The sequence below is a fragment of the Borostomias antarcticus genome (genome assembly GCF_949987555.1).
Source record: "Borostomias antarcticus genome assembly, chromosome: 8".
Lineage (NCBI taxonomy): Eukaryota > Metazoa > Chordata > Actinopteri > Stomiiformes > Stomiidae > Borostomias > Borostomias antarcticus.
In genome coordinates, this window is record NC_140241.1 from 26,748,043 (window position 1) to 26,872,208 (window position 124,166).

The 124,166-nt window shown below is 44.6% G+C and overlaps 12 protein-coding genes across 14 annotated transcripts; 7 read left to right on the forward strand and 5 right to left on the reverse strand.

The window, feature by feature from the left end:
- Positions 1–21,875: 21,875 nt before the first annotated feature.
- Positions 21,876–25,579, forward strand: LOC311312353 (N-acetyltaurine hydrolase). 2 transcript variants are annotated; one of them, XM_084442281.1, is made up of 5 exons: positions 21,876–21,951; positions 22,481–22,951; positions 23,274–23,539; positions 23,919–24,059; positions 24,217–25,579. In XM_084442281.1, exons 2-5 carry the CDS (start codon positions 22,520–22,522, stop codon positions 24,425–24,427), a joined length of 1,050 nt encoding a protein of 349 aa, XP_084298407.1. In that variant the 5' UTR covers positions 21,876–21,951; positions 22,481–22,519; the 3' UTR covers positions 24,428–25,579. The 2 variants fall into 2 exon arrangements, with proteins under 2 accessions (XP_084298407.1, XP_084298408.1); XM_084442282.1 differs by having other exon boundaries at positions 21,885–21,951; positions 22,486–22,951.
- A 2,349-nt stretch (positions 25,580–27,928) lies between these two features.
- On the forward strand, positions 27,929–31,457 carry cUnh9orf78 (chromosome Un C9orf78 homolog). The gene is made up of 9 exons (XM_084442285.1): positions 27,929–28,061; positions 28,206–28,265; positions 28,423–28,474; positions 29,162–29,232; positions 29,382–29,459; positions 29,578–29,775; positions 30,013–30,149; positions 30,701–30,805; positions 31,003–31,457. Exons 1-9 carry the CDS (start codon positions 27,985–27,987, stop codon positions 31,098–31,100), a joined length of 876 nt encoding a protein of 291 aa, XP_084298411.1. The 5' UTR covers positions 27,929–27,984; the 3' UTR covers positions 31,101–31,457.
- Positions 31,458–35,188: 3,731 nt separating this feature from the next.
- Positions 35,189–37,155, reverse strand: med22 (mediator complex subunit 22). Its single transcript, XM_084442289.1, has 4 exons — positions 37,067–37,155; positions 36,702–36,849; positions 36,486–36,566; positions 35,189–36,327 (listed from the first exon to the last, which is right to left on the reverse strand). The coding sequence occupies exons 2-4, from the start codon at positions 36,822–36,824 to the stop codon at positions 36,109–36,111; spliced, it is 423 nt and encodes a 140-aa protein (XP_084298415.1). The 5' UTR covers positions 36,825–36,849; positions 37,067–37,155; the 3' UTR covers positions 35,189–36,108.
- A 214-nt stretch (positions 37,156–37,369) lies between these two features.
- rpl7a (ribosomal protein L7a) lies at positions 37,370–40,753 on the forward strand. The gene is made up of 8 exons (XM_084442288.1): positions 37,370–37,401; positions 38,289–38,409; positions 38,675–38,824; positions 39,086–39,226; positions 39,466–39,545; positions 39,982–40,112; positions 40,380–40,449; positions 40,598–40,753. Exons 1-8 carry the CDS (start codon positions 37,399–37,401, stop codon positions 40,700–40,702), a joined length of 801 nt encoding a protein of 266 aa, XP_084298414.1. The 5' UTR covers positions 37,370–37,398; the 3' UTR covers positions 40,703–40,753.
- A 1,312-nt stretch (positions 40,754–42,065) lies between these two features.
- Positions 42,066–44,673, reverse strand: surf1 (SURF1 cytochrome c oxidase assembly factor; the record flags this gene model as incomplete). The annotated part of the gene is made up of 9 exons (XM_084442283.1): positions 42,066–42,400; positions 42,689–42,770; positions 42,989–43,151; positions 43,298–43,370; positions 43,608–43,799; positions 43,977–44,059; positions 44,140–44,267; positions 44,427–44,472; positions 44,551–44,673. 9 exons carry the CDS (start codon positions 44,671–44,673, stop codon positions 42,334–42,336), a joined length of 957 nt encoding a protein of 318 aa, XP_084298409.1. The 3' UTR covers positions 42,066–42,333.
- A 334-nt stretch (positions 44,674–45,007) lies between these two features.
- Positions 45,008–47,057, forward strand: surf6 (surfeit 6). The gene is made up of 5 exons (XM_084442280.1): positions 45,008–45,133; positions 45,289–45,522; positions 45,624–45,706; positions 45,824–46,045; positions 46,300–47,057. Exons 1-5 carry the CDS (start codon positions 45,043–45,045, stop codon positions 46,774–46,776), a joined length of 1,107 nt encoding a protein of 368 aa, XP_084298406.1. The 5' UTR covers positions 45,008–45,042; the 3' UTR covers positions 46,777–47,057.
- Positions 47,058–47,275: 218 nt separating this feature from the next.
- Positions 47,276–58,813, forward strand: kyat1 (kynurenine aminotransferase 1). Its single transcript, XM_084442565.1, has 26 exons — positions 47,276–47,340; positions 47,593–47,691; positions 47,789–47,859; positions 47,964–48,111; positions 48,262–48,411; positions 49,080–49,166; positions 49,343–49,468; positions 49,676–49,796; positions 49,958–50,034; positions 50,134–50,223; positions 50,586–50,772; positions 51,176–51,252; positions 51,723–51,809; positions 51,990–52,045; positions 52,676–52,787; positions 52,879–52,918; positions 53,291–53,410; positions 53,547–53,706; positions 53,811–53,900; positions 53,988–54,037; positions 54,157–54,287; positions 54,630–54,702; positions 56,874–56,972; positions 57,109–57,211; positions 58,314–58,461; positions 58,661–58,813. The coding sequence occupies exons 1-26, from the start codon at positions 47,338–47,340 to the stop codon at positions 58,736–58,738; spliced, it is 2,583 nt and encodes an 860-aa protein (XP_084298691.1). The 5' UTR covers positions 47,276–47,337; the 3' UTR covers positions 58,739–58,813.
- Positions 58,814–60,823: 2,010 nt separating this feature from the next.
- st6galnac6 (ST6 (alpha-N-acetyl-neuraminyl-2,3-beta-galactosyl-1,3)-N-acetylgalactosaminide alpha-2,6-sialyltransferase 6) lies at positions 60,824–64,643 on the reverse strand (the record flags this gene model as incomplete). Its single annotated transcript, XM_084442287.1, has 5 exons — positions 60,824–61,010; positions 61,216–61,323; positions 61,621–62,030; positions 62,646–62,843; positions 64,620–64,643. 5 exons carry the CDS (start codon positions 64,641–64,643, stop codon positions 60,824–60,826), a joined length of 927 nt encoding a protein of 308 aa, XP_084298413.1.
- A 2,128-nt stretch (positions 64,644–66,771) lies between these two features.
- Positions 66,772–69,321, reverse strand: st6galnac4 (ST6 (alpha-N-acetyl-neuraminyl-2,3-beta-galactosyl-1,3)-N-acetylgalactosaminide alpha-2,6-sialyltransferase 4). Its single transcript, XM_084442284.1, has 6 exons — positions 69,257–69,321; positions 68,826–68,988; positions 68,594–68,737; positions 67,951–68,360; positions 67,733–67,840; positions 66,772–67,611 (listed from the first exon to the last, which is right to left on the reverse strand). Exons 2-6 carry the CDS (start codon positions 68,835–68,837, stop codon positions 67,395–67,397), a joined length of 891 nt encoding a protein of 296 aa, XP_084298410.1. The 5' UTR covers positions 68,838–68,988; positions 69,257–69,321; the 3' UTR covers positions 66,772–67,394.
- Positions 69,322–70,114: 793 nt separating this feature from the next.
- smarcad1b (SNF2 related chromatin remodeling ATPase with DExD box 1b) lies at positions 70,115–81,913 on the reverse strand. Its single transcript, XM_084442566.1, has 23 exons — positions 81,682–81,913; positions 81,295–81,436; positions 79,402–79,501; positions 79,198–79,264; positions 78,920–79,017; positions 77,914–78,012; positions 77,127–77,205; positions 76,507–76,928; positions 76,205–76,401; positions 75,941–76,031; positions 75,752–75,851; positions 75,590–75,649; positions 75,418–75,493; positions 74,848–74,983; positions 74,425–74,556; positions 74,216–74,311; positions 73,425–73,542; positions 72,979–73,094; positions 72,569–72,757; positions 72,090–72,208; positions 71,562–71,744; positions 71,321–71,430; positions 70,115–70,734 (listed from the first exon to the last, which is right to left on the reverse strand). The coding sequence occupies exons 1-23, from the start codon at positions 81,725–81,727 to the stop codon at positions 70,673–70,675; spliced, it is 2,838 nt and encodes a 945-aa protein (XP_084298692.1). The 5' UTR covers positions 81,728–81,913; the 3' UTR covers positions 70,115–70,672.
- Positions 81,914–84,513: 2,600 nt separating this feature from the next.
- Positions 84,514–107,216, forward strand: kcnn2 (potassium calcium-activated channel subfamily N member 2; the record flags this gene model as incomplete). Of its 2 annotated transcripts, none has more annotated exons than XM_084442279.1 (8): positions 84,514–85,296; positions 85,781–85,876; positions 95,048–95,466; positions 95,916–96,057; positions 96,490–96,600; positions 96,772–96,899; positions 102,645–102,714; positions 106,941–107,216. In XM_084442279.1, 8 exons carry the CDS (start codon positions 84,529–84,531, stop codon positions 107,214–107,216), a joined length of 2,010 nt encoding a protein of 669 aa, XP_084298405.1. The 2 variants fall into 2 exon arrangements, with proteins under 2 accessions (XP_084298405.1, XP_084298404.1); XM_084442278.1 differs by having other exon boundaries at positions 84,907–85,296; positions 85,784–85,876.
- A 3,914-nt stretch (positions 107,217–111,130) lies between these two features.
- drg1 (developmentally regulated GTP binding protein 1) lies at positions 111,131–115,015 on the forward strand. The gene is made up of 9 exons (XM_084442159.1): positions 111,131–111,294; positions 111,976–112,099; positions 112,200–112,375; positions 112,480–112,549; positions 112,792–112,961; positions 113,484–113,614; positions 113,793–113,960; positions 114,214–114,336; positions 114,675–115,015. Exons 1-9 carry the CDS (start codon positions 111,256–111,258, stop codon positions 114,772–114,774), a joined length of 1,101 nt encoding a protein of 366 aa, XP_084298285.1. The 5' UTR covers positions 111,131–111,255; the 3' UTR covers positions 114,775–115,015.
- The last annotated feature ends 9,151 nt before the right edge of the window (positions 115,016–124,166 follow it).

Genomic DNA, 124,166 nt, shown 5'->3' on the forward strand with positions numbered 1-124,166 from the left:
CCAAAAGGCGTGACCACAGCTGTCTTAGGAATGTCCGAGGGGTGCACTGGGACTTGATGATAACCACGCACCAGGTCCACCTTGGAGAACAGGAGCCTGCCCGCCAGGTGGGCAGAGAAGTCCTGAATGTGGGGAACAGGGTAGCGGTCGGGCGTAGTGGCATCATTCAGGCGGCGGTAGTCGCCACACGGTCGCCACCCGCCGTCCGGTTTCGGGACGATGTGGAGAGGCGAGGCCCACGGACTGTCCGAGCGGCGGATAATGCCCAGGCGCTCCATGTTGGCGAACTCGGACTTAGCGACCGCCAGCTTCTCAGGGTTGAGCCGCCGCGCCCTAGCATGGATCGGGGGGCCCTTGGTCTCGATGTGGTGCTCGACCCCATGTTTAGTTGAGGCGGAGGAGAAGGTGGGCCGTGTCAGGCTGGGGAACTCACTGAGGAGGAGCTGATATTTGTCACCCTCCGAGAGCGAGCTGGAGAGACCGCCGTATGTCGCCTCGTTGCGGACACACGCGAACGAGGAGAAAGTCAGTGCGTCCACCAGGCGGCCGTTCTTAACGTCCACAAGCAGCCCGTGGGCGCACAAAAAATCAGCGCCGAGGAGAGGAAAGGAGATGTCGGCAGTGACAAACTCCCACGTAAATCGCTGACCCCCGAAACACAAGTCCACAGTCTTTGTGCCATATGTGCGGATAGGGGAGTCGTTAGCGGATGTCAAGGGCGGTCCTTGAGCCCCGCCGGCGGTGTCGGCCGCTGTAGCGGGCAGGACGCTCCGCTGGGCGCCGGTGTCGCAGAGGAACTTGCACCCGGAGAGGGTGTCCTTGATGAAAAGCAGCCGGTTCGTAGTGCCCACGCTCACAGCCGCTACTGAGCGCAGGCTTTGGCGTTTCCCCCCGCGTTGTAGTTGCAAGGGGAGCGGCACCTCTTCGCTTTTGCGCCAAAGCGGGCGTGGAAGTAGCACAAGCCTGTGCTAGCGAGGCCGTCGGTGGCGATGGGGCCCCTGATAGAGGACGCACCAGCGCCTGGGGGCGCGTAACTGCGTGTCGGGGCCAGCATCTCAGGGGCGAAACGCTGGGTGGCCAGGAAGAACCGGTCAGCCTCCTCAGCCAGCGCGCGGGGCTCAGTAATAGTAGTGTTAGCGAGCGCTGTCTGTACGTGCGGCGGCATGTGACGAAGAAAAAGCTCTATGAAAAGGAAATTGGGTTCTTCTGCACCCAGCAGGTTCAGCATAATTTCCATGTGGTCAGAAGGCTTGCTGTCTCCCAGGCCATTCATCGCGAAAAGACGTCGGGCTCGTTCTGGCCGTGACAGTTCGAAAATCTTTAGGAGATGAGCTTTGAGCCCTGCATATTTATCCCGGGCTGGGGGAGATGTAATGAAACTTACTGCTCTTGCCGCAGTGGAGCTCCCGAGTGCCGAGACAACGTGGTAATAACGTATGGAATCGTCTGTGATCCCACGGAGGGCGAATTGAGCCTCCGTCTGCGCGAACCACGCTGCCGCGGACGTCTCCCAAAACTCCGGCAATTTAAGAACGGCGGTATTTGCCATGTTCGGTTCAGTCTCGGAATCTTCGGGACTGACGTCGGGGTCACCAGTGTAGTGCCGAAGAATTGGAGTCGGAGGCGGAGTGTCGAACAATGGAGCTAACTTCACTTTATTGTGAGACATCAACAGAACGTTTCATTACTCAGTCAAACAACTCGCAGAGAGAGATAAACCTCCGGAAGTCCGCCTAAGATTAGAGATCGTGCGGAACCAATTAACCTCACTCAAGTACCGTAGGTGAATTATGTAAACCACCACAATGTTAATATAAAGAAATGTAACATTAGGTAATGTTAGCTAAGTTATTCAACATTGACCCACTTACCCTCTAGATCTTTTCCAACGATGTCCTAAAGTAACCACATGTCATGATCATTTGCATCATAGACATACGTTCATATCTATGATTAGCATGATCATAAGCTTCATTGCTAAAGCATAACAAATGTTAACCGACGTCATTACATGACTTCCTATCCAATCAGAGGCAGAGTAGGGCGGGTCTTCCTATGGTGACGTGCTTTCCCGAGCTCGCAGGACTCACGAAAGCGCGACCAGCGCGTCCCCGAGGCTCGTGCACAGCACATGTTTAAATGGCTCAATACAGGTATTGGTGGCTTCAAAAACCCCAAAACCCCTAAAACTAAAAGTTTATATTGATAAGATTGGTCTCTGATGCTGAATGATACCCAGAAAAATTTTGTTTTCCTTTTCTAGCCCTATCTATCATCATCCACTAACATGGGAAATAAGGGTTCTTGGGCCGCATGCCGTGACATGACTTGCAATACCGGGCTTGGCCTGAAAGCCCATGGTGGCTTCAATGCGCCAAGCTGATCCTGGGGGCTTGCAGTGTAGCCACAGTTTAAGCGAGACACATCGATCCAGACCAAGCCCCCAGGAATCGAAATCTAAAGTGAAGGCCTATTGAACCGCGCCATCTTGGCTAGATTTGTAGTCACTTGGCTATTTCCGGTTACTTTTGACTTGCGCAGTTGAGCTTCTCTGGCCGACGCGCGTCCACGAAAAAGTTCACATTTCTCTGAAATGTAGACGCGCGTTCCCGGCTCTCCCCGCTTTGATTTAGCAATGAAAACCGGCTTGCATATTAACCTGTTTTTGTCAAATATATCAATTGGAGAAATTATTTTTTGATCCTGGCATCTTAGTTTTAACAAGTTAAATATAATTGAACATGTTTTGTTTGCTAGTAGATGGTATTCATTCCGTTCGCGATAACGTTATTGCAGCCAGGCTAAATTCCTCCAGGGAGCCAGTGACCGGCGAGTTGAAGAGCTTCACTCCCCGCCAGCAGGAGCTCTGGCCGCGGCTACCGCATCTCGGAAAACCCGCTGAGTTCGTGGCTGCTATTTCACACTCGCCCTTGATCAATCCCAATACCGATCCATGGTAATAATGAATCAATCGTTCAGATCAGATCGGCAGTGCTGCATGCATGTTACAACATCATTGTTAGCTTTATTAACATAACCATAGCCTACATTTATCTCTCTAACGTTAGGCTATCCATCTTACACCAGTCGGCCATTCGATAGCTGGAAGCGGTCAACGCCAACGTTGACTGAAAACACCCAAACTCAGTGTATCGTTTCATCTTCATGCTACACATCAACTCCTTTACATTGTATGTGAATAAATTCCTGTTATTCTAAAAATATCCCATTTCTGTCCATTCCTGGAAAAGGCTAATAATTGCTGTCAAATGATCACTCCAGTTTATCACCGTATCCCACTACCATTTCAACTATGCACAGGAGGTTGTCTTGTGGTCATTTTCATTAAAAAATGTGAACTTTTTCGTGGACGCGCGTCGGCCAGAGAAGCTCAACTGCGCAAGTCAAAAGTAACCGGAAGGCCAGAAAAGCACAACTGCGCAAGTCAAAAGTAACCGGAAATAGTCAAATGACTACAAATTTTGCCAAGATGGCGCGGTTCAATAGGGCTTCATTGTTGATAGCGGCCAGTGAATGGAGTGGCTGTATCCAGTTTATATAATACATCCATGATCCAGACCATGGATGTATTATATAATCCAGACATGGTAAACAGAAGAAGAAGAAACTTTCACTTTTGAAAGCGCCGGATTTAAATGGCGGACCTTTTTGAGGACAGGCTGTGCGAGTTGGTGAGGATCGAGCTGGTGAGGGTATGGAGGTATAATATAACTGGAGACGGCATTGAAAATGGCTGCCTATTCATTTCAATGAAAGTTGCTCACCGGCGCATGAAGCCATTTGACGTAGTGGCCAAAGCCCGGTATTGCAAGTCACGTGACGGCATGCGGCCCAAGACCCTTATTTCCCATGGTTTGTGGATTATGATAGATAGGGCTAGAAAAGGAAAACAAAATTTTTCTCGGTATCATTCAGCATCAGAGACCAATCTAATCAATATAAACTTTTAATTCAATGGGGTTTTGTTTGTTTTTGAAGCCACCAATACCTGTATCGAGCCATTTGAAACATGTGCTGTGCACGAGCCTCGGGGACGCTGGTCGCGCGTTCAAGAGTCCTGCAAACTCGGGAAAGCACGTCACCATAGGAAGACCCGCCCTACTCTGCCTCTGATTGGATAGGAAGTCATGCAATGACGTCGGCTAACATTTGCTATGCTTTTAGCAATGAAGCTGCTATGATCATGCTAATCATAGATATGAACGTATGTCTATGATGCAAATGATCATGACATGTGGTTACTTTAGGACATCGTTGGAACAGATCTAGAGGGTAAGTGGGTCAATGTTGAATAACTTAGCTAACATTATCTAATGTTACATTTCTTTATATTAACATCAACTATATTGATAGGCTAGGGAGCTATGCTAACGGTAGCTAATGCTAACGGCTTAGGGTTAACGTTAGTTAATGCTAACGTTACGTTCGGAGGTCTCAGATGTATTTCAATTTTAACATAATGTTGAGCATGATCAATGTGACATTGTTCATACATTGATTACAGTCTGTAATCTTGTCTGGCATTATTTAGCTAGTGGGCTGATGCTTGCTGATGCTACTATAGCATTTGCCACATTATACATCAAATTAATCAAGCATAGTTAGTGTTATTACCTGAAGGCATTATTACCATTGCAAGTAAGCATGCCATGTATATGCCATGCCTGGAAATCAAATTAATAGTGTAATTCCTCCCCATCATAGCTCATTGTACACTGATATAATCATTCTCCTTGCCTTTGCTAATAATCTCTTTTATCAAACTTTGTGCTAGGAAAGAAATCTGGCTGTGATTCGTCACTAGTGCTCATCCAGGCTGTTGTCATCTCCCGCCTGGACTCCTGCAACTCCCTACTTGCTGCCATCCTGCAGCGTTGGCCATCAGACTCCTGGAGAAAGCTGCTGCTGACCTGGTGTTCAACGGCCCCATGCTCTTCCACAAAACTTCCCTACTCCGTTCTCTGCACTGGCTCCCTGCGCTGTCCCATCCAGTTTAGGACTGTGGTGCAAGCCTACAGGGCAAATGAACAGCTCCCTCCGACCTCCAGGCTGTGGTCAAGCTCTGCTGCCTTGAGGTGATTGGTTCCCCACTTGCTCCAAGCCCCCCTACGGCAGATTGGCGTGGCCATTGCTTTTTTCTGTCCTGGCCTCACAGTGGTGGGAACTGTCCACTGATGTCAGTACAGCAGAGTCGCTGCCCATCTTTCGCCGCATGCTGAAAATTCACCTGTTCAAGATGTGCCCTGGACCCTTCCTTTTAACACCTATTTTATTTGTTCTTGTACTTTGTCTTTAGCAACAGGTTAAGCTCTGAGACGCTTGTTTAGAAAGGAGATGCACTTATGAGTTCTAGCGAGCAGTGGTACTGTAGTGAAGCTGCAGTGTCACTAATGAAAGACTAATGGGGTGCACCTGAACTGGGCCGCTGACAGAGGCTCTGATCACCCTCGGCTGGACTTGATTGCTGAGGGGTGGACTAAGAAAGCAGAGCCAGTCGGGCAGTCTGGGGAGCGGAGCTTCATTTCCGTCTGGGCAACTAGTCTGACGAAGCAATTGTTAACTTGCACTCACGGGAGAGGATAACATGCCTGTCTAGCCCAGCTTAAACTATGCGCCCATGTACCAGTGTGCCGACTCAGGGTGATATCTAGTGTGTTTGCAATTGAGTGTGCCTGCCTATACAGGGTGATCCAGTGTGGAATTTACTGTTTGTGTGCGCATGTGTGTGTGTTTGTGTAAACGTTGAGTGCCATACCGAGTGCCCACCTACGTGGGGGGAATTGCTGTGATGCTGGGTGTGGCTATTCTGATACTGGATGGACAGACCTGTCTGAGGGAGAGGTGTCACCGATTGGCCAGACTCCCATCAGGCCCACAAAGAACCTGCTGTTTCATGAGTTGGTGAAATAAATGACATGTTTTCTTAGGTAGTTGTCTAGTGTGCTGTTGTTGTTCTCAGCTCTCTTAACACCGGACCATACCAGGGACTAAAGGTGGTGGCAGCCCCTTTACCTACAGTTAATACCCACACCTAGACCAAGGTTCATTACAGTACTCTTGCATACCTACAGTATGTTAAATGCACTTAATGAAAGTTGCTTTTTATAATTGTCTGATAAATGACTAATGTAATGCTGTTTTCTGGAGATCTCCTGTCCACCGTGGAATTCATTAGTCTGTTCTAAGGATGTACTCTTGGAAAACTACGAGCTCACATTAACTTTAGTTTATTTTCAATTAACTTGGACTGTTTCCTCTCCTTCAGTCATAAAACATGTCAAGTGTTTAAGATTTGATACCTGTTTTAAGTGATGGAGTATTTATGTACAAAACATTCATATCGGCTGGGCTCTTGCTTTGAGAGAGGGGGGGGTGTAATGTCTCCCATTAACCAAATGTGAGTAGGCTATTTCAGCCTCAGATTTTTATTCATGAGGTTAATTGTTAAATGGCATGGTCTGATTAGAAGCCGCTGTGAACCCGTTCCATTCTATGGACTCTTAAAAGTAATATTTAGCCTCCAATGTCAAATAATAAAAGCATATAAATAAAACAAAATGTTAAATAAGAGTTATGAGTGTCCATATTCTTGCATGAAGATGGCTACTGGACAAGTCATTCTACTGCTATTCACAACCAGCGAAGCAAGCAGAGCTTTGCGAGTGAGCCTGGCTTAATTTTCTGCATCGGGTTGCGTAGTCTAGGCTACTGGCTAATAAAAAGATGACAGATTCTTTAGAACCCACTGTCAAAAGCATATATTTGGGGTCGGTAAATCATTCCTAATACAATTTCCATCTCAACTGTTTTGGTGTTGCTTCAATATTGGAAGATTATATATATATATATATATATATATATATATATATATATATATATTTAAAATACTGCTGAGGGCCAGACAGATGGGAAACTTTGGGGGGCCGGATTTGGCCCACTGGCCACCAGTTGATGATCGAAGTTCTAAGCTAAATTGCTACCTAAAAACGTGTAGTTCTCATATATTATGAATATACCTATATAATGTTATATGTATAATATACATGTATTGTTAATAGTTTATTGTTTTTCAACAACTGTCATTAACGGTATTCTCAGCTATCTTTATTTATTGGCTTAAGTTACTGCGAAAGGTTTAGTATGTTTCCATGGTTACCATGGGCTCCGTCAGTCAGAAATGCATCATTTAGATTAAATTTAATATTTGATGTGTTAACCTAAACAAAATAAAAAATAAATAGAAGCTTGTCAAGATGCCTGCTAACTAGGGACCCAGCACTTTTTTATAGATTCTGTTATGCAAATGCTTCATAATTCATGGGTGTGTCATATGTGCATTAAAATGAGATTGCCTTATGGTACAGTAGCCTACGCTGTCCGTGGACTGGAGGCACACAGACTGGTCTTTGTGATCTCAACCCCCCCCCCCCCCCCCCTCCTTTAGCTGTGGGTTCTTAGAACGAGGGTCTTATAAACACCACTAGGGGCGATCAAGTCAATCAATGTACTGGTCTATGTTTGACAGCTGAATTGACAACTGATGGTTGCATCATCACGGTTGCTCTTGACATATGACGTTATATTTTTCTACTCCATTTCATTTATATTTATCCTTTTTTCTTTATTTTATTGCAAGATAGTAGGACTGGCGCCTGAATATTATTCAACCCATCAGTTAAACATTTGTTTATTCACTCCCGCTTTATTGAGAGTGAGCTGGCCTCTGGCAACATTCAGTTCAACATGAACACTGAACAAAATTGTACAATTGACTTAATGAATGTCACTTAATAAAAATGTCAATATCAGTCTGTTAGGCCATATTATGTTTATTAATTTAATAAAAAGGGGTACACTGACTCCTGACTGATTTTGAATTCATCAAGTTTCACAAGAGTTGCTCAAAGCCTAGAGCTGTATATACGGTACAGAAAGCTCAGCTCTCCCACTGATCAAACTTTACAGGTGAGGTAGCCAATGTCAACCTAAGCCACATCCACTCATTGCTACTTTTTGCTAAATGATGAATGGAGACTAGTAGCCAGTGCAGCCGTGCTGCTTCGCTAATCGGGCTAGCTACAAGCTGGAGGACCAGGACCGGTAATGACACTTCTGATGACCAGATTTCATTTATCATTGGTGGAGTCCAGCAGGGAAGCTTGACCTTCTCTCTCCTCAATGACTGAGGAAACGACAGGGATACAGCAAGTCAGGGTCTTCAAGACCTTTGAGAGAAAAGCAGCGACTCCTTTCTTCTTCTTTTTCTTTTTGCCCTCTAGCTTGGAAGAAGTTGCTGTTACGAGATCAACACAAGGTAGAGTTAGACCTGTAGTAACCTTACAATAGCCTATAGTAACTTTTAACTTTGATATTTTGAGGTACAAGGTATGCCACTAAAATGAAGTATTATAATGGTTCTCACTAACTTTAACAACTTGAAAGCAATACTTTGGCCTCTCCTACTATGTTACTTATAGCAGAACAGGCTAGAACACTCACCCTTGTCTTCCTCCTTCTTGTGGTTGCTGACAGAGCTGCTCCCCAAATGTCTGGAGGGGTCACTGCTGCCTCTAGCTGAAAACTCATGGGAGCGTTGGTGGTCCTGCAGCTTGTCCATCTGCAGTTCCATCTTGCCTGAGGTCAGGCTGAAGGCAGTCTTCAGGATGTTCTGACGAGCTGGAGCCACACCCTGCGCGACCGCCAGCTCCCGAGAGAGACTGGTCCGATCCCCGGTTCCTGACCGTAGTGGCGTGGCTGGAGGCGGAGGGGTCTGGGTGCTCTGGAGGCCGGCGCCCTCGGAGGTCGGACGCTGCCTCTCTGTGGGGTTCCTAGGTGCAGCGGGAGCACCGGGCTCCAGGTGGCAGCAGAGCGCAGCTCCGGCGGGGACTACGCCGGCGTAGCCGCCTCCCTCCGTGACCCAGTGTGGCGGGGTCGGGGTGCGGGGTACGGGGCGCTGGATCGTAACGCGTCGCGCTCGAGGCCTCTGTCGCTGGCTCCTCCCACTCCCGCTCTTTCTCGCCTTCGGGACGACCGAGCCCACAGCCGTGAAGGTCACCATGAGATGCTGACCCGAGTAGCAGCAGCACAGGCTCACGCGCCCGCCGTCCGGGATCGGCTGGCCCGATGCCAGAGCCCTGACAACAGCTATGGCGCTGCTGATAGGGCCGTCCCCAGCCCCGGTGGCGGCGTCCCTCAATGCCCTGTTGGAGCACCTGAAGTCCTTCATGAGCTTCTTGAGGAAGCCCAGAGCGGCCCGGTAGTGGGCAGAGAAATAGAGAGGGACCAGCAGCTGGGTCACCTCCCATCCCTCCAGGACTCTGACACCCCCAACGATGGCCTGTAGCCCAGCTCGGAACAGCAGCTGTCCCACTGCGCTCAGAGGCAGCCTGGAGACACGCAGCAGGGAGACGTGGGTAAGGTTCAGATATTCATATTAGACATGATTAGAGCTTGACTGTAGGTATTTAAATAACAAACGTACGCATCAGGGAGATGTTGCTGGATCAGGCTATCCCCACAGCTTCTCCAGGGGAGGACGGACCGTACCACCAGGGTCTGTCTGACGGGGGTGTCCAGCAGATGAAGGGACGTAACTCCCAGTGTGTTGGACCTCAGAGAACTCACAAAGAGTACACTCACAAGTGAGTTCACATCAAGAGCCTGTGGGGGGGCATTCAGAAAATGTGTCACACTTCAGAATCCATCAATGATCAGTCATTTCATCATCATCAGAATCCATCAATGATCAGTCACAGCTGAATTGACAACTGATGGTTGCACTGACAACCGCGTTTGCTCTTGGCATATGACGTTATATTTTTCTGCTCCATTTCATTTATATTTATCCTTTTTTCTTTATTTTATTGCAAGATAGTAGGACTGGCGCCTGAATATTATTCAACCCATCAGTTAAACCTTTGTTTATTCACTCCCGCTTTATTGAGAGTGAGCTGGCCTCTGGCAACATTCAGTTCAACATGAACACTGAACAAAATTGTACAAATGTCTCTTAATGAATGTCACTTAATGAAAATGTCAATATCAGTCTGTTAGGCTATATTATGTTTATTAATTTAATAAAAAGGGGTAAACTGACTCCTGACTGATTTTGAATTCATCAAGTTTCACAAGAGTTGCTCAAAGCCTAGAGCTGTATATACGGTACAGAAAGCTCAGCTCTCCCACTGATCAAACTTTACAGGTGAGGTAGCCAATGTCAACCTAAGCCACATCCACTCATTGCTACTTTTTGCTAAATGATGAATGGAGACTAGTAGCCAGTGCAGCCGTGCTGCTTCGCTAATCGGGCTAGCTACAAGCTGGAGGACCAGGACCGGTAATGACACTTCTGATGACCAGATTTCATTTTACCTTGGTGGAGTCCAGCAGGGAAGCTTGACCTTCTCTCTCCTCAATGACTGAGGAAACGACAGGGATACAGCAAGTCAGGGTCTTCCAGACCTTTGAGAGAAAAGCAGCGACTCCTTTCTTCTTCTTTTTCTTTTTGCCCTCTAGCTTGGAAGAAGTTGCTGTTACGAGATCAACACAAGGTAGAGTTAGACCTGTAGTAACCTTACAATAGCCTATAGTAACTTTTAACTTTGATATTTTGAGGTACAAGGTATGCCACTAAAATGAAGTATTATAATGGTTCTAACTAACTTTAACAACTTGAAAGCAATACTTTGGCCTCTCCTACTATGTTAGTTATAGCAGAACAGGCTAGAACACTCACCCTTGTCTTCCTCCTTCTTGTGGTTGCTGACAGAGCTGCTCCCCAAATGTCTGGAGGGGTCACTGCTGCCTCTAGCTGAAAACTCATGGGAGCGTTGGTGGTCCTGCAGCTTGTCCATCTGCAGTTCCATCTTGCCTGAGGTCAGGCTGAAGGCGGTCTTCAGGATGTTCTGACGAGCTGGAGCCACACCCTGCGCGACCGCCAGCTCCCGAGAGAGACTGGTCCGATCCCCGGTTCCTGACCGTAGTGGCGTGGCTGGAGGCGGAGGGGTCTGGGTGCTCTGGAGGCCGGCGCCCTCGGACATCGGACGCTGCCGCTCTGTGGGGTTCATAGGTGCAGCGGGAGCACCAGGCTCCAGGTGGCAGCAGAGCGCAGCTCCGGCGGGGACTACGCCGGCGTAGCCGCCTCCCTCCGTGACCCAGTGTGGCGGGGTCGGGGTGCGGGGTACGGGGCGCTGGATCGTAACGCGTCGCGCTCGAGGCCTCTGTCGCTGGCTCCTCCCACTCCCGCTCTTTCTCGCCTTCGGGACGACCGAGCCCACAGCCGTGAAGGTCACCATGAGATGCTGACCCGAGTAGCAGCAGCACAGGCTCACGCGCCCGCCGTCCGGGATCGGCTGGCCCGATGCCAGAGCCCTGACAACAGCTATGGCGCTGCTGATAGGGCCGTCCCCAGCCCCGGTGGCGGCGTCCCTCAATGCCCTGTTGGAGCACCTGAAGTCCTTCATGAGCTTCTTGAGGAAGCCCAGAGCGGCCCGGTAGTGGGCAGAGAAATAGAGAGGGACCAGCAGCTGGGTCACCTCCCATCCCTCCAGGACTCTGACACCCCCAACGATGGCCCGTAGCCCAGCTCGGAACAGCAGCTGTCCCACTGCGCTCAGAGGCAGCCTGGAGACACGCAGCAGGGAGACGTGGGTAAGGCTCAGATATTCATATTAGACATGATTAGAGCTTGACTGTAGGTATTTAAATAACAAACGTACGCATCAGGGAGATGTTGCTGGATCAGGCTATCCCCACAGCTTCTCCAGGGGAGGACGGACCGTACCACCAGGGTCTGTCTGACGGGGGTGTCCAGCAGATGAAGGGACGTAACTCCCAGTGTGTTGGACCTCAGAGAACTCACAAAGAGTACACTCACAAGTGAGTTCACATCAAGAGCCTGTGGGGGGGCATTCAGAAAATGTGTCACACTTCAGAATCCATCAATGATCAGTCATTTCATCATCATCAGAATCCATCAATGATCAGTCACAGCTGAATTGACAACTGATGGTTGCACTGACAACCGCGTTTGCTCTTGGCATATGACGTTATATTTTTCTGCTCCATTTCATTTATATTTATCCTTTTTTCTTTATTTTATTGCAAGATAGTAGGACTGGCGCCTGAATATTATTCAACCCATCAGTTAAACCTTTGTTTATTCACTCCCGCTTTATTGAGAGTGAGCTGGCCTCTGGCAACATTCAGTTCAACATGAACACTGAACAAAATTGTACAAATGTCTCTTAATGAATGTCACTTAATGAAAATGTCAATATCAGTCTGTTAGGCTATATTATGTTTATTAATTTAATAAAAAGGGGTAAACTGACTCCTGACTGATTTTGAATTCATCAAGTTTCACAAGAGTTGCTCAAAGCCTAGAGCTGTATATACGGTACAGAAAGCTCAGCTCTCCCACTGATCAAACTTTACAGGTGAGGTAGCCAATGTCAACCTAAGCCACATCCACTCATTGCTACTTTTTGCTAAATGATGAATGGAGACTAGTAGCCAGTGCAGCCGTGCTGCTTCGCTAATCGGGCTAGCTACAAGCTGGAGGACCAGGACCGGTAATGACACTTCTGATGACCAGATTTCATTTTACCTTGGTGGAGTCCAGCAGGGAAGCTTGACCTTCTCTCTCCTCAATGACTGAGGAAACGACAGGGATACAGCAAGTCAGGGTCTTCAAGACCTTTGAGAGAAAAGCAGCGACTCCTTTCTTCTTCTTTTTCTTTTTGCCCTCTAGCTTGGAAGAAGTTGCTGTTACGAGATCAACACAAGGTAGAGTTAGACCTGTAGTAACCTTACAATAGCCTATAGTAACTTTTAACTTTGATATTTTGAGGTACAAGGTATGCCACTAAAATGAAGTATTATAATGGTTCTCACTAACTTTAACAACTTGAAAGCAATACTTTGGCCTCTCCTACTATGTTAGTTATAGCAGAACAGGCTAGAACACTCACCCTTGTCTTCCTCCTTCTTGTGGTTGCTGACAGAGCTGCTCCCCAAATGTCTGGAGGGGTCACTGCTGCCTCTAGCTGAAAACTCATGGGAGCGTTGGTGGTCCTGCAGCTTGTCCATCTGCAGTTCCATCTTGCCTGAGGTCAGGCTGAAGGCGGTCTTCAGGATGTTCTGACGAGCTGGAGCCACACCCTGCGCGACCGCCAGCTCCCGAGAGAGACTGGTCCGATCCCCGGTTCCTGACCGTAGTGGCGTGGCTGGAGGCGGAGGGGTCTGGGTGCTCTGGAGGCCGGCGCCCTCGGAGGTCGGACGCTGCCTCTCTGTGGGGTTCCTAGGTGCAGCGGGAGCACCGGGCTCCAGGTGGCAGCAGAGCGCAGCTCCGGCGGGGACTACGCCGGCGTAGCCGCCTCCCTCCGTGACCCAGTGTGGCGGGGTCGGGGTGCGGGGTACGGGGCGCTGGATCGTAACGCGTCGCGCTCGAGGCCTCTGTCGCTGGCTCCTCCCACTCCCGCTCTTTCTCGCCTTCGGGACGACCGAGCCCACAGCCGTGAAGGTCACCATGAGATGCTGACCCGAGTAGCAGCAGCACAGGCTCACGCGCCCGCCGTCCGGGATCGGCTGGCCCGATGCCAGAGCCCTGACAACAGCTATGGCGCTGCTGATAGGGCCGTCCCCAGCCCCGGTGGCGGCGTCCCTCAATGCCCTGTTGGAGCACCTGAAGTCCTTCATGAGCTTCTTGAGGAAGCCCAGAGCGGCCCGGTAGTGGGCAGAGAAATAGAGAGGGACCAGCAGCTGGGTCACCTCCCATCCCTCCAGGACTCTGACACCCCCAACGATGGCCCGTAGCCCAGCTCGGAACAGCAGCTGTCCCACTGCGCTCAGAGGCAGCCTGGAGACACGCAGCAGGGAGACGTGGGTAAGGCTCAGATATTCATATTAGACATGATTAGAGCTTGACTGTAGGTATTTAAATAACAAACGTACGCATCAGGGAGATGTTGCTGGATCAGGCTATCCCCACAGCTTCTCCAGGGGAGGACGGACCGTACCACCAGGGTCTGTCTGACGGGGGTGTCCAGCAGATGAAGGGACGTAACTCCCAGTGTGTTGGACCTCAGAGAACTCACAAAGAGTACACTCACAAGTGAGTTCACATCAAGAGCCTGTGGGGGGGCATTCAGAAAATGTGTCACACTTCAGAATCCATCAATGATCAGTCATTTCATCATCATCAGAATCCATCAATGATCAGTCACAGCTGAATTGACAACTGATGGTTGCACTGACAACCGCGTTTGCTCTTGGCATATGACGTTATATTTTTCTGCTCCATTTCATTTATATTTATCCTTTTTTCTTTATTTTATTGCAAGATAGTAGGACTGGCGCCTGAATATTATTCAACCCATCAGTTAAACCTTTGTTTATTCACTCCCGCTTTATTGAGAGTGAGCTGGCCTCTGGCAACATTCAGTTCAACATGAACACTGAACAAAATTGTACAAATGTCTCTTAATGAATGTCACTTAATGAAAATGTCAATATCAGTCTGTTAGGCTATATTATGTTTATTAATTTAATAAAAAGGGGTAAACTGACTCCTGACTGATTTTGAATTCATCAAGTTTCACAAGAGTTGCTCAAAGCCTAGAGCTGTATATACGGTACAGAAAGCTCAGCTCTCCCACTGATCAAACTTTACAGGTGAGGTAGCCAATGTCAACCTAAGCCACATCCACTCATTGCTACTTTTTGCTAAATGATGAATGGAGACTAGTAGCCAGTGCAGCCGTGCTGCTTCGCTAATCGGGCTAGCTACAAGCTGGAGGACCAGGACCGGTAATGACACTTCTGATGACCAGATTTCATTTTACCTTGGTGGAGTCCAGCAGGGAAGCTTGACCTTCTCTCTCCTCAATGACTGAGGAAACGACAGGGATACAGCAAGTCAGGGTCTTACAGACCTTTGAGAGAAAAGCAGCGACTCCTTTCTTCTTCTTTTTCTTTTTGCCCTCTAGCTTGGAAGAAGTTGCTGTTACGAGATCAACACAAGGTAGAGTTAGACCTGTAGTAACCTTACAATAGCCTATAGTAACTTTTAACTTTGATATTTTGAGGTACAAGGTATGCCACTAAAATGAAGTATTATAATGGTTCTAACTAACTTTAACAACTTGAAAGCAATACTTTGGCCTCTCCTACTATGTTAGTTATAGCAGAACAGGCTAGAACACTCACCCTTGTCTTCCTCCTTCTTGTGGTTGCTGACAGAGCTGCTCCCCAAATGTCTGGAGGGGTCACTGCTGCCTCTAGCTGAAAACTCATGGGAGCGTTGGTGGTCCTGCAGCTTGTCCATCTGCAGTTCCATCTTGCCTGAGGTCAGGCTGAAGGCGGTCTTCAGGATGTTCTGACGAGCTGGAGCCACACCCTGCGCGACCGCCAGCTCCCGAGAGAGACTGGTCCGATCCCCGGTTCTTGACCGTAGTGGCGTGGCTGGAGGCGGAGGGGTCTGGGTGCTCTGGAGGCCGGCGCCCTCGGACATCGGACGCTGCCGCTCTGTGGGGTTCATAGGTGCAGCGGGAGCACCAGGCTCCAGGTGGCAGCAGAGCGCAGCTCCGGCGGGGACTACGCCGGCGTAGCCGCCTCCCTCCGTGACCCAGTGTGGCGGGGTCGGGGTGCGGGGTACGGGGCGCTGGATCGTAACGCGTCGCGCTCGAGGCCTCTGTCGCTGGCTCCTCCCACTCCCGCTCTTTCTCGCCTTCGGGACGACCGAGCCCACAGCCGTGAAGGTCACCATGAGATGCTGACCCGAGTAGCAGCAGCACAGGCTCACGCGCCCGCCGTCCGGGATCGGCTGGCCCGATGCCAGAGCCCTGACAACAGCTATGGCGCTGCTGATAGGGCCGTCCCCAGCCCCGGTGGCGGCGTCCCTCAATGCCCTGTTGGAGCACCTGAAGTCCTTCATGAGCTTCTTGAGGAAGCCCAGAGCGGCCCGGTAGTGGGCAGAGAAATAGAGAGGGACCAGCAGCTGGGTCACCTCCCATCCCTCCAGGACTCTGACACCCCCAACGATGGCCTGTAGCCCAGCTCGGAACAGCAGCTGTCCCACTGCGCTCAGAGGCAGCCTGGAGACACGCAGCAGGGAGACGTGGGTAAGGCTCAGATATTCATATTAGACATGATTAGAGCTTGACTGTAGGTATTTAAATAACAAACGTACGCATCAGGGAGATGTTGCTGGATCAGGCTATCCCCACAGCTTCTCCAGGGGAGGACGGACCGTACCACCAGGGTCTGTCTGACGGGGGTGTCCAGCAGATGAAGGGACGTAACTCCCAGTGTGTTGGACCTCAGAGAACTCACAAAGAGTACACTCACAAGTGAGTTCACATCAAGAGCCTGTGGGGGGGCATTCAGAAAATGTGTCACACTTCAGAATCCATCAATGATCAGTCATTTTCAGTACTCATATGCATGTACTGTAGATATTCTCTACCATTGATAGATAGAGTTGCTAACAGTCTTGTCTAAAGCCGCTGTCCTATACGTCTCTCTTACCATCTTGGCTGCACATCGATCCCTGAACTCAGATGTATTCCTCTGAAATCTCCACACACAGAACAACACTAATCACTCTCTGCGTCTCTATCAATCTCTGGCTAGATCAGCTGAAGTGAAATGTCAGTCCTCTTACCTGCCAGAGGGCGTCACCAGATGGGAGACAGGCCACGCCTCCACGGCATGTCTTCTCTTCCTGGTCACTTGGTCCAGGAAGTCGTCCTGTACCACAGGACCGAGGACAAACACCAGGGGCCTTCGCTAGAAAGGATCAAACTCAACATGAACTCCATGTCCAGTGATTAGAGGAATCAATCTATATAATCAAATTGACCATTACGATTTACCATTCACCATCGATGTGACAGGTTTTGCTGGAACATTCTGGCAGTCTTACCTGGTGTTTCCAGCAGAGAACTAGACTTTTAATGAGTTCATCAGTAGTGGGTCCATTAGAGCAGATCATCTGAAATGATAGATGCATGAAAAACAATACATGTGTTATCAATAAGACATCATTTGAAGTTTGGAGTATAATTGAATACAGGCCTACACATAGATTGCTTTCAAATAGAATTTTACCATAATGTTATCAGTCTGGAGATTAATTTCTCATAGATTAATACAATACAAATCAGAGAGTGTAGACGGGTGTGAAATATGCACAGAATGAAACTGATCTTTATTCGGAACTTTTACTGTAGTAGTGTGTTTATTACCTCACTTCATTGTGACATATGCACAAATATTTAGAATTGGAATGGAAAGTTATTGTTCTTCAATGTCCTTTGTCTACACTAGTAGAAATGCTGTAATATGAAAATGATTTTCTTACCGTATACTGGTCCATGCTCTTAATTTGATCCACAATGGCCATGTTGACTTCAACACAGGGTACTCCAATATTGAGGAGCACATTAGATAAAAAGAAAGTTTACACTGGTAAGAGAGGGCCCTCGTTCTCTTACCAGTATACAGTATGTGGCTAACATGCCAGAGTTCTCAAGAGCATCTTCCAAATCTTAGAAACACAATTATTTACTAAACTGCATCCAACTGCATTGGTCTCCTTTTAATCATAATCTGAATTTTAGAAGGCCTTCATTTTGAAAAAACACATTGGAACGTCCTGAAAGTCTCTGGGTGACACTCTGAGCTGGTGTGCTACCACGGTGAAGTGGAATTGATGTGCCATTATCAGCGTCTTCCTTTTAATCATAATCTGAATTTTCAGGAAATATAGCTAATTTGGGACATTTTAGAAGTCCTTTATCAGAATCAGAATTAATTTATTGCCATTGTACTTTACAGTACATACATATGATTTTTTCCTGACACCGTGATGCTTACAACAATACAACAATAGACAAGTGCAAGGACAGGACAGGACAGTGCATGACAAGACTCCTAAAGTGCACTGACACAAACAGAGTGCAATAATAGCAGTGTAATTGGACTACACAAGAGTCAGTGCAGTAGTCAGTTTGGCGCAAAAATTGCAGGGGGTGGGGTAAAGAGTCAGAGGGGAGCCATGTTGATTAGGCTGGTGGCCGTGCGGAAAAAGCTGTTCCTGTGTCTAACAGTTTTAGTCTTTAACGAGCGCAGCCTCCTGCCAGAGGGGAGCGGTGTGAAGAGGCCATGATCTTTCGGGCCCACTTCAGTGCCCTGGAGTCGTGCAGGTCCTGGAGGGAGGGCAGGGGGCAGCCGATCACCCTCTCCGCCGAGCGTATCACCCACCGCAAATTAGTCTGGTCCTTGACTGAAGCGACGGGGAACCAGGTGGTGATGGAGAAGGTGAGGATGGACTCAGTGCTGGAGGTGTAGGATTGTACCATCATGGTCCGTGGCAGGTTGAATTTCTTCAGCTGCCGCAGACAGTACATCCCCTGCTGAGTCTTCTTGATCAGGGTGCTGACGTTTAATTCCCATTTGAGGTCCCGGGACATGACAGTACTCATGAAGAGGAAGGAGGGTCACAGTGGTGACCAGGGAGTCATGCAGGGTGATGGGGGCGGGGGGGGGCTGAGTTCTTCCTAAAGTCAACCACCATTTCCATTGTCTTTAGAGCATTAAGCTCCATGTTGTTCGGGCCGCACCAGGTCAGCAGCTGTTCAATCTCCCACCTGTAGGCGAACTCTTCCCCCTTGGAGATGAGTCCTATGAGGGTGGTGTCTTCCCCAAGAGCTTTATTTTGAAATGCCACATCAGAAAGTCCTGCACATCTCTGGGTGATACTCTGAGCTGGTCTGCTGCCACTCTGAAGTGGAATTGGTGTGGCATTATGGGCGTTCTCCTTTTAATCCTAATCTGAAATTGGAGGAAAATAGTAGGTCACTTAGGACATTTGAGAGGGCCTTTATTTTGAAATGCCACATCAAAATGTCCTGAAAGTCTCTTAATGACACTCTGGCGTTGTGTGCTTTCACTTTAAAGTGGAACTGGTGTGACATTATGGGCGGTCTCCTTTTAATTATAATCTGAAAATTGAAGAAATATAGTTTATATAATTTAAAGGGCCTTTATTTTGGAATGTCACATCCGAATGTCCTTTCACTTCCTGAATCCTTTTCATCCTTATGAGAAATTGGAGGATAATAGTAGCTCGTTTAGGACATTTTAAGGGCCTTTATTTTGAAATGCCACATCAGAATGTTCTGCACGTCTGCACCTCTGGCATTGTATGCTTTCACTTTGAAATGGAATTGGTGTGGCATTATGGGCAGTCTCCTTTTAATCCTTATATGAAATTGGAAGAAAATAGCTTGTTTAGGGCCTTATTTTAAGGGCCTTTATTTTGAAATGCCACATCAGAATGTCCTGCATGTCTCTGGGTGACACTCTGAGGTGGTGTGCTCTCACTCTGAAGTGGAATTGGTCTGGCAATATGGGCTTTTAATTATAATCTGAAAATTGAAGAAATATAGTTTATATGACATTTTAAAGGGCCTTTATTTTGGAATGTCACATCCGAATGTCCTTTCACTTTCTGAATCAAACCATAGTTAGGGTCACAAGGAGATCAGCCCTGACCCAGTACAGCCATTTTTGGTGTGGACCCTGAGCAGGTAGTGGTGTCTAATGCCCAATCAGATGTGATAGCTTATTCCTCTTTATTGGCTCGACGCCTTATCTTATTTGAATGGAAGTCAGCCACCCCTCCTACACACAGACATTGGGTTGGGGATGTGTTGGCACATTTGAAGCTTGAGAAATTGAAATACTCAACCAGAGGATCTGTCCAAAGATTCTATAAGGTCTGGCAGCCATTTTTAGACTAGGCCTAGATACTTCACCACAAAATTCCCTACTAGAGATACTGAATTGTAAATATGACATTCCTTTGAATCTGTAAGTAATACTATTTCTTTTTGTCATTGGAGATTTTGGATGTATGTTTTTCAGTTGTGCGTTTTATTTTTTATTTTTTTATTTTTTTTGTGTTTGTACGTATGGATATTGGTGGATGTATTTGTCTTTGCATTTGAAAATTCAATAAAAATATTAGAATAATAACAAACCATAGTTCCAAGGGAAGAAACGCTTCACTGTAATAACGCTAGTGTTTGCGCAAAAGGCCCACTTGACTTGCATTTCTGAATTGGCAGCTGGCTTGACAAGAACCTTAATTTACATGTGCATTACATGCCTCTCTTTATTCCAAAGATGGTCACAACCACTGGTCAGTCCTGAGAGCATGTGCAAAATTACAACATATTTCTACTTTCACTATGTGTGTCTGTATCTTTAATAAAGCATATAGAAAAAGTTTGATCCATGGTGTTGTTTACGAACAAAATGCTCTGAAGTAGCTCCATATGTAACTCCAGATATACAGTAGTTATTTTTCTTCATGCAATTTTGTCAGTTTATCAGTGGGCCTATAAACTGTGCATGCAGTTATGGTTTTCCACCAATAGAGGGCACCAGAGTCTGATAGCTCTGTTCCTCCTTTTCTAATAGTAATTCCATCTGCAAGGAATGAAGCTTGGTAACCGGGAAGCCAGACTTCTTGGCAAAAAAAGTTTTTTATTTATTTATTTTACTTTTTTTGCGAAGAGGTCTGGCTTCCAGACTAGAAGCTTGGGTTCAACTTCATTGTGGACAGGTTTAAATGGGGACAGACATGAGCATGAGGCAAATTCACCTCATATCTCTCATGTCTTTTACAGCTCTATGTATTTCCTCCTGCTGTCTGTCTTTACAGCTCTATCTCCTTCGACCATTACTATCTCTGATCTTCTGACAGACTCAAAGAGAGTTCAAGTTCATGTAAAAATATGACCTTTGTTTTGTTTGTTTTTTTACAAAACGCACAATAGCCTACTGTGTGACTGAGAATGCATAATGACAGAAGTATAAGAATTTTTCAAAGTTGGGTGTCAATTTGTTTCGCCTCCCCTTCACTCTCCCATCCTCTGAGACTGTATTTAATGAATGAGTTGTCTCTACGGAGGTCCCCGTGGACGCAAGGTCTTGTATTTGTCGTCCCTCTACATCTCTGTGGTTGTGACTGTCTAGAGCAGAGCAGCACAGCCACGGTGACTGATGAGGCTGACAGGCCAGTCTGTCCCTAATGAGGAACCCCAGGAGCGGGAAGCCATTTCAGTCCCGTGTACCACAGCAACACTGTAAACAGGGGCAGGAACCTCTAGTGCCAGTGTTATGTATGTATGTATGTTACAGTATGTATGTAAGTATGACTACTGTCCTCTCCTCATGGAACCTCTTTCTTTCTTTTTTTCTTTCTTTCTTTCTTTTTTTCTTTTTTTCTTTCTTTCTTTCTTTCTTTCTTTCTTTCTTTCTTTCTTTCTTTCTTTCTTTCTTTCCAGCGGCCATCAGACTCTATAACAGTGCCTGTACACAGTCAGCAGCACTCCTGAGTGTTGTGGTATGTATGTATGTATGTATGTATGTATGTATGTATGTATGTATGTATGTATGTATGTATGTATGTATGTATGTATGTATGTATGTATGTATGTATGTATGAATGTATACTATGAGTATTACTAGACATATCTATACAGTCTGTATGTATATGTATGTATGTATGTATGTATGTATGTATGTATGTATGTATGTACACTATGAGTATTATTAGACATATCTATACAGTCTGGATGTATGTATGTACATATTCTATACTTAACACATGCTGTATGTATGGATGTATATAGCCTAGTCTTTGTTCTTTTTATGCTTATTGCTGCTATGTATATTCTGTATCTGCATTTCAAACCTTTTGCTATAATGTACATATACACTCTCATTGTAGATAGTAGGTAGAATTGCCTGCGATTTTGGTAATCTCGCGATAACAATCGTCACTTCACGCGACTTGTTTCACCGATGTAAGAAATCTTCGAACTGCTGAGCGTGGACTTTACTAAACATCGAAAAAAGGTTTGCGCTGGTCTGATCTTTTTAGATAGCCTATATAATTAGATTAGCGGCTTTTGCACCAAATAAATGCAGTATCTTTGGACGTCTCAGTAGCTCTACGGCAGCTCACTTGCCGTTAAACTCCCTGCAGACAATGATTGTCAGATTAGGCCACCTTCGTTCACAAACGTCAGTCCGTTTTATGCACTAAAGCTGCATTGAAGAAATTGTGGTTTGACACTTTGTAGTAAAGCGCTTAATTATAATTTAATTACACTGCTATTGTCGATGTATTCAACGTTATTTAGAAAGCTAGAAAACTGGAGTAAAATAATCACACCATTCGTCAATTGACGCGTCAGGTTGGTCATGTGACTTGATGATGTCCAGTACAAAGTTCTCTCTCTTAGTTAAACCTTCAAAGTCGTCACCACCCCTCCAATAAATGTGAAAGATAAACTCACTCTGCGAAAACGTGCTGTTTTTGTTCTTTATCAGTTAGCTTCAGCGCTGAACCACCCCTGTTAAAAATTCTACTGCCTGTCTTTAGGCTAGGCCCAGGACCTCAACCCAATTAAGGAACCTGAACATGTCAGCACTGAGTGGGAAGGTCCAGACGGTTCTGGGTCCAGTGGATCCAGACCAACTGGGCCGCACCATGACCCACGAGCATCTGACCATGACCTTCGAGTGCTGCTATTTTCCGCCGGCGCCGGGCGATGAGGCGGTGGCTCAGGCTCCCCTGGAGATGAAGAACCTGTTCTGGCTGAAGCAGAACCCGTACAGCAGTCACGAGAACCTGCTGCTGCAGCAGGAAACCAGCGCCGTGCAGGAAGAGCTGCTCAGCTACCGGCTGGCGGGAGGGGGCACCATCGTGGAGAACACCACCACGGGCATCGACCGAGACCTGCCCACCCTCCGGCAGCTGGCCAAGGACACGGGCGTCAACATTATCGGAGGGGCGGGATACTACGTCGACTGCACCCACTCTGAGGCCACCAGGAAGATGTCGGTGGAGAAGGTGGAGGGTCCTCTAACCCCTTACCCTTAACTAATCAAATCAAATCAAACTTTATTTATATAGCGCATTTCATACACAGAGGCATCACAATGCGCTTTACAGAGAGCAATGGGGTGTGGTCATAGGTCCCACCCCTACATAATCCAGTGGGAAGCAAACCCTAACCCTTAACTATAGGACTACTATTCCCATACAAATGTTTCCGGTGACAAAATCAAGGATGAATATTGAGTGTGCGATCTGCTGGATATACAGTTGTCTCCATGTGAGGCTCCATTGAGCACTCTTCCCCCCTGACTCAACCTTGCTGCCCCCCCCCCAGCTCACTGAGATCATCATCGGCGAGGTGCTGAACGGCGCCGACGGGACGGACATCCGCTGCGGCGTGATCGGTGAGATCGGCACCAGCTGGCCTATCACGGAGAGCGAGCGGAAGGTGCTGCAGGCCACGGCTCACGCCCAGACCCAGCTGGGCTGCCCCGTCATCATCCACCCGGGGCGCGACCCCGCCGCCCCCGCCGCGGCGCTCCGTATCCTCCGGGAGGCCGGGGGTGACATCAGCAAAACGGTCATGTCCCACCTGGACAGGTGAGAGCTCCCTGTGTCTGAGTCTGGGAGTGCAGGGGTGGCAGCGGCTCTGGGGCCCGAATTATAATGATGCTAATTTAACCGTCTTTATCTTTCAGAGCTATGTTTTATTAATATACAGTGAAGAGGGTTTTTTTCTTCTTCAGAATTCATGGATATTGATGGGTAGCCCCTGAGGCTCAGGTCGAGGCCAAAAGTTCAGAAAATAATTTCAAGATTTGAGATATTTATCTCCTGTGCCTACTTTTTTGAAATTGCTGAATTTACTGTATCGATAGACAGTTTAGACATTTACAGTTTATGATTTGTACTTCCATGCCCATACAGTAGTGTATGTTCTTTCATGGCTCTGTTTTTTTTTTGCCTTTTGCTTGCGCAGGACCATATTTGATGAAGGAGAGCTTCTGGAGTTTGCCAAGATGGGCAGTTACTTGGAGTATGACCTGTTTGGAACAGAGATACTCAATTACCCCTACAACCTAGAGGTGGACATGCCGAGTGACAGCCAGAGAGTCAAAACGTACGTGTGTTCCATCACAGCTCAGGGGGTTGGCTAATCTTACTGTAGATTATACTCCACAATACATTATGAGCTCCATAAAACTTGTTGTTGTTCCTGTTCTGTGTGGATGTATATGTGGCTGCTTGTGTGTGCGTGTGCGCTTGTGTGTTTGTAGCTTGGCATTCTTGGTGGCGGAGGGCTACGAGGACAGGATCGTGGTTGCACATGACATCCACACCAAGAACCGTTTGACCAAGTATGGCGGCCATGGCTACTCCCACATCCTGAAAAACATTGTGCCCAAGATGCTGACCAGAGGGATCAGCCAGAACCAGGTGGACAAGATCCTGATTGAGAACCCCAAACACTGGCTGACCTTCAAATGAAGGATGGCTCCATGGATAGCTCTTCAGTAGAAGGTTCTACCAACAAAATGTAACGCAAATACACTGTGACTTTGTAAACTTTTAATTAATCACAATTAAAATGTTTATGCAGGGCCATGGGCTGTAAATTTCTATCTTCTGCTTATTGTCAGAAATTGCGCCCTTGAGAAATCCATCAGATACAGTATTGTTGAATCAACTCTGTCAACTGAATGGAGACTAATTTGAAGAAGTTAATCACTGATGTTTATTCCTGATAATTGGAGCCACAAAATTATAGAAAGTTTTAATTTGTGTGATTCATTCTGTTACAATATCAACAAAACAGTCCTGGGAGCATGACTGTGTTTGTCAATCGCAGCCTTGGTTTTGATGTCTGATGAATGGGAATGTTTCCACCTCAAAAGCTCAGTTTCAAAAGAGAACAGATGGATGATGAATGTAAATGCGAATTTGGCTCATTCAGAAATGTATTCTAGGGAAACAACATTTTTGTCTGCGATAATGGCAGTAATAACAGTCAACTCTGTGGGAAAAGTGCATACCTAGCACACCTTCATCAGCGTGCTTTGCACTGTCACCCGATCTAGCTATGGTAGATGGTTTGTCCTGATTCCACTCAGCAGGTGTTAGTTAAAGAGGCTGGCTGGCTGGCGGGTTGTACTGAAGGACATGGTCTCCTCGCCTGGGAACAGGTGGCATCACAGAGTGGCTTCACCACATGATCAATAGCATCATCACAGCAGAATATGCATATCCATTATGTAACTTTGAGAGTTTGTGAAAGGATTAAAAGTTCTGAGGTAGCAAGATCTTTCAGTTTCTGATGAGTTTAGTCTGTTTTTGAGGAAAGAATGTGATGTAAAAATGGGATATTCATTGTGTGTTTTCTGATAAGAGACCTAATAGTTGGTGATATATTGGTGATAGAAATGAATACTGCTCCGAAATGATGTGATTTCTAGAGCTCGGTGAAAATACTGTTTAAAATATAAGTTGGCCTGGAATGTTAGGTGGGTGGGGCTTGCATTTTTTTGGAACAACCATTGGTTCCATTGTGTCAGACAAGAACCATAGATAATAGACCATATTTCAAAAATAATTTGACCCATGTTTGGTGATTATTGTGTGTATTTTCACATTTCAATTAAATAAAAGCACAAAACAAATTTAGATGAGAGCTTGTTTAATTTGAACTATAATGTCACCTACTACAGGATTATTCTTACTAGTTCTGATAGCCGTTGGAGCACACAATCACTAATTGGCCGTTTAGTCAGCCCTGATTACCTAATTAAACAATCTGTCCCTGTCGCCATCTGCTCGACCCCTGCCGGTACCCGTGTCAAATATGAATGCTGTCAGACCGACAGTGTCCAAGGAAAATGGAAACAGACAGATATACTGTACTTTGCTCATTTATGTGTTCGATAGATGTACCTATTCTGAATAGTTAGACAAGCACGTCATTAACCCTTTACCCACATGGTAACATTACAACGTCATCACACTGTTGATTGAAACATCAAACAGATAATTGTCTTAAAACGTTTCAGTAATGTGTCATCTAGCTTATGTGTGTCATATAGCATAAAATGTCCATCACAAATATGTTACAAAGCCAAATTGTCTAATGAGAAATGCAACGATGAATATAGACATGAACATTATAAACCCATCCTGTCCCTTTTTAAAATAGGCATGCTCACAATTCCTAAACTGTTCCACTGTTTCATCCAGTCGCTCTATCTTGTCTTCAATGGATCTCAACTGTACCAAAATCATCAGAGAGAACGGGAAACGAAAGGAAACGTACAGGTATGTACACGTTCAGAGACTTGGTGTTGTCGCCGGTGCCGGGCGTTTAATCTGCGTACACTATGAAGCCAGAGAAGGTGCTGTATTTGTTGTTGTTACCGCCGTGCGCTTTACCGCCGTCCAACTTGATGTAGATCTCGTCGCCGGGCTGGAGGTGCAGCACCGCGCTGTTGCTGGCATAGTCGTAGTTCTGGTCGGCATCCTGGGCGATGGATCTGGCACGGACCTGCATGGCAAAGTTAAATACCTTAAACATAATAATAACTAATTAAAACATAATTAAACATAATATCTCGTTGCTGTCCAGTCGACATATTTCAAAACCAAAATGTGTATTTTAGATTCACATTTTGACGGGTTTTGTGGAACGAAGTAGGGTTTTAGCACCACGGACAGCTCCGCGCCCTGAGGACTCATTCTACAACCCTTCTCCAAACACATCCATTCGTTCATATGATGTTATTTACTATGTATGTGTTTTTACTCCTTTTGATGTTTCTGACCTACTTCGTTTTTTGTTATTAAGCCAACGTAAAGGATGCTTGGAAGTATGTGGGCTGTGACTGTTATTCACACTCTCAGGTTTACTAGAGGGGGTGATGGAACAGTCAATTTGCTCTTCTTGATGGGTAACAAAACACATTGCATCTTATGTTTTTGTGTTTTTATCATTGTGATGCATATACAGTGTATGGTGTAAAAGAAATCTGAGTAACTTCTCCATCAATTACCTTAAAAGTGCAGAGGTACCAAAGATACCTTACCATGTTGTCAGTATCTGACGGGTCCATTGGCTCTTCCACCTGGTCACTGGCAGGTGGCAACATAATAAATAGTCTATAGTCTATTATATTATGTTACTTAAGATTTATGTGACAGTACATACCCCTTATGTTTGAAAGAAAAGACTGAGCATTGTTGCCTGGGCTGGCTAACTGTAGATAGCTAGCACTGATAGGTCTAGTCAACTTCAATTTCTACACTTTGGTGAACATGTTAAACAATTACCTATCAGAATCTTTGGGGAACCGGTGAAAGGCAAGCTCTGGACATGTACTCTGATAGTTCTGACGATATATTGCAGAACACTGTTTTCGTTTTTTCCACAGCTGATTTGTAGTCTTCATATTGACCTGAATGAATTTGGTAGCAGATGACAGTCCATAATGGCGGCAACGCTACGCGAGCGCCCTCCTCAGGTGGGTGCCAAAACCTCACCTAAGTGTCCCCTCTTGGCATTCCATACTGTAGCTAGCTACCAAAATCCCATCCCACTCATGGATGTAGAATCCCACTCCCCTATTAATACATCCATGATCCCACTGCATCCACTGTTGGCGTCGACGTAAAACATGTCCATTCGTTTTATATGCAAGTTACCGTGGTAACGTCTCGACTCCCTTGGGTGTGGATATTATTAATGCGATGGTGTATATGGCGCTGGATTGCATTGCATATAGATTAGTCCGTCGCAAAGATGGATTTAAGAAATATATTGATATATTCCGAAGAGAAAAAGGCCTACGGTTTAAACAAGAAGGGGGTTCTTGAGTGCTTCAACCTAGGGCACATGCGCACCGCGGGGCGGACCGGGCACATTCACCGAAGATCAAAAACAATCCAATAGGTGCGTTGGTGAAATCCGTCCCCATCCTCCACTACTTCCGTGGTTCCGACAACGCGTCAGGAGTAAGCTGGTGAAGAGCATAAACAAAAAAGAGTTTCTCTTGAACCCCAAAATGCCGTCGGGTAAGAATTTCAGGAGGAGAAGAGAGAGTTCTGATGAAGAGGAAGATGAGACAACTGCTGAAGTTAGGTAACGTTAGCTAATAGCTAGGCTCTTGAAAACATTTTGAAAGTCTAGCTAGCTAACGTGTTTGGTAGCATGGCTAGCTGTTCTAATTAGCTTGTGTGGTGTCGTTTACGATGCAGACAAATAATCATTTCCCCCCCTACTCAGATCCAAATTGGATGAAGCTAAAGAGCTCCAAAGCTTACGGAAACGACAGACTGGAGTCAGGTATGTGAAGTTTCAGTTCACCTTTTCGCCCCACGCCTCTACACAGCTCTCCAAGTGGCTAGTTAACGTCAACTTAGCCACTAGATGCGAAGCTAGCATATAATGTAAGTTCGTCATCATAGTGCTGTAATGTGACTGGCTGTGTTGTGTGTTATAGTGTGGCCGCGTTGTTGGTGGGGGAGAAGCTTCCCCTGGATGCTGCGATTGACGTAAGGGTCCCATTATTTTACCCTCCAGTTCTATGTCGTGGACTATAAAAGTGAATTCTATATTATTAATCTTATTCTTCTCCTTGCTTAATTTAATATTCACAAATGTAAGTTCACCGGAAGAACTCCACTTTTTCTTGTGTTTATAAAAGAAGTGTCCTTGTACTTTGATTCGATTGAATTCTCCATGAACAATAAGGCTTCCAAGTCCTTGTATCTGCGTAATGCTTTTAAGGTCTTTATGTAATGTGCTTTTCCCCTGGTGTATCGTGTTTTGTTCATGTGTATGTATGTATATGTATGTGTATATATATATATTGTTATATTTTGTATACATTGTTCGCTTTGTATATTTCTGCATCTTTGAATAAAAAATAATAATAAAAAAAAAAGTTCTATGTCGTGGAGACCCGTTCTACATGGCTCGCTCCTATTGTCTTGTCCAATCGTAGCTTGCTGCGCCCTCTGAAAAGAAGAAACATACACGAACCTACGGCCAATCAAATTCTTTTCAGTGGGCGTAACTAGCTAAGATTGGACAAGCCAATAGGAGCGAACCCTGTGGGGCTCGGTTCCACTCATAGAACTGGGGTTACATGGCGTTACCATCGTTCACCTGTGTGTTGTATCGGCACAGTTCGAAATCTAACTTGCTGTTGTAACATTCACCTGTAATTCGTCCGACAGGATGACCCTTTCAAATTGAAGACGGGAGGTGTTGTTGACATGAAGAAAGTTAAAGACAGGAACAGAGACATGTAAGACAAGTTTTGATTTGAAGCTGCAATCCATGGTTGTCCATTATTTACTGTCCATTACTTTTGTGTCGGTGATATAGAAAATGGGCTTGTGTTTGACTGTATGTTGGTCAGTTTCATGTTTCACAGGATGTATTTTTCACTTTCAGGACAGAGGATGAGACAGATCTGAACCTGGGCACCTCTTTCTCTGCAGAAACAAACAGACGAGATGAGGATGCAGACATGTATGTTATTCATCCCTGGACAATACAGCTTAGGAAATTAAATAAATTGTCTGAGCGCAGCTTCGGCACAGCGATAAAATGCCCCGCCCCCCCTTTCTGTCATTCTTATTCTAACTAGGATGAAGTACATTGAGACAGAGCTGAAGAAGAAGAAGGGGTTGGTGGAGGCGGAGGAGCAGAAGGTGAAGGTGAAGAATGCTGAGGACCTCCTGTACGAGCTGCCAGAGAACATCCGCGTCAACTCTGCTAAGAAGACAGAGGAGATGCTGTCCAATCAGATGCTGAGTGGGATCCCTGAGGTGGACCTGGGCATCGAGTGAGTGGTCAGGGGTTGGTGGTCAGGGGTTGGTGCTGCTGAACATCCAATGAGATGGACTTGGAGGGTCTCCAAGTGTGGCTGCAATAGAATGGTGTTCCTCCTTGTTTTTATATCCCCTTCCTGCCAAGTAACTGGACTGTTCTTGATCTTCAACCACTTTTAATGTTTGTTTTTTTTAATCATGTGAATCATCCCCAAATGTAGCTTGTGAGTTTCCGTGTTATTCCTTTTCAGTGCGAAGATTAAGAACATCATATTCACGGAGGAGGCTAAGGCCAAGCTCCTGGCAGAACAGAGGAACAAGAAGAAGGACAACGGCACCTCCTTTGTACCCACCAACATTGCTGTCAACTACGTCCAGCATAACCGCTGTGAGTTCTGTAACTCTGTTACACCAACACCAATCAGACCTGCGGGGAGCTTTCAGGGTGATAGTGCGGTTGGCATATTGAGGTTTTGGATAACTGTACAATTCTAGGGTGATTTAAAGTCGCACTGAAATGAAAAAAGCATTCTGTCCCATTTTGGTTCACATAATTGGTCATAGTGTTCACCTATTCAACGATGTATGCCAAAAAAATTAGAAATTTCTACTTTTGTTGTAATCTTATATCAAAGTATATAATTTCTCACTTCCTGGAAAATGGTAGGTCATGTGCGATGACGACAACAGGTACCTTAGATTTTAGGCCAATAATCTCACGACATCCACCCGTCAATCAACGCTATCCTTCTATCGAATCTGTCTAAAGTTCTTAAAACCCGTCCACTTGTCAATGTTCCAATCAAATTCCTCTAAACGCATGTCCCACCCTCATGGCTTGTTTGCGTCGGAAATACGTCAAACTACGGAAGTTAGATGATCTCAAACGTCTGTTTCTGTGCGACTTTAACTGGTTGAACTCTCTCCGTCTTCCTCCAGTCTACCATGAGGATGTGAACGCCCCTCAGAGACACCACAGACACAGGGAGGAACCCAAGGCCAGGCCGCTGCGCGTGGGCGACACAGAGAAACCTGGCCCAGAGGGTAAGAGCATAGCACTGAACACAAGACCTGAGGAAACAAACTTACACATTACAGGAGAGGAGTAGCGTCAGTTCTGTAGCTAACGCGTCCAAGATTTGTACATATTTATGTCAAATATATAATTCCATAGCACTGACTCCATCTCTACAAAATGACTGATGCCTGACAACAGAATCTAAACTGTAAATCTTTCACAGTTGCCACACCACCCAACTATCGTAAACGACCAAACAACGAGAAAGCCACTGATGACTACCACTATGAGAAGTTCAAGAAGATGAACCGCCGATACTGAGGAGACATTGCAGGATGTCATGAGCCCTTTAAATTTTTTTTTTTTTTTTTTTTATAAATACCCCATTCTCCTTTACCCGCCCGCCCGCCCGCCCCGAGATTTTTTTTTTTTTAATCCTTTGAGATGATTAGTGTATTTATAAATTTTCAAGGATTACAGATAGAAGTGTTGTCGTTTATTATGTGACAATGTCATGTGATGTTTCATTCCTTCCTTGGTGTCAACAATAAATAGCCCCAGATTATTTTAGATATTCTGTACAACTTTTTGCAGTGTAACATATTTTGTGATTGTATCAGCAATATATTGGATTTTGAACAGAACTGTGGCATTTGAGTTTATGGCATTTGTTTATTGGGTTGGCCAAACGTATCAACAAAATCAACAAACTATAAACTGCCATTACAAAAATAATTACACAAAATAAATCCAGGAGCATTTATGTATTCCTTTGGTCAGGTTTACAATTTTTATTTAACATAAAATAAATGTTACCTACTAATGTGTTGCTGCAATGGATGTAACATATTTCACCATGTTGAATATCAACATTGTACATTTAACGGTAAAACATTTATTTCTGATTCCTCTAGTTTAGTTGTACTTTTCATAAATGACCAACTACAGATTATATTTTGAGAAGATATTATGTAGCTTCAGTAAAAATAACACGAGGTATGTCATTTCATGGTTTAGAAAGGAAAGTTACCCTCTGTGTACTGTATGTGTGATATATTGTGCTGATCTGAGTGTTAGCTTGTTCACTGAATTCAAATAGCTTAACAGTGGTTACTTCTCCTGTGGTCCTGTAGCCTTATGTGAGAAGTTTCTGCAAAGGAAAATCAGAGTCATGTCACATCCTGTCCAATGCTGTTTCACCACAGCTCCAGAGCACACACTAATACTAAAGGTGGAAGTCTCGTCTTACATGGCCAGACTACATACACTAACACTACCCTACATACACTACCACTACCCTACATACACTACCACTACCCTACATACCACTACCACTACCCTACATACCACTACCCTACATACACTACCACTACCCTACATACCACTACCCTACATACCACTACCCTACATACCCCTACCACTACCCTACATACACTACCCTACACTACCACTACCCTACATACACTACCACTACCCTACATACACTACCCTACATACCACTACCACTAACCTACATACCACTACCCTACATACCACTACCCTACATACCCCTACCACTACCCTACATACACTACCACTACCCTACACTACCACTACCCTACATACACTACCACTACCCTACATACACTACCCTACATACACTACCACTACCCTACATACACTACCACTACCCTACATACACTACCCTACATACACTACCCTACATACCACTACCCTACATACACTACCCTACATACACTACCACTACCCTACATACCACTACCCTACATACACTACCACTACCCTACATACCACTACCACTACCCTACATACACTACCACTACCCTACATACACTACCACTACCCTACATACACTACCACTACCACTACCCTACATACCACTACCACTACCCTACATACACTACCCTACATACCACTACCACTACCCTACATACACTACCACTACCCTACATACCACTACCCTACACTACCACTACCCTACATACACTACCACTACCCTACATACCACTACCCTACATACCACTACCACTACCCTACATACACTACCACTACCCTACATACACTACCACTACCCTACATACACTACCCTACATACCACACTACCACTACCACTACCCTACCCTACATTCACTACCACTACCCTACATACACTACCCTACATACCACTACCACTACCCTACATACCACTACCCTACATACCACTACCACTACCCTACATACACTACCACTACCCTACATACACTACCACTACCCTACATACATTACCACTACCCTACATACCACTACCCTACATACCCCTACCACTACCCTACATACACTACCACTACCCTACATACACTACCACTACCCTACATACACTACCACTACCCTACATACACTACCACTACCCTACATACACTACCACTACCCTACATACACTACCCTACACTACCACTACCCTACATACACTACCACTACCCTACATACACTACCACTACCCTACATACACTACCCTACATACACTACCACTACCCTACATACACTACCACTACCCTACATACACTACCACTACCCTACATACCACTACCCTACATACACTACCACTACCCTACATACCACTACCACTACCCTACATACCACTACCCTACATACCACTACCCTACATACACTACCACTACCCTACATACACTACCACTACCCTACATACCACACTACCACTACCCTACACTACCACTACCCTACATACCACTACCACTACCCTACATACACTACCCTACATACACTACCACTACCCTACATACCACTACCACTACCCTACATACACTACCACTACCCTACATACACTACCCTACATACCACACTACCACTACCCTACATACACTACCACTACCCTACATACCACACTACCACTACCCTACATACCACTACCACTACCCTACATACACTACCACTACCCTACATACACTACCACTACCCTACATACCACTACCCTACATACCACTACCCTACATACACTACCACTACCCTACATACCACTACCCTACATACACTACCACTACCCTACATACCACTACCACTACCCTACATACACTACCACTACCCTACATACCACTACCACTACCCTACATACCACTACCACTACCCTACATACCACTACCCTACATACACTACCACTACCCTACATACCACTACCACTACCCTACATACACTACCACTACCCTACATACCACTACCACTACCCTACATACCACTACCACTACCCTACATACACTACCCTACATACCACTACCACTACCCTACATACCCCTACCACTACCCTACATACCACTACCACTACCCTACATACACTACCACTACCCTACATACACTACCACTACCCTACATACACTACCACTACCCTACATACACTACCACTACCCTACATACACTACCCTACATACACTACCACTACCCTACATACACTACCACTACCCTACATACACTACCCTACATACACTACCACTACCCTACATACCACTATGAGACAGAGCTATAAGATGTCAGGACTCTCGAGGTCCTGACCTGTGCTCCTGGTTGTTGTACTGCCTCAACGCCAGTGCATTAGCAGGGCTTCTCTGTAGCGCTGCTGGTCCCGTGTCCATTCAGGTGATGCTTGGGCGTGGTCTCCAGTGAGTCGGGTCCCTCTGTGTCCTCCGCGCCCCCCTGGGCGGAGCCGGTGCCTGGAGAGGCCCAGCTGTCCCGGCGGCGGTAGGCCTCACACAGGGGCAGGTCGGTACTGTCCCATTGACTGTAGCTTTCCAGAACACAAACCATAGGGGAGCATAGAATCAGCACAGCAGAGAGGCAAGCAAGTGTGTCTATACGTGTGTGTCCAGTCACAGTTCTCTCATACACACACATAAGCTACACATACGCAAAGGTAAAACAGACAGAAGAGATGGACGACCAAGGAGTGACAAGGTAAGAAAGCGTGAAAGGGCAAGCAAGCAGATGCTGTCAAAGGATCACAGGACTGGCTTTACCGAGGCCAACGTCTTGGTGCAGTGATATTCTACTCTACCAAGGCGATATGTGTACAGTTTATCAGTCGATGCTATCAACTTCAATATTACTGTACAGGATACATCTGTTTTCTGAACTTAAGTGAACAGCAGTTCTCCGTCACTCTGAAAGCTGAGGTATAATGCATTATTAGGTCATGAGAAAACACCTAGCGTGACCGACGCAGCATTCCAGCCACCTTCAGCTTTCTCACAGCAAAACAAATTAGACAAACTACTTCATCGTTTTGTCTCTACTTTATTTTTTTCAGTAAATAAAGAGTGTGGCTATGCAGATAGCTAGCAGACTGGATACATATGGCCATATGGTAAATGTGTGCGCAACAGTGCGTGCTTGATGGATACAGTTTGCACGGTTGTGACTTGGTTCACTTGTTGGCTAGGGACGGATCTGTAAGTAATATAACACACTGGATTCCTTTTACAGAAGGCAAGGTCTGGGAACCATCGTTCCTCGTCTGACAGCAATAAATGTTGCTATGGAAAATAAATAACAGAAATTTAAAAATGTCAGGTAGGCACAGCTGATAACTTATACTTAAACAGTAATCTTCCTGGGTCAGGTTATATTATTCCAATATAGTTTTTTTGGTCTTCATAAGTAAGTCATTGTTGTACTTTAAAGGGAAGTAATCTGTAGAACAACCCTTTCCCTTCCAAAGCCTTGAGCTGCAAGTGCTACAAATCTGTAAACACCGTCTGGCTCTTTAACATCCATATACACTCTGGATAAAAGTCTGATAATCACACAGTAGCTGTAAGTGAGTTGAGTTATACAGTACATGAAACCTGGTTTAAGATACAGTTCATTAAAAGCAACCACATACTCAAGATACCCCACATAATGATCCGAGTCCAACATGACCAAATAGGGACTTCCTGTCTGCCTTACTGAATGAAACAACACCAGAGGCGTGAAGAACAAGGCACTTAATTCCAAATCACAAGTAGGACCATGGATAAATATACAGGCCTACTAACTGAAACGTGTCACCATGCCCTGAGCCACAGATGTTATTGCACACCAGCCATTGTACAACAGCAGCACGCAACAGCCACTCTATAGGGTATGCTTGTCTGACACATTGGATTTACTGATGAATGGGATGTTTGGCTATTGTGAATGAAGGCGATCCAACTTAAGGTACTAAACCTGAGAGTGGGATGAGGTGATGGGGTAACGTCAACCCTTCGTAAGGCACACTGGTAAGAGGGGTGAGGGGTGGTGATGGGCACGGTGATGGTCTAGGCATGGGCACTGGGGCTAGTTAGGGGGCTGTATGGAGCCTCTACTTGTACCTGGAGGAGTAATATTCTTCCTCTAGCTCGTACAGGTCGATAGCGATCTCGTCGCGGAGGGAGGTGAGCTTCTTGTCACACTCCTCCTGTAGCGAGCGAAGCTGCTGGTTCTGCAGGCTGATGGCCTCGTTCACCGAGGGGAAGTCGTTCAGGATCAGGAACTGCTTCAGGTCCGACACCAGCTTCATCAGCGACTCGCCCGCGCGCACCTGTCACCAACGGCAAAGCAAAACACACAATCACACGGGAGGCAAAAGCAACGGGTAAGATATACTTGTGTACTGGACTCACAATGAGGTTGACATGAACTCAAACTGAGGCTGATGTGTGAATAAGAGAGAGGAGAGTTTGTCTGTTACGATCTTACAATGTTGGCTGCCCTGACGTGCATCTCATAGTGGTCTTGCTCCCCCTGGGTAGCTCGAGAGACCTGAGTCTCATCCTCTACCTGTAAAACAATACACCAAGTTACAATACAGTCAAACTTCACCTTGAAGTTTATTGGAGAAACAGCTCATAGTAAATCAAAACCATGGATCTACTGCAGTGCAAAACATGCGCGCGCACACACACATTAACATACCTTCGCTGTTTTAATGATTTCTGTGAAATTGTCTAGAATGGAGCGGATATCATCTTTCAGTCTTTTGTTGTAGTTCTGAAGAAGCGTTTCTTTACTTTGAGGGAGCACTCTCTGATTGGCCATGGTGATCAGGGACTACACAGAAAAACTAAAACAAACAACACACATCCCGTACATGCAAGTCATGAGGAATATACCACACAGCAGAAATAGATTATTAGCTAAAGTATGTTTAATCAAGCTAACGTTAGATCAAAGAAATGAATGAAATCAACCAAACAATGGTCAACCAACCGTGGTCTCCATACACGCCTGTGTAACATTTGATGATCCTATAAAAAAGTGGTTAAAAACTCCTTACTTACCAGCTAAAGCATTGTTTAAAAAACACTTCTGTGGTATATATAAAAAACATTTACATCAAACTCCCCTTTCTTTACAATATCATTCTGCGAAAAACACGAAGGCTGTCGATTAATGATGACGTACTAATGATGACGATAAATGATTGTAGTATTTCAGTGTCTAGATACCGATCTTGGATCGGTTTATTGTTTTCTCTCACAACAATCTTTAGCATGCTGTGCGGACTACACGCTGACCCTAGATCCGTCCTCGTGAGCCACAACGAAGCTGAAACTCTCGCGGTACTTAGATTACCCACAATCCGTTGGTCTTCCTTTCTGTCTGATCCAACATGGTGAGTGTACCTGTATTTCATCTGGGAAGAAAAAGATCGCATTTTCATCCTTCAACATCCCCCTGTAACATCGTGGAATCACGACATAAACTGCACAATCTAGTTGTACATAGTGTTAACACCCGTATGGAGTCAATATGACTTTGTAATAATCTCTATTTTTTCTGACATCCATGAAATGGCTGTGATGACTATAATGTTACCGGTGGAAGGGACACACTGGACTCCTTTGACAACGTGTCTAGTTAGCTAGCGGTTCTCTGGCGTCCTTTACAGTCTTTCGCCTCTGGCGTGTGGTGTTTGAGCGTAGTTGTAGCAATTTATGTTGTTGTAAGAGTTCGGGGAACTACTCTAGCGAGTACAGGGCAGTATCACTGGGGGCTAATTAGCCAGGTTGGCTACCGCTAGGCCCGTCTCCGGTCATGCTGCTCTCGCCGTCCCTCTGGTGGCTTTTTAAACCGAGTACTCTGTGGTAAGTCTGCCAGTTCCTAATGCCAAGATCGCTGTGGTGGACTATTAAACTACAGTGTCTGAAGGACTTGATTGTGGGGGGAAATTCATGCACCCAGATCCTTTCTACCAAAGCTAGCATAGCTAAGTTGTTACCGTTAGCTAGGTGTCTGTTGGTGTTACCGTGGAGCCAGCTAGCTGTTTATATTATACAATGAACCTTTATATTATACAATTAACCTTATGTCCGCGACATCTGGCTTTTGCAATGATGCTTTGAATTTCTTCACCTGAATCATCTATGTGGATTCGAAATACGAGCTTTTTAACACTGAGCTAAAGCCATGGCGGACGTGTACTGTAATGTATGTAATATTAGGTGATACTGCTTCTTATTACAAATGTCTCTTTAAATTGGCTTTGTTTCTGTCTGACAGCCTAAGGGAAAGAAGGCTAAGGGGAAGAAGGTGGCACCTGCCCCTTCCGTGGCCAAGAGGCATGAGGCCAAGAAAGTGGTCAACCCCCTGTTCGAGAAGAGGCCCAAGAACTTCGGCATTGGTGAGTAGCCTGTGACCTGCCTGAAGGGGATTTGTACTGACACACTTGCCTTAGTCCTGACACTTGCCTTATTCCTCTTAAGTGCAGATGATGTAAAGAATATTTGCTATCTTAACAGCAATGCAGACAACCCACCAAGATCGCTGATGCACTTTTGTCTGATAATGAGAAACTGCTTCAAACTGCCGCATTCAACTTGCAGTGAATTGATGAGATGCTAAACCCTTCACCTCTACTCCATCCTGGCCTCCTGTGTGTTCTCCAGGTCAGGACATCCAGCCAAAGCGTGATCTGACCCGCTTCGTGAAGTGGCCACGATACATCCGCCTGCAGAGGCAGCGCTCCATCCTCTACAAGCGTCTGAAGGTTCCCCCTGCGATCAACCAGTTCACCCAGGCTCTGGACCGTCAGACCGGTAAGGTACCAGACGTGTTTCTGTTCAGTGGTACTCCTAAAGGGGTTTATCATGTTGAAAGCATAATGACCGGTTCCTGCAGATGATGTGAAGAATATTTGCTATCTGAACAGCAATGCTGACATTTCCACCAAGATCACTGATGCACCCTGCCTGAAAGACCCTCAAATTTAATCTGATAACCTCCCGAATGATCTCAGTAGATAATATGGTAGCTGCTGTAATCGATGTATTATAATCAACCTTGCCCTTCTCTCCCAGCCACACAGCTGTTCAAGCTGGCCCACAAATACAGGCCGGAGACCAAGCAGGAGAAGAGGCAGAGGCTGCTGGCTCGCGCTGAGCAGAAGGCTGCTGGAAAGGGAGACACCCCGACCAAGAGGCCCCCTGTCCTCCGCGCAGGTACGAGGCATGCTGGGGGCCTGCAGCCATTTGGCCTTGCGACGGTGGCATAAATATAGCTTGGATGAAGTGAGACTTGGCCTTGATGCAATGATGCTTTGAATTTCTTCACCTGAAACATTCATGTAGTTTTATAGAGCTTTTTAACCCTGAGCATCAGCCAGACCTTGAAAGTGCATTATTCCGCTTTTCTCTAGCAAATGTATTTTGCATTCTCATGTGAGTGTGTTGTCCCTCAGGTGTGAACACAGTCACCACTCTGGTCGAGAGCAAGAAGGCCCAGCTGGTCATCATTGCTCACGATGTGGACCCTATTGAGGTAAGGTTCTCACTGAAAACCACACTTTAACATTCTGCCAAAAGCATTTTTGGCTAATGACATGTGGTCATTTGCAGTGATGTCAATTTCTTCACTTGAATACTCTGTGGATTAAAACATACACGCTTTTGTCTACTGTTAGTTGGAAGTGATAATCATGTTACATGACATGGGTCATGTCGATTCTTTGGCTATGATGTTTGAATTTCTTCAACTGAACAAACCGTGTGGTTCCATGAGCTTTTTAACCCTGAGCCAAAGATGGGAATACCTGAATACTGTTATGGTAGAATACCAGAGAAGTAATGACCGACTTATTTCTCCATCTTTAGTGAGGACAAAGGTGCCCTAATCAAAGACTGCTTTAAAATAGAAAACTGGGTTAAATCTGTATATAATCGCTTCTAAAAAATATCATTTTATTTCCCATCTGTAGCTGGTGGTGTTCCTGCCAGCGCTGTGCCGTAAGATGGGTGTACCCTACTGCATCGTGAAGGGCAAGGCCAGGCTGGGCAGACTGGTGCACAGAAAGACCTGCACTTCAGTCGCCTTCACACAGACGAACCCGTAAGTACAACTGCAGCACCCTCAGAGATGAAGATGTGAGTGAAATGACAGTATCAGGGATTTGTCTACTGTGAGTTGGTAGTGATGCAGTCATGTTACATGACATGGGTGATGTCGACACTTTGGCTATGATGTTTGAATTTCTTCAACTGAACAAACCGTGTGGTTCCATGAGCTTTTTAACCCTGAGCCAAAGATGGGAATACTTGAATACTGTTATGGTAGAATACCAGAGAAGTGATGACCGACTTATTTCTCCATCTTTAGTGAGGACAAAGGTTCACTTGCCAAGTTGGTGGAAGCCATCAAGACCAACTACAATGACAGATATGAGGAGGTGAGTGTTTGTCCAAATTTATCACACGTTCTCTCATCGACTCTGCTAGTACTACACTGGGACAAAACGCTGAAGTGTAAATTCATGTACGGACTGATAATGTGCCAACTTGTGATGATGCATCAACTCATATTTATTTCTCTTCCAGATCCGTCGTCACTGGGGAGGTGGCATCATGGGCCCCAAGTCCACAGCTCGCATCAGCAAGCTTGAGAAGGCGAAGGCCAAGGAGCTTGCCACCAAGCTCGGATAAACTGTTTGATATTAAAATAAATGTCCCACCAAGAAAACATGAATGCTTCTTGTTTTTTTGTGCAGTTCTTGGGTCAGTGTACGAAAGGTAGAGGTCATGTTTTTCATAAATCTTAGTTGGAGTACTTTACTGATGAGTTTGACTTTGTATCCTGCTTTTGACTGTGGGGTATCCTTAAGTTCAATGGTCAACTTTTCACATTGTTATTCAATAAGCTGAAGGAATGATTGTTTACTGCCATCTGTCACTACTTTATCCTGAACATGGACAGACGTATCGATATTGAGGTTCCTGTAGGGGTGTCAAACTCAAATACACAGTGGGACAAAATTTAAAACTTGAACATAGTCGCGGGCCAACATTGAACAAATGAAAATTTTAATATGGACCCAAACAAGTTTTGCTTTAACATTGAATATGCACTTTCGCTTTTGGTGCGCATCAATGGTGTGCAGTAACATATGTGAATACGCCCTCAGACACAAGTGTTGGTGCTCCATCTGCTCAGTAGAGAAGCTTGTAAAACTTGTTCACGGGTGTCAAACTCTGGCCCGCAGTGTAATTATATTTGGCCCGCGAGGCAATACCAAATGACTACCAGAGCTGCCCCGCCAGTATTATACAGCGCATTCACCGCTAATACTACAAATCCCATAATGCTCTGCTGTTGTATTGGCGCGTCAATCAAGACGGGACCCAGAAACGCTCTCTCTTCTGTGACAGTCATAGCAATCTCATACTACAACTGTAACCGTGTTACCCCTTCTTAAAAATGGCGAAAAGAAAGGCAGAAAACGGAAGCTTTACGTTATGTAACGTCTCACTGTGATAAGAGACACCTGTGTTGACCTAGCCGGCCGCAGTGTTTGCTCTGTTCCTGTTCATTCAATCCTGTCTGCCTTCTTGCCGGCCTGTCTGTAGGAGTCAGGGTTTTACAAGCTTCTCTACTGAGCAGATGGAGCACCAACACTTGTGTCTGAGGGCGTATTCACATATGTTAGTGCACACCCATTGATGCGCACCAAAAGCGAAAGTGATAAGTGCATATTCAATGTTAAAGCAAAACTTGTTTGGGTCCATATTAAAATTTTCATTTGTTCAATGTTGGCCCGCGACTTTGTTCAAGTTTTAAATTTTGGCCCACTGTGTATTTGAGTTTGACACCCCTGTTCTGTACAATGCAAATGGAATCAAAGTCCAAAAGCTACAACAGGCTCACAAAACATGCATGATAAAGACTTTATAACCTGAGATATAAATAAATCGCATGTTTCAATCATGATGTTTATTACATGGGTGAATAATATATATTGCTCAATTAAAAATTAAGGGAACACAATCGCATCCAGCCCTCAATGGGTAAATGATTTGTTTCCATTGACTGTTCTTGCGTCATTGTTCGAGATCTGAGATTATGATTTAGATGTTCCCTTAATGTTTTTGAGTATACTTTGAAATCCACTATTTACATTTTTTAAGGGGGGTGAGTGTTGCAGCGAAACGGAAACACACTCCCATCTTGTGGTCACATCTACCAGGTGTAATGAAAGGTCCATAATCAATCCAAATTCACAATAGCCTTTTGCTAAGGACTTTGAGTATATCCATAAATACTACACATTTTGGGGAATTTATAACTTAATCCTTTTGATGAACTTGGCGTACCACATGTAAGAGGTAGCTGTGCAGAGGCCATACCTGCAGGGAAGAGAGAAGTCACTGCAGTAGCGTTCACATCAAGCACAACATGACATTCTGTGAGGGCCTATCAGAACTGGGTAGAGGCAGAGCTGGGGGTGCAGGGCGGCATGTTACCCACCACAAATTCCATGTTGCCAATTAAATTATGAGTAATGTATAATATATTAATATAATATCAGCTTCAAAACAGCCCATCGACTGCCCAACCTAGAGTAAAATCTTAGAACAAGCTCCAGGTAGAAGTAGTGACGTTGTAAGCAATGATCATCGATGGATCCTACGTACCATGTCATAATGTACTGCATATGTTCGTTCCTCAGGGTGACTCGCGTCTGTCCTCCTATTGGTCCACCAGGGATGGTGCTCGCTGGGAGAGAACGCGCCACAGAAATTACATCAAGTACATTCAGTACAGAAAAAGTGCCTCGGCCACATAAGCTTTGAACTTGATCCACATTGCTCCTCACTGGGAATTTCAATCACATTTAGTTCTGACTGCCACATCAATTCTTGAGTGCATTCACTCAAATTTAAGAGTAATGTAATATAATGTCATGGCTGATTGGGTAACACTGAGTGCCCTACCCAGGTCAGCATCGATGAAGATGGGTTCTGCCCCCGTAACTCTGGACATGACCTCCAGATCCCGGTAATGCCAGTGGTTCCTCTCCACATCGTTTTGAGGTACAAAGGGCTTACGGACTTCCGTCAGCCTGACCACCCCAACCACCTCTACGTCATCATTCACCTGGAGGGCAAACAATGGCAGTCATGGCTAGTCATCCATAAGTAACATTTGACTGAATATTCTAATTTTTAATGAATTGGTGGGGGGAATGTATCTAATAGATGTTGTGAGTGTATGAAAGTCACATTGAGAGGGTCAGTTTCTACCTGTCCCTTCATCCTGGTCTCTGGTTGGATCTTCTTCCTGGGAACATACCCTCTGTTGACAAGGATCGTGATCCTGTGGGATAGAATTGTGGAGAACATGAAGCCCTGCATAAGACCTCTTTTTTTCTATGAAGACCATTGGATGACGACAGAGTAACACTAGTTAAGGCCATACTACGGGCCATACTACAGTTCAGTCCGCCCCAATAGCATCCGTCGGCATAAGTAACTAATGTACTACATAAGTAATGATTAGAAAAGGAGCAAATAATTTGTGATAATGGGAGGACCATACAGTGGTGCTACCTACCCCAGGTCAGTGCAGTAGAACGGGGTGACGACATTGGCGCCGGTCTCTCCGCTGGATGACATAGTGCCCGCCTCCCTGGCCTCCTTCTCTGGGTCGACAGGAGAGCGAGGCAAGATGTACATTTCCTGGGAGTGGTCGAAGTGACCGTGCACCTTCACCCTCCGGTACTCCAGGTCGTTCATCTCTAGAGGACTGGGGGAGTAGAGAAGCACATGACAAGAGGGACATAAGACACTGCAAGTGAGGCATACTGCAGGAAAACACAGAGAAGTGCAGGGACATGCATGCTTTCATTATTGTGTGTCAGTAAGTGAGTGTTTGTGTGTGTGTGTGTGTGTGTATGTGTGTGTGTTTCAGACTAAAACTGACTCAGCAGGAAGGGGGATGGGCTCAGCAGAGGTAAGGCTCCTCAGTTCTGCAATCAGTTGCATCTTCCACTGTCGCCGTCTCACCTAGATGAGAATCAACATCTTTGAGAGGCATCATCCCTTTTGTTAAATCTAGAGGTAAGTCGACTAGGAATAGATCAGACCTGCCATGTGCCCAGCCCAAACGTGGTGGCAGGGATGAGGAGCAGAAACCATTTGAGGAAGGAATCCTCTCCTTTCTCCCTACTGGCAGCTGTAGCGCTCGACTGTCTGCTTGCATGGATATATTTCCCTGAAAACATGCAGGTAATGAGAATGAGCCATGTCTACCTTCAAAACGATGCAACTTGCTAGAGTAGTGGCAACAAATTTAGTCTACAGTACAATATCATTCAATATTTACTATCAAATAGATTTTATAGTATTCTGAAGTTGTGTACATCTATTTTACCATCTGTACGTTTGAAGAGAGTCCTTTTGAAGTAAATGGCAGGTACCTGTAGAAAGAAAAATGCATTGTTTTGAATTGGCGATTTGATTTATCTGCTAGAGCAGTAAATTGACGCACGGCTTACATTGTTTTTGATTATCTTTAGGGTCTTCGTAGAACACGCGAGAATGAATTTTAGACTGCTCATTGTTACAGGAATGACATAAAATACACACGTTTGTCCGACTACATAACTGACATATTGCATGCACACAAGGGGGACTATGTTGGAGGTAACTCCATCCTGTCAAGCTGACCTCTAAACCACGCCCATTCTGTATTCACACGTGCATTCTGCAAGCAAGGAACTTATCATGCTTTCTAACGTTAAATGTGTTGCTAGTTTATCATTGAAAGATTACATAATTTTGGTGTAAAAATTTGTATTAAGTTACCGCTACGGATGCTGTTTATTTGCTTTGCTTCATGTAGCTTGAGAGTTTGTATTTAGGTTGGCGTTAGCTTTGTAGCTAGCATATACTAGCTAGTAGTGCTATCTAGCTAGGTGCTTCAGCTAGCTAGCTAACTTTAGCTACCTGACTGCTGGCAGTTAGCTAGCTCAAGTAGTCTTTTCGAAATGGCAAGTCTTCTGTCCAAGGACTCGTATATCCAGAAATTAGCTAGCAAAGTGTGTCAACAGGTCAAAGAACGAAGAGAAAGGCCATTTGGTGAGTACTGGCGGGCGTTTGTTTTTGGAGCATGTCCGTCCTATAAGCTGTAACTGAAGTGAGGCTTTGATGATGATCTTTGGAAATCAGAGAAATACTTTGACTTCTTCCTGTTTACTTCTTGCACTAAGCTGACAGTTATTGCTCTATTATAGTTCCTTTTCGAAGTGGGGGTGATGCTGGTCCCAAGAAGAAGAAGAACAGGGGTAAACCACAGACCCAGATTCAGGGGAAGAACTTCAGCGTGAACAACAAGACAATCCAGAAGCCAACACCTAAGCCTCCTCAGAAGCCTTCAGCCGGGCCAGTACCGAAAGTACCTGGGACTACACAACAGAATGACTCCAAACCTACAGTTGTAAACAGGACAGCTACTGAGAAGCCGAAAGGTAATGTTTTTCATTTACTCCATTGACGGTGTGTTCTTCACACAAGTTACTGCGACACGACTTCATTTTTTCTACACTCAATTCAACTTTACACCCTCCAGGTGGAAAGACCGTGGCTAAATTCTCCACAGTAGATGTACTACGCCAGAGGCTCCATGAGAAGATTGAGGAGTCACGAGGACAGGTACGTATTCTCAGGGGGCCGAGGTTGTTCACATTCTGAGATGAGATCAGCAGCTCTGTATCACAACTCTGTCATTCTGTATATAACTAATCAAATTCCATGTGCTCCCACCTCTAGGGAACCCCCAAGGACCCGTCCTCCGAGGCGGTCCAGGCCAAGCGGGCCAAGCGGAAGGTGGAGAGAGAACGCAAGAAGAGGAAGAGGAAGGAATTCCGTCGGAAGAAACTGGCGGAGGAAGCTGGTGTGGAACTGGCCCTGGAGATAAAACAGGAAGAAGCACCTGCCGCTGCTGTTCCAGTCGCAGGCAAGAGGAATGAGACGGCCATCATCTTCAACAAGGTGCGACTTGGTTATTGTTTTTTATTTCATGAATTAAAAAATTAACATAAGCACAATAATAATCAAATTTATTGAAGCACATGTGGAATATGTTTATTGGATCAATTCATATATGTAAATTAAACTAACTTAAAGTACATTTAATTAAAGAACATTGTATTGCCTCTGTGTGAAATGTGCTATGCAAATAAAGTTTGATTTGATTTATTTAGAAATTAGGTGACAACACTAAAATGTTTTAAAACTCTTATAAGGTGGAGACGGTGGAGGAGGGCTTTGTTGACAAGATGCAGAAGAAGAAGGAGAAGAAGAAGAACGTGAAGGGGAACCTGACGCCGCTGGTCGGGAAGAACTACAAGCAGCTGCTGGGCCGCGTGGAGGCGAGGAAGGCCAAGCTGGAGGACCTGAGGGAGACCAACGAGGAGAAGGCCAAGGTGCTGGAGGAGAAGATGAAGTGGACCAACGTGCTCTACAAGGCCGAGGGCCTCAAGATCAAAGACAACGAGGACCTGCTGAGGGCCTCTCTGAAGAGGAAGGAGAAGATGCGCTCTCAGAGGAAGAAGAAGTGGACGGAGCGCAGCCAGAACGTCGTGGAGAAGATGCAGAACCGGCAGGACAAGAGACGGAGGAACCTCTTGAAACAGAAGAAGGGCAGGGTGGAGAAGAAGAAGAGCAGGGCACGGAAGAAGGGCCGAGTGCTGCCGGAGGATCTGAAGAAGGCTGCGGTGTAGAGGGGGGAGGAATTGTGAGAGAAGGAAGGCAGGAATGACAGGGGAGGCACGGTCAAGCTGAGGGTTTTGGAAAGCAGACTGTACATTGTGGACATTATTCTGAACTTCATTAATTATTTCACATGGCTGGCATAAGTTTCAGTCCGTTCAGAATTTAGACTTGATGACGTACAGTCTGACTGAACCCAATAAAATGGGATTTCCCAAATATTTTCTATGAATTATAAACATGATGTTTTTTATTATTGTGGTTTTAGGATTGTAGATTATTTTGGAATGATGTCAGTGTCCATTTCATTCAATTTAATTCCAGCTGATGTGTCATCACAAATCTACTCTTGGATAGCCAACTAATAAAGAAACTTGATAAATAGTCCTACATCTCGCTAGGATCTTTACACGGCCGGGTGGTCCCGCCTCTACAGGAAGTGATAAAAACAAGGGTGATCAAGGGGGAGTGATCGTGTGACGTCTTGCCCAGCTGAGAGTTGGACACGAATGAGAGGAACTTCACAAAGGTTGCACACGAATGAGAGGAACTACACAAATCTTGCTGTTTTTATGGTAAAATGTACTAAAGAGAAATCAAAGCAGCACATCTAAAATGTATATAGCCTAATATTAATTTTGAAAGCCGTTTGTTTTAGTAGAATGTATAGCTACCTCTTTGGCAGATTGCACGCAGCCTCTCCGTTCTTGTCAAACTGATTAGGCTGCTTTGCATAAGTTAACGTGACTATGCCTAATACATGTATTGAGTGCAAATATTACGGCGTTTAGCCTTCTCTATGCTCAAATATTGTCGATCGTTTCAAGGTGATCCTTGGAAGATCCTTGATCACTGGCATGCTAAGAAGAGTAGCAGCAAAAGTCGTAAATTATCAGAGAGAAATCATTACAAATCAAAATCACAAGGTAAGGTTTGTTATAATGGCATTGCAATATTACCCCAGTTAAAAACATCAACTTTGCATTATATTTACCCACTGCCTCAAAAGTCTTATTTCTCTAGCTTTCACTTCAGTTTATAATGTCACGCCGTCTTCATGCGCGCAGAATCGAGGGTATCGACAAAAATATTTGGTAGGTAGCCTATATTTCTGAATTTCAAACTGCGTTTAACCTAAAGGTGATACTTTGCTTCCACGGCAATTTCAGTGGTGCTTTGAATCGTTGATCATTTACAGGGTTGAGTTTACACAACTCGCCGCCGAATACAAGGCAGTAAACCTCGGACAGGGCTTCCCAGACTTCTCCCCTCCCAGCTACATCCAGGAGGCGTTCTGCAAGGCAGTGAGCGGAGGATGCCCCATGCATCAGTACACCCGAGCCTTTGTAAGTGGAGACATTCTCACCAAAACGTGTTGAGTGTGAGAGAGAGGGAAAGATACAAGAAGAGAAAGAGAGAATGTGTGTGTGTGTGTGTGTGGGAGGGGGGGGGGTGTAGAATAGGGAAATTAGTTTGTTTGCCTCTTCGCCCCTCAGGGTCATCCTCCTTTGGTGAAGATTCTAGCCAAGTTCTTTGGCAGGATCATGGGGCTGGAGGTGGACGCCATGGAGGACATCCTGGTGACAGTGGGCGCCTACCAGGCTCTCTTCTGCACCTTCCAGGCACTGGTTGACGAGGAAGATGAGGTAAAAGAACAGCACTTCAGGAGTAGTCTCACCAGTCAGACTGGTCAAGGGGCTATAACCATTGTTCACTAGTTAACACGTAAGTAACTACCTAACAATTGGGTAGCAGTCTAAGGGTTAGAACTATGGAAATATGACTATGACTAGGTATAATTTATGATTATACCCCGGTTATCACAAATATGAAGGAATATGGATTTAATACATTAAATCAATTCGTATGCGGCACCACCCTGTTCTGTACAGGGAAACAGATAACCTTTATCAATAGTCTAATTTATCAATCTCAGTCTGAAGGAGGTCTTGACTCAATCAAGTGACCTAAAGATCATGTGATGACGCTAGTACATAATCAAAGGTTAATAATATTTATTGAATTTATACTTATCAATTATCAAAATAATATGAAAACACAATTCAATAATAGATGGAAAAACGAATGTGGCAATATGAAAAAACAGCAGAAATTAAAAGAATGATGTCAATTATCAGGCGTCACCACATTCCAGTCATTGAGATGGTCTCACAATATGGTCTGTCATGTCCATAATCTGATACAATTGACTAGTTGGAGGTATGGTGACGCAAGCGTAATGTAATAATCCCAAATGATTTGTGATCATTAGTCCATCATCTAAAAAATATATATCTCCTCCCCTGTCCTTCAGGTGATCATCATTGAGCCCTTCTTTGACTGCTACCAGCCCATGGTGAAGATGACAGGGGGAAAGGCTGTGTATGTTCCACTGAGACCTGTGAGTTGGCGTCACGCGTTTCTTTTTCATATAGATGATACCTATAGAGGCTTCGTTTATATATGGCTGTCATAACATTTTCCCTCGTGGTCAGATTTTGAGAGTGTGTATACAATTAAATTAACTTGTCTTGCAGAACTCATAGAATGCTGACCTCTGTGTTTGTGTGAAACTAGAAAGGAGAGGTGGGCAAGGTCCCGTCCAGTGAAGACTGGGTGCTGGTCCCTGAGGAGCTGGCCAGTAAATTCACTCCACGCACCAAAGCCATCGTCATCAACACTCCCAACAACCCTCTCGGCAAGGTACGACATGAATAGTTGTGGTTTCTGTATGGCTAGATTGGCCTGTGTGTAACTAATGCACATCTTTCATCATTTACTATTCATTTCAAGGGAGATATAAAGCTGACCTCTCTCACCTCAATCATCCCATTGACCACTCTCACCTCACATATCTCACAGTATAAATAATATTCATTGTTGTTGTTGCTAATGACAGTCTACCCACAGGTGTATACGAGAGAGGAGCTGCAGGTGATAGCAGACCTGTGTATTAAGCACGATGTGGTATGCATCAGTGACGAGGTGTACGAGTGGCTGACGTACGATGGAGCCAAGCACGTCAAGATAGGTGAGATAACGGAAACAGGAACAACGCTTAGATATCATAAACAGTGTTGTGATTATTTACTTCATGATCAAGATCAATGGGTGAATATGTTGTTGTGGGGGACAGCTTACACTGACTTCAATCTGATTCATTTGACCCGTTTGATTGTGTTTCCATTTTAGCCAGTCTGCCTGGGATGTGGGAGCGGACAGTCACCATAGGGAGTGCTGGAAAGACCTTTAGTGCGACAGGGTGGAAGGTAATCCGCTGAGACCTGAAGATAACCTCTATTAGGATGTCGTTCATTTGGAACATTCCTGATTCCTGCTGTATGTAGTGAGTGTGAACTGTGTTTCAGGTGGGCTGGGCCATTGGTTCTGCCCATATCCTGAAGCATCTGAGGACGGTCCATCAGAACTCTGTGTACCACTGCCCCACAGCTGCACAGGTTAAATGACTGATTTAGTATATATATGTCCAAGAGCACTGAGAGATGTATTTATGTAATAATTAATGAGCACTGTAGTAGTACATGTATATGTTATGTAATACTGTATATGTTATGACACTGTTATAACATTTGTTGTAATGCTGATATAACATGTAATGACAATCAAAGGGCAGGTTGGAACTATTACTGGACCATATAACTCCGAGGAGGTTCTCGGGGTTGATTTGGGACAAGGCAATTGTTACCTGAAAAAGCAACACATATCCAATAAGAAACATATACTATCATTCGACAGGGATGAACCCTGTGAGGTGAATTTTAGACTGGCCTGCTGACTCTGATACTCTCTGTCTCTCCAGGAGGCTGTGGCCCAGGGTTTCCAGAAGGAGTACGAGCAGTTTGGGACTCCTGAGAGCTACTTCCAGCAGCTGCCTGCGAGGCTGCACCACAAGCGCAGGAAACTGGCCTCGTGTCTGGAGAGTGTGGGGCTGCAGCCCATCCTGCCAGAGGGAGGGTACTTCATGATCGCAGACATCTCCTCTGTCAGTGAGTGGCTCAGTGTTTCAACCCTGTTTGTACTGGGATTGTAGATGTGTTTAACGTGTTTCTGTCTGTGCAAGAGATGCTCGGCATATCTATCACTATCCACCATCCATATTTTATTTATTTAGAAGTGTATTTCAGGGACAACATACAAATACATTAGTCTCCTTAGAGAGAAGATGCATTGTACTAGATTATAGCTTTTGCTATTTTCCATCTCCAGTCCCATATACATACAACAATACAATACAAATGATGCAATAGAACATGCATTCATGCAATACGATGAAAACATGCATTTACATATTAAAACACTACATGAACAAGTAATTAATTTATGAGTATCACAAATTGTCCTATGATTTGGCTTTTTAAGAGGTTTTTTTCTGTATCTATGTTTTTACAGAGGTTGACTTGAACGACCCCAGTATTCAAGATGAGCCTTACGACTACAGATTTGTGAAATGGCTGATTAAAGAGAAGGTAAGGAGAGGAGAGTGGTGTAGGGTCTAGTCAAGACAAAAAGAACTAGAAATGGTGCTCAGAGAGCACAGACCTCCACCCCTGAATGCATTTTGTGGCTCTGTGTGCGCCAAAATTGAATGGGTTCTGAATTGGCCTATTCTATACACTTCCACCGAGTTTCATGAAAAATCAGGTAGTTTTAGTGTAAATCTGGTCTAAAGAATGAATGGAGGTGAAGGGCCAGCCATGTTTGGGCAGCTCATGGACCCGCCCTGTAATTTGGATCCGCTCCAAAATTTAATGGGTTCTAAGGTGGACCATTCTTCACCCCCCCACCGAGTTTGGTAGCGGTGTGGTAGTTTTTGCGTAATCCTGCTGACAGACGAACGGACGGACGTACACACGCCACCGAAAACATTACCTCTCGCCCTGTGCTGTCGCTGGGGCGGAGGTAAACATCTAATGGTATGCTTTGTCTGTTGATACAGGGTTTGGCTACAATCCCAGTCTCAGCTTTCTACAGCCCTGAACATCGTAAACTATTTGAAAACTACATCAGGTTCTGCTTTGTCAAGGTAAACATGTTTGAAATGTAAATGCTAATCAACACAACACACAGTGCTTTTTAACGAAAGATGCTTAGTTGTTTTTTTTATTTATATTGTGATATTGATGAGTATACAGGTTTGCTGTGCGCGTAGTCTCTTTCCCTCACTCTCGCTCTCATTCACCTGCCGGCCCTGTTCCTCCAACAGGAGGACTCAACCCTGAATGCTGCTGAGGACATTTTGAGGAAGTGGAGTGATGGGAAGTGAAATGCCAATGAACAGCTTCCACTCAGACTCCCTGCTTTGACTGGCTCTACCCAGCCTTGCACTGTTGCCTAGCTAGATAACAGACCATAAGGAAGCTTAGGTCTGTTCTGATCAGAACTGAACCGAGCCACATTCAACCCTCTGTGTGTGGGTTAGTCTCCACTAAGTTGTTCAGTCGCCTTAGATTATACAGGACAGTGGCTGTACAGTTTGTCCTTGCTGTGATTTAAAGGGAGGATAATGTCCTCCTCTCACACTCCTGGCATTGAATTAAATTATTTAATTTAACAAATCCGTCCTCATGCATAATTTTAGCCCATTTTTTTAATGTTATATCATTTATAGATCAGCTCTGTGCTATCCTCGAATTGATCAGCTCTGTGCTATCCTCAAATCTTCAAGTGTGATCAATTATCTCACCATTTCCAACCTCTGTTGATTTTTGCGATATAAACTGATGGTCTGTAGTTTCCACGATGAATGGTCCCAGTGAAATAAGATCGTTGCACAATGAGACTGTACTGTAATCCATGTGAAATAAAGATTGCAAGCAGCCTTTAATTTGTTGGTGTTTGAATGTAATCCGCAGTAGAGTATCATTAGGGTAGGGGACTTTTATATTGAAGTGGAACATTCGACCCGGAAGTAATATATGCGCTTGTTTTCACATGTTACGCGGAGAGTGGAGAGATGTCTGAAAGCAATGCTTCTCAAAATCCCAAACTTGTCCCCTCTGAGGTGTGTTTACTGTGAATTCAGCCACTGTATTTCAACATAATATTTGTTGACTTCGCAAGTAAGAGTGTATTTACGTATTTGTTTGTTACAGGGCGGGGAGAAAGTAGAATGGAAAAAATGGAAAGCAGAACGTGAGTATGCCACAGCTAGCTAGTCAGCATTGATGTCGTATATCCCTTGTGTTTTGACAGATTGATCAGTGGTATGATCAAAATACTTTTATCTGATGCTACTCTCAAATAATAACTAATTATATAATATGCTCCTATTGTCATCGCTCTTGGCGATAGAGGACTTCATCACTTGGCACCTGGTCTGACCCTGTCCCTCTGTCAGTTCATCTGGCAGTAGGTGTAGAACAGTATTCACTACATCTCAGCTTCTAAGAAGGTGCTATGTAGTTAGTATGCAAGTCAACACGATGACAGTACTCAAGCCAGTTAGCATGCGCTTGTCACTCTGGTTGTAAATCAATAAGCGCACCGCTCTGTCCTGAATGACAGGTAAGGAGATTAAGAAGAAGATCAAGGAGTCAAAGTTGATCCAACAGCTGGAGAAGCACAAGCAGGACGAGGAGGAGGCCAAGGAGGCAGCGCTGAGACAGAACCAGACAGAGACCACAGGTATAGTTTCTCTACAAAAACATTCACATTATAAAAAGAACACAGGTCTGGCTAACTTACTAAGTTATACAAACAAAACGAATAGTATATCATCTATAATCTTTGACTGTAAAATTCTATTGTGTCTAATTTCCAGGACGGCCGTACACAGTGACTGTAGCTCTGCCTGGTTCTGTCATGGACAATGCACAGTCACCAGAACTCCGCACCTACCTGGCTGGACAGATCGCCAGAGCCTGTGGCGTGTTCTGTGTTGATGAGATCGTTGTGTTTGACGAATATGGGGAGGATGTCAAGTAAGCTCCCCGTTCCTACCCGATCTCTGTTGGGAGTGATATAACTGTTAGAGGTGACATTGACAGCCTGACTGTAAAGCAATGCTGGTGTTACTGTCTCCCAGGAGTGTGGAAGGAGAATTCAGAGGTGTTGGGAAGAAGGGCCAGGCCTGCATTCAGCTCGCTAGAATCCTCCAGTTCTTGGAATGTCCACAGTAAGTAGAATCCCACCAGCCAAATAAACACAGAGCCCACTGTCTCTGAGAATGGTTTTTAACGACCCTCTCTCGTCTGTCCACAAGGTATCTACGTAAATCCTTTTTCCCTAAGCACCAGGATCTACAGTATGCCGGTGAGTTGAGCTACAGCTTCTCCTGTATATTTACCAGCATTAATACATGTCTCGGTATTGTGTCTGGTATCCTCCCCTGAGACCTGTCTCTGACCCGCATGTTGGCGGTGTGTCTTCAGGCTTGCTTAACCCTCTGGACTGTCCTCACCACATGAGGATAGACGAACAGTCGGAGTACCGGGAAGGGGTGGTCGTGGACAGGCCCAGCAAACCAGGGAAAGGCTCCTTTGTCAACTGTGGAATGAGGAAGGTGGGCATGTACCCATGGACAATACCTTTACTATGCTTAGTGTGTCATCAGTACATTGTCATACAGGCTACCATACACCAGACCTGGGTCAAAATACTGCTCTAAAAATCTACCGGTATGCTTGAATGATCTTACCCGAAACAATGGAATCTATGAGCAAACCTCACCCACCTGACACTCCAGGCAGACTCAAGCATAGCGCAAAAGTATTTGTTTAATACTATTTGAGCTCTGTCTGCTACGACTGTTAAGAAGAACTACTGTGCCATACTATACTATATCAAGAGTTATCAAAGGAGAAGTGTCTTGATAAATGAACCTGATGTCTGTGTGTCTCTGTAGGAGGTGCAGATTGATAAGCAGCTACAGGCTGGTCTGCGAGTCACGGTCCACCTGAACAAGACCCAGAATAAAGGTAAACAACTTCTTCTACAAGTTAATATCAGTAATACTCTACGTGCAGCTGTGGAACACAGAAGCTTAATGCAGACCTGCCAACATGTACGCATTTTGTGTAGCAGGTACTCATTTTGACTGCAATTTGTCACTCAAAAAAAGATCATAGCGCAAAGGCCAATCAGCGCTGGTTTGGTTCCCACTTCCTTCACCCACCTCGTTAGATCAATCATGTTCGATCAATCATATTCACAAGCGGGGATGATTGATGTCATTTCAAGAGGCAGTTTCCGCTCTGCAGATCGACAGTAACAAGAGTAATTTATGACAGCAGCTCCTGGAATTGACCTTGATTTTAACCGTGTCGTTCACCCTCCTCACTCTGGCCGTTTTGAACTCATTTGTAAAGGTAGAGTGGGGGGAAACATCTCGGGGGGGATGTGGAAAGTTGAGATTGTGAATTGTGTTAGCCAAGTTAACATGACGTATGTATTTGTAAGCTACACAGTAACTTGCTTGTTCACCAGTCATGGAAAATATGGTAAAAACTTGACTTTTCATAGTTGGCCAGGGCTGCAACAACGGATCGAGAAAAATCTAAAACTGAACCGGTTTCGAAGCTGCGTTTTCTCGCTCTCTTCTCTCCGACAGCCAGTTGACACACACACTCACGCTGCAGTGTCCACATAGCCCACTTCCTCTCTCTCTCTCTCTCTCTCTCTCACTCCGTCTTCTCGTCACTTCTCTTTCGCAGATGATGGAGTAGTGTAGCATTTCATAACGTAACAAGTTAGACAGTGACTTGTCTACGGTATTTATCCAATGAGGCTTTATCTTAGTAAATTATTTTGCATTACACACATTGTATTAATTGCCAGTTTTATCAACGAGCCAGGCACAAGTAGTGCTAGCTTAATTGGTGATTTTTGAGACAGGGCAACACACTGGTTAAAAACTGTGCATAGGCAATGCCATCCACACCTCCCTCTGTGATAAACCTAGGTTGCGTCACTCTAGTTCAGGGGTGTCAAACTCAAATACACAGTGGGCCAAAAATTAAAACTTGAACAAAGTCGCGGGCCAACATTGAACAAATTAAAATTTTAATATGGACCCAAACAAGTTTTGCTTTAACATTGAATATGCACTTATCACTTTCGCTTTTGGTGCGCATCAATGGTGTGCACTAACATATGTGAATACGCCCTCAGACACAAGTGTTGGTGCTCCATCTGCTCGGTAGAGAAGCTTGTAAAACCCTGACTGTCCTACAGCCAGGCAGACAGACAGACAGCCGGCATGCAGACAGACAGCCAGGCAGACAGACAGACAGACAGCCGGCATGCAGACAGACAGACAGGCAGACAGCCAGGCAGACAGACAGACAGACAGACAGGCAGACAGACAGACAGGCCGGCAAGAAGACAGACAGGATTGAATGAACAGGAACAGAGCAAACACAGCGGCCAGCTAGGTCAACACAGGTGTCTCTATCACAGTGAGACGTTACATAACGTAAACCTTCTGTTTTCTGCCTTTCTTTTCGCCATTTTTAAGAAGGGGTAACACGGTTACAGTTGTAGTATGAGATTGCTATGACTACTGTCACAGAAGAGAGGGCGTTTCTGGGTCCTGTCTTGATTGACGCGCCAAAACAACAGCAGAGCATTATGGGATTTGTAGTATTAGCGGTGAATGCGCTGTATAATACTGGCGGGCCAGCTCTAGTAGTCATTTGGTATTGCCTCGCGGGCCAAATATAATTACACTGCGGGCCAAAGTTGGCCCGCGGGCCAGAGTTTGACACCCCTGCTCTAGTTCATTCCTTACTACGCTGAAAAGGCAATATGATGCCCCAATGCTATAGAGCACTCACACAATATGCATTTTAGTTTACTCAGTAGTTTACTCAGTCACACTTTATCATCTTGTTTTATCGTATCATGACTGTATATCATGAACCCTGTATTGTGAAGTGCATCGTATTGTGCGCTGAGTGTATCATCCCATCCCTAGTTTGATGCTCAAAATTTTGTAAGGAAGGAATGCTTCCGTGGGAGGACCCCCAGACCCCGATTAATGGGTGGTACTCTAAGACTTTCTTCAAGGTTGGTAGGTCTGTTAATATCTGTGTGTGTGCGTGTGTGCGTATATGTATGTGTGTGCATACGCTTGTGTGTGTTTCCACAGAGAGTCGATTATACAAAGGGGTGGTGGTGGCTCCTCACGTACCACGCACAGCGGGAGGTCTGTACTGGGGCTACAGTGTCCGCCTGGCGTCTGGTCTCAGTACGTATACTACACACGCACACTACTGACTCAGTATGTATACTACACACACTACTCACTCTCACTCTCATCATCAAAACTGTTCATTGCTACCAGATCGGTCTCGATAACCACAGTGTGTTGTATGTGTTTACAGGTAACGTCTTCACCGAGTGTCCATACAAACAGGGCTATGACCTGACCATAGGCACGTCAGAGAAAGGAAGCAGTATTGACCAAGCTTCTATCAAACCCTTCAAGTGAGTTCACTAAAACACACACAGGCCCTGTCCAGTGACCACACTGTATAGACCCTTTCAGTGGAACCCATGGAACCTTCGGTCACTAGGACAACAACTTCTTGGTCCAAGTGAACTACACTCTAACTGTGGTGTTATTGCAGTTGGGGCTCAGGAGGTAGAGCGGGTCGTCCATTGACCGTAGAGTCGGCGGTTCGAATCCCGGCTCCTCCTGTCCACATGTTCAGTGTCCTTGGGCAAGACACTGAACCCCACATTGCTCCCAATGAGCAGGCCAGAACTTTGCATGACAGCTGCTGCCGTTGGTGTATGAATGTGTGTGTGAATGGGTGAATGAGAGGCCAGTGTAAAGCGCTTTGGATAAAAGCGCTATGTAAGGGCAGTCCATTTACCATTTATTGTTTTGAATATGAACATGAAATGGTCAATACTATACATATTACTTGTGAGGAAAATAGCTGTATTTTCAGAGAAATGTCGTGGTTTAACCTGATTTAACCTGATCCTGTTAGCTGTTTCTAATTATGATGATTGACACCTGAGTGTGGCTGTAGCTGGAGTTTCTGTAAGAAACTGTGGCTCCCTTCCCTAGACTTATGAGATAAGGGTGGCATTCCAGGGTTGGTACATTCTGTGGACAACCGCAATTGTTGTGGTTAGAGTTAGAGCTGGGCGCCGAGGCAGCTTAGGTTATCTTGACCCCACAAGACCAGAAGCCACATGAGGGTCCAGTCCGGGGGGGTGAAACGCCCCCGAACCATAAGAACCGTGCTCGAGCTCAGATGCTCTGATTTGGGCCAGACAGCCATACAGACAGGTCAGCTGAACACTAGACTATATGCCATCGTCTTTTGTATGCTATAACCTTCTGTAATAAAACAGCTTTTGATTGTCAGTCAAATCCCGTGTTGGAGAGATTCATTTGGAATACACCTGGAAAAGGGACACTGGACTGTGGTATTGTGAGAGATTGGGGGCCGTCTTTTATTGAAATCAAAACAACGCAGAGCTGAATAAGGACAATAATAAAGGACAACGAAAGTCAACACTTGGTAGTAATGCTGTTGCCTAACTCTTCTCTGTCTGTCCGTCTGTCTGTCAGGCACTTGTTGGTGGTGTTTGGAGGCCTGCAGGGCTTGGAGGCCAGTGTGGATACTGACGAGAACCTGGATGTGACTGATCCCAGCGTGTTGTTTGACCTCTACCTCAACACCTGCCCCTCCCAGGGCAGCAGGACCATTCGCACAGAGGTGGGGCTGGGCAGTCTGAGTAGTCTCAGACATCGGAGATAAACCAATTATTATTGTGCCAATCAGGTCAAGTAAGACTACTTTTAAAGACTCTCAGACAGGGATCTGTAGCAGAGTAATCAGTTTGTCTTAACGTGAGCTAAGTCCGGTGTGTCTGTTCCGTCCTGCTGTACAAATCCACTTGTGTGTCTGTCCACAGGAGGCCATCTTGATCTCCATGGCAGGACTGAGGCAGAGGATCTCTGCTGCGTTTACAGAGGACTCCAGTGCTTCATAAAAGCAAGACGTATGAGGAGACATGAACTAGCCACCAAGAGGAACAGAGGGACACAGTCACGCTCCACTATGGTGAACCAACCATGTTCTTCAGGAAATGGACATTTACCAGAAGACATTTGATGTAGGTTTTTTTTTTTTTGTGGTGCAGCTTCTATAGGTGACGTGTGTCCGTTCGTAGCCCGGGTGTGTGTTTTTTTTCATTAATGGACAGGAAAATATTTTTCTACAGTTGTTCCTACTTTTGTAAATGATCACTGTGATGACTAACCGCTGTTGTTCCTGAAGTCCACCCCCCCTTTGTTTTGGATAATATATCTAAGTAACAAAACGTATTCCCTTGTATTAATTTTCAAATGAATGTAATTTACTCATTACAGACATTACACAACATTCATAAGGAATAATGAATATAGAAACAAGGATATAGCAATAAGTAACTAACAGTAACACATTCTGTTGTACCATTCAACCTTAGAAGCTGCATGCTCTGGGAAGCTGCACAGCAGGTCAAATATGAGGCATTGTTTGATTCCATCCATTTTGTGATGTGACGACAAACATCTCTAGAAATAACCATTTAAACTCAGCGCATACATCACAGTGGTGTGAATGAGGCCTCATTCAGACTTTAAGTCTTAAAACATGTCCAGGTCCAGAGACCTTAGACTGATGAACCACAATCTCCAAACTATTCATCTTTGGCTCTTTCTGGGTCCATGTTCCATGTGCTAAAGATCCTGATCTGAATGTGACCAGTGAAGGAATGGGTCATTAGGCAGAGAGGGCATTGTTTTACAACAGGTGATGTCATCCTAGCGCAACAGGTCGTGCTGAACGACAGTCGCAGAGCTATCTATCGTGAGACATGCGGAAAAAAGAGATTACGCAGCTTGACATTACCTAAATGACTTGATTCCCTAATGGACATTTAATAGGCACTGGACCTCATTCCTGAACATAACTGGTCGTAAGACCAACCCTAAGAAAGATCCCTGCCGGATTCATGAACGCGTGGAAATGTGTTCTTAAACCGTCAGTGTTCTCGTACATCAGAATTTGCATACATAAACGCCCCGCCAGCTCCTACTACAGGGGTGTGCACACAGAATCTCCAGACAGCGCAGAAAAAGTTAATTGATGTTCAAGTTCACGTGCAAATTCGACGTTTTATTCATCAAGCTACATACCAGTAAAATGAGCAGTGAGATGTTTCTCCGCTGGCTCTTGCAACGTGCACACTAAGCTTAAGCAAGGTGAAAAAAACAATACAAAATAACAATAGAAAACAAGACGGTAGGCTATATGGACTTTTGAAAAATGCAAAAAAATATAGCCTACATGAAAGGGATGGGATGTGCTGAGAGCCGATTCAATTGTACAGTTTAGTTAAATGCATGAGTAGGCTACTTGTGGATCTTGAAAGGCCCTATATCTATATTATGTAGGACCATAACTTCTTCTTAAGTGCGTTCAGGAATGAGGACCACTGTGTCTCCACAAGATTGGCATGTCATTGGTACCCTAGAGATACACCATGGACTTTGATATTTACTCTATTTCTAATTTAACATTTTGTACATATATTATTGAATGCTTTATGGGACATTTCTTAACAAAAAAACATTATAAACATGTAAAAATACATCTTTGAATAATTAATTTTGTTTCTACAAAAACACTTGTCAGTTTCCCGCCTATCTCCCCTGTTGAATACAGTGAGGTCTCCTGCTAATGTAGGACTCAGTACTCTTTGTATTGATAGCTTCATGACAGAAAACATTTAAAATATCTGTTTATACACAGTCAGAGAGCTTCAACAGCACAGGTCTCAACAGGAAGTATTCCCCAATGGCTTCTCACACATGAGGTAATTCCCAACAAAGATAGCCACCATTCAGAGAGGGAGGACTTACAGAGAGCTCACGTTGAAACCCCCTGTGTGTAACACTTGTTGGCTGTTGTTGTGATCTCATACGGTATCTCCTTTCCAAAGGCTGTGACTTTGTCTGAACCAGTGAATAAATCAGCATATCTCTGTTACATAATACAGATTACAACAGTATGTCTTGTGGCCCTGCTCCTCTCACCAGGTGGGGTGGGTGAAGGTGAGGTTGTACAGTTTGGCCCAGTGGGCGAACACCTGTTTCTCTGTGATGAAGCGGTGATGGGGCCCCCTCCGGCTCCTCTCGTTCATCAGATAAGTCACACACTCGTCTGTTCCCCTGGGTTTGTAGTAGTGGTAGGGCGTCTTCTTAGGCTGAGGTTTCTGTCTGGAGGGGGAAGGGTTTGAAATGAACACATTGCCATAGTGAATGTGTGTGAATGGATGAATGAGAGGCCACTGCAAAGCACTTTGTCCGGTAAGGTTGAAAGGCGCTATGTAAGTGCAGTCCATTTACCACTTACACACCTAATGGCAGGGTGACTGATCCCATCATGCAGCGCCACTCATTAGTGTCCCTGTGCTATACTCACCCGCAGTGGCTGGGAGGGACCATCCCATAGACCTTGACGTTGTCACACATCTCTATGGCGATCACCATGGTGAACCAGCCAGTGCTCAGCCACGACTGGGACTTCTGTCTGTGTGAGTGCAGATAACCACAACATGATTGGAATTCATGAGAGTAAAAGGACAGAGCATTCTATTCTACATCTGAAAACAAACAAAAAAAAGCTTCTCAACAAAGCTTTTTGTTATTTTTGCATGAATCATCATAATCTTCTTGTCTGGTCAACCAAGACTGACTGCTTCACTCACGTTTCGGCGTAATGAGAGCTCACAATAAGAGACTGGACCTGCCAGGCTCCTCCTCCTCCTCGTTGTCATCATTATCATGTTGTCCCCATTCCCTCCCCTTCTCTATCCCTGGTGCCCACCTGTCTCGTCCCGTCTCCTTCTGAAACAGGCTGTCAAACTTGCGCATCTTGCTGGCCGCGATGGTGAAGCTGGACAGGTTCCTGTAGGTCGTACTGACTCTCTGGATCAGGCGATACAGGGTGCCTTTAGCCTCCTTCCCTATCTTGCTAGGGGGGCCCCAGAATATGACCAGCATGTTCTCGCTCTGGTTCAGGAACTCCGCGGGCTGTCGGACCACCCGGAACACGCTGGAGTGGGCCACCACCCTCAGAGAGGTCCGGTTCCCCACGTCCGCCTCGTAGCCGGTGGTGGGGGCGTCGTTCATGCGGATCACACACTCGGTGCGGTCGATCTCCGGTCCGGACCCGGTGCCCAGGACATGGCTGGAGCTGGTCACCAGGGCACACTGATGGCAGTGTAGGGTCATGTTCTACAGAGAGATATGCAGAAATCACACCATAGAAATTGTGTCTACGTAAACTATCATTGTGTCTACTACGTACATTATCATAGGATCACACATACACTCTACATTTAGTTTTAGTTATGTTTATCAGGTCTTGCAATACTAGAAAGTGGGTCAACAACTGATTCCCATAATGCACTTGGGGAGTGGGCCCATGTGTCTGACTCCCACTCTGTGGGAAATGGGTCAAGAGAAGTTGAGGATATGGAATATGTGAAGAGGAGGAAACCGCCTCTCGAGTCCACCAATAGCAACTGGACACTCAGAAACACACATTTTATGGGAAGCTATTTATCTTGAGATTCCTCTATTTCAAGTTAATGAAAATAGTGTATATTGAACCCAACTAATTCCATTCCAAACCATGTCTAATACACCCTAGTCACATGATATGACCCCACAAGTGTGAGCAAGATGAGTTACAGCTTGACTTTTGGGTGCCCTAAAAATAGCATTCTCTCTATGCAGTCTGTTACCTTCAAGATAATGTGTGTGTGTGTGTGTGTGTGTGTGTGTGCGTGCGTGCGTGCGTGCGTGCGTGTGCATGTGCATTATGTGTGAGTGTGATGGCTGTGCTACCTTTTTCCCATACACGGCCACATAGCCATCTTTCCCTGCCCACTTCTTCAGATCCGTGGTCTTGATGGGGTGGTGGTTGGTGACTTTGAAGGGCCCAGAGATGATCTCGCTCCCGCTGTTGGAGCTGTAGAGGATGAGCAGGGTCATCAGGAGGAAGATGGCCCCGAAGATCACCATCCGCTGGGTCTGCTGCCCCTGCTGAACAAGATAGAGCGCGCAACGATGTCAGGGTCGGGTTGCCTGTCAGAGAGGAAATTGAAGTCCAGAGGCACAGATCCCAGTATCTACTGTACTGAATGTCTTCTGACTTCATCAGGTTTACTAGTGTAAAGCAGCAATGTCTATTCATTCACTAGATCAATCTACCATTCCATTGTAAGTCCCCAGGAGTGAGTCTTCTCTTCTAATACTATTAATAATAATAAAGCATAATGCATTTTATTTATAGAGTGCTTTTCAAGATACTCAAAGACACTTTACCTCAAGAAAAACAATATACAGTAGATCATCATAGCAATACATAATCAACACTTTACATAGAGAAAAACAGGGATTAAAATATTTTACAACAACATAAGGGATGAAAACTGTAATAACAAACAAAGTAATAATAAATAAATGATCAAGCTAAAATGAATTAAGTAACGGGAGTGGATAAAGAAGTGGGCTAAAGTTTTGAAGAGGTGGGTTTTGAGGGATGATTTTAAACTGGGGAGTGAGGTGGCGTCCCGGATGTCTTTGGGGAGGGAGTTCCAGAGGGTGGGGGCAGCGATGGAAAAGGCCTTGTCACCCCAGGCCAGTTGGTTGTAGATTGTGTTTATTTTTTTAGATTGAAAAAAAAAGCCAGAAAGGAGTAATAATTCAATTAAAAAAACGTTATATCCCAGAGTAGCAATTCCTGAGGCAGGCATATATTTGTGAACTGTGAAGGATTGGGAGAGTTTGTTTGCTGGTTTGAGGAGTTTGTTTATGGTGGAAAATAGACTATAAAAGACTTGGGGTTTGCGGAGCCAGACTGTATGTAGTAAGTGAAGTGGGCAGTGAGGAGGGTGTTTTTTGGGGGGTCGTTAGATTTTTTTCCCCTTGTTTCATTAGATGAAGTGCAGGGGTGTATCAGGGAGCAAAACGTGAAGAAAAAAAAAGTGAGTAAAAAAGACTTTTTGTTTCAATGGGGGTAAGTTGACTGTGGCAGGAGGAGAGTGCATTACTGTAGAAGTTGACCAGGCCAGTGGGGGTGGGGTTCTCGGGGGAAGGGGGTGGAGGTGGACATTATTTCCGTTAGGGAGGCAGACAGGGAGGATGGACAGATGGACTTGTGGTTTCGTTTGAGTTTAGGTTCGGGGGTGGGAACGTCAATGTCCATGATTGCCAAGTGGTCTGAGATGGTGATGTCAATGCCAGAGAGATGATGGATGTTGATGGAGCAGACCAGGTCCAGGATGTGTGGTGGATGTTAATGGAGACCAGGTCCAGGATGTGTGGTGGATGTTAATGGAGACCAGGTCCAGGATGTGAGGTGGATGTTAATGGAGACCAGGTCCAGGATGTGAGGTGGATGTTAATGAAGCAGACCAGGTCCAGGATGTGAGGTGGATGTTAATGAAGCAGACCAGGTCCAGGATGTGAGGTGGATGTTAATGGAGACCAGGTCCAGGATGTGAGGTGGATGTTAATGAAGCAGACCAGGTCCAGGATGTGAGGTGGATGTTAATGGAGACCAGGTCCAGGATGTGAGGTGGATGTTAATGGAGACCAGGTCCAGGATGTGAGGTGGATGTTAATGGAGACGAGGTCCAGGATGTGAGGTGGATGTTAATGAAGCAGACCAGGTCCAGGATGTGAGGTGGATGTTAATGGAGCAGACCAGGTCCAGGATGTGAGGTGGATGTTAATGGAGACCAGGTCTAGGATGTGTCTGCGGTTGTGGGTGGGGAAGGTGACATGTTGGGTGAAGGTGAAGCAGTTAAACGTTACCTTGTCAACCAGCCTGAGCCCCATGCTTACTGATCAAGCTGAGCCGATCACATTCTCTGTGTTTGCCATCACACCTACAGTATGAGGAGATAGATTACCTAGTGTTACAACTACAGTATGAGATAAGGTCGCATTTTCTTTCTACAATGTACCAATAAGCATTCAGGTTCAGCATGCATTGAGATGGATTTGGCCCCGTGAAAACCATGGAGCAGCATCAAAATGCAGCAAACGTTCGTGGTAAATTACTGCTAGATGTATGTTCGTGTGGATTGCAATTGCAAAATACAGGTAGCAGTAATTTACCATGAACGTTTGCTGCATTTTGATAGGCCTATCATAATTCAGGTCTTATCATAGCTCAAAACAAAGCGTATGTCTATTCAGAGTAGCGTGGCTAACACAATCCCAGGATTAATAAAATAAAACATTCTTAATTCTTGTGTAATATGTGTAGCCTAAATCATTCCCAAGCCCTGTCAAAAATGTTACATTTTATTGTAACGGTAGCTGTTCGTCTCGCCGTTCACGTAGACCAATGCATGCAGTAGTTAGAGCTTTATTTTCACGGGTTGAAATCGGAAAATAGCTTTTAAAATCTAACGACGTAATTGCAGGTATTGCTTACCAGTTCAGAGCTGCATTTGTGCGTGATCGGCGCATCCTTGACGTTCGATCTGCCGAGTTGTCTCCCATCCATCTTCCTGCACTGTTGTAGGAGGGGACTCGCTTACGTCATCAAAATTGCATCTGCAGTGCAAAACCTCATTTGGCAATGTCGCTCTCCTCTTACTACACTTATATTTGAGGGAAATGTGTGACCATGAAATCTACAGTAGAAATAATATGGTAGGCTACTGGAAAAAGGTAATGTGCTGACCTCACTTCTCCCAAATAGAGACTTTCATATATAAAATACTTTTATTTCAAGAATTTTTGAGTAAACATTTGATGTAAACATGACAACAAAGGTCTTTGGAATCAACCACAAATGTTTAAACGGCAGTAAGAGCATTTCATATTTTCCACAAGATCAGTCTTTGCATTACGTTTTTGAAATATCCAGTGATTGCACAAGCATTCACGTCCACATCTTAAAATCTTGAACACTTCATAGATATAAACAGAACATAAAGAAACAGCATAAACCCTATAGAATCTTTATAACAGGGTTCAACAATACCTGGGTTTGTGCCTTTTTGTTGGCCTTGCTGCTGTAACAACAATTTCCCCCTGGGGATCTACCTATCAGTGGTCATGGTTTACAGTCTTCAAGGGCAACACATCAACTAAAACGAACAGATACAAACAACCCCTGGCTTGAATTCACAATCACAAATGAACCATCCGACATTCAATACAGGACTTCTTGTATTTACCACTGAGCCAACCAAGTGAATGAGTTACTGTACTTGTGCCACCAGAGTTGCAGTCTCACAGTTATGTGGCAGAGTGATGACACACAGGAGCATGATACATCATTTCACACATGATTAAAACGTTTTTTTTTACTGGGATGCTAAATTAAATGTGCCAAAGGGAGCTACAGTGTGCACTTTTTTTTTTTCTTTCATGCTATTTTTTGTTCCAGCACCTGCCTAGACCTTGAAGGTTTGTTTTTTTGGATGTGTGCAAATGCTTCACTATTTGAAACTTTTTTTTGCAACATACAGCATTCATTATTTAACTATATCGATATGAATCAAATAGCTGGTGCAAGCAACACAGACTTCAGTACAAAAAAATGAAGACAGCAATGTACAGGGTGAAAGACAGTAACAGTAGTCTCAAAGTCTATCGGAAGTGCATCATAGAGCAATACAGAAATACAAATACAGAAATGCATGTAAACAGTTAGGGGGAAATATGGAATAAAGGCACCATGAATTTTATAATATGTGGTAAGACGACATTATTGTAATGTCCAATATTTTGGCATAAATAGGGATTTACTGTATGGTAGCCATTATGATCATGGAGTTACCAAGATGATACAATCATAAATATACTTGTTCTGACCTATTAAAATATTGGCAGTGATTCCTTGAAGTTACTCACAATGCTATAAAGGTGATATACATACAATTTATATGTAGATGAATAAAATAAAATAAAAACTCTTGGCTTGTCCAAAATAGTATTACGACACCTGATTGCTCCCAACACAAAGACACCGTGTGGTACCAGCCTTGTATTATTATTGGCTCACAAGCCTCGTTAGAGGTGGAAACCAAACCTCAGACATTTCAGACAGAGATAAACACAATATTCATTTCGGACCCATCAAATAATGTTAAATGATGAATTCACAATGAATAATTTTTTTTGGGGTGGGGGCAATACTTTTATTCCACATCTTTCTAAAAGCTCTGTGGATGTTCTTTTATTTTTTTGATTAATCTACATAAAAGTGTTATCACCTTCAAGTCAATGCACACTGTCATGTCTTGCATTTCGAACAGAGCCATAGATGTGGTTCAGTTTTTCCAGTTTCATTCGATTCTGCGCAGAAATACAACCCAACAATAGTTGCAAGGTCAACACAATGTCATTAAGGTCAAATGGCAGCAGCAGTGCAACCCAGAGATCAATACAGTTGGTAACTATTTATTTAGAGGGTCCCCCTATGGAGTGCTGCAGTTGAAAGTTTGTTGACAGCGTGAGCGTGTAGCTCATTTACAGGGACCCCTCAAAATAACACGTTGCCCTAGAGTGCATTCTGATCATCTCTATGTATAAACTGATGAAATGTGACTTAGGCTCATCCCATAGCATTCAGGCTCCCCCTCGTCTGTGTCTGTCCCCCTGCCGTGGCCAGGACGGGTGTTTGAACTCCATTTTGTGCCGCAGTGCCCACCTGGCATAGATTGCCTTCTCCGTGATGAAGCGATGTCCACCGTGGCGTGCACGCTCGTGCACTCGGTACATACGGCATTCGTCTATGCGGCTACGCTCATAGTAGTGGTATGGCATGACACTGTGATTAGCCCGGCTACAGAAAAAACAGGAGAGAGGTTCTGGTTAAAGTGTAGTCAGTAATATTTCGTGTGATTAATAAATGAAATATAGGCCTACAGGTATGTGAATGTATTCAGATGAGTAAAACGCATCACCTGCAGAACTTGTTGTCTATCATGCCATACACCTGGATACTGTCACATATGTCCATGGCCAGGATCATGGTGAAGAAGCCTGTGCTAAGAAAAGCTCCCGACTTCTTCCTGAAAGAGTAACATGACTGTGTAAGGCTTTACTGTAAGTGAAACTGTATGTGTGTGAGAGAGAGAGAGACAGAGAGGGGGGGGGGCGGGTAGGAGAGGGTATACAGTACCTGTTTTTCCCAGTTTCATTCTGAAAGACACTGTCACAGTACTGGATCTTCTCCCTGGTCACCACGTAGAGTTTGACCTCCGGATACTTCCTGGCTACCTTCAATAAGAGGTTGAAGATGTGACCCTTCCCATCCTGCCTCATGTTTCTTTCAGGACCCCAGAACACATAGGTGGTGTCTGCCGACTGTCTGAAGTAGTAGGTCTCATTTTTGAGTAACAGGGGGACACTGGTGTGGGACACCACACGAAGGCTTGTCCTGCTCCCCACGTCCCTCTCGTACCTGCGCGTGGGCGCATTGTTCATGCGGATAACACATCCTGCGCTGTCGATCTCCTCCCCAATGCCGGCGCCCAACATCTGGCCTGAACTGGACACCAAGGCACACTGGCTGCAGTGCATGTTGAAGAACTGAAGAGTGAGCAAGTTGGAGAAAAAAACAAAGAATAACCAAAGGCACAGATTAACAGGCCAATACTTCCATTACGATATGGTCATCTCATATGCCATAAGTGGGCAATCAGGGCAATTGTCTGCAACTTTGGATTGGATCAGCTGCACCCTGTGAATGCAGCACACATGCATTACGGTGTTGATGATGGTGCAACACTGTTACGGTTTAATAACAAGCTATGTCCGCTCACCTGGTGCATCCTGCCTGGACTGATCCTGGTGTACCCCTGGAGGCCCATGTTGGGCAAGACAGATGGGCCGTCTGAGCGGCTCACGTGGCCATACCATAACAACAATGACAGGCTGACAATGATCAGACAAAGCCAAAGGATCTTCTGTAGGAGAGAGAGAGGAACAGGTTGCCTGAAATAAGATGTTAAGTTTACTCATGATAATAACGAAGACAACGCTCTGTTCTCTTACCTTAGACTTCATATCCTTTAGTGACCAGGGGTCGTGGTTCTGATATTCACCTCATCATCACCATCAACACCGTCAACAACACCGTCATTGTGTGAGATGAGGAGCGCCGCTCCCCTGTTGTCGCGAGAACTCGCAGGGCTCAATGGTACCGTGCTGGTTAGACCTAGCAAGGCCAGTCCCGTGAGACTTGGCTAGCTATAGCTGGTTTGTTACCTAGCTGTTAATCCTCCAACTATTCAAGCCGACGTTCAGTTCACAGAGAGAATCTAAAGATAGCTAGTTAGCATTAGCTAGCTAACAACGTTATCATAGTAGCTTAGTTTTATGCTAAAATTGATAAGAAAAATTGCATTAAAATAATCATTCTTAACAAGTTACTAGTTTAAAAACAAATTGTAGCTTATTTTACAAAAAATATGAATATCTCTGACCTCATCTCTTCCCGTGTTGTTTCAAGGTGTGCTGTTGGTTGTAACCTAGCTGTTTTCGGTTGTTGTGATGGTGCAATGTAAAACATCCTCCGTCAGTGAACAACCAGAATACAAGGGTTCCTATTTAAATGTCACAAACAAAAATGCGCTAAGTAAAGGAAATGTCAAGTCATTTTGGAACTCTTGGAATTTGAAATTATCAAGTGGAAGTCAGTTTGGAATTTTAATAAGAAACGTCATCAGCAAAATTCAATAAAATGTATGTAAAATTATACATTTGATTTACTCTATAAAACAGGTGCTTTTTGCAATAACGAAATTGAGACTATTTGTCACTTATTTTATGACTGTATATATATATAAACAATTTTCGTTAGATAATTGTATTGTTTATGATAAGAGTAATATTGACCGTATTTTGAACCTTTTTATTTTATAAGGAAAATTCTAAATTCATTCATAAATGTAAATGGACTGGAAAGAATCCACATATTCAACATTTCAAAATAGAAATCAGTTATTATATTGGACCACTATGTGGACTACAGAACAGTAAAGCAATGAAAACTTTAGACAATTGTAAGGCCTTACATATATGTTTATTTGATATTTGTGCTGATTTTATTGTCTAATTGTGTACGTATTGTTGTTTTTTTGTATAAATGTATTGTTGATATTTGTATAGTTTGAGCATTATTCAAAAAAGCAAATAAATACATAAAAACAGATAACTTGCAACCAATAAAAAACGGATTTTTATTGTAATATGAACCTATCCAGAAGTCCCCAATAAAAACAAAAACAGATCAACTCAGATTAATCTAATCACAGATTAGATTTTTTTTTATGTCAGTAGCAGTGACACTCTTTTACTGAAACTGACAAATAATAAAAGAATACAAAAAAACGATCAAGATTTTTTGGGATTAAAAATAAATGTAACTAATAAAATGAACTGCCCAGAAAGACAACCCAAGAAGAGGTAGTTGCAAGGTCAACACAATATCAGTAGCAGTGTACCCCATATATAGATCAGTTGGTAATCATGTATTTAGAGGGTCCCCCTATGGAGAGTTGCAGTTCAAAGTTTGTTGTCAGTATGATCATGGAGATCATTTATATCAAAATAATGTGTTACCCTACCGGTGCACTATGATTATCTCCATGTATAAACGTATGAACTGACTGAGGCTCATCCCATAGCATTCAGGCTCCCCCTCATGTCTGTCCTCCTGCCGTGGGCAGGACGGGTGTTTGAACTCCATTCTGTGGCACAACGGCCACCTGGCAAAGACTGCCTTCTCCGTGATGAAACAATGTCCACCGCGGCGTTCACGCGATACATACAGAATTCATCTATCCGGCTATGCTCGTAATGATGATAGTGATGTTGTCTTGTCCTGATGATGCAGAATTTCAAAGCCCGAGTGAGACCTTCAGCATAGATGCCATGTCCTCTGGTATCAAGCCTTCATTTCCTGGCAAACAAAAGACTTCCTGTTTCAATATCTCAGTTTGATTTCTGAAATCCATAGATGCTTCATGCTTAGTCTCAACACCAGTCTCGACCCCACGATCATTGGACGACCCGCTCTACCACTGAGCCACAGCCGCCACAGCTACAAATCAGTAATGACTTTTGTAATCGGGTGCTCCCGCCCATTTTTTTCAAACCGTCCAGCCCATTTTCCAAACCACTCTTTCATTGCTGCTACGACTTGTCACTCTTTCAATTTTGACCCCTAGACCCGCCCACAGAAAACAAGCTGGAGAAGTGGTACCGACTCGCATGCGGAGCACAGCGATTCAACGTAATATCCGAGTCTGGAGACAGATTATTTCATGCTTGACACATCTATGGGTGCTAGTGGGGAGATAGTCAGGTTTTGACATCGTTACACACTGTACACAGCGGATAAAGGCATGCAATTTGGTGCAGATGTTTTTTTGGGGGGGATGATATTAAAAACCTGTCCATCAACAGGAAACGTTGAAATCCTAGAGAATTCAAACTGAGCATGTGCGGTGGCAGTGGGGGGGGGGGAGGGGTATGAGTGTGCTCACCTTCCTGGACGGCGGTCATGTCCTGCTCCAGTTTGAGTTTCTTCTGTCCGATGAGGAGCATAGCGTCCTCTATGGAGTCCTTACTGATCAGCTTAATCACCCTCACCATCCTACAACGTGTGGTCAGCGGTTTAGCCTCAGGGGAATGTCATATCATAGTCTTTTAAGTGCTGTCAGATGGTTGAGTGCTCGTGTAGATGGTCATCACCTCGATCTAAAACACAGTTCCTTCTCTACTGACCTGGTCTGGCCGACCCGATGACATCGATCCTCTGCCTGCTTATCGTTGTAGGGGTTACAGTCAATATCGTGCACGATAACCACGTTCGCTGAAGTCAGGTTGATGCCCAGGCCTCCAGCTTTCGTAGACATCAAGAACACAAAGATGTCCGTGTCTGTATTGAACTGGTCAATCAGCACAATCCTAGAAGAGAGGTGGGGGGTAATTGATAAGTGGTAGAAGGACCAGCACTCAACTTCCAAAAAATGGATGCTTTATTGCTTCACAGCAACATACTAGACAGGCAGCTCAATTTAATTGGTAAGTCCATTAGCACAGATCTAATAGATATAGATATAAAGATAGAACCCATCCCATTAAGTCCTAAATAAACAGCTCTATGAAACTAATGTGAATGATTGATGGTGTTCCTCAAGTACAGCCCCTACTGTACATGCTCATTTGACTGAATAGTAAATACTGTTGATGTTATTCTCAGCCTGGAGATTGTCCTGCAGTGATAATATCCAGACCCTGAAAAGAACAGACCTGTTAGACATGGGTGTGGATCCGTCCAATCGGATGAAGCGATGATTGTGGTGCTTCAGGAAGACCTCCAGGATGTCCAGCATCATGGTGAACTGGCTGAAGAGCACCACCCTGTCCCCCTGAGAGAGAGAGAGAGAGAGAGAGAGAGAGACAGAGAGAGAGAGGAGAGAGACAGAGTGACAGAGAGAGAGAGAGAGAGAGAGAGGAGAGAGAGAGAGTGAGAGAGAGAGAGAGGAGAGAGACAGAGAGGTGTAGGGTGTGGGGGCAGAAAGGTAGACAGAAACCAAGAGGAGGAGAAATGTAGAGGTTTGGTTGGACCGAGGGACAAGAAGTGTATGGATGTTTGGTTTTATTGGAAGAAAAGAGAGACCTAAGGGGGGGAGAGTGAGGTGGAGAGGCCTGTGGAACAGTGTGTGAGTGTGTGTATGTGTGTGTTTGTGTGTGCGAGCGCACGCGTGCGTGTGAGCCTTCAGTCCTACGTTGCTTTTGAGCGAGGCCAGAAGCTGTGTGAGAAGGTTGAATTTCCCAGAGTCCAGGAGCAGGTCTGTGCTCAGCTGATAGTCATGTATGGACGGATACTGCAGACAGAGGCGGTGCAGACCATAGTCTGTCATGACCATCATGTCTTCCAGGACCAGTGCTGGGTTAGCATCATGGTGGGTTGGCTCCTGTGGAGGTCAAGGGTCAAACCAAGTCTATACACTCATATTGTTAAAGGCGTAAAAATCATGAAATAATGTTTCAGGGGATCAATACAGTATTCTTAGTATTATAGCTAAATTTGCTGCAATCATTGAGCCCAGTTTTCCTCCAGCAAATTCAACCCTAAATTTCCTTCTATTGTTAACTAAACTAGCAGTGCTTCGGTAGGGTTTACAGTAGGACTGACCTTGAGCATGAGTTGACTCATAGCTGTCAGCGTGGTGGGGGTGTAGTACTGTCTGTGCATCAGAGGATGGTTGGCCATTTTCCTCAGCTGCATCATCACGTTAGTCAATTCCCGCTCTGAGAAACAAAACCAAAGGAATAATCCTATTAGTTTACCAGTTAATCAAACTGTCACATTATCTTGTCTCTGGATTCCCAGTGCTGGGCATCATTCATAAAAGGCAATGACAAACGTTAACTTCGTTAGTCTGTTCTTTTCTGACAAACAGTTCTATACAGAACTTGCTGATCAATGTCATGTCAAATGTCAACTTCGCTAGTCTGTCCTTTTCTGAAATACAGCGCAATACAGAGCTAAATTTGTATTCAGAAGAGCCTAGTGCCCTTATCAGACGTATCTGTCCACCCTCTGGTCCCACATCCTGGCGCTCTGACGTCCTGACGTACTCTTTCTGCTGGTGGATTCTTTGAGCCTCTGAAACAAGGTGTCGTACAGCTGCTGCTGCTTCTCGGTCATGGCACAGTACTCCACCTTCTGTTCTTTGGCTGGGAGCTGCTGCAGCACCTGAGACAGACACAGAGACCAAGCAGATACCATCACACCACCGGCAGAGACTCACGACAGACTGATAATACGCTGCTTTAATGCTCCAGAGCTGAATATCTAACATCGATTAACCTCTTGATTTCTCCAAAGAGCGCACAGATCTTAATCTCATCTCTAGCCTGGGTCCAGACGTTCAGTCCCCTAAAAGTTTGCTGTGAGACAGCTGGTTCTCAGAGTCAAATATAATAGACAAATGAGCACTGCGGGTTCTAACGATTAGCCAATCAGCGCCAAGGGCGGGACTAACTCTGTTGTCGCCGTTGTCAAGCTGTGCGTTCAGACAATGCGCCTTCAGAGCATGGAGGTGTAATAGAACAGTGGGGCTGCAGGGCCAACGAGAGCTTCTGGGAACTCGGACGGTTGGTAGTAGAAAAGTCCCCCCATTTGAATTTGTTACAGTAGCCTATTACAATACTGTTTCACTTCGCTCCGTGTCGTTATTGTTGATGGTTGTCATGGCTATGCATCAATGATGTTAAACTCAAATCTCCACCCCCGCGGAAATCGGTTCGAGTGGAAGCAATTTCAGACTGAGGTTCTCAACAGTGTAACGAGTCGACAATTCTGTCGGATGTCAGGCATCTCAGTACCTGAGGCTGTAAGGTGAGGTGTCACGCTGCCACTCCCATACCTCACTTTTGACCCGTCTGAGGATGAAGGGTTTGATGATGAGCTTGGCATGAGCAATCCTCTCCATCTCAAAGGCGCTCTGCTCCTCGGAAGACTTCTGACAGGGAATCCAGAATGAGAACCGTTTAGGGGATATTGTTTGCGTGCTCGTGCGGAACATGCGCGTCATTCACGTTTTTTGCTGTGCTTCTGTTTTGTTCCAGCCTTTACCATGGAGAACATCTTGACGATCTGCGAGGTGCTGTTGGAGAACATGTCTGGCATGATGAAGTTGAGCAGGGACATGAGCTCCAGGAGGTTGTTCTGCAGAGGGGTGCCCGTCAGGAGCAGACGATGCTTGGCCTGAGATCCAAAACAAACACACTGTGGGAACTGCAACTACACCAATCCTGGAGTGAACTTCACACAATGAAAACACATGACACCTTTCAAAGGACGCGGTGTGGGGGCGGACAAGAGGGATTAGCGAAGGGGAGGGAAATTAAATTCAAAGGACGGGTCGAGGTACAAGGTGAGTCGACACTTATCTCGAAATCATTGCGTCTAATCAATAGTGCCCGTTATCAACCAAGGCGGCAAACGCACCCCTATAGACCCCCCCCCCCCCCCCCCCCCTCACTGCAGTGCACTGACATTAATGTCCATAAGGTGGCGGTAGCGCAGCGAGCTCATGTTCTTCAGCATGTGTCCCTCGTCAAACACGGCATACTCCAACCGGAGCTTGCGGAACAGGCTGCGGTCGCTGCTGTTGCCGATGGTCACGGCATACCTGGAGGAGGAGGAGGAGGAGATACCGCTTGAGACACCGTGCCAAACGCACAAGGTCCTCACCAAGTGGTCTGCCAGGCATGGCACCCGCTTCATTACCATCAATAATAAATGGCTCACAGGTTCAGTTTACAAGGACCTTTCAGGTTCAGTCAAACGCAGAATATAGTCTCATTATTGGGAGCCCGGCGGGAGTGACTTACATGGGACCTGGTTTTACACGTTCTCCGCTAATTCAGTTGGATATTTCCAGAGGCACTTAGCGCTAAGTGATTTACTCACTGGCACGGGTGGCTGAAACTGTAGATCACTGGCCTGGAGTGTTCTCCCATGTACTCTCAATAATGGCATTACTAAAGCAGAACCATAAGCCAAAATGGAAAAGCGTCTAGTGCATACCATCGTTGTTGAGGACAGGTCTCATACTGCACTCACGTGGAGATGATGATGTTGTAATCCACCACTTTGTCGAGGATCTCCTGTTTTATGAGCTTACGGTCCTCTGCTGACCCTTAACAAATGACACGGATCGATCCCACGTTAGCTGACACAGGAGCCATAGCAAATAGCCATAGCATTCATGACGTGTTTTTTCCAAGACTCTCACCATAGTAAACTTTGACTTTGAGGCTGGGGCACCACAGATTCAGCTCCCGGACCCAGTTATCTGCGAATACAGAACGGCTACATGTTCAAGCTTTATTCGAACGGATGTAAAATTACACAGCAGATCCTTCAAGTACAGGGCTGCCCTACTCCCTTGGCCTACCCAGCGTGGATGCCGGCACGGTGATGAGGTGAGGCCCCATGTTGCCCTCCTGGTACAGGCTGGCTAGGAACGCAATGGCCTGGATGGTCTTCCCCAAACCCTAACCAACAAGAGATATTATTACAGTAGCATCTTAGTTAACATGACATCTCACCCAGAGTTCCAGTGTTTTAATCTCTATGACCTCACCATCTCGTCAGCAAGGATTCCACTCAGGTCGTTCCGATGAAGCAGAGCTAGCCAGTTCAGGCCAATCAGCTGGTAGGGCTTCATCTCGTACCTGGACAGATCATAGCAACACAACGCATTAATTCACCGACAGTAACAAGACCACATGTTAATCTGAGAACCGGTATTGTTAGTGCGTGCACTAAGAAGTGAGTGAGTAGAAGCAGCAACTACTACCGCTAGCATTAGCGGTTGCTACTGCTATCTTTTGGGGGCAAAACCCACTCGCTGTTGAGGATCTGGGGCTGTGAAGAGTAGCTCCTGGTCCCCTCCACCACCTGGGTGACGTCCCTCCTCATCGTGTTGGCGATGCCCTCGCACTTCTTCATCAGGCTGCGCACCACCTGCTGCTCCCGGAGGACCACGCGACAGCCCTGCAGCAGCTCCGAGGATAGGCCACTCCCACTCTGGAACACCGCCATCTGGGCCGAGCGGTATGCACACATAGGCACGCTATGAATCAACGTCACTCATAAGTGTGTCTGTGTGTGTGTGTGTGTGTGTGTGTGTGTGTGTGTGTGACTCACCAGATCCTCCCATTTCTCATACGGCCGCAGCTCGATAATCCTCTGGGCCTTTTTCAGAGAGCAGCCGTGGATGAGGGACAGCTCGTCCAGTGACGCCTCCTGGAAGAAGCGGAGGATCTGGCCGTTCGTGGTGGTGGCGGCGGCGGCCCTCGGCGGCGCTTCCTCCTTGCCGGAGGCGTCGTACTCCTCCGACTCCAGCTCCGGCGGTCCCTCGGTGTCCTCGGAGTCGCTGGCCTCGTCCTCAGAGGAGCCGGGCTGCGGCGGCCGCCTGCTCGGCCTCCCCCCCGTTAGTAACGGGCTGCGGTTAGTAGACTGGCGAGGTGGCGCTGGGGGACTAGCGGCGGCGGGGGTCTGCGGGGCCGGAGCGGCGGCTGGAGACGTGTCGGGAGACGACGGGGTATCCTGCTGACTGGACCCCTTCCCTGAGGGAGAGACAAACCATCAGTCTGTATGTGCAGGAAGCCATGAGATGGGGATGACACACACACACACACACACACACAAGCACGCATGCACAGAGTGGGAGAATTAACACACACAGGACAGGTGAAACAGAGACTTTATACACACACACACACACACACACACACGTGCAGCACCTTGACACCGAGGACCCTCACCCTCATCTGCAAACAGCCGCAGTGCTTCTAGGGTGTCCATAAAATGCCAATCATGCTGCATAAGTACTTCTCTGAGCTCCTGAACACCAAAACAAAAGCAAACCAGCATTCCAAGAATGCAAGACTGTTAGTTGGTGAAATATGCACAGGAAGAAAGGAACTTCTGCACAATTAAAAAGAGTCATGCAATCATCTGAAATGCACTGTATTACTGATCTTTACCAGACCTTCATCTGAGCATATTGTACCAATTATAGATTTGTTTCTTCCAATGTCTCGTTGTCTGACAGACCTAGATCAAATAGTATTTGAAAACATTTCAAACACTGTGAACTTAGCTCCAGCCTGCCAGTGTGAGTGTGGTTTGATTTTTTTTTTCCAGACTAGCCCATAGGTACAGTACCATTGTGTCAAGCTAGATCAATCAAGCGCAGATAAGTACAGTATTGTCATTTCACAAATGATTTCAATCCAGGTCTGGGTACTACTACCATGATTGCTTTATAAATGTTCTTAGCCGGTAGACAAACATACTCCTGGAGCTTGCTCGATCGCCTTGTTGAGAGGGGTCAGGGAAGAATTTTTACAGCTCACTTATCTGGCCCCCGGGTGATTACTGTTTTTTTGCTTCCCTCTGGAATATGTAGGGGTGGGTCGTATGCCCACCTCCCTTGTTCTCTGTAAAGCGCATTGTGTTGCCTCTGGGTATGAAATGCGCCATACAAATAAAGCTTTGATTGATTGATTGATTGATTGATGAGAGACCCTCTGGCGGAGGAGGCCTCACCTCCTTGATCAGATGGGGGAACGTCAGCTGCAGCCTCTTCACCATGTCCTCCTGGTTCTTCCAGCTGGGGTTCCACCCCTCGTCCTCAGAGTCGTCTGTCTGGTAGGACATTACATCACCGTCATTTAGCAGACGCTTTTGTCCAAAGCGACTTACATGTACAATAATTGCATATAATGTACTGTAGGTATTCCGTGTACTACTACTCGGCATAACTCACGAGTGCATCTCCTAAGATTGCACCTCTAGTGCTTAAGTGCAGAAGCAGCTAAATATCACTACAATAGGTGCTTAAAAGGAAGGGGTGCTTGAAGCGGTGGGTTTTGAGCCTGTGGTGAAAGATGGGCAGCAATTCTGCTGTCGTGACGTCTGTGGGCAGTTCCACCACTGCAGGGCCAGGACAGAAAAGAGCCGTGACCGTGACAATCGACTGCAGGGGCTTTGGAGTGACAGGGCAACCAATCCCTCGAGGCAGCAGAGCGTAGTGCTTGATCATGGCCTGGAGGTAGGTAGGACCTGCCCCTTTCATTTCCCTGTAGGCTAGCACCAGAGCCTTAAACTGGATGTGAGCTGCTACATAGAGCCAGTGTAGAATACGGAGAAGGGAAGTTGTACGGGAGAACGAACACACACTGCCGCATGAAGTCCCAAGGCAGGCAGGCCAATTAAGAATGCCCCTCCCCACCACACAAAGGCCGACCCGTATCTATATTAGAGATGACAACTAACAAATGAACCAGAAGGGTAGCAGTTCATCATCCTGGTCAGGGAAATAAAACTGCTAACCCAGAGGTCAGAATCCCAGGTGGGGCAAGCGGCTGTCATGCCCTTGAACGAGGCACTTAGGGTGAATTGCTTCAGTAAATCTCCAGCTGAACACAGATGACTCGTATGTCAGGTAAAACCCAATAACAACCACCACACCCCCCACCACCACCCCGGGTTTCAGGTGTCAGACCGGCAGACTGGCAGGGAGGGAGGGAGGAGGGAGGACAGGTGTACTCACGACTGGTTCTTGCTGGAGGGGTGGCTTCTTACTGGGGTTAATGGCCTCACTCCTGGGAGAGCTGTCACACATATCCAGTTTCCTCTTGCGGGCCGGGTCTTAACTCAGACACACAGTGATATAGAGTCAATCTCTCACTGCCACATACACATATCTCAGAGCACTCCAAGTGACCATAATTCAGGTTCAGATTTTGGCAGTCTTGACTTCAGTGCATTGATGTATTGAATATCCTGTGTTTTTTATTAGATGTGTCCATCTAATTGATTAAGTTTTACCATCACCTCCCAACTTCCCTCCGGGGACCTCAGTAGTTTGTTTCGGAGTGGTTTGTTTCGGAGAGTCCTGAAACATACACCGCAAGACTTGCAACATTACCAAACACCCTTGGACAATGAATTCAGACATGTTCGCCAACATTCTTAACAAGGCTTTGTGGTTTCAGAAAGACAGCTTAATTGATATGAAATACAGTCTGCTACCTCCAGTGTCTCCCCTCCGTTTTTCCCCTCCTCCTCCTCGTCATCTGACAGGACAATCACTGCGTCTCTTACTGGCTCCTCTTTCAGGGTCCCAGCTTGCCTTTGCAATACACAAGAGCCTTGGTAAATCTCAATCAATTATCCCGATGAGAAGAGCCATCGGTTAACAGACAAAATACTAGAAAATACACACCAACGCGATGTCTAGACTTTTTAAATATTTTTTCTCTCTCTCTGGAATCTTAGCACGCCCACGCAATGCATTTTTTTCTTAAATTGTGGCATCGGCATCAAGTCTGTGGGCAAAAACACCTCATGAGAGAGGTCAGAGGAGGCCAGACTCGTTCAAGCTAACGGTTGTTTACAACCGTGCTGTGCAGATGGGCACCTTGTTGAATCTATGCCATGAAGAATTCAGGCTGCTCTGGAGGCAAAAGAGGGTCCTACCCGGTACTAGATAGATGTACTAACTAATAAAGTGGCCAGTGAGTAATTATCTAAGATAAAAACAGTGAAGAAAGAAAGAAAGAAAGAAAGAAAGAAAGAAAGAAAGAAAGAAAGAAAGAAAGAAAGAAAGAAAGAAAGAAAGAAAGAAAGGAAACGCATATGGGCTTACACGACAGTGGATAACATGCCATAGCATAATATAAAATGTCCCATAATTTACATTTCACAAACATTTCACACAAGATAAACACATCCACATTCCCTGACAGAATTACTCATTTTGATGGATACAGTGTTCTCCGTCTTAGTTGCCATGCATTCTCTATAAATCTTGCAACACAAACATCTCTTCATTAAATAGCCAACTCAACATGAACTTCAAACAGCCAAAAACAAACCAGGGTTCATCAAATGATTTTTTTCAAATATAGACTTTGCAGGAGGGTGACCACCGCTCCAACTGTCTGGATCTTTACTAAGGTGCGTCCAAAATAATAGAAAAGGATTTCCGCACACTAAGATCGATGCAGTGTTTCACTTTTAATAACTGAGCTTTCGGTCTGCTAGACCTTCATCAGAGCATACATGATGTGGTCTAGCAGACCGAACACGCAGCTAAAAAAAGTGAAACACTGCATGGATCTAAGTGTCTAGAAATACTTTTCTATCAAATATAGACTTTCTCAAATCACTGTACATAGGACAGTGTAACAAAATGAAATTCATCCTCAACAACACCAAGATCACGAATTACACAAACGCAGCTCTTCAGAAGTACCTTTATATCTGTCTACCTCAATTGCGAGTGGCAGGGTACTGGTTCTTAACTGAGCACATAAGGATCTCTGTCCTCTTTTTAAATTAAATGTTATATAAGGTTCTGTGAAGTAATCTTCCTTAATTTGAACAGTTTCTAAGCTTTGGTGTCTTCCAAATCGTCTGTCAAAGTGGATATACTATAACAGTAAATATCACGAAATTCAGTTTTTACACCAATAGTGGATTAGCCTCATGAGACCATCCTGATTTCACGAGCTCACATTATGTTCCTCTCGTAAATTAGTCTGGATACTCTCCATAGAGATCCGTTTGTACCAGATCAGAAAACGATCTCATCAATGAGCGTTGGTTCTGCGGAATTTGAAATACAAACAGCAATGCTGGGTGGGTTTAGGTGTGATGACAGTGAGGAGCGGTTGAAGTTAGCGCATGATAGGCGGTGATAGACAGATGGTTCATCCAATCCTGTCAAGTATTTGTTTAAAGTACCTGTCCTTTTCCAAATGGTTTCCAGTGGAGAGTTCCCAGATGGTTACGCGAAGCAAGGTTAGTGGTGGATAAGAAGTGTGTGTGTGTCGGGGGATAAAGAAGTGGGTACACTCTGTACTCTGTATACCCACTACTGGATATAACATAGCAAATGCCTTTAATTTAATTCTGACTTACTTCTCTGGCAACAGCAGTGAGGATCCTGAAATTTCGAGGTCAGAGTCTGAATCTGTATCCAGCACGATGCTGACCATCCTCTCTGAGACTGGTCCAGGGGGCCGTTTGGGTTCTGGGGTCTCTGGGACCACCACAGTCTCTGCTTGAAAAGTAGGCAGATGTTAGTAGGCAGATACAAGTAGGCAGAAAACACTTACTGTAGCCATGTCAAAATCTCTTTAGATTTGCTTATAGATTAATTAATGAACTCTACGGATCCACACCTCAGACACATTTGGATGCAATAATTAATAAACTGATATATAACTCTGTCCATGTATAACGAATGGCGTTGGGGTTGACATCACACATGCTTTGCATTACCAGGTATGTCCAGGGGGTTCATACCATTTGAGTCCATGTTTTGTTTGGCGAGTCCCCCTGTCTTCCTCATGGCTCAATAATTGAATACATTTCAGCTTGCATAGAAGGCGAACCGTAATGAGCTAACTTGTAATGAACATCGTGACATGCAATTATTTGGTTCCGTCTACGATACGTTGATTGATGCTAATACACGACTGGCTAAGCTAACGTTGCGGAACATCCTTTGCTCGGCTTGTCAGTAACCTCGGCGCACGTGTATGCCTTTTTGGACGAGGCTAACGTTACTCGACTCCGAGTACATTTACACATTTACTTATGACAAACATAACAATGTAACCTGTAACTGCTAGCTATAAGTATTTGGTAAATTAGCTAGTGGACACACACCATACCCAGGCACTGGAGTGTAGATGAACACGTGATTGATGACGCCTGAGGCTTCGGACGTGAGCTACCGGAAATGGCTTGAAAGTTTTGGCGCAACCACCAAAAATCACCACCCATCATGGAGAGAAAGCTACCCATGGACGTGTTAGTAACCTCCGCAGCTTGTCTTTCTGAAGGCCAGTGACAGATATTGTCAGAAGACAATAGAGAGAGAATATGGAGGCCACAATACAAGTAGAAAGAGATGCCCCTTGGCGCAAATTACCCAATATTGTCTCTTTGACGCTTTCTCTTTGCCCCGCTGCACAAATACATATCCCAAAACACTGATGCAATGCTGTAGGCTACTTTCACCTTGTCTCACCATGGCACAATCACTTCATGCATTCCCCGCTCAGATGAAATGCGTGCCACATAGGCTAATGTAAATCATGGCGTACAAATGCATAATCTAAGAGTGGTTATACCCATCTGTAGCAGTCATTAGGCTATGTGCTTAAATGTATTATAGGCTACTGTTTGCTGGCATGCATAGCAATCAAAACGTTGGACAACACATTTCAAACATTATTTTATTGTAGCATATTGACACAATACTATTGGTGTCACTCTAAGAAGTGAACACGAATATCAGAAGATCACAATCGCGTTTGTTGTAGTGATAGGCGTTGTAACGTTGTAGCCTACCAGTGTGCACTGCACTGTGCAGTCTCGAGTTTCAATGGCTGCTATAATTTCTGCAAAACACCAGATGTCACTGTGCGCTCCGTTTTCAATTCCCCGAAGTTTCGGATCGTTTTCCAGCACAAACAAAGCCTCACAATGCTTCGTCTGCCTACCTCTATATACTACAGTCGAGTGTACATCAAAGTATTTACGACTTTTCTTCCTGAACAGAGGAAGGAAATGTCACGTGGTGCGGTCTATATGACCAATCAGAGGCAAGTGCGCATTGCGATCTTGTGCAGAAGAATTTATTTAAAGGAAAGGTAGTTGAGAGCAGCACTAACTTTCTCGAGGACCTTGGACAGCTCCTCTTACCGTACATCAACTGAAAACGAGGCCTATTAGTCATCCCACGTAGGAGAACGTGACCGTGTCCACTGTCCGGGAGGTTTGAAGAGGTTAGAGTACAGCAAAATAAAGACAAATCCGTTAGCTGTGTGGGCCTATAGGCCTAATTGCCAGCCAACAGCTACACTATAGTGGATAAACTACATTTTAAAAGTCAAGCATAAATGGTTTGAGGAAAAAAAATACCCTCTACAAACTGAGAGTAGACTGACTGTAAGAAACCAAAATGTGTTGCTGCCGCAGCACCAAGAAGTGGCTGATTGGGTTCATGCTTTATGGCTCTCCAGATGCTCAATTTCGAGCAGTTGCCTGTATTTCCTGCAGGTGATATATCTACACCTCTCCAATAACAACACACGCAATAGCAGTGGCATCAATCTGAGGGCTGAAGGCCTTGAGTCTAGGTGAGAGTCACGTGGCTTTTGACCAATGCATGAAGCCTAGCCCCGATGAGCAAGCACATTGAAATCATCTTGTCATTTGAAGAGCTGAAACTGAATGAAATCATCTTGTTATTCAACTAGTAGTCTAAATAGATCTAAAACTGTTACAAGAGTTGTCAAGTCTATATGTGCAAAGGAATATATATTCCATAAAATACATAGTTTTATATTAAGAAAAAATATTAAATATTTCCATTCCTTTGCTACATGGCTTCTTACATCAATTCCAATGGAATTAAATTACATTTAAGGCGAATGAGAGGTTAGTAGCCTAAATTTGGTTGTAGTGGAGGAATCCAGACTACCAGCACTCAGAGTACCTTATAGCCTATTCTTCTAGTCTATCATCTTCTGACAAATATTTGTACAGTTTTCCAAACATTATTTTGAAAAAATCTCAAATGTGCATTCTTGGTTCACAGTGGTGTTATTATTGGTTTATTTTTGTAGACCAATAATAGGCTGAGTAGGTTACAAGAATGTGGATTCATAAGGCTAGGATATGCCCCAGTTTATCACCAAGAAAATATATCGAAAAAGAATAATAAAAAAAAAAAATTCGACTAGCCTTTAGTCGAAAATATTTTCTATAATTCTTTTTCCAAAAGAATGATAAAAAAAAGAAAAGAAAAAGTCAATGTATTGTTGCAGAGAAATCGTTTTTGCCTAGACTATTCAACCCCCATCCCCATATCTAGAAGAAAGTAGCCTACTGCATGGGTCACCTGTAATTGCTCGTCCTTATAGTGACATGCCACACTTGCTGAATATTCGAAAAGGTGTTGTAACCTTTTCAATGACGTCAAGCCAGTTGTGTTGGTCTCCTCTGTCCAATCGGAGGCATCAGTTTGGCTACATTCTACCGTAGCCGAAATGGTTCTATTCATGCACCGTACCTTTCCTCCCGTACCCGTCGACGGGTGCTGTGTGGAACCCGACTGCTGCTTTAAACAGCAGCACTGACATGGAAACCCCATTGCAGTTGCAGAACGATTTCTTTCGAGAGCAGCAGTTCCAGCACTGTAAGTACCAGCACTACTGCGGACGAGAGGAGCGCTTCACTAAGCAACGCGACCAATTCTGCACCTGCAATAACTGTACATGCGATGCAAGAAAAAGCCTCGTTTTTCGCGGGACGTCGCCGACCACTGTCGGAACTTTAAGGACACCGTCTGTAACCTCGTCAAGGCAAGGTGGTCAGTTTAGCGTTTGTGAGTTCACGCCCTCTAGTCATGGTAGTTCATCCAGACATCATCATCCCCATCATCAGCAGTGCCACGATCGGCAACGGGGCAGCCCGAACAGCAGCCACAAAGAGAGTAACTCATACAATGAAATAGCCATGAGCAGCTGCAGATACAACGGCGGCGTAATGCGGCCGCTGAGCAACTTAGGCTCGTCCCGCAGAAACCTACACGAGTTTGATTCAGAGTCCCAGCCTCTACAGCCTATCTCTACCGCAGATGCGTCGGACACCTTAGTCTCTAAACCGGAGAACAATTCGACCACGCTGATGCCTTACGCATCGGGAGACGGAGGGGGTGGATGTAGCCACACCAGTGGCAATAAATCTGGCAAAAAGAAGAACCAGAACATTGGGCAAAAGCTTGGACACAGAAGGGCCTTGTTTGAGAAAAGGAAGCGCCTCAGCGACTATGCTTTGATCTTTGGTATGTTTGGGATCGTTGTTATGGTTATAGAGACTGAACTCTCCTGGGGAGCATATGGAAAGGTGCGTAACTCAATCCCGTACTGTAGATTACTGGACCACATCTATAGGTTACATCAGAATGTCCTATGTTGAATGGATGGACAATGAATAACCTCAAGTTCTTTCCAAAGTGCCTGCAAACATCAGTTCATAGTTTTCATTCCGCATAGTGTATGTGTGGTCTATTGAATTCAGTTTGTAAAGACTTTCGTGCATGGGACATGCAATCAACTGCATGTCTGGATAGGTCTCACATTGTCTAGATGCTCATAAGCTCCAGTGACATAGGCCTTACTACACATAGTATAGGCTATACCAAACATACATAGGTTAATGAGATTAATTTGTATGAATAGGCCTATTAAGGCTATTACATTGCAATATATTGCCTGGTATAGCCTATTATTATATTGTCTTAGGTCTAATATTCATTCACATTTACAGAATCACAGGATATTCATGGTGTGCATTGTTGTATTGCTATAGTGTTTTCTTCTCTTCCCAGGAGTCATTGTATTCATTAGCTCTAAAATGCCTGATAAGCCTTTCTACAATCATTCTCCTGGGTCTGATCATCATCTACCACGCAAGGGAGATTCAGGTATTTGCTTTGTTTAATTCAGAAGTCATTAAAGGCTACTAGACCACTTGATATTAGCCCTAATGCTTATAATGTTGTTAATATTAGATATATCACTTAATAAGAATCAATTAATCAATTACATTTATTACCTGCAGATGAAGACGTAGGCCTACTGTAGTGCTGGTACTGGAGGTCCATGTACACGTTAGCCTAAGCTTAGAGTAGGGCTATCTTATATTACATTTTATGAATCACTCAATTCTTGAGTTTGACATACTTTATTCTCTTTATGGACTAGTCACTTGACTTGACGAATTCATTTGATTAAAGGGAAAATCCAATTTTCAAATAGCCTCGAGAATAATTTCTGTCTTACATTTGCCAACATCCATGGGTTAACCGAATGGTTTGGATTGTCAGCTTCACTTAAAATGCTCCAGCACTTCACTTGGATAAAACTCAATTTTATGACTTTGCGTCACTGCATTGTTACATTACTTAAGATGTTTCCTTCTTGCAATTCAGCACTTATGTCTGGGTTGTAGAGCCACTTAATTAAAATAAAGAATGGTACTCCCTCAATGGTGTTACTCTGCGCAAGGTGGTCATAAATTACTGTATTGTCAGGAACCTATTATGCTGCTCCATGTGAGTGAAATAAACCCAGGAGAAACTACTTTCGGCAACCTCAAGCTTTTTCTGAAAGCTAGGGTAAGACTATATGCAATTTGAAGTCGTTGGACCATTACATTTTCAATGTATTTTGATTCAAGCATAATATCTCATCAGCTGTGAGAACTGGTTTTCAGGGAATTCTAAATGATTTGCTGTACTTTAATTTTTGTCAGGCAACTTCACATTTTCTTCATTTGACAAAATGTTTTAGTAAAATAGAATGGTTCTTCTGTTGACCAATACAATATCTGTTCATTGTCTTTAACATTGTTGAATTACAATGCCTCTTTTTCATTAGCTCCTGTGTTATATTTAGAATTTACAAGCCCCAGAGGGACATCAATCATTGAAATAGCCCAACAGTAAAATTTTTCTCCCTGTCAAATAGCTGTAAAGCTTTCTTTGTACGGGATGATAGAAACACACACAGATCGTTAGCATATTTTGATACACTACAAAGCCATTTTCATTTCCTCAGCGAGGGTTTTCTATAGCTGTTTACATAATAGAATGTGTATCTTAAGCTTTGGGATATCATTTCCATTCTCTCATTTATAGGTTTTGTGCTTCTGCAGCCTTTATTAAATATGGAGTATTTTATGAACTAGATGCCCCATTCAGATGGAATATTACTTTGCAATACTGATAGGACATTTCAGCAAGATCTGATCATGATCATTCTGATAACCATCCTACTGAATGGATTACAAGTATGTACTTATATAGTTAGTTAGTTAGTAGCCTTTATTTAAACTCAAGAGGTCACATTGAGGTTTTCACCTCATTTTCAAGTGCGTTGAGTTGACAAATAAACACATATACTAAGCGATAAACAACAATAAATAAAACATGGTAAACATAATCAACATCATGCAATAGCTAAGTAAGTTAAATAAAACAGTTGCAATGCGAGACACAATAGCCCATGATTAGAGCCCTAAGCGGGTAACATCTCCAACTTCAACATGTTTTGTAGTTGATTCCATAATCTAGGAGCAGCTGTCATCAGATTGTGACCTATTGGTGGATTATCAGAATCTACTATGTCAGTAAAGACTTCCTCCTCTCTGTCACCTTGGCTTTTGACACTTATTGCAAATTGCTGGTTGCGACTATATTACTTCATACTTTGGTTGCCCTGGACGATGACCCCACTCAAAACCACTTTTATTGCAGCTAGCAGCTACAGGCTATATTAGATGTGGTAGACATATTAAATGAAGGTGGCTGTAGTGACTCCCCCACAGAGCTGCACATTCTCTCAATAAGTTATTTCCAATCCTCACTGAGATGGATTATGCATGCATACATACCCGTATGTCATCACAGGCGCCTGTCAAATATAAAAGCAAACTGATGAGATGGGCTCACACAGAACACATTCCTCTACCCCTTTATAAGGGATTTACCTGTCCAAACTACGCAGACAGAGACATATGGTTCATTTTAGTTTCTGTCCTCACGACGACTGAGATGTTTCTAGGTCATTCTAAGGACAGCTCGCGACCTTCAGCTGTCATGGGAGGGAGACTATAGGGACACATCCCCTGCATTAAGATGGTAGTGATTGGGTACATGGGGCATGAAGCACATCAGACCATACTGTAGGTCGCGGTTCAGAGGCATTATCCCTTCAGATCCCATTTTCTCTCTCATCCTTCCCCCCTCTCTCTCTCTCTCCCTCTCTCTCTCCTTCTCTGTCTCTCTCGCTCTCTTTGCCCCCCCCCCCCATCCAATCAGAGGCTGTTTTATCGCTCATTATTACCCTATCCTCAACGTTGTTATTCAGCATATCTTGTTGAGAAGTTATTTCCTCAGGTGCTACTGCTCACTGTATTCCCAGCTGCAGGACCCATGATCTCTTCTGCTGACAACTGGCGATCTATCAGAGTTTTGTTTGCAGGGTTGGCAGGAGGCAGTTTAGAGGACTGTGTGGATGGAGATTGAGAGCTAAAAGGCTGTGGCTCTACACTGACTTTGATTTTTCATTGTCAACGATGATATGTGTAATGCCCTAAGGGTGTTTTTTTTTTTGTCCACAATGTGTATTATTTAAAAGAGGTGACACTTATCTGTCATTGTTAATGGTATTTAAGTTCTCCTGGCCTCACTCTTTCCTTGCCAAGAGGCATTCATTTAAAGGCCGTAGCTCTGCTTGTCAAGGATGATGGCAGTTCCACTGAGAGCTACATTTCTTTAACCATGTTCTCTATTTGATGAGTCTTTTGTTGCTGAATCCAGCGAGCATTCGTCCTTTTAACTTCCTCTTGTCTGGTTGCAAAGGACATACGTGATGAGACAGGACAGTTGGGAGTGTCTGATGGAACACCATATGTGTCCCAGCTGTCCGAATGACACCACAGCCGGGCCTGTCCACTTGCGGTGTCCTCATGGGCGGTGTGTGTGTCAGAAACACTGTGTAACTGCACTGCAGGATACGTTCTGAATCTCTCACAGTGAAATCTGCCCTCTACCTGAGACGACAGACTGGCGTCAGATCACTACTGCTGGCCTTGACCTCAATGTCTTCCCTGAACAGACAGAGATACTTTGCCCCCCAATGGGATGAGGATCCAAAAATTATTAATTGATCAAGTCTGATACAGCATGCACTACACATGATTTGAAACATAGATCCTATATTATTGATACACCAGGCATGTCTCAAGCCACAGTTCTCCAAACAAAGGGATATTTAATGAGTTTTTATTTTATGAGCCAAATTCGTTGTTGTGTTGCAAACAAAAGATTGCAACCAGGTTCAGACACAAAGAAAATGCAAGCCAGAACTGGAGATTTACACAGCAAACTGGCCTCTTAGTGACTCACTTTGATATCATAAATAAACCATTGCATTCATTTATAATTGGGCTGAACCCCTCAACCTAATTCACTAATGAGATTGAGCGATTTCATTCTCAGTGACAAGATATATGTTCCCATCTCCACATTACACAGATTAAATATTGAGCTGGACTCCATTAGTTATATTGAGCAGCATAGTGAAACCAGTAACCAACCCAGACAGCCTCTGCGGACGACCGTCTGCACAGCCTACCTACAGCGTGTAGGACACGGAGACAGAGACACGGACGACCGTCTGCACAGCCTACCTACAGCGTGTTGGACACGGAGACAGAGACACGGACGACCGTCTGCACAGTCTACCTACAGCGTGTAGGAGACAGAGACAGAGACACGGACGACCGTCTGCACAGCCTACCTACAGCGTGTAGGAGACAGAGACAGAGACACGGACGACCGTCTGCACAGTCTACCTACAGCGTGTAGGACACGGAGACAGAGACACGGACGACCGTCTGCACAGCCTACCTACAGCGTGTAGGAGACGGAGACACAGACACAAACACAGAAGACTGGGTTGACCTCAGGGACATTTCATTGTGTCATCTGGGGAAAAAAATGTCAACATAGTAACCCAGGCTCTCCCTAGCCCCGGGAGGAACTCTCCTGTGATGAGCTGGTGAACGCTCCCTTAATGATTAAACAGTGGTTGTATCCTTCAGACGACAAGCCAACCATCTGAGAGCAGGCAACAGACCGTGTCAGGAGCGTCTGTTTAAAGAGCCATTGGCCTTGGTTAGATCTGGTCACTCTGGTGCTCTGTTTCCACAGATCCATTGTGCATTGCAGGGGCTTGGCTTGTAGGACGCCATGCATATCGGCACTGCTCAGCACAAATATGTTTCTGTGGGTGTGTGTGCACGTGCGTGCGCGTGCGTATGTGTGTGCACGTGTGTGTGTATGTGTGTGTGTTTGCATGTGTGTGTGTGTGTGTGTGTGTGTGTGTGTGGTCCATATGGCCCAAATGACATTTAGCTCCGCAGCAGGATTTGAGCTGACTGACTACTAAGTTTCTTGGCTCATCAAGGGCTGTTTTTCTAAGGACTCGTATCCCTCAGTGGCTCTTGGATCATGAGACTGGTCACTTTGAGAGCACAGATGACATTTGAAACATATTATGCCATGTCCCCCCCCCCCCCTCCTCCTCGTCTCTCCCCACCGCCCCATCGTCCATTCCATTTCGTTTAGCATGATGCGACCTGAACAAGTCATCCATCATGTGAATATAATGTACAGTGGACAGTGACAGGTGGGACCTTGTGCAGCATACATAATCTTCCCCGGTTTTCCTCTGCAGATTTAGGTTCCTTCCCCTCTCCCTCATAACTACTGGTTCTGCCACAGCAATGGAATATTTGATGCAAAGAGGTAAAGAGCTCTTGAGTATTGTATTTCAGGTCATCCATTACCATAATTGCTTCTACCCACCAAGTAGGCTTTCCTTACGTAACCTACTGTTAAATGTTTAATTACATTGCTTGGCACAATCAAATTGGAAACGTTTTCCTTTGTTAGGAAGAGTTGTTACCACGAATGTGGGATAAAAGCTTTGTGCTTCGATGCTGACAAGATATTGTGTCTTGTTCTGTTTTGATGGCCCAGTTCTGTGAGTAAGATACCGTCTGTCACATAATGGAGTAACAGCTTTTGTTTCCATGTCTAAGTTACACTCCTGGATAGCTTAACAAGCTGGGCTCTGGTTAGTGTTACAGCATCTCTTGACAGATGTCTGGGCCTTCAACAAGCTTAATGTTACTTGTTTTTTTTATATAGACACCTCAGCTCTCTAGATTTTAAAACGATGTTCCACTGTCGAGAATGCTCACAAGTCACAACCTAGTGTTTTGATGAATGACTAGGCTGTATCTGCTGTGTGGGATGGGACAGTTGCCACAGTACGCTGTAATTTGTTCTAGAATGTGGGTCATTCATCTCAAACGCTGTAGCGTGTACTACTCTCTGTGTTATGTATTTCACTATGCTGTGGCCGCATGTGTGCTGCGATGTTGTGTGTCCCAGTGGGTGGGAGGCGTTTGGCCTATAGATGATTTGTAATGAGCGCGCGCCATGAGCCAAGGATGTTCTTAGTGTGGAGTGTTCCTAGTGTGGCAGCATGGTGTGGGTGGCTGTAGTGTTAGGGTGCCTGTGGGATTTGTGCACGTGAGCGTCTGTGGTGTGATTGGCACCAGCGCAATTTCTTTTATAGGTGTAGCCTGCATAATGTTATTTTCAGGTTGCCCTTGAGCTGAAGATGTTGGGAGAAAGGCAGTCTTTGGCATCGGAAAGTTCAATCTCAATGATTACAGGTTTAGTGATGTGTTATAGCTACATTTATGATTTAGGTCATTGATCCCGTTTTGCCTCCAGGAATAGGTTTACATTTCTTTACTCTAATGAAGAGTTTAGACTCAGTCTAAATGGAGATTAGTTGGCAGGAGGTCCATGTATAATGTGTGACTTCACTTACTTATCGTTTTTTTTAGTACTCATGGAGATATTTTAATTACTCATATTAATTACTCAAGTCCTGTGTTTATGACTGATATGCCAACACGTACGGCTGACATGTGTGATGTATTTCAGAAATGTGCCCTCTTCGTTCCTGATGAATTGATCCTGGATATTCTTATTCTCTAGTGCATTCCACCAATTGGTGGGATAGACAAGAGCCATTAAAAACACAAAGTACATCTGGTTTTATAGAGCCACATATGATTGCTCTAACAGAACTAGACTGATAATGTTGGGGGGGGGGGGGGGGTTGCCAGAGAACTCAAAAGAGAGAGAGATTTGCATAATTGCATCCCTCACTCTGGAGTAGCAGATGTCTCTGGGCACGGCTCCACTCCACTCATTTAATCACAAAGCTTCATGGGGCGGTTTTAGTCAAAATGGAGTTTGTCATTTGTCGACGTCCCCCCCCCACACCGTTAACATTGAATGGCTTCTGCAGCCATGGTGGATCTAGCCGACCAAGAAAGCTCCCTGTGTTTTGCTGACTGCAACATTTTGTGAAATATCTACCGCCAGCCGTGACGGCCCGTATACAAGCGCAGGGACCTTGAGGTGATGGAGTGCAGGGAGAGTGAGCTGCTGCTGGGTAGGACTATCGGCACCGCGTGTCACTGAGGGGAATGATTTGACTGTGGAGGAAGCCGACGTGGCTCGATCGCATTTAGTGCGTGATCCATCTGCGGGGGAATATCTCGGATGGCCAGGGGCAGGCAATGGAAGGCAAGGGAGGACATCTCCGAGGTAGTTTATGTTGCGGATCATAAGCCCAGCCAGTGGGACATCACTCTCGGTGGCTCTGTGGGGTGACTGGATGGTGGCGGTGGTGATGGTGGGCTGGGGCACTGGCCCAGGATGAAAACACAGAGCAATGAATCCTGGTGCTGGTGGACAGCTTTAGATTAGAGTGAGAGAGATGGATGGGAGGTCACGGGATACAAAGAGGAAAGAACCAGGGAGGAGAGATGAGAGAGACACAGAGAGACCGAGAGAGACACAGCAAGGAGGGAGTTGCAGTAGTCCAGGCGGGAGATGACAAGGGGCTGGATGAGCACCTGCACCGTTTCGTCAGTGAGGAAAGGGTGTATGTGACGGATGGATCACCTAAAAATATTCAGACTGGTAAAATGAGCCGGACAGACAGACAGAGAGACAGACAGAGAGCGAGCGAGAGAGATGAGAAAGAGAGAAACAGATGGAGAGACACAGAAAGAGAGAGAGAGAGAGAGAGGTGAGAGAGATAGATTAGAAAGAGAGAGAACAGAACAGGATAGAGTAAAGTGATTAGGAGTAGTGAATCTCCCCCACAGCCTACCCCCCACCCAGCAGACTGCGCTGCCTTCTGCTTGGTGTGTCCAGGAAATAAAAGACCTATGCTAATTTGGGTCGGTGGCAGATGTTCTCATTAGTATAAGATACCTGTATAAAGAACCCAATATTAAAAGCCCACTGCCCCTGGCTGCCCCTGGAGGAGGCCCCCAAAAAGTTGCATGTGTGTACTGTGTCGCCACTCACTCAGTAATTTGTGTGCCATTGTGTGGCAAAATAAAGCCCCGCACCCCCGCCCTGGTCCTGTAATAACATAATAATATAAAGCTTTGAAGTTGAAAAAGCGTGCCACAATACTTCATTAGACTTCACGTACTGGTCTGAAAAGACTGGAACAGTTGAGAACTTGGAGCACTGTACAGCGATTATTCTTTTTGTCAAACGTCATATCTAACAGCACAATCTCAAGTCAAAAATGGGACAGCAACTTTTAAGCCACTGGATTGGTTAGGGTTACTGAGGTAACCCTTTGTTGGACATTTAGTCATCATTTCATTGATTGTTCCAATATTGAGCTAGCTGCAGTTTTTTGCAGCCTCTCACTGAGCTACAATGGAAGTCAATGGGGCACCTGTTTATGCATTGAAAAAACTACAATAAATGTGCTTTTCTGAGACAAGTACAGTATGACAGGGTGTCATTTTACCAGTCTGAATATTTGTAGGTGATCCATCTGTCACATACAGCCTTTCTTCACTGACGAAATGGTGCAGGTGCTCATACAGTCCCCTCCTGCCTGGACTACTGCAACTCCCTCCTTGCTGTGGCCCCAGCGTTAGCCATTAAACCCCTGGAACTTGTCCAGAAAGCTGCTGCTCGCCTGGTGTTCAACCACCCCAAGTTCTCCCACACAACTTCCCTTCTCCGTTCCCTACATTGGCTCCCTGTAGCAGCTCGCATCCCGTTTAAAACTCTGGCACAGGGCAATGAAAGGAACAGCCCCCTCCTACCTCCAGGCCATGGTCAAACCCTATACCAGCCTCCCGACCGCTACGCTCTGCTAACTCAGGTAGACTGGTTGCCCCGTCACTCTGAGGCCCTTGCGATCGATTGACACGGTCACAGCTCTTCTCTGTCCTGGCCCCGCAGTGGTGGAACGAACTGCCCACTGACGTCAGGACAGCAGAGTCGCTGCCCATCTTTCGTCGCAGGCTCAAAACTCATCTCTTCAAGAAGTACTACAACAATCCTCCCTCTTAAGCACCTATTGTATTTTTATATTGCTATTCTCGCACTTTGCCTTCAGCACTATATTATGCTCTTAGTCACTTGTTTTAGAAAATGGATGGACTTGTGAGTTCTGACCAGTAGTAATACATTGGCTTTTCCTACGTTAAATGCCATTATGGTTAGTTGCTTTGGATAAAAGCATCAGCTAAATGACTAATGTAATGCCAAACATATTTGGATTGCAATACATTTCACAGAAGAGCAAACTGAGACTGGTAAGATTACACAATGTGCTTCCCGTCTTGGAAAAGCACATTTATCATAGTTTTTCCAACCCATTTACAGGTTCCCCATTTACTTCCATTGTAGCCCAGCAAGAGCCTGCAGAAAAATTGCAGCTAGCTCAATACTGGAATGATCAGTGAAATTATGGTCTCTGCAGTATGTTTCAGGTTCATGGTAGACAGACCACAAACAGGGCACAATGTCCAAAATAGCACACTAGCCCTTTAAGGAGTTCTACACAGTAGTCTTGTGTCGTAGTGATTAGAATGCAAGCTGGCATTTAACCTCCGTCTGCTTCTTTTCCTCTTTGTCTCCTCCCTCCCTCCGTCTCTCCCTTCGTCCCCTTCCTGACAGTTATTTATGGTGGACAACGCGGCGGACGACTGGAGGATAGCCATGACGTACGAGCGCATCTTCTTCATCTGCCTGGAGATCCTGGTGTGCGCCATCCACCCCATCCCGGGCAACTACACCTTCACCTGGACGGCACGCCTGGCCTTCACCTACACGCCGTCCAAGACGGACGCCGACGTGGACATCATCCTGTCCATCCCCATGTTCCTGCGGCTGTACCTCATCGCCCGCGTCATGCTGCTCCACAGCAAGCTGTTCACCGACGCCTCGTCGCGCAGCATCGGCGCGCTCAACAAGATCAACTTCAACACGCGCTTCGTCATGAAGACCCTCATGACCATCTGCCCCGGCACCGTGCTGCTGGTCTTCACCATCTCGCTGTGGATCATCGCGGCGTGGACCGTCAGAGCCTGCGAGAGGTGCTCCGCCCGCCCTCCGCACGCGATGCTGCACCCCGCTGCGCTGTGGTTGCATGAAACATAGATAAGGTCACATGGTTCGCTGTGCGTAAACAGTCCTGAGGCGCCAGCGGTCATGCAGTACCTAGCCCAGTTGTCCTCACATCCACACGAAAACAGAATTTCTTATTTATGGTTTCAACGCAGATCCTCATCCTCTGTGTGTGTGTGTGTGTGTGTGTGTGTGTGTGTGTGTGTGTGTGTGTGTGTGTGTGTGTTACATTGTCAAGGACAGGAGAGTCATAGTCCCCTGGTTTGTCCCTTGACAGATCATTTAACATCACAGAGTTTACAGCAGCTGTTTATTTAGTTTATTCATTAATAATACATGAATGGCTCTATGGTGTATTGCACAAGCATACGTAAGAAGCACTTGGCATGCAAAACTAATGCGTCATGTTTTATTGCAGATATCACGACGGCATGGATATAACCAGCAACTTTCTAGGAGCCATGTGGTTGATCTCAATCACTTTTCTTACCATTGGATACGGGGACATGGTTCCCAACACATACTGTGGAAAAGGAGTGTGTCTCCTGACTGGTATAATGGTGAGAACAGCTCCAGAATGTCACATTCAACTCTCCTGTCATTGTAATGCATCCAGAGCTTCTTTTTTGAGGTCATATCTTTGAATCTAATCCTTTGGGTGTCTGCAGATTCCCCCCCCCCGAACCTATCAAGTCTTTTATAGCTCTGTCTCATGCAGCAGTACAGAGGTTTCATATCCAGGGACACTTTGACATTCTCTTTTTTATTTGTTTTTGATGGTGTCATTTCATATACATTATTATCCCAGTTCACAGAAATATGACAGTACTGTATAAACAAAGTACACATGATATGAACAAAGTATATCACGATATAAACAAAGTATATCACGATATAAACAAAGTATACACAATATAAACAAAGTATATCACGTTATAAACAAACTAAAAGCAGCAAATATATCCACCCCTTGTTTCTGTGTTGTTTCCCAGGGTGCTGGCTGCACAGCCTTAGTGGTGGCTGTGGTTGCAAAGAAACTGGAATTAACCAAAGCTGAAAAACATGTCCATAATTTTATGATGGATACCCAGTTGACAAAAAGAGTAAGTCAATATGCTTTACTCGTATATTTGCATGATTAGGCATGATCTATCCTTGTTATGTGCATCTCAGGAATACTAAACGTTATTACTAAATGCTAGAACAGTAGGACAATGGGGGGGACACCATCTGGTTCCTGTGAACACCACCCTGTTCCTGTTCTTGTGTTGCAGGTGAAAAACACAGCTGCGAATGTACTCAGGGAGACGTGGCTCATCTACAAGAACACCAAACTTGTGAGGAAAATGGACCATGCCAGAGTCAGGAAGCACCAGAGGAAGTTCCTCCAAGCCATTCACCAGTAGGTCCCGCCCCCTCCACCTGTCTGTCACTGCGCTCCGCTCGTGTCCTTCCCTCACGCCGACCGCCAATCGAAGGTTTCTTAAGAGCACCGACCTGAAATCTGAATTGTTTGACACCTGTAGCAAACGTTTGTATTTACATTTGATACTTTCAGGAATGACCGTTATTCTCTTGCCTTCTCACCTGAATGAGCTGTGACAGTGTATGGGTATCATCGATACATCATCTATATGACTGCTGTGCATAATTAGCGGTGTGTGTTCCAGTCTTGTATAACAAGCCTTCAGAGCAACTGTAGACCTTCACAGATGTCATTCGCCGGTCCTCTCCTTCCTACCACAGTCTAAACTATTCATGAAAACCTCACTCTACAACTCAACAAGTCTTCTCAGCAGTGACAGAGTCACAGCCGTAGGGTCTCTTATCTCTCCTCTTCTTTCTCTCCTTCTCTCCTCTCTTTCTCTCTCTCCTCTCTCTCCTTCTTTTTTCCTCTCCCTCCGCCCCCCCCCCTTCGTAAGGAGCTGCCAGTTCTCTTGCATGTCGCAGTGCCTTCTTGGCGTCCTTGTGCATCTTTAGTCGGAGTCAGACTGATATCGGTGGCTGACACATCTGGCCTTTCTTTCCTACAGTACAAAGTACAATCAGACGGCAACCTATCAAGCAGTCTCTTAGGGAATCTCCAGGGAAGCCTGCAGCGCACTATAACTCTGAAACATGTATTGATTTTTAGTTTCACCCTTCTCTAGTCGTGTACCTCAACCTTCTTTCGAGCTCAACACTAATTTCCTCCCTGTAAAAGACAATCATACAGATGAAATCGAATTTTATTTGTGTTTGATTTACTAAGCAGTTAGGATCAGGTAATAACATACAAATCCTTTCAGATTTTCTGTTTTATATGTTGTTTTTTGTACTTTTTTCTATGTGTGTCAAAGAGTCTGTTTGGTCTCCAGTGTGCAACTTTCATTTTCTCATGATTATGGTGTGCATTGTTTGTCATGTAAAAAGGCATTGAGGACTTTGATTTCTGACAAGGCTGGCAGGTTGAGAGAGTACTGTCTGCTGCTGCAACCCCCATCCAAAATGGTGCTTCTGAACAAGTCTCTGTGGTATAGCAGTCACCGTGTGAGGGTTATTATGTCCTTATTGCTGCATTCAGTCTACTGTATTTGCTGTGAGGGCAACATTTCATGTCACCTTCCCCCTCTCCAGGACAACCTAGTAATGGAAATCCTTCAGAGATAAGGCTTGATCTATAAAGAACCAGATTCAGCTGTAAAAAAGAAGAAAAAAAAAGAAATGAAGCCACATTCAGTCATCTGTGCAAGAACTAAATACCCAGAGTGCTGTCACATGCAACTCTGCTTCTATACGGACTCTGTGCTGTCCTGTGCTGATCTGAATGTGACGAAAGACTGTCTGTGTGTACAGACCACATTCTAGTGTGTTGGCCCCGGCCCCAGCTGTGAGGGCGGTCTACAGACGTGGGGCTGGGCTGGGACACAGCGGCAGGCTGTCAGGTCGGCCGTGTGTCTTGGGGAGTCGGTGGTCATGCAGAGAGGGCTTGTCTTGTAGCGAGCATGTCTTTCAAGTGGAGGACTTAGAGAGGGGTCCGTCAGGCGCCAGTGACTTGTCTCGAGGCAGAAAGCCAACATCAACTCAAATATGGTCATGCCTCGTCGTCCGGTCCAAGCTGGATCAACTGTGATAGCGCCGGAGAACGAGGAGCGTAGTTGCTCAGAAATCCGTTCCGCTGTGGAAGGCAAGGTACTGAGGTAGAAGTGGTCATGACTGAGGCTTTTGCCATGGTCTCTCTCTCTCTCTCTCTCTCTCTCTCTCTCTCCCTCCCTCTGTCCTTCTCTCTCTATCTCTCTCTCTCTCTCTGCACTCAGGCATAAGTTAGACTAGATGTATCAGACCCAGGAGCTTTATCAGTGAGCTTCGCCTGGCTCCCGGTGTGTCTGATAAGCAGGGTTAGTCTGGAGGGGGCGATTAGGACCTCAGAAGAGCAGCATGGCGTGGACCACAGTAGTAGAACATGACAGGAGACCTGGAGGCCTAGTCAGTGATTGTGCAGAGTAGTGTAGAGGCGGCTGGTGGCTGGAGGCACCGGTGCTGCCGCTACTATTACATTCCCTGGTGCTGATGATGATGATGATGACAGCAGCGCCTGGATGCTAGTGGGGTTTTTATAAGCTCTGTTGTCGTAGTCGGGGCTGGAGGTGCAGCAGAGGGATGAGGGTTTCAGTACTCAGCCCTGAGAAGACTGATCTTGCCACCTGGACACGTATCTTCTGATGTTGTAATTAATTCATTTGTCTATTTTATGTTTCCTTTTTTCCTGTTTGTGTCGACACAATGCAATAGAGCTCGAAAGTAAGTCTTCGCCTCACGTGTAGCGACTGAAATGCTGTGTGCATGCAAATGAGCGCTTGTCTTTCAACTCGATGATGCGACTAAAAATTACACTCCCTCATTTGATAAGTGAAATTCATTCCATCCCTAGATACTACCTTGCATAGCGAAATAACGTCACACAATGTCAATAGTCATTTGTCAATGATAATACAGTTAATGCGCAACAGTCTCAAGAGTATTATGTACATTTTATATTGCTTAAACAGCACTATAAGTAGGACTAGATCCCAGGAGGGATAGGAAGACCCACACATGAAATACGCTTTGTAGTATAACAATAATATATAAGATAACACTCAATTCAGGACAACTGAATTGACTGATGAAGCATCACACTTCTGTGAATGAAACCCCAAACACAAGCACAGTCCCCCATGGTCTCCTTATTAAGAAAGCCATACACCATTGTTTCCACGAACATTCCTGACATGAATTTCAATTATCGGTGATGGAGGGTCTTTTTCTTTCCATTGTTGCATGGATGTGTTGAGACTTTGATTTTTAATCAGAAAGCCGCTGATTAAACACCAATTAACGGTGCTTTCGCTGACCGAAGGATGACCACTAGTGCTCCCCGGGAGAGCGACCTTCCGCGACCTCTGTAGGTGGTCTATCTCCCCAGTTTATTACCCCCAATCAATCACACTCTCGTCGGCCAGGGCTCGAGGTCATCTTTCGGCTCGTGGAACCATCGTTAACGCCTGTAACTACATTTGCAACCACATCTCCTCCATTTCCCTCTTGGATGACTCGTAGCGAGAACATCACGGTCAGCCGTCAGAATGCACCGATATGTGGGGATCTCGACTGTTGAGACGCACCCGTGCACTGAGGAACACATGCTGTGTTACACACAGTCTTCGGTGTAATGGGCTGTGTAAACCCTCAGCTCAGCAGAATGAGTTCATGCGTTTCACCACGCATGTTCAAATGTTGCATGTAGAGCAACCAGATGTCTTACAATATGTCTGAGAGGACCAACGCTGTTTTAGCCTGCATACCGATCATCCTCCCTAGTAATTACTTCAGCTGTAGCATAGTTTGGCAGTCCCTGCCGCTGGCTGCTGCATCCCCCCACAGGGTATAGCGAGAGAGGGAGGGATGGATGGAGGGCGGAGGCTAGCTAAGCAGGCAGCGGGATGAATAGCGTGTGCACGGTAGTTCAGGAAAAAGTGTTGTGAGAGACGTGACCTGAAGCGGAATGTCAGGGAAAGGCCGCGGGGAGCCCTCCTTATTTTGGCATGACAGGCTGCGCTGGAACCGTCACAGCATGTGTTTCTGTGTCCTCAGTAGTCGGGGACAGCGGGGGCCACAAGGCAAAGACCCAGAACAAGTGCAGCCCTTGTCCATTAGCTTAAGGAAAAAATTGCATTAGTCGTTCCACAGTGAGGTAAGCAGGCGTCATGACAGGAAAGCAACAGGGAAAATCTATGGTGCAGCACTATAGAGATTGCCTTAACGGATTCAAAATGGTACTGAAAAGCTTAGCGTAGCTGTTTTTCCCCTGATGAATAGCAAAGCAGATTTAAAGCCCCCGTTGAAAATGAGACGTGCACTGGATCACAGAGGGGAGAATATTGAGTGTGGGAGGAACGAGAGGGCAGGGCTTATCCGTTCCGACCCCCGCCGAACATGTCCATCAGACAGCTGACAGCTATCGGTCATCCAACCGTGAAATGCAGAATTCTGGCAGGTCTTACATCTCAGCTGTCAAGACATTTAAGGTGCCTATTCTTCTCTAACACCTACCTTTCACCCATTCCAGAATGGCTTCCTGTTTCCTTTCATCTAGCCCGTTTGTTTGAAAAATAAAAGTTGCATTTGTAAAAGATTTCGTCTGCTTGTTTTAGAATCTGCCTCTGTGGAAAGACGTTAGCTGCTCCGTCATCAGCCTGGGCACCTCTCTTGGCCTGTAGTGCCCTCTAACCTGGTTCCTAGGCTCATATGTCCTTTAGTCAGTGACTCCTGTGGTGCCCCCTGTTGGTCTAGCCTGCCATCTTAGCTTCATATTTGCCTGTGTTGGGAATGCCCGATGACGCTCCGCTGCATGGGAATGGATGAATCTGGGCCAATTAGTAGAGAGGGTCCCTAAAGAGCCCTTTCATATTCTCCTCATTGAACAACTCTACTAAATGCCATCAGAAACACACAGTCTAATTAAAGCCATTAACTCAAGTCCAGTGAATCGGGTGTGTGAATTAAGAGTAAGAGAGCGTTGTCTTCTTTATCCTGTAGAGAACGCCTGGCCGCCAGGGCCCTGTACCAGCTACAGCGCCTCCAGCTCGCTCGGTGTATTGACTCCACTCTGATTTAGCATGCATGGGTGATTGCAGGAAAACAGCACCCTGATGTATTAAGAAGCGTTGTCCAGAATACTGCACATACAGTACTGCTGTTTCTTACTCCCAAGTGGGTGGGTGAAAAATGCTTGCTTTAGTAGCTCAATTAAACAGGAGACAGGAATTATTTAAAGGAGCTTGGAAGTATGGATTAGTAATGTAATTCAGGCTTTGGGCGTGAGGTATTTCGGTGTTTCCCCCCCCCCCACTGGTTTGCATCAATAGGAAGTCAGACCAGCAAAGCATTATTCCTACATTTCCCAATCCCTGTGTTCTATCTGAATAGTCCAGTAAGCTCATTATGTTTTCTATTACTGATGCTTTCACAGTTCAAAGACTTGCTGGACCACTGATGTGCTGAGTTGGTAATCAAGGCATTCTTAGACACTGCAATATTTAGATCCCTATGTTAAATCTTTTGTGCTCTCCAGCCTTCTACTTTGGTGGGCTGTGATCAGCTCATGATCGATGTGACAAAGTGTTTATTTTAAGAATGGTAATAGAAACTTGCTTGAAATCTCTATGGCTTTTTGAACTTTTTAATAATAATAATTTAATAATTCATACATTGAAACAGAACAACCTCTACACAGACCACAGATGAATCTTCAAGCATGCCATCAGAATACACGTCATGGTCATAGTTATGAAACCTTATATTTCAACTAACACTCAGGTGATGTTTTAGGCTTCAGCAAAATCCCGTTTCAATCCTTCTGAGTCCTTGTGCTTATTCTAAGTTGTAGTGATGGGCCCATCCTTCTCCTCTGGCAGCTTTCAGCCTCAGTGGTCTCCTCTCCTCTCCACTTGCATGCAGTTCAACCAATCAAACTGACCCTTCCAATTCCTGCATTCTCTACACACATCCTGTGCATGTCCTAAGAGTGCTCTCTCTATGTGTATGCCTTGTGTGTGCACAGATCTGTTAAGCCTATCTGCCGTATTGATAGCAACATTTATTGGGTTCTGAATGGTCTTGTGTTCAGATTGAGAAGTGTTAAAATGGAGCAACGCAAGCTGAATGACCAAGCAAACTCACTAGTGGACCTTGCAAAGGTAAGTTAGACTGACAGTTGTCTCGCTTTGTGCATGTGGGTTCAACTCACCTGAGTTAATAGTAGCATCTTTTCACAACAAAGTCTACAGGTGTCAAATAAACAGACAGGCTTCCATGTGGCCATCATTAACGACCCAGCTGTGTATATTGGTTACCTACTGTACACTGACTTGTGAATGTCGACCCATGGTCACCCATCTAATGTTTAACCCTGACTTTCTCCTCAGTTGTATTATGAATTTCCATGACAGTACATCTAGGCTATTGTTTCTCTACCCTTCACTTCCTGTGTCGGGATCTTTTTTCAACTGCCATTTTTATGAGACTCTATACCACTGTGATGATGTAATGACTATACATGCGCCTGATCTGGGGGGAACAGTGATATGAGTTTGACTTTGGACTGCATCCACCTTCCACATGCCCTTTCTTTCCCTGTGGTGGCATTGTGACGCGCTAAACAGGAGTTGACAAACCTGAGGGAAAGACCAAGCAGCCAGCCTGCCTGACGCTGCAGAAACAGAACAACCTGGGAGGGGAGACACGCTGGGATGTGATGATTCAGCCAGAAGTGGAGACAGAGCAGAGAAAGGGAGTGAGAGAGAGAAAGAGAGGGAGAGAGCAAGAGAGAAAGAGTGTGCCTTTGACATTCAAATGTCCTCCCTCACGGTCAAATTGATTTCAAGCCACCATGCCATGAGAGTCATTAGGTAATATCACCCAATTCACCCTGCGTGCCATAAAACAGGGGCTGATATTAGGGCTGTGACACTGAAGAAGATGACTCATACCCGGGCCTATTCAGCCAGCCTTTAATCATTGTCGTAAGTGCCACTCGCCATCAGAGGGCAGTATAGCATTGATCATCACAGTCCGCTCCCCAGCGCTATGTAATGATCTCTGAAATGAAGCCTGGAACACTTTTAACTATATATTTGTGTTTCCCCCTCGGTAACTGTGGAACCCGCCATATAAGCCATGCATATAACAGAAGCCATGCTGCCACTTAACCCAGTAAACATTAATTTGTTTTTTACTTAACATTTTCCCCTTCATTTGCCAAAGTACAGTAAAGCAAGGCAACACTATACGTGTATGATATGATAATACAAAAGCAGGTTGATTAATTCTCTAATATTCTCTCTCTTTTACCGGGAGCCGGGAGTTGTTATTTCCTTTGCTTGTGGTTTTTGTGACATGGTGATGGTAGCAAATCAATATTTACACCCACAAGACATGCATGTATGAATGCTTACAGCAGTCACCAGCAGTTCTGTTCCCCAGCTCATGCATAAGGCAGCAGTGGCAGACTCAGGCTGTTTGAAGGGCAGAAAAGAAAAAAGGGCACCTACTGCACGACATGGAGCCGCATCAGCGCACACAAAGCTATGATGCGTCATGTATGGTGAAACAATCTTCATCCTTGATTATGATTAACATTATGTAGGCTAGGCGATCCAGATTTAAAGTATAACCACACCTCTATGAGAAAAACACTCAGGGAACAATACACCTTTAAAATGTTTATTTCACAAACATCAAAGAAACTCGTTGGCAACCATTTATTTTGTTTTTTACTTTCTAATACCTATTAACCTAACTTACTCTAACCTAACTTTTCTAAAGGATACATTGGAAAAACTAGAAATGGTGCTCAGAGAGCACAGACCTGAATGGGTTCTAAACTGGCCCATGCTTCACCCCTCCACTGAGTTTCATGAAAGACAGTCTGGTAGTTTTTGCATAATCCTAGTCCAAATAATGAATGGAGGTGAATGGCCGTCCGGGCCATGTTTTGGCAGCTCGTGGACCCGCGCTGTGATTTGCAGGTAGCTGGCCTCGTTCTAAGTTTTGTTTTCATTTGTGGATGTGGTCCGTGATTCGGATCTGCTCCAAAATGTCATGGGTTCCAAGATGGCCAATGCCCCCCTTCACCGAGTAGCTTATTATTATGCAATGAGACTACTCCTTAAAAGACCCAGGTGGTACAGTATAGTGCGAGTGAAATCTTTTTCTCTGCTGAGTCTGCACCTTTCATGCACTCTTAAGGAATTTGATGTATAAATGTATACAACGTCAGGATGAGTCAGATAACAGCATGACATGTTCCTGATACACATACAGGCTTAGGGGACACTGTCTGAATGTATTAGTGTAATTAATTGTCCTGTGTCTTCCTTATGTACTTTTATGGACCTGAGTCTTTCAATAAAGCTTTCATTCATTCATTTATTTGGCAGCACCCCTAGACTATCGTCACGGCACCCACTTTGGGAAAGCTTACCTAATAAGTTTGGGGAGACGTCTGCATCTCGTTTTCTTCACTGGAATGTTTTTCGCTTCATTGCAAGGGCACTTCATAGTGTTTTCTCTCTTGGAAGGCCAGCACCCCTTTCCATTGGAAGGGCACCCATTGGTAAGGTCAAGTTTAGACCATTGTAACAGCACCTTATAGGGCTTCATAATGTTTTCTCGACTAGAAGGGCACTCACTAGACACGGTACTGAATTGTCTTGCTCTAAAGGGCACATCATCATAATTTATTGAACGAAGGGGCACAGAGGGCACTCAATACTTTCCCCCCCATTTTTTCTGCCTCTCACTTGGAAGGGCATCTAAGAGGGTACTTTATGAGTTTTCATCAGAAAGGCCTGAACCTTAAGTTTGTCCCATTGTAAGGGCACCTACGTGTATGGCATCACATCTCATCTTCTCCACTGGAGGGCCGTCCATTAGAAAATCTTCCAACTGTCTCTATTGGAAAAGGCATCGTTTGGGACGCTCTTGTAGTGGCAGCATAGAGGGCACTTTATCACGGCACAGTTTACCTTTGGAAAGGCACCCATAGGGAATGTCAAGCGTAGACCATTGGAGGTGCACCAATAGGGCACTGCATGGCATTTTATCCTCTGCGAGATCACTCATTAACACACCTTATTGAATTTCCTTGCTATGTTTTCCCATGTGAAGGGCAGCCAATATGGCACTTCCTCTCATTTTCACCACTCAAGAGGGCACTTTAGCATGACGTTTTTCAAACGTGGGGGCACCCGCCTCCACCCAGCCCCCCCCCCACCCCAGTCCGCCAGTGTAAGGTAGTCTACCCACAACCTTCTGGTCTGCATCCTCTCCATTATGATGGTGCTCTCCCAGTATCATTGACCAGGGTTAACAGTTGTGGCAAACTTATGTCAGTATGTATGTCAGTCTATTCATCTAACTGCGAAAGCTCAGATCCTTGGCAAGTATCCCTCAATGTCTCATAATATTACAGCTCGCTAACGGCTTAGAATCTCATCCCTATAGCTATAAACCCGGAGGCCGCCATAAATTCTGGTTCCTCAGCTCTTCGACTGTCAAGGTGTGCAGTAGAGAGGAGAAAATCCAAAACATATCAATCCTCCTTTTATCGATCATCCTAGAAAATCATATATCATTCAGAACCATCTGAAGAGGGAATGAGTGTGTGTGTGTTTATGATGCAACACATTGAAACAACCCATGTTGTAGTTTGACTAGCTGTCAGTGTTGCTTTGGCCCTCTGTGGGTCACTGTGATACAACCAGGCAGTCCATTATTCCTGCCCCAAATCAGCCCAGGACAAGGTGAGTGATGGATAGTGTTGGCCCTAGGCTTCTAGTGATTACTCTCCTACTGGATAGCATGTCCTCAGCTATTACCCAGCAGCCTTCACTCCCACTCCCCACCCCCATCTGAAGTGTGTGCCTCACTGTTTGATAATATGTCATGTCTCAAGGAAAAATAGATTTACTTTCAAAGTGCAAAAGTTGAAAATCGGTGCCCTGTTTAGAATTTAAAGTGTTCTCTCCAAGAAATTATGTTTATAAGCTTTCCTGTGATGAAATCTCAGTGCAATCTGCTGTACAAGCAGATACAGTCTTAATATAACTAACCAACTTCATGTAATATTGATCCATTTCTGTCTACATTTTCTTAGCTGTGCTGTGCCGTTATAACAGTTTATTTTTGTAACAATAAATAAAGCATGTCATTATTTTATTTAACTATTCTCACCCAGATTGTTCACATAGCTCTTTTGTCTGGGACGTGTCTAGTGAAGTGTTGCTGCCTTAATATTCCCATTGACTGTTGCATCGCTCTACAAAAACAAAACATTTCCTGTCTTCCTCCAGTCATGTCATGTCATGTCATGGCTCTTGTGTCCCTCCCTGTGACTCTGAGTGTGTTTCTCCCCCTGCTCCAGACTCAGAACATCATGTATGACCTGATCTCAGACCTGAACGAGAGAGGGGAGGACATGGAGAAGAGGATCGCCCTGCTGGAGACCAAGCTGGAGACGCTGCTGGGAAACCTGCAAGCCCTCCCTGGCCTCATCAGCCAGGTCATCAGCCAGCAGCACAGGGACTTCCTGGAGGTGCAGCTCCAGCCGTACGACAAACACAGCCCAGAGCGCTCACAGTCCGTGTCCCGACGGAGGTCATCCTCCACGGCGCCACCCACCTCCTCCGAGAGCAGCTAGAGCCCAACGGGAACAACTTCACTGAAGACGTTTGCCATCATATGGCCAAGTTGCATTTATTGTAAAACCTTATGGTTTCAATAAGTATTATCCACATTCTGATGACAGAATCAAAGGTACAAAAGGACAGTGCATTTTAAAGGATAACTTATGCTTTGTTTTTTATTACCTCAAAAAGATGTTGTTATCCTTGGTCTGGTGACATGACCATAAAAATGATTCTCTCCACACAAACAACTATAAGGCCTATGGATGGGGCTGTGATAAGGACTATACTCCGTCTCTATGCAGAGGTAGCCAGGTCGAGGGCAGCAAGGTTACCCGGTGTGAAAATATTGCACTAAAATAGTGCTTCTCACTGACTTTGTGCTTCTGCTGGCTTGATTCAGATGCCGTGTTCCTCAAAGCAAGCTGAGTAACCATGGGACCTGTCAATCAGGTAGCATTAATACTTTTATTGAGGAAAAGTGCTATTTGATGGAATGAACTGAACTGACAACTGAAGGTAGCAGAAAACTGCTCTTACACCCCTGTCACTCAGAGGTAAATTATAACGCTTGAAATATGAGGGGAAAAAAGCATATATCTTTTAGGTTAGAAACAGCATCAACTATAGCGTTTTTTCTTTTGCAGAGGGCCCCTGTAGAATGACTATTTTTGGGGCCACTTTGCACACAATTTAATCCTGAATGCATCTAAATCTGTACTTGCACTTCCTTTTTAATCAATGCACTTCAATGCTGACTGACATATGATATAAATTTCTGTTGCTCATTAAAAGAAGAACATTTTAGATGTTGGGCATGGGTTTAATATTATCAATTCTTTAATTGATCAGCTGTGGGTTAGCGATGTCAATGCCCTAGTGCTGTTTACCACAAAGAAACCTACCAACTTATCATGAATAAATATACACAAATTACTATGTTCAATTATCACAAACATAAAGGATTTTACACAATGTATCTTAACCCCTGTCCTTTAGTCCTATATTATCTATGTTGATTACTGTCTCAGTTCAACAACAATACTCAAATGCTTACCAATAATTTACTGACAAACCATTATCTACCTTTTAAAAGAAAATACATATTTTTATATTTTCATGAGGACAAGCACACCTACAACAAAGCGACTAATAATGGGGAAAGAGATGAACTAACTGAGATTCAATTAATTATATTTAGTATAGAATTTAGGGACTAAGGTTAAGATCGGCCTACTACTGTAAGTAAAAGGTTCTCCTATAAACCCAACTTGATTAGGCCTCTGCGATTTACACAATGTACTTCAGAACACAAATACAGTTACAGTATAAATAATCTTTCAGTGAACATCTGGAATGGATAATGTATAAAATGTGGCAAATTACTGTGTGTCCAATATTAGGTTGATCAGTCAAAGAAATCTCAAATACCCAAAAGCAAAAAATGATCTATTACACATATTGTGCAAATGTACGGCTTTTCACATGGTACTTTCTTGTCCCTGGGCTAAGATGAAAATGTGCAATTTGAAAAGCATCCAATGTGGTTAAGATGATCTGTGTTATCGGTACAGTTTTGTAACTTTGTTTTGAACAGCAATATCACTTGGCTACATGCTAGCCATTATGGATCAAAGGTCAACTTTCTCCAATTATGCACATGTTGGTAACATGCACCCTTAGGTTCTCAGAAGTTAGTCTAAATGAATATGCTATTGTTCTTCCAGTGGTCATCTATCAGTTATTGGAAGACCTCGACCAATCCATAAACTCAATCCCAACTACAGTGTTGTATGTTCTGTTGTTGGTTTTAGAGCTTGAAAATATTGGCAGTCAATTCAGGATTTTCAGCAACATAGAAACCAATGAGAGATTATACTGTATGCGAACGAAATATTAAACAATAAAATTATACTATTTACCAAAGGTTTGTGCTTTCAATTTACAAGTTGATGTGTGTGTGTGTTTTATTTTTATTTCATGAAAAATATAATGTAGGCCTAATTGTAGGCTACTTCTGATACCACACCACCATGTGTAGAGGGAACTAGCTGTAATCGAAACATCATCTGCTCATGAACAGTACGTGTATATCCAATATCAATATATTTGTTCTTATGTCTACAGAAGCCACGTGGTCATCAGGATCTCTATTCACTCACCCAACCAAGGAGCAAAAGTAGGATTCAACAAGCTACTTAAGAGGAGACACTACAGTTGAATAGGATTTTTTCCCTTTTTAAGATATCCTTATGAATTTCTACCAGTTTAATCTTCACATTAAGATAAACTTTTTTTGTTTTACACGTTGTCTTAAAAAAATGTAGGTGTGCAAATTAGACATCTCATTTAATATGCATACATTAAAATATACTTTGGTACCTACTATCTAAACAATGGATAAAGTCAGGCTTAAAGTTTTACTTTTATTTTGACAATATACTAAGAACTAAAGAATTTACAGATTATTATTTCAAATATAGATTATGAATTAGCTGTGAATTGAAATGACGTGAAACAATGTCTGATAAATTAAGATAGGTCTTGTTGCATCACATGATAATAGTATGAAGAAGCTATCAAAATCCCTACCAAAGCCATAGCTAGCAACATAGGACTAACGCTAATAAAGCTTGCAACATAGGGCTAACACTAATCTACCAGGCATTTCTAAGCAATGATAAAACATTGTGGTAGAATCTCACCATTAAGGGATGAACCAGTAGGCTACACTTTCATCATCTTGTTCAAATATATAATTATCCCTCACACAGTTATCCATCTCTATAAAAGACTTACAACTAAAGAGCTACAACACAGTAGCTGGCGGCTAGGTAACATTAGCTAGCTAACATTAACGCTAGCTAGCTAGTTAGCAAACCTAAATGTGTCAGCTAGCTAAGATAGCCGTCTTAACGTGAAGTAGCGTTAACATTTGAGTAGCCAATGTTCACTCAATACACCGGACATTTAAAAAAACATGTTTTACGTGATGTTTGTAAAGGCCTACAGCTTTATATTTTGAACCAGAATGTACCTGACCTGTCCGGGGTGTCTTGTTGAGCTGGTCGTCAGTGACTAGGTTGTTCAAGACTACCCTCCAGTGACGGTTGCAAGCGGAATTTTGACGGTATCCCAACCGAGTTGTACCATGGGAAAAGGGACGGGAGGGCGTGCCATGCAAGCGGAATTCCGATGGTATCCCAACAGAGGTCCACATGAGTTTTAGCATCAGAACAGCAACAGGGCAGGGCATCAGTGCGTGCGAATGGAATTCCGCTCGGAGTCCGCTACCGACTCGCCAGCAGTAATTCTCCAGCTGTTTAACAACGGTGCCCCTCTAGACACCCCCTAGTAGAAACACTCCAGAGGATTGTCGCTCTGATTCTGATGGAGGACCGATATCTGTGTGCTATCTGAGAAAAGGTTGGAGTGAAAGGATGAACGGGTGGAGGTTTGGGGTATAGTCCCATAAAATCATCACCATCAGGTCTTGAACCCCTATCTCCCGGATGGGAATCCAATACTTTCACCGCTACTCCACTTGTGCAGTGGAGATTGGCAGGATGATTTTGGTGTACTTTATTTTGGTGTGCTGGGACTATTGCCTCTTGTGGTGCCAACAGAGAAATGCAGGTCAACATTGACCGGAGTAAGGGAGGGAGGGAGTGACAACCCGACAAACGCTATCCTAGGTGCTGGCTTACAGCCATGCACAAAAATGCCATTTTGCTTGTAGTGTCTCCAGATAGCATTGCACGTGTATCATTTCTGTAAACAACCAGTAGATGGCGCCAAAGTCACGCTTATGACCATGGAGGTATAATGACCAGCTCCAGCTCTAACTCACAAGCTCATGCTCTCGCCCCCTCGTGGCTTGCCTCCCCACTCTCGCGAGAGAAAGCGAGACTCACACTAGCAACAGAAAGCATGAGCGCTAGCTAGCTCTAGCTAGCTTTGTGTGACAGCGAGACCGAATCCTAACAGTTTAGCAACTTTGCCATCAAAAAAAACTTTCATCCGTATACGTGATAACATCGAAGGACCGGCAAAATGAGTTTACTCGCCAAAATAGCGGAAATTGAGAACGAGGTACGTAATCGGTAGGGAATGCTAGCTTAGCAACCAGTCACGTTAACGTGCCCTGTTTAGCGCGGCCTGTAATTTAGCATTTAATTTAACGTTATATTAGTCAGGACGTTTTAACCACTTGACAGAGCCTCCTCGGCCTGTTACGTTAACGTTAAACCAGAGGGTGTCAGACAGTAATGCTATCGTTTTAATGGTTGAACCCCCTGTTAAATTAGTCAGTTAACTAAACTACTAGTTGGGAGCATTAGCTAGCCAAGTAGTCATTATGAGCAGATGGCTTGCTAAGACTTCCCACTAGCTAGTAACTAACTAACTACTAACCAAGCTATCTGCTGACCTCACTTTTGCTAAGTTAGCTGGAAATGTCACATTGAATGTGACATGACGATTCTCCGAATTGATAGCTGTCTAGATGGCGTTAGCTAGCTAAAGTAGAATAGGAAGAATATGATTGTACTACTACGTAGCTACTTCACACACGTGATGTAGCCTAAACCAACGTGAAAGTCATTCTTAAACATTTATCCTTGTTTTACTTATGTTACTGGTAAACTATAGCATCAAAGCCATTGATATTTCACTTCCAATATAGTACCCTGCCGGTTGATCACATCAAAACTCAGCCTGGTGTTCTGCAAGAATTTGAATGCATCTGACATTGTCATACTGTCTCTTTGGTAGATGGCTCGGACACAGAAGAACAAGGCCACAGCTCACCACCTGGGGCTGCTCAAAGCCCGCCTGGCCAAGCTGAGGAGGGAGCTCATCACACCAAAGGGAGGCACCGGGGGAGCCACGGGGGAAGGTGAATGCTTTGAACATCACTAGCATCTCTTAACCATTTGGGATGTAGCAGTAAGTTGTAAGTAAGTTGAGTGTGTTGTGCTCTTTCTGTTGTTGTTTAGGTTTCGATGTGGCGAAAACTGGAGATGCCCGTATCGGGTTTGTGGGGTTCCCCTCAGTGGGCAAGTCTACTCTTCTCAGTAACCTAGCTGGGGTTTACTCTGAAGTAGCTGCCTACGAGTTCACTACGCTCACCACAGTACCAGGAGTTATCCGCTACAAAGGCGCCAAGATTCAGGTACAGTTTGTGCCAGGCCTGCAAGCTTTGGAACAATAAAAGACCACTTTCTGTACTAACAGTGATCCTTGCCATGCTCAGTGTTTCTCCTTCTGTCTGCACAGCTCTTGGATCTGCCAGGAATCATCGAGGGGGCCAAGGATGGCAAAGGCAGAGGGAGGCAGGTCATTGCAGGTGAGGAGGATGACGACTTGTGAAGCATTAAATCATTAACACTCAGGTATATATACTATAAGGTAGCCTTATAGTGTCAAGTGATGTGGGTGTTTGCCTCTCTCGTTCTCTCTCCCTGTGTCCCTCTACCTCTCTCTCTCTGTCTGTCTGTCCTTTGTACGTATGCTGCTGTCTGTATCTGTTACAAACACACAAATAAACCCTTTCTGTCTGTCTGTCTTTCTCTCTCTCTCTCTTCTCAGTGGCCCGAACCTGCAACCTGATCCTAATAGTCCTGGATGTGCTCAAGCCTCTGGGCCATAAGAATCTAATAGAGCACGAGCTAGAGGGCTTCGGCATTCGCCTCAACAAGCAGCCGCCCAACATCGGCTATAAGAAGAAAGACAAAGGAGGCATCAACTTCACTGCCACAGTAAGGCGGAGTAAATATACATGGTCACCTCACCACCTTGTTCGTTAGTCCCGTCAATCTCTGTCTCCTCTGCCCCCCCCCCATGCTCAGTGTTTTAAAGGTGCTCAGTTCGGCCACTAGATGGGGCAGTGGTGCAGCGTATCAGATATAAACAAGTGGGCGTTTTCACTCCATACGGTGCCGTTCAGGGGGTGGGGCTCAGCTCCGGCCGGCTTCGCTCATAATAAAAATAAATTCTGCATTTGCTCAACAGGCACTACACCGTCGGCTTTATTTTCTATACAGATAGTTATGACTCCCCTGGACCTATTTATTGCATATATTGGATTATTTTTGCTACAAAAAGTGCATTAAATCGAACAGAGCAGCTTTAAAAGACCGTTTTGATTGATCATCACACAGCTTTACCCCTCCCTCTGTCCTTCCTAACTAGACCCTCCCTTTTTAACACACGTCTCACCATCTTCAACTGATCCCCCCCCCCCCCCGCGCTGATCTCCCCATCTCCCCCTCAATCCTCAGTGTGCCCAGAGTGAGCTGGACGTAGAAACGGTGAAGAGCATCCTGGCCGAGTACAAAATCCACAACGCTGACATCACTTTGCGCAGCGACTCCACCGCTGATGATCTCATCGACGTGGTGGAGGGGAACCGGTAAGCGGCGGCTGAACAAACTCCTCTCCTCCCTAGTCTCTCCGGCCCAGCAGGAGGAACAGCACTCCCTGCTGGTGGCTCACTCGCCTGCCTTCTCTTTCATTCACTTCAATTCAAAGGAGCTTCATTGGCATGACAAACAAGCGTTAAACGGCTGTTTTCTTTATGTCACAACCAGGGTGTACCTCCCCTGCATTTACGTGCTCAACAAAATCGACCAGATCTCCATCGAGGAGCTGGACATCATCTACAAGGTGCCCCACTGTGTGCCCATCTCAGCCCACCACCGCTGGAACTTCGACGACCTGCTGGAGAAGATGTGGGACTACCTGCAGCTAGTCCGCATGTAAGGACGCTGAAGCTCTTTAATTTACGGGCAAGGCACAGAGAGGCAGGGCACAAAGAGGTTGAAGGATTTGCTGTAGCTTTCTAACAATCAATGACACTAAATTGATCAGCATGGAATCCATTTGTCAACTCCAGCTTGAATTGGTGGTAAGGGGCCAGTATAAGGTGATTGAGGGGGTTAGCTGGGAAGCTTGCGTAGACCATTTATGTGTCTAAGCATTTGAGTGATCTGATTGCCGTTATTCCACCAGATACACCAAACCCAAAGGCCAGCTTCCAGACTACACATCCCCAGTGGTGCTTCCCGATGATCATACTGCAGTGGAGGACTTCTGCCTGAAGATCCACAAAAACCTCATCAAAGAGTTCAAATAGTGAGTATCATACCGTCGGCTTGGAGAATCACGTTTTTCTACCCGTATTTGATCGGCTCCAAAGAAAAAAAGAGAGGGCTGAGTGTGACCAAGATGGAGCTGCTCTGAGGGGAGAATGTTAAATACTCCCCCTGATGGAACCTTAAGACAGACCCATTCTTTTTCCCTCCCTCTCAATCAATGACGTATTGATTGAAAGGTCATTATTATCCAGACAGTGCATTAATATTCCCTGGCTAGTATAGAGCGCGCACACACACACACACACACACACACACACACTTCTGCAGATGAAACTCTCTAACCCTCCCTCTCCCCTTCCCTGCCTCTCCCTCCAGTGCGCTAGTGTGGGGCGCTTCAGTGAAACACAACCCCCAGAAGGTAGGAAAAGACCATATCATGGAAGATGAGGATGTTATCCAGCTAGTGAAAAAGTAAAAAGGACCACAGTTCACTGCATGGACCTGTTTATCACAAGGACAAGTAAGCCGGTCAATAAATCTCATCAACTCCATAAGAAGATCAGTGACTCTCGATTTTATGTTGCAATTTCAATTGGGACATTTGAACAGAAAACGAGTTGGTGTGAATGTCAGTGTTGCATAAAGTAAATAAAAACTGTACCTAAGTGGCTCATGTAATCCACAAGATCATTGATATTGGAAAGGAATATCGAAAAATAAATGCTTACTATAAAAATGACGATGCATGTGTCTCTCTTTTTTAGATATATAGATTATAGATTTTGGAGGGCATTTCTGCTGTATTATATAGAACAGTATGTAGACATGGAAGATGGGAGAGAGTGGGGAGGACATGCAGCCTTGAACCACCATGGTGCCCCGCAAGTGTCTTTTACATACATTGTTTTATATATAATTTTACATGAGCTTGAATGATGTGGCTTGTACATGGATTGATTGTACGTGGCTTGATAACATTATATTAATGATAACATTCAATGAGCAGTGTAATCATGAGGTGAAAGAGGGCCAAAAGAAAATGATGCATCATCAAATCTTGTTGCTATACGCTGCGCATCTCTCCTGGTTAAACAGGAGGGAAAAACCCTGACCAGACACCAGTAATCCAGACACGCTCTCTCCCTTTCTTAAATGCAGAGGCTTTATTTGAAAGGCCTGTCTGCCGATGTGATTTATATGATATTGATGATATAGGCATTCAGTCAGGCTGACACCCACCCCCTCCCTCCAGCATGGACGGTCACTCAGGTTAATCAGTTCATTCACTCAGACGCAGTCTGGGGACACACTAGCCCAGCTGTTCACTACCACCAACACCCCAACAGTCACACAGCAGCAGTGACAAGCATTTCACCAGTTCCCCAAGCGCTTTAGTTAGTATACATTATCTAATGCATGATGAGTTACCAAAGCCACCAGCTGTATGAAATGAATCGGCCATTTTGTATGTGTGTGTGTGTGTGTGTGTGTGTATGCACTCGCCTCACATCAGCAATTGCAGAGGGGGAGACGGGAGCTATTTCAGTTGGGGATGAATAGATTGTCACGAAGGATAGCATGACTAGGTCAGACAGGGAATTGGCTGAGGACAATGTTTGAATAAAGTGCTCTGAGAGTGTGCTGCAGAATGTATCACATTAATTCTGAGGACATGTCCTCAAGGTCTTATGTCTTTCCAGCTTGATTTTTCTATCAGTGTTTGATCCTGCATATGTACAGTAAGTACAATGATGCTGAATAAACATTAAGCTAAACCGATTTATGTAACTTGAAGCACCCTGTTTATCATATCCCATTGTGTAGTTTATCTTCTGTTTTACGTTCTGTAACATTTTCTCAATTCTTATCACTAATGTAGGTTTTTTCAGTAAACTATATTGAAAGGGAATGTCATGTCAAGACACACTTGCATACACAAAACTGATTTTGAAATTAATATATTTTAGGAAAATTGATTGACAAAAGACTATATTGTCTCATCAAGGAACAACAAGAAAATGTATTCTTGTCATTCTCAATAAAGAGTACTATTCTCACCTACATTCTGGGATGGGACACATGGAGATAACAAACCCAGTTGAACCATCATGAACAGTGTTAATGTAGAAGATAGTTGCAACAGTATCCTATTCAATTTCACTAATTTTCCACGTGCCATACGAGGGGAGACCTGGTATTTATACTCAACATTTAGCATAGCCTTCGACTGGCACAAATATAATTGTATTTATTTTATAGAACATTCCAGATTGTGCATTATTTGTTGAATATAGCCTGTACTCTCTTTTGTGGAAGAATACCAAGTCTTTCAGAGGAAAGCTGCAGAGGAGCAGAGTGGAAGACTGGCCAGCAGTGGCAGCAGCAACAGTCCTCGGACACTGCCTCTCCCCCCACCCCACCCTAGCCCAGCCCCACCTCCACCACCACCCCCCGCCCCCTGTAAATTATAGCAGCACTTTAGCTAATGAAAGAGTTGAAGACCGGGCACTAATAAAAGCCATTAAGTGAATAAAGCACTTCCCCCTCTAACAAAATTAAAGAATCTGCCCCTTCGTGGAGAGGGAGGACTTTGTATTAATATTTATGAAATGCGGAACCAGACCCCCCCGTAAACTCCCCAACCCACAACCAATCGGACCCTGCCCAAGTCCTACTCGTCAGTCCACCTATCCCAAGAGGAAATTCTCAACCCCTCCTAACTTGAAAGGAGGGGCGGGGGGTAGGCGCTTGGGGGGTGTTGGAGGAGACGTAGTCAGGACAGTCGGTCTTCAGTAGAGTCAGCCGGTAGACCCACCCAAGACACCCAGCTCAGAGCAGCCGCTCTTCCTCGCTGCCTTCAACTCTTCGCCACAAAGTCGGACCGCCGCCATCGACTCTGGGGCCAGAAATGGAGAGTGGGGGGTCTTTCCATCGACGGACCATCTTGGAGGGAGAGGTTCTCCAGTGGCACTAGTTGCAGAACCTCAATGACATGTTGGTTACGGTATGATGAAAATCCGATGTTTTAATCTCACATTTGTCTGAATATTGTTTTAAAACAGCTTTCATGATCTTTGATCACTATTAACCAAGTTTAGTTTGTTTGAGATATTAGTTTTCTTGCAGAGTGCCTGACAATGAAGAGGACAAAGAGGCTCTTTCGTCAAGACTTGTGGATGAAGCAAATCCTATCCTGCCTTTGACTGGTAAAATCACTTCAGTGTAGAGTTAAGATAAGTGTAAGATATTTCAGCTTTGAAAAATCTGGAAAATCACAAAAGGTAAGACAACGTGATTTAAATTACCCATGTGTAAAAACCATAATACCATCTCATCCTCCATACAGTGTCCATCTCAAACATCTTGAATGTCCACAAAGACAAATCTCTCTTTGTTGGTCCATTTTCTTTGAACACACCAACCTTCCATGGTCCGTTTTCCCTCTACATCCACAATGACCCTAATCCCATTTCCCATCTCTCCATTTCCCATTATCTGACACACTCAGTATATGCATATTTATCTAATTTCACCACACAAAGTGGTTCAGTTTCCAGAGCTCTAAATTGATTATAACACCAATCCTTCCCATCTCAGTAAGAAATCCCAGTGGATATGGAATAAAGAATAGAGCTAACAAGATCAAAGCCACTGATGGGTCTTTCCTCACTGGTCTTTTAGATAATCCATTCTCCATCTGTGGTAACCACTCATGGTGGTGTACCAGCTCCTGACTCTGACCAGTGGACCGTTAATATGATCAGGACCAGAATGTCAGGCGTGGTTGTGTCTCTAGTCTGATAAGATGGCAAATGTCTGTAGATGGACAGGGGTGAGATGGCTGTATCTGCCATGCCCAACATTGAACTGTCCTTGAGCACTGAGACCACTCTGTCCATTAGATAGAGGACCAAAGAATTAGAGCTCTTTAGGAGATCCTAATGTTCTTTAACAAGATGACCATCATTCCTCTTAACTCTCTTTCCATTGATTGCTTGTGGGAACCACCTTTGGCTGGATGCAGTTGATATTTCATTAACAAACCCTTCCGGCTGGCCTGTTATAATTCAAGTTAGGGATTTTTTTAAACTAAATTTGCATGGTGAATTTGTATTTCTTTTTTTAATATTATTTTTGTACAAAAGTGTGGTGGGATAGGGTACCGAAGGATGGGAGGGCGGGGTTTGTCGCAGTTTGTGGCGCAGGAAGGGCGGTGCCTACTTTTCCGCAGTGAGAGTGTGACCTATGACTAATCCCTTTTTTCTAATTTTGCAGACGTCCTTAGCCACACTGTACCACCAACACTGTCTGAGGTGTCGTCATTTAAGTCCATAACTCCTCAGGTCTGCAACTCCACCTTTAACACCAATGGACCTCCACCATCTCTCCACCTGGGCCACTAATGCTGGTGTACAGTAGTGGGGTTGTCCTTGGATTAGGAAAGGAGTTGTTGGTCAATAATAGCAGAAAGACGTGGCTTTTGCTGCCTGAAAGGGATTTCACTTATGGTTTTAGCCATGATTACCATATTTATCCATAGATGAGCTGACCATCACTTAAGCATATCTCCCCAAGATTCAAATTGTTCTTTTTAAAAGGATCTTCTAACGTGAATACGGGTTTAAGTTTCAGGTGACATTGATGCCGTGTTGTCTTCGCCCAGGACTCCATTGTGCTTGATCTAACCATGCAGTACTTCTCGTGTCCATGGTTATGCCAAGCACGTTGGAGGCTTGTGAGCACACTTCTCCTGTCTCTCCTCATTGTGGTCCTCGAATTTCACCTCTCTGCCAAAAATACATTATTCCGATAACTCCCTCTCAGTAGTCAGTTTGTTTTAGAAAGAGTATTATATATCGAGGATTGTATTTAGATCAATATATAGTGAAACAGGATAAAAAGAAGATAAACACCTCTTGTGATGGAGCATAATTGCAGTCAAAGGAACTGTTGCCCATTTGCAGTAAGGTAACATTTTATTTTCTTTCAAATGTAGAGGGTGCCTCTGTGACTATTTTGATGTTAAAATACTGAAAGTCTTTCTTAGTTTCTACAAATACAGAATACTACAGTGTAATCATACAGTGTATGATTCTGTGTAGGCCTATCCAAATAGATGTTTCTAAAAACCGTGGTGCTTTCTGGAACATGATGAATCTGTTTCAGAGCTGAGTGGGGGGGGGGGTGCACTAACGGAGCAAGAGAGTTATGACACTCATGGGGATTTAAAGGCTCAGTCTTAATTGTTGTGGATGTAGTAGATCCGTGGTTTCCTTCTGGCTGACTTGCTGCACCGTGGCAGATTTGTGGACACGATCAATTTCAGTAAGTGCTCTCAGTGTTTTGACTGAGGCTTTTAACTTCAACCAGTAGAGGTCAGATGTTACATTATATGAACACTCAATTAAGAAATTGGACACAGTGGATTCACTAAGCACCATCTTGCTGAGCTATGCATGTTGTATTAAGTCTGACAATATGTAAATGATGAGATTTAACTGGTTTTGCTTTGCTTTTGTATATTCCTGTAACAGATGTAATGGTCATAGTTCACTCTCTTTGTGGTACAAATCTATATCTGTCTACCAACCATAACTGTATGAGTTCACAATGATGTTTGATAGTCTACAGTATTGACTTTGTATTGGCCTGTCCCCAAATTAAAAATGACTGAAAATGGTTTCACTACCATGCTCAAAACAACCCAGTCCTACAGAAAACCAGAGTTGGAAGTATACAATCTCAGGCAGACACACCACAGACCTTATCTCTTTCTATCATCATACATGAATAATAATTAAAAAATAATAATAATAGTAATAATACACAAATACCACAAATCTCTGTGTACGTGTCTGTCTGTTTCTATCTGGATTTGCTTGCCAACCGGGCACTGTATGAAGTTGATATGGCAGGTGTATTGCTCAAGACTCAAGGACGTGCATGTGTCATGTGTGAAGTTGTTTGGATCAGCGGTTCTCGAGAAAGCTGTTTCCGAACAAGGGCACTAGGACCCCGAGTGGTTCCCATGAAAGCTACTTTAACTAAACGTAGTTAAGTAGCTAAGCTAGTTAGTGCTGATTAAACTGTGTTTATATGTGTATTTACTTGCACCGCCAAGAGGGTCTTCACTGCTGCTGTGGGTATGTGGGTGGATGGACATGGGACATGTATGTTCGCACCATAACTTGAAAACAAATAACCCTGTGACATTCATACTTAGTACATATATTTCGCCCAAGGTAAACTACACCTGATTCCATTTTGGAGCAGATCAGAATTCCAGAGCGGATCCATAAATTATTTTTCTCTTTCTCGTCTAATCCATGAAAAAAAAACATCACAGCCATTTTAGATAGAAAACAGCAATGGGATGCCACAATGCCGGGAATTTGTTCACAACCTCTACTTCTACTGTTTATTACAGCCATGCGTAACGTAGCCTATACTGACATCTTTACGCTTTGTGTAGTTTATTCGCTCCAATCCAGTTGATGGAAACTTTCTTTCTTTTTTTCAAAAGTTCGCTTAAAATTTTCTTGACAATTTATGGTAACACAGCTAATGACTGATACTTTCTGTTTGGCTCAAATGTTACAAAGGTTATGTCGGCAGGTGAATGTGAAGTTGTTTTGAATGGGCATTGCACCAGTAACTGTAACGAGGACATATCTTCTCTATAAAATGAATCCCAAGAATGTTCCCTATCCCTGAGTGTATCCCTATCAGACGGGAAATCTTTATTCATCCATTTACCTACGTGAGTTCCATCAAAAAGCACAATTAGAGAATTATAACTTTGCTACTGTAGCTTGTCTTTGTCTGGAGAATTTTGACCTTGATAATGAAGCAGTGAGATTGTGTGTTCAGACCACTTATTGTAAAATCAGACCACTTATTGTAAAAGGTGAAGGTCAAGGTCAACTTTATTTATATAGCACATTTAACAACCTAAGTTGCACCAAAGTGCTTTACAATATAAAAACAGACAAATACAAAATACAATATAAAGTGCAGGTTAACATTCAATACAATAAACAAACACAACACGACTAGGGATGTATGGCCTAACAAGCCTCAAAAGCCGATGAAAACTCAGTCTTCAACTGTGACTTGAAAACCTCTAGGGTCTGGGCAGACCTAAATTGCAGTGGCAGACTGTTCCACAGCTTGGGTACCGCCACCACAAAAGCTCGGTCGCCTTTTATCTTTAGCCTAGACCTTGGGACATCTAACAGTAGTTCATTACAAGACCTCAGATAGGTACTGAGGGGCCAGACCATTCAAAGCCTTGGAACACAAACATCACAATTTTAAAATCAATCCTGAAACGAACAGGAAGTCAGTGCAGGGAAGCCAGCACCGGTGTGATGTGGTCACGCTTCTTTGTGCCGGTCAAGACGTCGCAGGGAGCGCTGGTCTAGACCCACATACAACGCATTGCAGTAATCCAGCCTAGATGAAATGAAGGCATGGATTACCCTCTCCAAGTCATTAGGAGAGAGGTAGGGCTTTACTTTGTCAGGAGCCTCAGGGCATGCTCATGTTACTTCTTGGCCATGCCATATCTCATCTGATCCACATGCCAGTCTCAGACACCTGTTATCTATACTATAATGGCATAAATGGAGGAGAACCGACAACAGGCAGCCAGTGATCGTCCACATGCACTTCACCGCCTGTCCATTAGAGGGAACTACGAGATCGAAATGGCTATATCTCAAAGTGAGAATGTCACTGGTGACTGGTGTCACCAGCAGTTTGGACTGGCAGAAAGGTCTTGACATATCGAACGCAGCAATACCAAACACCAAATGCAGCAATACCAAAAATGTCCTGCCTGCACGAACGTGCGCGCACACAGCCTAAAGAAAACACTGGATTGAAAAGGCTATATCAACGTGGGAAGAGACACCTGGTTTGGACTGGAAGTTCTCGATGTAACAAACGCAGCTATATCAAACATGTCCCGCTCGCAAACGTGTGCGCACACAGAACCAAACAAAACTTTGAGTGAAGCCAGCTCCCAGTGTGGGGGGCGCTAGAGACACATGATTTGGAATGAGGTGTGCAGGGGGAGAGCCCCGAGGGTACCGAACCACCCCCTGCCGCCTCCGACTGGAGGGGGGCGCCACAGAGCCACTCAAAGCCGCTTATTCACCTGGACTTTGGCTCAGGAGCCAAAATGTCAGTTTTAGATAGATAAATCGGTCGATTGATAGACTACAACGGCTCCATGGGCATCAATTGAAATCAATTATGAATGACAAGGACAGGGATGTGATCCAACCTGTGTGGGAATGACTGATGTGGGTATACGCTGAAATATACCTCAGTGTGTGAAATACACCTTAGTGTGTGAAATACACCTGTGTGTGAAATATACCTGTGTGTGAAATACACCTGTGTGTGAAATACACCTCAGTGTGTGAAATACACCTCAGTGTGTGAAATATACCTCAGTGTGTGAAATAAACCTCAGTGTGTGAAATATACCTCAGTGTGTGAAATATACCTGTGTGTGAAATACACCTCATTGTGTGAAATATACCTCAGTGTGTGAAATATACCTCAGTGTGTGAAATATACCTGTGTGTGAAATACACCTCAGTGTGTGAAATATACCTCAGTGTGTGAAATATACCTCAGTGTGTGTACATAAACAATAGCCTGTGGGAGAACAATCATTTCACCAATGTAACATATAATGAATTAACAAGGCAACTATAATTTCAATTAGTTTATTGATTAGTTGTGCCGATTCAAAGCATTCATACAGCACAAATCAATAATAAACTGACTGCTTTAACAATGCCATCAGATAACAGATTTTCCTGTTTTTTACGCAATTTGAGGGAATCAATATTAAGGAACTCATGTGAAATATGTCAGACAGCTTGCTGATAAAGAGCTCATGGATATACCAGTGGACTGACTGCAGGTTAGTCTGTTGAGAAGAAAACGTGATAGCACACTAGACTGTTACATTCACAAGCTGGACATTCTCAAACATTGCATAAAATAGTACCCTGACCCAAATGTTACTCTTCGTGTATCTCATAACTCTACAATTGACCATCTCAAGACAAAATATAATTTACACACAAGATGCATTTATTAATTTCCTCACACATTTCCAACATATCAAACATATTGAAACATATCAAATATACTGATAACAGAACAAGTAATTATTTTACAGGGTCAAAAACACTTAAAGAAAGGTGTTGGCAAACCATCTAGATAGTTGGACGTTGTGGATTACCTACCTTTATTACATATCCTATATAACACCTGATGAAATAATGAAAATTATGCGATCTCTCTGCTATGCAATTTATACTTGAACAGGCGTAACTCCACCAATTATTTTCTCTAGGTGAAATAGTCATGCACTTGTGTATGCTGTATCCTAATTTCCTGACAGAAGCTTCTAAAAAAAAAAAAGATCTTTAACTGAAAAAGACCTGATTTAACCAATATCAGAAACACAAGAGACCTTTAGGATGTTAGGATCTTTTTACAAACAAAAACAAATGATTTGCACCAGATTATCAGGCTGTAAACAGAACTCAGTTCTCAGTGTAGTTTGTGTCCCACAGAGCACACCTGGTATTCTTATCTTAAAACACCTTCACCCTCTCTATACTCCACCAGAAGGGACCTGAGGGCCACAAAGATAAGGTCTAAGTATTTTTTAGAAGGACCTACGCTCCTTTAGTCTCAAGAAAACAAAAAGCTTCCACTACTGGAGTTAGGTTGATCTCATTGTGAATGTACAGTACCATCATAGCAACACACAACCGTTCCACTAATCCAGTAGTGAGAACAATGGTCAGTTCATTTACAACATGTCACATTTATCTC

Bases quoted from the DNA above. Each gene is read 5' to 3' on its own strand.
- rpl7a (XM_084442288.1), top strand. The intron at 38,410-38,674 runs GTGAGTAGCCTG...TGTGTTCTCCAG, and splicing joins GCCCAAGAACTTCGGCATTG to GTCAGGACATCCAGCCAAAG. The intron at 38,825-39,085 runs GTAAGGTACCAG...CTTCTCTCCCAG, and splicing joins GGCTCTGGACCGTCAGACCG to CCACACAGCTGTTCAAGCTG.
- surf6 (XM_084442280.1), top strand. From the start codon at position 45,043: ATGGCAAGTCTTCTGTCCAAGGACTCGTATATCCAGAAATTAGCTAGC. The intron at 45,134-45,288 runs GTGAGTACTGGC...GCTCTATTATAG, and splicing joins ACGAAGAGAAAGGCCATTTG to TTCCTTTTCGAAGTGGGGGT. The intron at 45,707-45,823 runs GTACGTATTCTC...TCCCACCTCTAG, and splicing joins TTGAGGAGTCACGAGGACAG to GGAACCCCCAAGGACCCGTC.
- smarcad1b (XM_084442566.1), bottom strand. From the start codon at position 81,727: ATGAGGAAGACAGGGGGACTCGCCAAACAAAACATGGACTCAAATG. The intron at 77,206-77,913 runs GTGAGGCCTCCT...TTTGGTGTTCAG, and splicing joins TCCCCCATCTGATCAAGGAG to GAGCTCAGAGAAGTACTTAT. The intron at 71,745-72,089 runs GTCTGTTCTTTT...CCTCTCTTCTAG, and splicing joins TCCACACCCATGTCTAACAG to GATTGTGCTGATTGACCAGT.
- st6galnac4 (XM_084442284.1), bottom strand. The intron at 68,361-68,593 runs GTGAGCGGACAT...CTCACTCTTCAG, and splicing joins GTCCAGGCAGGATGCACCAG to TTCTTCAACATGCACTGCAG. The intron at 67,841-67,950 runs GTACTGTATACC...TTACTCTTTCAG, and splicing joins AATGAAACTGGGAAAAACAG to GAAGAAGTCGGGAGCTTTTC.
- drg1 (XM_084442159.1), top strand. From the start codon at position 111,256: ATGAGTTTACTCGCCAAAATAGCGGAAATTGAGAACGAG. The intron at 111,295-111,975 runs GTACGTAATCGG...TCTCTTTGGTAG, and splicing joins TAGCGGAAATTGAGAACGAG to ATGGCTCGGACACAGAAGAA. The intron at 112,100-112,199 runs GTGAATGCTTTG...GTTGTTGTTTAG, and splicing joins CGGGGGAGCCACGGGGGAAG to GTTTCGATGTGGCGAAAACT.
- cUnh9orf78 (XM_084442285.1), top strand. From the start codon at position 27,985: ATGCCGTCGGGTAAGAATTTCAGGAGGAGAAGAGAGAGTTCTGATGAA. The intron at 28,266-28,422 runs GTATGTGAAGTT...TGTGTGTTATAG, and splicing joins AAACGACAGACTGGAGTCAG to TGTGGCCGCGTTGTTGGTGG. The intron at 29,233-29,381 runs GTAAGACAAGTT...TTTCACTTTCAG, and splicing joins AAAGACAGGAACAGAGACAT to GACAGAGGATGAGACAGATC.
- med22 (XM_084442289.1), bottom strand. From the start codon at position 36,824: ATGGCCAATCAGAGAGTGCTCCCTCAAAGTAAAGAAACGCTTCTTCAG. The intron at 36,567-36,701 runs GTATGTTAATGT...ATTGTTTTACAG, and splicing joins AAATCATTAAAACAGCGAAG to GTAGAGGATGAGACTCAGGT. The intron at 36,328-36,485 runs GTAAGATCGTAA...CGTTGGTGACAG, and splicing joins ACGTCAGGGCAGCCAACATT to GTGCGCGCGGGCGAGTCGCT.
- kyat1 (XM_084442565.1), top strand. The intron at 48,412-49,079 runs GTAAAAGAACAG...CCTGTCCTTCAG, and splicing joins TGGTTGACGAGGAAGATGAG to GTGATCATCATTGAGCCCTT. The intron at 50,035-50,133 runs GTAATCCGCTGA...ACTGTGTTTCAG, and splicing joins TTAGTGCGACAGGGTGGAAG to GTGGGCTGGGCCATTGGTTC.
- LOC311312353 (XM_084442281.1), top strand. From the start codon at position 22,520: ATGTCAGCACTGAGTGGGAAGGTCCAGACGGTTCTGGGTCCAGTGGAT. The intron at 23,540-23,918 runs GTGAGAGCTCCC...TTGCTTGCGCAG, and splicing joins GTCATGTCCCACCTGGACAG to GACCATATTTGATGAAGGAG. The intron at 24,060-24,216 runs GTACGTGTGTTC...GTGTGTTTGTAG, and splicing joins GACAGCCAGAGAGTCAAAAC to CTTGGCATTCTTGGTGGCGG.